Raw genomic sequence first — 120,693 nt, 5'->3', positions numbered from 1 at the left:
GCAGCTGCGGTCTAGTTAAAAGTTCCAAGTCTACTTTCCAAACAAGGCAACTTGTGCAGAACAAAACATTATCTTTGCATCTTCCAGCTGCTCATTTCAAACACCATGGATGATACAAATGCTAATAAATAGGATATGGACAGAGGTTGGAAGTAGCGCGCTACTTGTAGCGTCGCTACTGTAGCTAGCTACAAAATTTGTAGCGGTAGCTGTAGCGGCACTACCTTTTTTTTAAATTGTAGTTGTAGCGAAGCTACAAAATTCCTGTAGTTGTAGCGAAAATTTCATGCAAATACTAATAACCTAGATTATAAATATCTTTATAACGCAGATTATAGATATCTGCGTAATTTATTTCATTAGCATCTGAATAATTCTAATATCCAGATAAGTAACTGGCATACATGAATATATTCCGGCTAATAGCCATTTATTTTATCTGCATCGCTATTTTGGGGGAGAATCATGCCCCATTTGCGCCACCCCTGGAACAAATCCTGTGGATATCGATGACGTAACACACAGCAAAATATCGATATTTACTGTGTAAAACTCAACTTACAGTGCAAAACGAGGGATCCATTTCCTACTAATCTGACAAAGCAATATAGTGCCAGCAATCAATGGTTCAGTACGTTAACAGCATTGATCATTGTCAGCGTATAGGATCACACCGGCAAGAAATTATTGTTACAAGAACGATAGGGTTTCTGGAATTACAATTATTTTGGTCATAATGTTTGTTCGCAAATTTTAAAACAACAATATGTTTAGAACACTTGGGTTTACACATCAGTTTCCTCAATATATTTTATCATATTGTAAAAAGAACGTACAAGTTATTGACTTTCCTGCAGAAATGAATTTTCTTTGTTAATACACAGTTTTCAAATTTATGTGTTTTTCCTACTTTTGCGTCCCTTTTCTGTAACTTTTTCTAATTATGGCAATGAGGATGCATTGTTTTAGTTATTTTCTTATCTATGGCCATTTTCTGCCGCTTTTGGCTAATTGAGAGAATGATGAATGATGAGCAGTGGGGGGAATGTATGAGCAGGAGGTTCCCAACCTCCCAACTAGGCATCTTTCCTAGTATTTGTTTTGAGTCCACTTTATGCACAGATCAGCTGATCGAGACTGATATGAACCACCATGTACCCTCCGCTGGGTATCGCACCTGGGGCCCTTTACGTAAAGAAATTGCTCCACCTGTTTCTCATTTATACCATTAGAAGCATTCCCCAGCTATCCTCAAGGTTCGAGCAAATATCCACCTTCCCTCAAATAACATTCTGTTTAAGTTAAGAAGATTAAATGGCTAAATATCACTTTTATTTTCTTCCCATTTTGCGCAATACGTTATAGTTAATTTCGATACATGTGATATTCTTCCAATTAATTTTAAAAGAAAGTATGTCGCAAATATTTTTGATAGACAATAAGAACATCACGGATACGTGTAAGACCTAGTTTTTTGAATTGATATGCTACTTACAAAGGTACTTTATTCTCAAACACTTTATTAAAAATATGTAACTGAAGTAACACTGCTATAAAAATTATAGAATGAAGAGAATCATGGTAATAAATAACAGAATCTATTTCTCAGTAGGTACAACTATCATATTAGGGCTTCTTTTGAATAGTCATATAGTTGTTTTAAGTTTTTAATACAGAAGTAGCGAGTAGCGAACAGGAGTAGCGTAGCGAGCTACTTTATGGTAAATGTAGCTGAAGCTGTAGCGAAGCTACATTTTGGAAGAGTAGCTGTAGATGTAGCGAAGCTACTTTTAAAATGTAGCGTTCTGATCACTGGATATGGAGTAAATCAAAACGGATTTCAATACTTTGTGCAAAACATTTTAACACAATTAGTGCACATGGAAAGGAAAATTAGAAATGTGGGCTCAACATGTGAAGACACACACACAAAAACTGTAATTCAATTTCTCCCAAACTCTTTGTAACATTACTCGCATGAAATTTTGTATTCCCACGTTGCACAATGTAATGGTTATTTCCTATTAATTTCGAACACACACTGTCTTCATTCACTCAAGGTATGGCGTCTTAGTGGGTGATGTGCTTAAAAGGCATTGTTATTGTTGACAAACTGTGATTGTACGTCTCACACTGAGGACTGGAACAGCAGCACTGCTCTAAATATGAAAAACTCAATATGCTGACCAAGGCAGACATTTATTTTATTATAAAACATAAATAAACTTAACGTTTCAACCTTCTAACAAGGTCTTCTTCAGATTCTGCACAAAGTACAAATGTAACAAGGTACAAAAAAGGATATATATACACAAACATTACTCCCCTCCAGACTATTAGAAAGTTGTTCTGGAACATTCTAGCAGGTGGCTTTCACTTGTCAACTGTATTCACACCTAAAAGGCTAACATATTTTCTTCCATCCAGAATGTGGTTGGACTCTTTATCTCACACTCTTTTTCCTTCATTCCACTCTTTCTAAACTTCTTCCATTCTTTGTTTATCTTCAGTCCCCCATTCCAGTTCATTGTGTCTTCTTCCACTTTCTTCTCTATTTCCTTGGCCTCCTTCCATTTTCTCACTAGCATTCTCTTCTCCCTTCCTATCTGCTTAGCCTCATCCCACTCTGTCACGTCCTGTTTCTCTCGTGTGTTTAAATATCGCATTTCTCTCTCTTTTTACGTCGTACATCATCCATCCCTATGTTTCAACCTGCCTTTCAGCCTCTTTTTAGTTTCTCCTTTGTACACACACACTGACATTCTGTACACTTCACTTCATAGATAATCCCTTCCTCTTCTGTGTTTTCCTTTTTCTTGTTTGCATTCTTCGCTATTCTTAAGATGATTCTCCCTTTGTACTTGGTGCTCTAACTATAACAAACTTGTTCTTCAAGGTCCAGATGCCGTACCATTAGTGAATCAAGACAGACTCTCTTTGAAATTAATAGGAAATAGCCTTTAAATTGTGCAATGCGGAAATACAAAATTTTACATAATTTTTAAACACTATTTACCGCATCCACCATGAATTTCTGTAACATGTTTTGAATCAATTTGTGCGATGGCAGCCGTGATAATAGTAACACCACTTTTAATGCTATTTGACCTGCAAGTGTCTATTACACATTGAACATTTCTAATCTAATCTAATCTCTGGGATGAAAATATCTTTTAGCAAAACTGCTGTGTTGCATCAAGTTTTATAAAAAAAAAGTTTGAACTTGGGAACATCATGTTGATTTACCTTGCATCTGTTGTTGAATTGTTATCTTAAGTCCACTTATGCACAGATAGGCTAATAACTGGGCCCTCGCAATGTATCAAACCCAGGACCCCTTGGTTAGAAAGCGATGACAGATTTACACCATTTACTGTACATCAATTTGAACTGGTTTGAAAGAGAATTTTTCACTACCATTAAATACAACCACGTTTTAGATATGCAAAGGAAAGATAGTAAAATGTGATGATCCACAACAGCAATCATACTGTTGTGAACGGGAATTTATTTTATCTGTACAAATATAAATACACGTGTTATTCTCTTATTTAATAACATGTTTATTCCTGTAAGAAAACCTCCACTTGCACTAAAATTTTCCTACATTGTTAGGAATTGGGTGCATGTTAAAGGTAATAAATGAACAATACATCATAAAATAGTACTTGAAAACAACCTTATGCACAATATTCACTACACCTGAGTTTATGGTTGTGGATTATTTCTTTCTTTTTTACTTATCTGATTATTTCAAACAGTCTTTTCAATTATTTTGAAACAAGGTCGGGGATTTACAATTTTCTAAATATTGTCAATTCTATTTACATTTAATTTAGAATGGAAAAAATGTATCAATAATCGTGTTAATCATATTAGTTCTATAGCAGTAAAACGCATATGGAAAAGCACTCCAAATAATGCATACAGTGATATAAAGTAAGCTACCTTAACTTCTAAGCAGTGAAAATTGCCTTTCATAGCAAATAAAAAAAAATCATTTGCAAACACATTTTTCATGAAGATGACACTTTCAGAATTTGGGTACAGCTTTCAAAATATATTTGTTTCTACCACTGTTATTTTAATATTTATAATATTATATTGCATGAAATGCACCTAGAAACTGTTGATATGCAAAACACATGAAAGAAGTGTTATCACATTGGTAAATACTAAATACAGAGATCCAAAGAAAGACAAAAAGCAATATATATAAGGTGAATAAATGCAATTGCTTCCTCCTTTTTGTTTATGTACAGACACACATGTATAGTTACATGTATCCCACATGTAACAATGCTCATTCATTCTATTATTTAAGGCTCAGCTCGAAGATGGCTTCACTGACATATGACCAAATGTCCAGCCGAACCTTAAATTCAACAATTCTATTCCATTTATTTGAATGGCTTTAAGAAGAGATTAATACTGTTATACCAAAAATTTTATCTGCAGAAAAGTGTATGTTTGTTCATAACTTAATATTTAAAATGGGGAGGCGCTAAAACATAATAAAACAGCCTTTCGAAGTCTGTGCAGATACAATATCAACGGGCAAGAATTAAATCAACATCGTAGAATCTTGGTCCCACTCAATTCCTGGATGCTGAATCATGCTGGAATTCTTACTAATGTTCCTTGCGTCTCTTCCTCTGGCATTCAAGAACATGTCTTCCTTTTGCAGCTCACGAATGTGCTTCGTACGAAGTAACTGACGGGGCAAACTTTCTGTGTTTGCGGATATGACTGACAAAGGACTTCGACCCTAAGTAGAAAAAAGGATAAATTATTATTTCTCAAACCACTGAACACATGTACTAAAATCTTTGTGAATTATTCATGTATGCTGCAAGTCACAAAACTCTGAATTATGACTGATAATTTTTCACTTTCTCGGAAGTTGGCACTGTTGAGTTGTCATCAATTGACTTCTAGAATCCCCAATATGAAGCACTGGCAAACAACCTTATTAAGAAATATCTTAATGAACGAGGCTTCATAACTCGGAAACCCAGTTTTTCAGCAAAAGATCCAAGTTTTCCAAGCATTTTGAACTACAGTGTGCCCATTTCGATCTGCAGCCGAGAGATCGGGAGAAGCGTGGCGGGTGGCGCTGGCGGAGATGCCGACATTTGCGGCCTGAAATGCCCGCTTATTTTTATGGACATATGCAGACATTTATATAAATATTGCAAAACTAGCACTAACCTGTGTTATAAGAGTATGGTTTTAATTTTAGTAGCTTAGTGGCTGTATGTGCTGATGATTTTGACACTCCCATCTCCTGTGAAACACGGCGTAGAGGTTTGTTTGGATAACTTTCTAACGCTGCCCCAATTTCATCGAGTTCATCGAGGAAGCTCATGAAAACCATTGACTTTTAATGGTTTCGTCGGCAGCGTAATCTTGATACAGTGTTGCACATTCGAAACCTCCAAACGATCCCCATCGACACAAAACTCTTTCAAGGATATAAACTTAAGCAGGACGTTGCTGGTCAAAACTATGATTAAAATGTTTTATTATCTGTGACTCTTATCGTCACTTCTAAAGCGTATTTTTTTGTGTATATAATTGCAGAACTTGGAGGAATTACAGATGATGAATTATAACCCAGGTTAGTGCTCGTTTTGCAATATTTATATAAATGTCTGGATATGTCCGTAAAAATAAGCGAGCATTACAGGCCGCAAATGTCGGCATCTCCGCCAGCGCCGCCCGCCACGCTTCTCCCGATCTCTCGGCTGCAGATCGAAATGGACGCACGGTACATATCCAGACCAGTTTGGAAAGTTTTAATGTATGTTATAATTTTGTTTCAGTATATTTTTAGAACAGATGCAAAAGAGACCACTTTTTAAATGATTTCCTCTTAAATACAAAACACCTTTTGTAGCAAATTAGTGTTTATAAATACATGAAATATATTTATATTAACCAATTCTATATTACCACAAGTATTGTTTGTTATCAATGGATATGGATTAAGTTGAAATCAGCTTGGCCATTAATATTTAGTGACAACTTGCCCACAATTATTTTTAAATAACTTATTTCACTGCATGATCGTAACAATTTTGTCAAATTTTCTGCAATAATATAGGGTGCGACTATTATGTGAAGCACTAAAAAAAATAAAGTGCTGGTATTCCCGGTACTTAAAAATCATTTATTACTAAATTGTCTTTTGTGCAAAATTAGGGTGTACAGAATACTTGTGAATTCGTATATGTTAAAACTGAATTATCCAAGTCAACATACATTTTTTTAGTGACAGTTTACTAAACATGTATTTCTGCAGAAAAAAAAGTCAACACATTACTTGTTTGTTAAAACACTAAAATAACACACAAACAGCACGATGAAAAACACTTAAAAGAGTTCTTCCGGGCTGGTTGAGGGAAGACGGAGTGGACGCGGTTGTAGTTCCACTGGCATTACTTGATGCGTCTACCGGCAGATGTTGTTGCAGTCTTGGTAAGTCTTTGTATGTTTGGAGACCCTGCAAGACCACAACGACATCTGCTGGCAGACACATCAAGCAAGCAATGCCAGTGGAACTACAACTGCGTCAACTCAGTCTTCCCTCGACCAGCCCTGAAGATGACTCCGTGAAGGAGTCGAAAGCTTGGAAGAACTCCTAAGTGTTTTTCGTGCTGTTTGCGTGTTATTTTAGTGTTTTAACAAATATGTTGCCGGCACGTGACGTAAGAAGTTTTCTACTGTCACGTTACTTGTTATTGATTTGTGCATTATAGTCGAAATATTGAACTGGAGAAAATTTACTACATTGTTGTGAAGCATTTAATATTGTGTTTGAAGATTCTGCACCAATATCATTGGTTTCATTATCTGCCATGACTATACGACAATTACACCATGAAAGCTTATAAACAAATTTTTGCAGGCTGCGACGATTGTGTATTGAGATATGGTATAATCAGAAAGGGTTATATTTATAATACGAGGGTCACTATTTATATTTTGAGCCTTGGCAACACTGATTGAAGTTAGGCGCGATTTGACGTTTGCACGGAATCGTCTGGCATTATTGACCATAACGTACTTCAAATGTTTTGTCAATAGCTTCATTTGTGTTGTTTATGTTGCCTTGGAGATTGCGCGACAACAATAAAATGGAATTAACTCGTGAACATTTTCGTGCGATGATTTTTTACGATTTTCGACGTCGATTATCAAGACAAGAGTGCATCGATCAACTTACTTCCACATTTGGCGATGAAGCCCCATCCTTTGCCACTGTGAAACGCTGGTATAACGAATTTAATCGTGGCCGCCATTCGCTCACCGACGAGATTCGCGAAGGTCGTCCAAAATCAGTTGTTGTTCAAGAAAACATTGATGCTGTTCAAAACCTAATACTGCAAGATCGTCATGTGACATACTGTGAGATTGAGGCAACCGTAGGCATTAGTTCCACCAGCATATATAAAATATTACATGATCATTTAGCTGTGAGAAAGGTATGTTCTCGTTGGATCCCACACAATTTGACAAAAACTCAAAAAGACGCTCTCGTCAATTGGTGCAAACAAATGCTCAATAAATACAATCGTGGAGCATCAAAAGACGTATATAAGATTGTAACAGGTGACGAATCATGGATATATGCATATGAGCCGGAACGTAAACAGCAGTCGACTGTATGGGTGTTCCAATCCAACAAAAGTTGTTCACGCTCGAAGCACATCGAAACAAATGGTCGCCGGTTTTTTCGGGAAAACTGGTCATGTGGCAACTGTGCCTTTAGAGGAACGTAGAACGGTCAACTCTGAATGGTACACAACAATTTGTTTGCCAGAGGTCTTCGGTCAAATACGGAAAAAAAACAAACGCTGTCCGATCATTCTTCATCAAGACAATGCCAGCTGTCACACATCTCGTCTAACAACCGACTTTATGAACGGTCAAAAAATCAAATTGAAGGGTCATCCGCTGTACAGTCCTGATTTGGCACCCAATGACTTCTTCTTGTTCCCGAATGTCAAGAATAAATTGCGTGGACAACGATTTTCGTCGGCGGAAGACGCCGTTGATGCGTTCAAAAACCATATTATGGAGGTGTCTCAAGAAGATTGGAAAAACTGCTTTGACAAATGGTTCGAACGAATGCAAAAGTGTATTGACCATAAAGGAGAATACTTCGAAAAACAATAAAGCAGTTTTCAATGCCAAATTCCTGTTTTTTTCATTTTTAGGCTCCAAATATAAATAGTGACCCTCGTATATCTTTGCATTATTCATTGCCTGCTCCTCATATACGTGGGTTGGAGATTTAATAGTGGCAACTATTTTATTTAGAAATGATACGTAAGAGATACCTCTATGAAACTTTTACAGCCCTTCGATGTAGTCACCAGCATTGTGTACAATTGTTGCCAGCGATGTCGAAATCAAATGTCACAGGGACTGGTAACCAGCCCCATCGAGCTAACAAATCAGCCACAGGTTGCGCTACATGCACATGAACATTGTCTTCGTATATACAGCAGTGTTGCCACTGTTAAATCTCCAATCCATGTATTATTAACCAGCAGCGATCCAATCAGTAGGGTGTATGACTCACATGTGGGAGATCCATGTTTGATCTCAGGTGGGAAATTTCCAAACCACGTACCTGTATAAGGTGCCTTTGGAGTTCATTCAGCCCCTAATTAAATGGGTGCCTGGAGCTGATCACATCACCTCCAATATGTCCAAAACCGTGAATGTGTGGAACATATTACCCAATTTATGGCAAAAGTCTAGAAGTTTTTAATAAGCATGTTGTAGCAATAATAATAATTATTATTTTTAAAATCTGTTTACACAAAATCAATACCTTGAGTGGTGAATTTGAGGCTGACATTTTCTTCCCTGGAGACAAAGGAATTGACTTCTTGAAGTCCACCAAATTGAGATTCTCCTTGTTCTGTGTGCATGGTGCAGTCACGGTTACTGTTACAGGTACAAGTTTTTCTGCTCTGTAATAATCGTGATCCTGCAGTGTAGAAACTATGGTACGAGTTTCCTCAATTTCTTCTTTGGGTTCTGTACTTACAGGAACAGAATCTTCATCCTTTATTGCATCCACAAATTCATCATCTGAAATTCAGAGAAATTATATCACAGTAAAAGGGTGCTTATAAATAATGTTACTATTACAGCTGAGATAATAGATATATTACGTGATCAGATCTTTAAAGCATTTAGCAACATTATTTTAATGCTAAGACTGATTCTCCTAACTTAACAATGAATGCATATAGAGAAGAAATACCCCTTTGCACCTAAAGTAGATGGCAGCAGCAGTCCATATCCAACATGACAGTAAACTAATGGCTGTTCGCAAACAAAGAATACAGAAGGAAAAATTGTTTTCCAGGAAACCTGCAGTAAATAACCACTAAGCCTATGAATCATGTGTTAACAGGCATGATTAGAAATCGAACTATGTAAAAATTGCCTGTGAGCATGATAAATTCGCAATTAAACAATCAGAACCGGATTACCCTCTACCTTCCAAATCTCCTAATGACATTCAAGCAGTGCCTTCGAGAACTTTAAATTAATTTACTTTTGCTAGTTGCTTAATGCAAGGCGTGTTTATGTACATATAGTACAGGGTGGCTCAAAAAGTCACAACACTCTCGGTACAAGGCCACTGCAGCGCATAATGGAAATGGTGATAACCAATCGTTGCCAGGCCAAAGGGGGGAACACATTGATGCCAACCGCACGGTTAGCGGCCATCTTGAATTCAACTTCAGAATTTCAAATGGGAAGGGGGTGATATGATATATCAAATCAGGCTAGAATTTCACGAGAAATGCAATGGTGAAGGTTTTTTGATGTATCTTTAACCAGTAAAAAGTTATGACTGAATTCTTGTACCAATATGCTCCTTTTCGAGGTGTTACAAAAATGCCTTAAAATTTGTTTAGCGCATTGGTAACGCATCGAGATCAAAGTGACATCTAGGGAGAGAAGTTCGCATGCCATTGCACAAGATTTTAATCTGATACATCCATGAAGAGCTGCGCATTATGAATGGTTGTCGCAAACAATTACAGTGTGATGCTTCCAATAAATGAAAAATCCTTCACAGTGACAAGGCTAATGTTTATGTTCATAAGGAAGTTCATAAACAGAATATTCAATGCTTTTTATCTGATAACCCATTTTCGACAGATCAATGCCGAATGGTTAGTGCTGATAAGTTAATGGTGTGGCGTGCTGTGTGGAACACAATTGGTTAGTCAATTTTTCATCAACAAAACCTTAGGGCTACTTGGATTTGTTAAATAAACAGGTTTCTTCATCCTTGCTTATGGAAGAAGGTACTTTTTACAGAGATTTTATCAATTGGGAGGAACACCAGAACACTATGGGAATGTTGTGAAGCAGTTTCTGTCCAAAGTTAGTTATCAGATGACAAGGCTCTCATATTCTGTTTATGAACTTCCTTATGAACATAAACGTTAGCCTTGTCACTGTGAAGGACTTTTAATTCCATGGAAGCATCACACTGTAAATTGTTCGCGACAACCATTCATAATGTGCAGCTCTTCGTGGATGTATCCCATTAAAATCTTGTGCAATGGCATGCGAACTTCTCTCCCTAGACATCACTTTGATTTCCATGTGCTAAACAAATTTTAAGGCATTTTTCTAACACCTCGAAAAGGAGCAAATTGGTACAAGAATTCAGTCATAACTTTTTACTGGTTAAAGATACGTCGAAAAAACCTTCACCATTGCATTTCTCGTGAAATTCTAGCCTGATTTGACATATCATATCACCTCCTTCCCATTTAAAAATCTGAAGTTGAATTCAAGATGGCCACCAACCACGCAGGTGGCGTCAATGTGGTTCTGCCTGATAATGATTGGTCATAACCATTTCCACGTTGCGTGCTGCAGTGGCCTTGTACCGGGGGTGTTAAGTGACTTTTTGAGCCATCCTGTATCGTCGATGAAAGTTACTTCGTAGGAATTCTCATTAACTTTGCGAAGAATAGTTCCTTTGTACTTATAAGAGGACGCAAAAGCTTTTGACACGCCTGGAGTCGGAGTGGCATCTAGAATCCATACATGTTGTCCTGGTGAGTACTGTATTTGTCTAGAAGTACGGTCTGCGTACTTTTTCTGCTGTTCGTAACGCTTGTGCAAGTTGTCATGTGCTGTCTTACGTAGGGAAGTCAGGAGTTCAAGTCTCTGTGCGTTCGTCTGGGAGACATTGTCGGGGTTCGAAGGAAGGACTGCGTCAGCTAAGATCCTTGGGTTGTAGCCAAACAAAGTAAAATACGGGCTCTGGAGGGATCCAGAATGGATTGTAACGTTGTGGCTGAACGCTGCGCTAGCTAAATAGTCACACCATGAATCCTTCTTTTCTAACACAAAAACTCTCATAACTTTCTTCAAGTAACTAAATGAACTTTCAACTAATCCATTCGTGAAATGGGCACAAGTATCTACATATTTTAGTTGTACGCCTGTAATATTAGCTAACTCTCGTAAGAGTAAACTTGAATTGGGTGTTGAACGATCTAAATAGATCGTTTCCGGGATGCCATGAACTAAAAAGACTTTCTCAACTAAAGCTGTTGCTATGTTTTGTGCATCATGATTAGCCAAAGGAGCTGTAATTACGTACCTTGTACAACTATCAACTAGCGATAGGAAATATTTGTATTTGTGCGTTTTTGAAGAGACTAAAGGACCACATACGTCAATATGAATTCGTTGGAAAGGAATTTGGGCTGGTTGAAATGTTTGCAGCGTATGCGGTTTAGAACCTTGTGGTTTCTTTGAAATCTGACAAGGGATGCAATGTCTAACCTTATCGTACACAAATTTCTTCATATTAGGGAAAAAGTAACGCATAAGCATTAAATTATATGTCTTTTGAGCACCTTGGTGACTTCCATTCATTTTGTGTGCATGAATAAGATCGAAAACTTGATTTCTTAATGCATGAGGAATACAAAGTCTATCCCTATTACCAGTTTTGATTTTATTAGTCCTGTATAAGACTCCATTTTTTAGTACATAAGAATACGAAAGCTTTTCTAGTTTAGGGTCACTAGCTTTGTCTTTGTTTTCTAAAACGTCAATAATATCTCTTAAATAGGGGTCTTTACGTTGTTCTGAACTAATATCAAAATCTGCTGCTTGTGCATGAAATACTTGATGAAAGAATAAGTCATCATCATCATCTTTCTTGTCATGATTAGTCTTTTCTATAGGTTTGTCTTTGGGAATTACAGGTGACTGAGTGTTTACTGCATCATTGGGAAGGACTACTTCATGCTGGGTCATAAGGGAAGCAGATGGGGTAAAAGTACAGGCTTAGGGGTGTTAGGTGTCGTAGTGGTAATGTTCAAATTGATAAAAGTTTCTGTTCGTGGACTTAACTGAACTGTGTTTGAAAGGGTAGCTTTTCCCTCATACACATTTGCATTCTCAATTTGAGTGAATATGTCATGCGACAGCTGGTGAGTCTTGTACTTTGATCTTAAAATACTATAATTTGGAGTACGTCCTAAATGATAAAGTGTTATTGTGTTGTCTTTTAACGACATTTCGCACCTTTGTGTTCTCAAAAAGTCATTTCCTAAAAGGGGAGGGACATTAGTTGAATCTACTATTCTAAATGGGTGCGAATATTTACGCTTTCCAATTATGATTGGAAGAACTACAATTTCAGACACACTCCGTTTCGATCCGGACACACCTTGGATTGTGGATTGTACCTTGTATGTTTTTCTTTCAGAAGGAAGAAGATGGGAGGGATAAATTGAGATTTGGGAACCCACGTCAATAAGTAAATCTACCTGTTTCCCTTGTATGCTACTATTAATAAAGTATAGGCCATTTCTTTCAATGATAGGAACTTTATCTAATCTGCTATTATCTTCGATTTCGTTCCTGCAAGTCGAAGACGATTTTAGTTTAAACCACTGTCTCGTTGTGGCTTGTAAAAGCAGTTGTCGCTCTCGTGATTATAACGACCACAGAACTTACAGGCTGATGTATTTGCTTCGTCGTGATTACCCTGATCTCGACGTTGAAACCTCTTGTTGCTATTACCTCTGAACTGGCCTCGAGAGTTCGATCGAAAGTTACCTCTGTGATTAGCTCTATTATTATTATTACCCCTGTAGGAAGAGTTATTATTCCCCTTGGTGAAACCTCTGTTGTGTGCGTTTTGATTAGCCATTTTCGCAAATTCCAGTACATTTGAGCAAAGATTGAAAAGAGAAGTTGCGTTCATCTGTTCGGTTGAGTGCAAAGCTAAGTTCGACATTTGTGACGAAAGTTTGTTTATTTCATCACCAGAGGTAGCACTTTGAGCGTGTTCCACAGTGGCTACGGATGGTGGCGCCGCGCAGCGGGCACTATCAGAACTCGGTACATGATACATTCCTTGATACACTGTGTGGGAATTATTTACGGGAGCCGGATTGGACTGTAGACTTTGGACTTGATGAGTCGATGGTGGGAGAAAAGGAGATGGACACTGGTTGTATGGTACAAAGTGCGGACTCGGGTTGAGTGGATTACTGGGGAGGGGGGAATAGACCTGAGCATGCGAACAGCTGTGAAGTGGTGTCGGGGTGAATGTCTGGGGCAAGCTCGCCTGAGCGATTGCCTGATCTATTTCCAATTTCTCTTCCAACATACGGGAATTAATCAATGACTCCTGGCGTTCGAAATTCTGTAGGTGGGCAATTAATTCTTCTGTTTTGGCAAAATGCTTGTTGGTTGAACAGCCAATGTATTTGGCTCGCAGTCCCGTGATGATGTAAGAGAGCGTTTGTTCTTCAGTGGCGTTCGGGAAGTATTGCTGGACTAATGCCTTCTTAGCAATAACATAGGTATGGATGGGTTCGGTTATCATTTGCTTTCTTTGGAGTATTATCTGTACAGGATCTGCTGATAGGTATGATCCCTTAAATAGCGTACTTAGCTCGTCTTTGATATGGGTGTATGTCAAGTCTACAAAATTGGGTCGTTTCTGTATGTCATGAAAATAAGTTAAAGCGGTGTCCGTCAAAAATAAAGGTAACATCTCTTTACGCTTAGCTTCCGACCATCCTGCGGCGTGTGCTACATTTTGGAACTTGAGGAAAAATGAGTCAATGTGCTTAGGGTCATTTCCGCTAAATGGTGCCGGGTATAATGCAGTGGGGATTGGGGTGGCCATGTTAGTGGTGGAAATTTGTACAGCTACGTTACCAGAACTATTAACAGTGTTAGAGGAAGTTGAAACGGGAGCTCGGGTACTTGCTAAGGGTTGGGGTCGGTTTCTGTCGGGTGTTGCTAGTCCAAGGACAAATTGAGGGTAATTTCTATTAGCAGACCTTAACCGTGTTAGTGGAGGGGAGGGAATTGGGGTTAAAGGTCGTGAATTTATTGGATTTGCCGTGATTGCAGTTGCTAACTCTATGATTTGGTCGAGGGAGGAATCTAGGTGTTCGTGCAACGCTATCTGTGACGTATTCATAAACGAAGGTTCGTCGTGCTGACCAAAGAACAAATGAAAGTATGGGTATACAGTTATTTATGTCATTAATATATCGCTTGTCAAATAAGTATAAGCAAGTGTTCTCATTCCTGTGTGAATGATGCTTGAATACATGTTATGCAGAAGAACTAGATTTTTTTGTTGAAAAGGGGGGGCTCGGCATAAAAGAAAAAGAGGGGTTGTTTTCCATAGGGTAATACACAAACTTGTCACTGGGTCTGACGCATCTTAAGCGTACTGTGGGAGTATGAATTGGAATTACTAAAAATTTACTTTAAAAATGCTTCCAAAGTGGGAGGGAGGGGGGGGGGAGAAAATAATTTAATGTAAAGCAATTCGTACAGGAGGGTACTTAATTGCAAAAAAGGGCCTGAAGCACCTCCACCATGTTGTAAGCCCGTTTTACCTGGGCTCTGCGGTCACAGGGAAGTTTCATTTAAACATTTAGGTAGAGCTTAATAATATCTGTTGGCTAAACCTGCTCCGTAGGAGGGTAGAGATATGGAAAGTTGGTGTAAAAGGTTATTCACGCTTGTTCATACCTGGTAGGTGTGTGTGATGTCTTGTCCTAATGCTTCTCGCAGACCGAATCGTGACAGTTCCAAGGTTCTATCCAGCGACCCTCAGCTCACCAAACCGGGCGATCCCTTGCACCTTGTAGCATGCTAGGCAGCGGTAACTCCGTGTTCCATCGTCGTAGTTAGCAGTGTAACGTGTTGTGATGTAATCGGACTAGTTATCCATGTAGCGTCGATGAGTGTCAGAATCAAAAGAGAGCGAGCTCCGGGACGGAGCTTGCTTTTATCATTCTAGGTGTCGAAAGGTTGTTAAACCTTTCAAACGCGGTAGATCCTGTTTAGATCCACGCGTTTGCCTTTCCAGTTCCTTGTTTTACGGAAGTTACAAGTTAGCGCATTCTTGGGATCACTCGCTGGTCGGACAAGTTCAGGAAATAAACAAGTGTGAATATTAACATGACGAGGTTTTCTCGGTTTAATGGTCTCCATATCTCTACAATATATTTGCACTGAAAGACAGAAAGGAGTTAACACTGACCTGAATCAGCATCCGCCTCAAGTAGCAGCTGCTGAATAACTTTTCCTTTTGGTTGCGCAACTGGTTCTACATCCGTGACGACTCCTTTAGGAGTGGATCCTGCATCAATGCACCCAGTAACCTCTCGATTCTTTGCAGTTGGCGTTGACTCCACCTTTAAATAATTATGCCAATCAGCAGCTTTCCATATAATGTTCATCAGGATAACAAAATTAAAAGTACAAAGTCTGATGCCAAATGAGCCTATTGGCAGGCCTTCAATTGGTGTTTCTTAATTGCCTTTTCTCAATTATTACTATTTTTCTTGGTTGGATCAGGAATGGTGAATCTGAATTTTTAAAAATAATTATCCGAAACTTCTAACAGATTTAATTAAGAATAAACACAATACACCATTAATTAATTAATGGTGCAAGCTAATTAATTAATTTTTCAGTCTTTTATGGTGCATACCAGTCAAGTAAAATAATTTTAAAAGCATTTGAATAGTTTTCATGGTATTTCAGTAAAGATTGATTTTGTTTATATGACTACGTTCTTCTGCCACTTTTGGCTAACTGCGAAGATTAGGATGAGTGCTGACTGATATGATAAAATTGACTAAGTGTCTTAGAAAGAACATCAGTGACCAGGCTGGGATTCAAACCTGGGACCGCTGGCATCATAGCACACTGTGCTAACCTGCCATTGAGGCCAGCATATTTGAGTTAAGAATGCATGACATTTGGATCACTACAAAACAAACTCAACATATCCTGAGGCCTACAAAATTTGCTGATATTTCCAGGTTAGTGGACAAGATTACTATCAAAATAAGCATGAACTTTTATGCACTTTTGACATTTATATGTACAATTGGTGTTTGTATCTCTCACCTGAATAGGGGTACGCTGAATCTCAATTGTTGGTGATCGTGGATCAAGAGCCAGAACACGAACTCGTGGTGGGGGAAGAGGAGTGCAGGGTCTCGTTCTAGCCTGAGGTTCCGCTGTTCCAAGTAAGTGGTTACTGGTGAAATTTCCCATCTTCTATTGAAAAATACAAAATGAGAGGTATCAGTTCATTATATCGGAGACACTTTAAAATCTGATATTTTGTGTCACGTATGGTACGTACTTACCAATTGTGTATTGCTGAACATATTAGAAGGTGCCATTAAGGTTTTCACACATTTTTTTACACTAAAATAAGCCATTTCTCGAAGTGTTATGGAATACACGTCATGGTGCGAGCCTCACAAACCATTCATGGATAGCCCCAAAAACCATTTGGGATTGTATAACCATCCACGAATAGCCCCAAAAACCATTCCCGGATAGAACCACGGACCATTCACAGAAGGTTAGGTTAGGTTCAGTTAGGCAAACAGTTAAAAAAACAGCGTGGTTACGTTTTCGCTTAAATTGAAGCAACGGGAATTGATTTCCGGCTGAAATACATTGAAAGATGAAAGAAAATACCTTGAAGATGTTTGACAATACTACAGAAACCGATTTCCGTAAGTAGTTTCTCTTGTAAATTTGAAGAAAAGTGTATATAAAAGTGTATAAATAACGAACTGATACCAAATGAGAACTTATGAAGCCACAACTGCAAGAAACCTACAACCTACTTATTGTTCAGCCATCTTTGGCATAAAGTGAACCCTTATGCATTAATAATAATAATAACCAATGACATAACAGCCTGTGAGAATCAATACTTACCTACCAACCGCCACAACCGGTCGGAGATCGTCTGACCAGTTAAGAGGTGTCCTGTGGTAAGCACAACGGACTCCCAATTGTAGGTTTTCTATGAGCGGGTTATGCTACTCATCGCAGCTCCCCAATTTCCTCACGATGATGGAAGGCCACCGGTCCCCTGCATAGACCAAAATCTCAGGAAAAGTTTTTCATGCTTTCCCGTGGGACTGGAACCTGCACATGTCTTGTAGCTGAAGCCCAAAGCTTGCACCTTAGACTGCATGGCCATGGTTCGGGACACATGCATTACTTGTCAAAAGTGTGTATTTTAAGGACAATTGACTCTTTTATATGTTCGCAGGAATAGATTAACAACCCAAGTTCCTTTTGTTTTATTGCGATATCATCATGCTACGAATGCAATTCTTAAATGATTCGATTTTGATTCATGTCTGTTAACACAAACTGCAGAGTTTTAGCGATTACTTAAGATTTTGTTAAATATATGCTTTCGTGGTTAGGTTAGACAGGTCAGGTTTGGTTCTCTTAGCATTAAAATAAAGTGCCTAAATGAATTCCACTAAGGTGCCGATTTACTTCTACGTTCTTTCCCACTAGTCTATGATACTTACTGTCACTTGTCAATGGAGAATACCTTGTCCGTGGGAAGCGTGCGTGCTTTGGTAAGGTAATTTTTAAGTTATTTTTTCAACATACATAACTTTTTTTCGAAACCAAACTGTGCTCATTACTTTAAGGAAGGTTCAAATTTCGTGTGACAATGATTTCCAAAATTATACGATAATTAGTCTTTCTGCTAGAAGAATTGGTAACGGTTATGATTGTTTTATGATCTTTTTTCAAATTCATAAAACAGCTACATTAGTATAACTTTAAGCTTTCGGGTCCCAAGCATCTCGATCGAGATGCTGTGTCAAGGTCGTAGTTTATACGTTATAACTTGTCTATTTTTGGCTAGAATTTTGTTTTTTTATATATATCTTGTTCCTAACACATGTATTTAACAGAAATGTTTCTTGCACTTCTTTTTTCCTTCATGAAAATGGAGGGGAAAAGGGAGTTCTCTCTTGCGTCTCTTTTCAAGGGAAAATTTTTGCCAACCGGCTTTGTTGTTCTAAAGTAATGCTTTTCACTCCCGCCTGGTAATTGCATTTGAAGGAAGCTTGTTTATCAGTATCCGATGTCAAAATGAAAGTTTTCCATGCTACCTGCATTTGGTGCAAGGTGCATGAATCTTAATCTTAAACCTCAGCTAGAATATCTACAGGGTAGGGTTCTTTGTAGACAACGAAACCAGACAGGATGCCTTCCAATGGAGAGGTTTAAACGAATATATTATTTAAACACAGGACACATGGAGTAAGGATATTTACATGATAAGGTACTTTCTTCTATAATTCTCGTTTACAGTCAATGTTCATCTCAATATGCTTTTTATTATTTCTTTTCTCTATTTGAATATTCTTCTATCTGGACTTCCTTTGTAATGGACAGATCTGGATCTTTACTTCCTTCTTGATGGAATGTTTGGATCTGGACTTCCTTCTTAGTGGATGTTCTGGATCTGGACTTCCTTCTTCTTAATAGACGTTCTAGATCTGGACTTCCTCCTTGTCTTTTGGGAACTTGCCTCTGGATTTCCATTTATTTATGTTTTTGACGATTTAATTAATTCCTTTATCCAGCTTTTTCCTTTAAGGTTTGGGAATAATAATAATATCCTCCCTTGCAGCTGCGATTGGAACGTGCCAACACTAACTGGGTACCCTAACTGGGGATAGCCTCACAAACCATTCATAAATAGACCCACGAACCATTCACAGATAGCCCCACGAACCATTCATAAATAGCCCCACAAACCATGCATGGCAAGGTTAGGTTAGGCAAACAGTTAAAATTGTTTTTTTAAAATTAGAAAAATTTAAGATAACTTATTTTTTGGGACATACCAATTCCTTCACAATTCCATGGTGAATTACAAATTCTACTGGATCTTCAACACTGTGCAATTTCACCACGCATCCTGTGCACGTCATGTTGTCGCAAATTTGGAATCAGTAAAGCCCGGATTTATAAGTGAAATGCATATTCTTTTTCAGACTTCTAATGGTAAGAAGAAAGGTTATACTTCGTATTACCTACCTTGATGAGCTATTTAACTAAGGTTGAAAGTACCTATAAATGCTTATTTCTTCAGAAAACTGTTATACTTGCTTATATTATGATTTTGATTTAAAATAGCATATTTTACCCAAATCTGTCATATTTCAATACTATTTCAATCACACGATGGCATTGGGATGACGAGATCAATAATATACTTAGTGAGGACGGCAATGTGTTATTTTGTTCCTTGTGTGAAAAGAGTGTTTCTGCAAAGAAAAAAATATTTATTTATTTATTTCGTCTTCTTTTACATGGCGAAGTTAAGGCTGTGGAGCCTTTTCGTCCACTTGACCATGTTTACAAAAAAATTGAATATAAAATAATTAATATTGAAAAAAAAGAAAAAAATATAAAAATTACAGAGAAATAAAAAATACAAAGAAAAATTACATACAAGAATGGTAATCTAACCTATAGATACGGGCACATACACTCACACATTTTTGCCCTTACACACGTACAAGCAAATACATAACACTACACTTACTTAAGCACAGTCCAACATTATACAAACTTAAACACAGTCCAAAACGGTATACTTTGACGATAATTCATCTTAACTATTACGCTAAATCATTTTTGTGCCTTACGTCCTTCTATCATTCTCTGCACCCGCCATATTATTAGAAAAATCAAACATTTAATTTTCATTGTATAATATGTGTAACTTTAACAATATTTTGAACGTCACAATTGAGGAAGAGACATGAATTTCAGGTGGCAACTTGTTCCAAAGGCCTGCTGAGATAACAGTAAAACAATTTGCATAAAAGTTGGATTTGTGGAGTGGAATGGAGAGCAAAGACCTTTCACGCGATCTGGTGTTGTGGCTGTGAAAGTCAGAAAGAAGTTGAAATCAGTTATAGAGATATTGCGGGTCTTTTATTTGGAGGATTTTGTACAGTAAAATTAACTTATGAAAATTACGTTTATCGCTTAATTTAAGCCACTGGACTTTCGCAAAGTACGATGTCAAATGCTCTGAATATTTTAGATCAAAAACGAAATGAATGCAGGCATTTTGAATTCACTGCAGTCGTTTAGCTTGCTCATGATTGACATCCAAGAAAGCAATGTCGCAACAGTCAACAATGGGAAATACAAGAGACTGGACCAGTTTGATTTTTATGCGTTCAGGGAGGAAGGTTTTGAGCCGATAGAGTGAATGCAATCACTGAAAGCTCTTCTAAATACCGAATTAACTTGCTCTGCCCAGGTGAGATGGTGGTTGAGTATCACATGACGATTCTTAACAGTAGTTGAAAAAGGCAGATGAATATCATTTACATTGTGTCTTGGGAGGCTAGATTTATCTATTTTGCTCAAAATTCTACGGGAACCTACAAGAATACACTGAGTTTTAGTTGGGTTTAGAAGTACTTATTTGTTTAAGGTCATTGTTCACAATTTCTATTGCATGCAGTATTTCTTGCGGGGGGAAAGAGAAATATAACTGAAAATCGTGGGCACAGATATGGTATTTATAGCAGTTAAGCACCGTCGGGAGGTCGTTTATATACAGAGCCAATAAGAGGGGGCCGAGTAGTGCCTTGAGGGACACCACAAGGAATGTTTTTCCACGACGATTTTCCATTGTTGACGTTCTTGTAGATAGGAGCAGAACCAATTAACCGCGGAGTCGGAAAAATTGAATAACGATGATAATATGCTACACAATATGACATTGTGCAGCATATTAATACATGACATAAGGAAAGGCTTAAGAAGAAATCGATGGGGTTCGTGGTTAGAGGCTGTGTCATACTACGTGGAATATTTTTATGAAGTGAAAACAGATTTGTATACCTTAAATGCAGAAGATGCAGCCAGCATTGTCACAGCCCAGGAATGTCCTGCTAAAAACTGCATCCAAGAAAGATACAGTACATCCATGATCAATTTTACAAATTACCTGATATTATAACACAGCTGGAAGCTCAAAATAATCCATTCCAACATTAGCTTTCTCTGATGAATAAAAATTTCAGTAACGTTGTCTTCAGAAACTCACGGTGTTGCAAAAATTGCATCCGACAAGCTGTCAGGTATTACCGAAAAATCCCGGTTACAAAACAGTGTCAAATTTATAAAAAGATTTCTGGTGAAGAAACAGACATTGAATAGTAATTCACTGACAAAGAACTGTAGTGTTTGTCATTTGCGCCTGTAACGTCATGTGACGTGAAAAGAACATTTTTCACTGTACAAATCATTCTTCACTGACAGACGCAGGAGATTCACAAAAGAAAATCTCAGGATGACCTTCCTTTGAATAAGGTAAGAGATCTAATAAACAAATATTTTTTCAAATTTTCATGTATTTGTTTATGCTTATTTTTTTCATTTTTTGTGCTTATAAATCCGGGCTCTAGTAATCAGAAATGATGAACAGTAACGCACGTTTATTTACATTCTACAACTGTTACAGTTACAAAACCGCGTATTTGGAAACACTGACCGGTTCTTACGTCATTAAACGCAAGCAAAAATTTGGTTCACGTAGTAGACGGACATCAAGGGAACAGCTTTCGTGCATCGGAGTGAAATTAATATCGAAAATTACATGATTTACCGGCAAAAAAATTTAAGCGAGGGGAAAACACACTTCCAAGACCTTCCTAAAGTATAAATAAACTCATTTCGGTAAGTACTTTCTGCTGTAAAATTCAAGAAATACGTTTTGCGGAAACGAAAATTTTACCAATTACTCTTTGTCAAAAATTGGGTATAATTTAACAATACAGGGAATTTCTCCAATTTGTTTGAATTTTCGGTTACTTACTAATTTGGGTCTCCTAATCACGAATCTGCACTTAAAATTTGGCGCTCACGTATAAATTTGGCGCTTATTTGGGGGCAGGTGAATCCGGCCACTTTCTAACATGCCCTTAACAGGGAGTCTATAGATATAGGCGGGAAGCCGGAGCGGAGCGGAGGCGGGGCCGCGATAGCGGTTGGGGGCGGTAGGTCGATTACCCCAGGGGCGGAGCCCGGAACCGGCGGGAAATTCGGAAATCGAGGGTGTGGAAATAAGAACTTAATTTCGATTATTTTGCTATTTCCACGTGTGAGCGCCAAATTTTGACTGCAGATTCGTGATTAGGGGGTCAAAATTAGTGAGTATGCCGAATTTCAAACAAAATGGAGAAATTCCCTGTATTGTAAAATCGCTCCAAAAATTGAACTTTTTTCGTGAAAAAAGCAAAATAGCACCTTGAAGAATCTTTCACAATGCAGAATAGGTAAGTACGAATGTTAAAAATGACGAAATAAACGAGTGAGAGGTGTTGGGACGCTATCGAAGTTTTACCCTTTACTTTTGTATTAGTTCTTGGAAGCATTGTGGCTTCCGCGCCGTGAAAAAAATTCTGTTACATAAAACATCCAAATCTCCACTGAAAAAGAATCGACATAATTCTCGAAGGAGTACAGTTGGTCAAGGCCCTGAAAATTTAGTTCTCAAAACACAATATAGGTTTCATAATTCACAACATATTTTGTCCGTTGATTTCAATTTTATGCACGTTTGATTTTTGCGACTTAGGACTTACACATTTATTTAATCTTTTGTAACTAACTTACCCCGTCAAATATATCCAATTCCAGATTTTAAATTGAATTCTTGTGTTGCTCCTGTATATAATGTATTGAGTAATCTTTAAAATATAGAAATAATGTATACTGAAAATCAGCTGTTACAACTCTGCTGCACCTTGTTGCATAGCTTTCGAAAGCCTACAAATAATGCAAGGGCCTATTACGTGTAAGCTTATTTGAGTGCCATGCTCCGAACTGTAAAGCTCAATTTGATTGGATGTCTTACGCTCTGATTTTATTTGAAGGATCTGTGTATTTACCCTTCATTAAAGTAGGCAAATGATCGATGCCAAAAGGTTGTTTTAAATCCACTTTATATTTTCCGACTATTCGGAATCACGAAACGTCGTGAAATTATTTCCCAGAGTTTGGTTCTTGATGGGAAATTCTTTTCCCTCGCACTTTTAGAATATTTTAACCAAAAGAGAAATTTCTACGATCACGCGTGGAATGGAAATTTCATTTACACTCTGCCAACACTGTTGGAAATGGGGTTTGCCGTCTGTAGTGTCTGCTTTAGTGTAAAATTTCATTGATGCAAATTATGTTAGAGATAATTTCAGCTTTATCATTATTATGATATATTAAGGTAGACAAAATGGAACATGTACTAAGAGGAAAATTTGGGTAAGTAATAGAGTATTAGACTGAAAGAAAAGAGATTGGCTATAACCGGCGCATAAAATTAACATAAAGTATAGATAATTCAATTTAGTTGTATTTCTATATTTTTTGGTGTATACAAATACACATGCCAATCAATATTTGCCAACCTACTTGTTGGTATTTATCTTACAGTGCTTGTTCAGCAGATAGTACGGTTAGAATGATTTTCGCAAGTTTTTTACGATTAGAAGGAAGTCTCCCAAGTGCATTTGTGTTTGATACCGGTGATCAGCTCTTGGAAGCGTTTAGAGTAGTGAAGGGGGATGGTATACTCCGAGATACCAAAAATTTCGCATAACATCCCCCCCAGTTGTCCCATTGTCACCATGTGAACCTTAAGGAGCATCTCTCGTGTTAACTCCAAGGCACAACAAAACATCCCCCAGCTAACATTTTCCACTTGAGGTGCTGATTTATGGACGTTATTTTAGTGCTGAGAACCCTAAACCTGACCGACATAAACAAAGAACCAAACCATTTTGTACCTCACATCGCGTGACATAGTAGTAACAGGAGTGTGAGTGCAAACCAATAGTAAACGAATGCCACTCACAAAGAACATGTTTCTTCACCAAACACACAGAAAGTAATCACTCTGTCAGTAAAATATGTGTGTAAAGAGAGACAAGTAGAAACTGCACCATGTTTTGATTTAGTTTACTTTACTTCTCTTTTCTGCTACTTTTGGTTAAAACCGGGATTCAAGCCTGGGATCGCTGGTGTTGTAGAATTCTGTGCTAACCACTCTGCCACAGAGCCTGGCTCAAACCATGTTAAAAGAGCATGTGTACAATGATTGGTTTAGAATTAAACAATATGAATTTGGGTCAGTTATATTTAGGGTAAATGTTTACTATCCTTCGGACACACATAACTTCTGAGTATCATCAATTTTTGACATTTGTACTTACCTATCTGCTTCACGGATCATTTTTTAACGTATATTCATGTTTTTTTTATCAATTTTTTTAAAAAAAGTGTTTTTGTAACTGAAAAACGTACATTTCCGCAAATGGTTTGTGGAGCTATGTGTCAATGGTTCGTGGGGCTATGCGAGAATGGTGTGTGGGGCTACGCATATTTTTTTCAAAACCAATTTTTAACTATTGTAACCTATTGTGACCCTACCTAATCTAACCTTACCGGAAATGGTTCGTGGGGCTATGCGTCAATGGTTGAATTTCCGCTATGAAACATTCCCACATCACACAAAACACCTTCCAGATGTTAGACAATACTACAGGAACTTATTACGGAAAGTAGTTTCTTCTGTAGAAATGAAGAAGTCTGTCCGAAGGATAGTAAACTAGTACCATATTGGGTGCAGTAGAAAAATGGAGAGGGTGATGGGAGAAAGTTTGCAGGAAGATTCACAGACACTGAATCAATAGTTCCAATAAAATGAATTAATGAGAGTCCTCATGCTTTATTCTCGCACTTTGGGTATCCATATCAGTGATGTTCCCAGCAGGAAACTGAAGAAACTTCTACATATGTACAAGAAACTAGATATCATGCATTAATGCACTATACCACTATTTCTTACTCGTTCTTGCTTCTGTTTTTGTGCTTCTACTTGTTATCTATCATGGCTTGTATCATGTTTGTTCTAGTGTGAACATGCATCATATCAAAACTAACTCTCTAGCCTTCTTAAACCCGAAGGTTTATGCCTGCAAGAATGTATCAAAACATGATACATAACATAGATACAGGCATGATCATTCAGGAAAACATCTTTCACTGAAACAAACTGAAATAATGATGCTATGTATACTTACGAAGAGTGTGTACACTGCAGTGATGGTTTTCTCTGATGTTTTGTTCTGAGTAGGTGTTTTGTTCTGATGATGGATGGACAGATCCTTCCACACACAGATTTTAAAGTGGATGTAGAGCAATTAGGTAGAGGGGAACAGATGCCTGAATGTCACATGACCTAAAACAAAAGTGCCGGAAAAGAGTAAATGTCGTTCTGCTGTGGGAAAGAATTTGCATCACATGATGATCATATTATATAAAGCACACAAACTCTCTACAATTAATCAGTTTTTTTTTTTCAATGCCCAGCTTAAGTCCCACATGTTACACAGTAGAGTCCTAATTGAAGGTGGACGAGATTGAGGCTACCTTGAACTTTAAACTGCACTAATTACTTTTTTGAAGCTTTCGAGATTTCTAATTCTCCTATAAAGCTTGTGAACATTTGAACCGCTACCGATAAGAGACTTGAACTCTATGTCCCATTTTGTATTTCAGTATTTAGAAGCATGATTATTTTGTTACTATTTATAATACAGTTAAAATCCCACATGTTAAACAATTGGACCTAGAAAACATTGCGTAAGATTTTTAGCTCACGAAATTTGCTTTCTCTGTAGTTATTCATGTGTGTGTGTCCATGTAGAAACTGTATTGCTTTTATTTTTAATTTGGCTCTTCAGTTATCTTGTTTATTGTATTAGTAAAAAATAATGACCATTGTTATTAATGATATGACCCCCTCCCCCCCATATGCAAACTGTATTACTTTCATTTTATTTGTATGCCAAGGGTCCTGGGTTCAAATCCCGCTCGGGCTTGGTTGTTTGTGAATGTCTATTCATCACTCATCCCCATCTTCGCAAAATAGCCAAGAGGCACAAAACGTGAAGTAAAATAAAACTCAATCAATCAGTCATTTTATTTGTATTATTTTATTTTTAATTTTTTAATTGTATGTAATTAATTGTAAAGAAAAACAATGACCACTGTAATGTATGGTTAAGTGGGAGAGAAGGCACTAATGCCTTAACTTCGCCATGTGAACAAAGTCATAAAATAAATAAATGGATTATTTTCATTTACAGGCTGGATTTAACAATGGCTGTCAACAGATGCTATAGGAGTGGGTGTGGTGGCTGTGGAATGTTTCTATTAAAAAGAGGGGCAGTGAAAAGTGCAAAGTGGGATATGTCCCCTCATAGAGTTAACTACTGTACACTTAGAACTTTAGGAAGAACAAGAAGACCTATTGTTTGTGTTAAGTACCCCTATTACAGTGTGTTGCCTAGGCGAGGATATGCAGGAATTGCTCTCAGAGTGTTGAGAGGAGTTCTGAAAGTGCGCTATCTCTTACTTGGAGGTGCAATCGGAGGAGGAATGACGCTGCAGAAGGTATTTGTTTTATTGTAAGAGTGAACATTTTGTTATAATGCTCAGTAGTTGTGCATTGATGATTTTTTCTTCCTTCATTGTGAATTGCTATAAGGCATAAGTTCCAATTGTGTAATTCTGATATAATCATTATTTACACATACTTTCTACATGGACCAAAGTATATAAGTATATACTGAATAGTATTACTAACTCAAAGTGTCTATCAGTCTGCAAATCCTGGAAATGTCTGGAAATTTTACTGCATTTCTGGAAAAAAATAATTGTGGAACTGCACAAAAGGCAGGTTTTTGAACAAATAAACAAGACTTTTCTAGACTTTGGTTTGATGTACTGAGTGTCAGTTGTTTTTTTTTAAGTCAGTTGGCCCAAGTTCCTTTTGTTTGTTGCAATTTCATCATGCTACGAATGCAATTTTTACATGGTTCGATTTCGATGTACGTCTGTTGACACATACTGCGGAGTTTTAGCGATTACTTAAGGTTTTGTTCAACATATGCTTTTGTGGTTAGGTTAGGCACGTTAGGTTTGGTTCCCTTAGCAATAAAATAAAGTCCCTAAATACATTCTACTAAGGTTTCGATTTACTTCTACATTCATTCCCACGCTTCTACGATATTTACTGTCGCTTTTCGACGAAGAATTTCATGTCCATGCGCATGCTTGCGTAAGGTAATTTTTAAGTTGTTTTTTTTTTTTCAACATAAATAAGTTTTTTCGAGTCCAAACCGTGCAAATTACTTTAAGGAAGGTTCAAATTTCGTGTGACAATAATTTCCAAAATTCTACGATAATTAGTCTTTATGCTAGGAGAAATCATAAAACAATTGGAACCGTTACCATCCAGTTTATGCACAGATATGCTAATCAGGACTGGACCTACAATTAAAAATGGAATCCAAATCATTGTATGCCTCCACTGGGTATCGATCCCAGGACCCCTTGAAGTCACATTGAGTTTGAAGATTATGTCAATCATATAACTTGGAAATATTAGTCCAGTAATTTTTGGATTTGTTACATTTGTGCATCTTTTTTTTTTTTTTTTTTTGTTTGTTCTATGTGTACTTTCCTGTTCACATTTTTTAAGGTTTGTCGGTCGAAATATATGTTACTTTATCTGAACAGGAGTGTACAATACATCATTTCATGCTGAAAAAATTGTCGAACAATCTGCAATGTAATGGATGTAACTTGTGCTGGAATTATTTATTTTCACAAGTTGAAACTCTGCTTACATTACATGTCATTTTCCGATCTTTCAATTCAGCACGAGAGCAAGTTTGTTTTAAGTTCACTTTATGCTCATGTAGGCTAATTGGGACTTTACCTATAGTTTAAAGTGGGATCTGGACCACTATGCAATCTGCCTCCATTGGTGATTGCCAGCCTTCGTGGCAGATTGGTATCACAGCATGCTACAATACCAGAGATCCCAGGTGCGAATACCAGCTTGGGCAGCTTGTGAATCAATTTCATCATATCATCACTCATCCTCATCTTCGCGATTAGCCAGAAGTGTCAGAAAAGCAAAGATAAATAACCCATATCAAATCTTTTGGGAATCAAACCCAGGATTACAAGGTGACACTGTTAACTTCTCTCTTTTGGGGAGGTACAAGAAGTACCTAATTTGTCCCCTTTGAATGATGATTAATTTTTTGTATTACAAAATAGATGTGTAGTTTTTAATGTCATAATGGTGTACTGTGAACTAAGAATGTTTCAGAGCGAACTTTGGGACCATGGCAATTAAATAAGAAACTGTTCAAATATCATTTGAAACAGGATTCTTAAGTTTCATTTAAAGGTTGCATTTTTCATTTTTACATTTATTAATAGCTAACTCTTGATTTCCCTTTCTTATTGTGCTCCGATGTGGGTTTATGGTGAAAAACTCCGTATGGTAAGTTGCATCACATATACAATCCACTTTTTAATTAAGTGTGTTCAGTTTTTGATAGATTTCTTTTTAACGATAAGTTCTGTAAGTTTTCAACATTTCTGGTCATGTATTAAAGCTTATAAAGGCTTATAGTTTTATTTCTTTACCAGTCATATGAACAGTGGAAAGAGTCGTTTCCCGATCTGAAGTGGCTGGATGAGTATCTCCCCCCTCCAGAGAAGTGGAACGAGTTTCGAGGAACTTTAATTTCAATGAAAGACAAAGTGAAGGATAATTTGGAAATAGGTGTGTATATTTTTCGGTATTCTGATGCCACTTGCCATCCAACTGGCTTTCTTACTTGATATTTAGCATGCAATGGTAATTTAATATTGTCTAGTGCTTTTAACTATACATTTCATTTCGAGAGAGCACCTCTTCTCTCATCTTCGGGTGAATTATGGGGATCGAACCTGTGATTTTACTACAAATATGCTCCAGTAACGAACCATAGTGGCCCCTGTATGGAGTAGGAAACAGTATCGGACACTCTGCATTGTCTTTTACCTTCTTTGTCTATTTTAACCTTCTGTAACCCAACTACATTCACATGTTTTAAACTTTCACCATTCTTGTATTAACTTCTGAAGAAGCCACATAATGTGGTGGAAGCTTTAGTAACTAAAAAACTGAGTACATGCCAAAACTGGACTTCAGCTACTTAGTGAAATGGCATGTGGTGTAAGTTATGCCTCATCTTAATGTTTATCTTAATCTGTTAAGTTTATTTGAATATTTGAAATTTTCATAAAAAATCTTCTTCCATCAAAAAATAACAAAAGTTATATTTATCCTCAAATTATTAAACACTACTTTTTTGTTGAAGTATTTTTTTTTTTTAAATTTTAGTAGATAGAGTGGATGTTTTTCTTCGTGTGCTTCCATAAACATGATTGTTTTAACTCGATATAACCTGAAAACAAAGTACACTATGTTTCTTTGCTGGTCCATTTGAAAATAAATATAGATAGAAATTACATTTGAGCAAATTTCAACTCATGGGTAAGGTAATTTATTTGCAGGTATCTACTTGGTGGCCAATAGATATCCTAAAATTTTGTTCAATTAACAACTATAGTGTGTGCAATGAGATTTTGATACATGTTGTTGGTGCTTTTTATAACGTGATTTTCAATTGAAGGTACAAAGTTTTCAGGTTGTGTATTTTAACAATTTGAATATTGAAGGCAGCGCCATTTAAGCACATTAAACATGATATTGATTAAGATGAGAAATATATTATTAAAACTTTACTGATTTCATACAAGACCTTTTTTGGGGTCATCTTTCCTGTAAGAAACACAACATGCACCAAAATGAAGGTTTAAAAGTGATGTTTTGCTGGCGTTCTGCCAGCATTGTCAAGAATACAATGGAGTTAAAAACAGGTATGGTGGTAGGAAGTGTGAAAATATAGTGGTGATCATGTGCGCTGTGTTTCGTCTTGTGTTCCGGCTCTCTGACAAGTAAGACGAACATGTTCTACACAGCACGTGATGCCAGAAGCTATTTTTGTGAGGATCCTGTGGTATTGCATATTTTTAATACCGAAAATATATCTTTAACTTGTGATCTAGCTGAATTCTCCTCCTGAGAAAGTGTTGTATCATGGTTTGTGTTCATTTAATGACATCATCATATAGAACACTGTTGCTATTGCAAAATGTTCTGTGTTGTCATGTGTTCCTTACTTTGCAACCCATTATTAAAAACGAAACATTTATTTTCATATTATTGAATAGATCCCAGATTCAAGATTTTAGGCCAAGAAAAGATGAGAAACTTGCGTGAATGGTTTGACCATAGACTAGATGATGCTATACAGGCAGCTGAAGCATCTGATTTGGATTCTGAAGGTGTTTTCCAAAACAGTAAGTGGACTGTGTTTCAAGATATGCTGCATGCCTCACACCTTGAACCAAAAGAAACTCTGCCCACGTTCCTCTTTCCTCACATATCCATGTTCTTGTTCCACATGGCTTACAAAAGTTTGTAACTCTCTTTCAGTATTGACAGGTTAGAAGAATTCTTCTAGTTCTTAGGTATTAGTTAGAGCAGTCTTCCAACCAAAGAGGAAATGATTGTGAACCATGAAACTTTTCTTGATTTTTTCTCATACTTAACCTGAAGTTCAATGCACTTGGTGCATCATGTCAGGTTTTTTTAACCTTACAAAAATAATTATTTTGTGGTCTGCAAGAAACTGCTCTGCTTGCAAAATTTCTGCTCTTTAAGTGTCTTTTAATGTTATTAAATAGTAGTCAGATAGAGCAAGATCTGGTGATTGGGGTGGATGATGTGTGAGGGAGCAATTTCCTGAAAACAGTGTACCTTTCCACGTTCTTCTCCAGCATGGTTCCTTCCATTATTTAAAACAAATGAATAAATTGTGTTAAGATCCTGCAAATTGGCACATAATGGTATGAAATAACACCTCTTTACAGCAACTTGACAATATACTTTGGGAAAGGACCAAGGATTTTTTAGTCCTCACTTGCAACATCTGTATCAAGCCACATTACTTCTTTGTCACTAGATTCAACGAGGACAAAGATAGATTGCTTCTATCATCCACACCTGTTATACGTTATTCTTGATTTTTAACTATTCTGCAATACCCAATCGTTTAACTAATGACAACTTCAAGGTGACCCTCATTATGGTGGAGACAGTTGTCCCTTGCCCTAAGGGTCAGTACATCCATGGTGCATGAACACCTCCCAGCGATATTAATCTGTCTTTTCCCTTTTCAAGTAACTCAGTTATGCTCACGATTCTGGGCCATCACTAAATTTGTAGGTCTCTTGAAAAGAATTGAACCCAGGACTACAAGAATCTACACTGTGTTCGTAATGGTAACTTAGGGAACTAATTTTCAAGTACTACATTACTATCTGTATGCATCTCTTTTCGTAGCACTCCCTACTCTTAATTTCAATCTTCACTTACTAAAACTTCCATATTTAATGTGCTTTTTTCATGATTTTATACAAATTATTACTGAGTTGCTTTTTTTTAAAAAAATATATTTATTTTATTTTTATTTATGAATGTAAGGGACAGTAAATACATTAGGCCTTAATGTTCATATTGGTAGATTGGGAGGTGTAAAGACATTAATTTTGTTTTGGTTTTCTTGTTTTTATTTATTTGCATTTTCATTTGTGCATTGTTCAAAAGTCAAATATTGATTTTTTTGTTGTTGTTGTTGATGTTTATTTTGTAGAGAACTACTGCCAATAGCCTTATTCTCATCTTGTCTTTCTCCTCCCATAGGTTTTCTGGGGTTAACTGGAGTTGATCATGTTCCAGGTGTGTAGGAAAATAATGTTTTGTTTATGTGAATGTCCTTTGTGCTGCATGCATTTTTTACTTTTTGTGGATGTTCCAATCTTGTTGTTTTCTTCCTATTTTCCAGACATGCACAAATGATTATGATTTAGTATTTACTTTTGACTTGTAGCAGAAAGCATTTACTAGTCTCCGTGAGAAAAGTAGTATAGTTGTTATAAATGCAAGAATATTTTTCCCTTATAGTTAACATTATTTACTTTCTGACAGTCATATTTCTTTCTATGTATTTAGTCCTCACTAATCTTGTTTACTCAGTGGTATTGTTATGTATGTAATTTACTTTAATTTACATTGTCAACTAATGTCAGTGACTGCTAAATTAATAAAATGATTTGAATTGTTTGGCTGTTGAGAAGAGTGTTAATGTAAGAAATAACTTGTTGAAAATTAGGCACACCCAGGAGATGTACTACGAAGAAATTTTAAGCAAAAAATGCAGGCTCAACCAGGACTCGAACCTGGGGGTCTGGCATATCGTACCATTGCTCTAACCACTGAGCTACCTAGCCGGCCTGGCCTCGCCTTTTTTTTCTCTGCCACTGTTTTACCTGCGTGGAATCGTCTCTGCCAGTGCTACCGCAACAGGATCGGTTGCCTTTGAAACACAGTAGACTTCAACGTTGCCTGGTTCCTCCCAGCATATAGTAGCACTAGCAGACGACTCCATGCAGGTAAAACAGCTACAGCAAAAAATCACGCGAGGCTAGGCCAGTTTGGTAGCTCAGTGGTTAGAGCAATGGCATGGTATGCCAGAGACCCGGGTTTGAGTCCTGCTCGAGCCTGCATTCGCTTAAAATTTCTACGAAGAAATAGCTTGTTCATAAGTTCTATGAAGAAAGATAAACTTAATGAAATTATTGTTTGAATACCTGGAACGGATATTTCAGAGATGTAATTGTGGCAATTGTAGGGAGTTCGGAAGTTAGTGTGGTAGCTCAGAATGCCAGAGACCCAGTTTGATCACTGGTTAAGCCACAATTATTATTTATACCAGAATGTTTGTTTAATATTGTTAACTCTGTGGATGAGTACTCATTGTAAGGATTCAAGGTAGTTCAGAACGTTTATAATTTTTTAATATAAAAGTTTTCCGTTTGAACTATATCATAGCACTTGACCAGAGTTTTGCTTTATTCCTAGTTTCACATGAGATAATAATTTATTCACAAAATCCTTTTCTACCCAAAATCTGGTTGCAAAAATTATGGAAATTATACATTTTACAGGATATTTAGATTTTGCAAGAGTGTCATTTGAAGAGCCCTGTAATTATGATAAATATAAAAGCAATATTTTGGTACAAAGATTGGGCACATTTCAGGATCAAAAGTGGTATATAAAGATGGTACTTTGGTGTTAAAAGGGTCAATGTAACTCCATACACTTATAAGGGTGCAAAATGACCATACATACTTAAGCACCTAAAGATTTCAAATGAATGAATCAAATTTTGCTTCTCAAATACTTGCAGCTGAATTTATCCATTTTCCATGATTTGCATAACTCTCAGGATAATTCACCCTTCAGAAAGTGTGGGGTTAGTAAACAAATTTAGTTTTTGAGTTTTTTTCACATTCTGCAGTTCATTTCACATCATTTTGGGACAAAATGTGGTAGGAAATGCACCCCACACCTTTCAAAACATGTAAAATAAACATCGCAGTGTGCTATTTCATATTTTGCTTTTGTATCAAAAATGAAATATGCATGCTTCTAGTCACATGACATTTTTGCAGAGACTGGAATAGTATTGGCCAGTGTCTGTGATTTAACTCCAACCGGTTCTTTTCTATATCACTGGTATCAGTATTGGCTCACTTTGGAACCTGCTGGTTCAAAAATACATAGCCATGCTACTTTCCATTAGTTTTTGAGGCAGATATTTCCATTCATTTTACTCATGGTGTACTCTTTGCAACGTTTACGTTAAGGACAAGACAGTAAATCATTTTGTGGTTCCAGCATTGTTTCATGTGCATTCAGGTTGAAATATAACTGTATCTGGTGGTGTGGCAAATTGATCTGTGAAATTATTAAAAGGGTGAGCAAATGATAAATTGTTTCAAATTTGCAGTGTTACATATAATTTCCAGAATTGTTTTCTCTTTTTGTTAGAAAGTGTTTATATTTCAAACGTAAGTTTCTTATTCTTGCTCTTTTAGATTTGTGAAAGTTTATTAAGTATTATTATAGGTAATGATGAGAAATAGTATTCAACATAGATACTCTTTGCTTCTTTAAATCAGGTTCAGAAATAAAAGCAAAACAAAATGCAATAGCTTTCACAAGGCCCTCTGCAGGCGAAAAGGTTGAAGAAAAGAGAAAGACTGTTACTGGTAAGTCAATGAAAGAATGATTTGCATACTGTAGGTTAGTGGATTGATTAAATTTTAATAAATTTTTAAAAATCAGATCTAATTATTTGGTTGATAATGGGGTGCACTGTAGTGATTCAACAGGAATACTGATGTGTACTGATATGAAGTGTGCCAATATTAAGAACTGATGCCCATCCAATATAAAATGGAAAAAAACTGATTTACTTGAACATTGTAACATTTAAATACGTTTAAAATATTTAGGAATTTTGAGCTATATCGTATTATTCTACCAACTTAAAAATGTTCATGAGTTAGTCATAATGTTAAAGAAGCTGTCTTCTAAATCTTAGAATCCACTTTCACCACACAATTTTAGAATAGAATTAACAAGAAATTATGGTTTTTGCATAATTTTTGGGATATTTAGACACTGTGAAAATGTAGATCCCACAAAATAAAATAACTAAAGGGATTTGACCAGTATTGCAGGTTAGTTTAAACTGGTTCTTTCCGATACTAATACCATTAATATGAGTATCGGAAAGATGTCCATTCTGCAATGGAGGTTCCAAAGCTTCAAAAGAGGACTAACTTGAAATTTGTTAGTTTTGAATTGAAAATTACATAAAAATGGATATTGCCATTGTGGCAGTTAATTAAAGAAACACAAAAAGCTATTGTCGTATAAATATACTAGTTTTCCAGTACAAAACATCAACTTGGCTCACTTTCATTTGACTAGCCCTTATGTAATAAACAGTCAGTGCATGCAAGATATATTAAAATGAAAAGGGGCATTCCAGCATTAGTGTGTGATATTCAAACTACAAAATGTAAGGTTCTAGACATGCGAATCAATTAAAGTATAATGAACTAATTTCATAGAATTATGAAGTACTTTTGTAGTGTCTGTTAACAAATGAGAAGAAAACCTGAGCATGATGGCATAGCCTGAATGAATGAAAATGTGTTACAAGTGTGACAGTATTAGAATATAGCAAACTTTGATTTCATCTGCTTGTGAAGCATATAGGCTACAGATGGTAATCATTTTTGTTGTTGAAACATGCAAATTATATGCATTTACAAATATTTAAACCTTAATGCAATTAAAAACAATAATTTCCAGATTGATTCCTTTTATTGTTTACATGGAGTACACTTTTCATTGAATGCCCAAAAAGTATGTTTGTTGAAATTGAAAAATTTTGAATTTAGATAAGGAATATAAGGTTCAATCAATGTAATTTTGGTTTCAAAGTTTCATTTTTGCGTGTATGTGTTCTTTAAAGTGTTTTCTGGCAATTGTAATGTAACATCAAGTAACAATCAATAATTCAGTTTGATTGCACCATATAGTGCTTGAACCACAAAGATTTATAAAAATGTAATCTGTTTAAGATAACCTACACCAACTAAAATAATTTTCCATGTTAGACCAATGGGACTTTTCTAACTCATAAATTGTCACTGTTATAAGAAATCCTACCTTGGTGAACACTCTTCGAGTTGTGTGTAATTTCTACAGGTTTATCTAGTGTACAACATGTAATTTACTTAAGGTATGTAGAAAACACCCGATATCACTTTGATCTTATACCGATACGAGTATCAAATTCTCACCGTTACGATGGGATCCATGAGTATTACCATGCAAAATTGTTCATCACCATGTTCATGCACTATATTTGACCCAATAAGAGCTACAAGAATTAAAAGAAAACTCAAAACAAGTTGTTGATAACTTCTGCACCAGCATATATAAAAATCCATGTAGAACTTTCAGCAAGAAATGCAGGTTCGAGTCCTGGTCGAGCCTGCATTTTTCGCTGAAAGTTCTACGTAGTACATCTCCTGCGTGTGCGAAATTTAATAAAAATCCATCACTTAAGAGCACATACGATGTAAGAGAAAAAATTGCATGGTAATACTCATGGATTTCACTGTACCTGTGCTCATGCTTTGAAATTGAAACCGTTTAAAGTATTTAATTACGACAAAATATGCATGTTTTAAGTCCACTTTATGCATAAAAAGGTTATTTGGGACTGGACCTACAGTTTGTGCCTCCGCCGGCTGTTTAATCCATGACCCGTTGATTACAAGGCAACAACGTGCCACTATGCCATCAGGAGGCCTATGTAACCAGGTGACTGCAATAGGTTTTATGTCTTAGAAATAGTAACTGTGCACTTAGACGTTTACTTACAGTGCCAGGTTTCATCAATTTTGCCTTAATACTCATGGGAAAAAATAACAAAATGGCAGAGTTTTCAGTAAGTTGCAAGCTACTTATAGAAATATTGGATTGGGCAAATTATCAGAAGTTTACTGATACACTGATATATTGGCCAATACTGATAGAAGTACCAATTGATCTGTTCTATCTCTAACTATACCAGAGTTTCCTCTGAAATAATCAGTTTCACATGTGAGAGAATGAGAGTATTGTCATGCAGTCTACTTTCACCACACACTGTTGACTTCAAATGAATGAAACTTGCACATTTTGCAGAATTTGCAGTATATTTGGAGGATTCTGTGAGGTAATCATGATCGAGAAAGTAGTGGTTGGTACCTGTGATGAAATTTAAACTGATATTTCCGATACTATTTCGGCCTATATAGGCATATCGGTTTATCGGTAAAATTACCGATAATTTTAGCATTCCAATATATTTATAAAAATCTTTAATGCAAGATTCTGTCATTTTGTTACAACTTTTATGGATATAAGCATGCAATCTCATACCCTACTTTTCTTAATAGTAAATCTCTAAATATGCAGCTTCCTTTGCATTGCAGTCGTGTGCTAACACATATTAATTATGGAGTGAATGAACCATTTAGACTTTTGAAGGACCATTTAGAATTTTATATTGAATCGATAGAATATCAGTTATCAGTGGTGGTAAATTTTATATCCGTACATATATCGGCCAAAATTTCATATCAGCTCATACCTAATTAGCAACTTACCAATACTTGTGATTCATTGCTAATTTTATATCTTTCTAAGTAATCTTTGAGCATGTGATCTATAGAAGCATTAATTTAGCAGTTTGTAAGTTATACTTTGTGCTGATGGCAATCTTTTTACCACAGAAAAAAACCATGAACGGCTAGAGGCACTCCAGGACGAACTGATTCAAGTCCAATTGAAATACCAAAAGGAATTGGAAAGGTTAGAAAGAGAAAATAAGGAACTTCGGAAACAGATTCTTCTCCGAGGTACTAGTAAAGCATCTTTAAAGAAAGTCAAGGTAAATTTTAGTAGAATATATAATTTTGAAATATGGCTACTGATGTTCATGGAAATGATCTGAAATTGCCAACAATAACTTCCCTACTTCTCCTAAAAGATGACCAGAGAAAATAGCTTGGGAGTATGGCATTGCAACATTTTTTGTTTTGGTAAATAATTAATGCCTTTTCATCACTACTCTGCTCCTCATGCACCTTTCTGAATGTTCCATGTGAAAGTAAATTCTTCACTGACCTCCACTGCCCTTTCGATGTGTCTTACATGAATTGGCAACATTGGACGGACATGTGGTGGTTCACATGCATTGTCAAGAATGTCATCATCATCATCCTCGCACCGTTTCCTGCCTCTGGCTGGGTCGGCATAGAAGTGAAGCCTCTCCATTTCTTCCTGGTCTTCCACCACTCCTCTCTTTCCACCAACATCTTGGTCTCCCCCTTGGCCCACTCATTGTGCATTGTAAGCTCTTACTGCTAGTCTTTCTGAATCCATCCTCTTCATGTGTCCGAACCATCTCACCTGTGCCTGATCTATCCTGTCCTGAAGCTTCACCACACCCACTGTCTGTCGGATCTCCTCATTCCTTATTCTATCCCTTCTAGTCTTCCCCAATATACTCCTTAAAAATTTCATCTCCACTGCCTGCATCTTTCTTTTGTCAAGAATGTGAGAAACATAAATTGCAATTTAAGTTTGTTTGGAGCTGCATAAGTAATTTGTCAGTTTGTTTAATCTACATATGGGACATACGTATTAATCAGTAGTATATTGGTTGAACTGTAAAATTGTCAATATTTTTACTTGCCCAATTTGATTGAGTGCATTAATTAAGTCAGCAAATGAACTATTTTATGTTTTTGTGTAACATGTACTATTTAATTTTGGAGTTGAGAAATATCTGTATCAGGAAATTTTATAATATAGTATAGTGTACTTATTCATATCAGTCCATTCTTTAATTTAATTCATTCTGAATTAACATCAAATGTATAGCGGCAGAAAGCAACACCTTCACCATATTGTTTGGAGTGTCCATGCACTAATATTGCTGCTACAAAGAATAGGTGAAATTGACTATTGCATGGGAAAAGTGCTGACCATCCGCAATGTGCTTATTTTTATTATTACTTTATTCATTCCATGCAAGTGTCGCTAGATATAGTTACAGACATTTTTGTTTGTAACGATCCTGTTGAAAGTCATTGTTATTGTTACAACCCAGAAGTGTCTGTGACTGTACAATAAATTTTTATTGGCTGTGGGGAATATTTCCTAATGGTATTGACAACCATTATATACTCATATATGTAACAAAACAATGTCATTTGCATAGATCAGTTTACTGGATCGCAACATGCAATTACTGTTAGGAATTTTATAAAAATGGTGATTGTGCAGTCTCTGTTAAGTCACTTCACGTAACCGTTTATGATTACTTCCTGTGGGTGAATCTAAAAAGAAATGTTTTGGCAAGTTGACCATAGACCTAGTACCATTCCAATTAACATGTTGGAACATGTCATGATTGATCTCCTTTGAAGGCTATTTAAGTGTGAACATCATCAAGGTGATGGGTAGGGAGACAAATTTATGGTAAATAAAAACTGAGGAGAGCGGTAAATAAAATGTTAGATCAGCGGTATATACCAGCGGTGGAAAAAAATTGGCACACACTTTTTCATCATGAGAGGAAACAACATACAAAAGAGCTATAAATTGATAAACTACTTCATTTTTATATACTGTACACATACACAAGTACTTAGCTGTCCAACCAAAAATAAAACATCAACACAAAATCACTTCATTTCTAAATTGCATATCTCAAGTGATTTATTCTTTGTATGTATTTAAAGGATATCCTTGCTGTCCAACAAATAAAATAATCACTACTGCACATACACAAACACATTTTGAAAATCACATGATGATAAACAAAATCCATTCAAGACTGAACACACATGACACCATTGTTTCCCTTGATGTGTGGGAACAGACTAATCTTATCGCTGCACAGCTAGCAAGTTTGATGAAACTGGAAGGTGAGTAGACATTTGGGGGATGAAAGGAGTGCAGCTTGACAGGGAGCGAAGTTTTTGAACTGAGATTATGTGCATGGGAAATTCCAATTTCCAGCATCTTCCTGATATGATCGAAGGTAAAACGTTCTTCAGCTGCAAGTGGTAGGAAACTTTAGGCAAACGTTTCGTTACAAATCGACAGTTTGCGTGCACAACCTCGATTGCCGATTTTTGCGTGTTTTCTACTTAATTTGATGATATTTCACGGTTATTTCACGAAAAAGCATTCATTTCATGGAAAAGCACACATTTCGCATTACTTCGCGAATAAAACTCATGCATATTTCATCATTGGGGGTGTAGTTACGTACAGAATGTTCAAAATTACATCTTTTTTTCACATTTCGCGCATCGATTCAATTCAATGTCCCCAGTGATGGGTCACCTGAAGGGAATGGTAGTCTAAACATTAGCATGACTGGGGTTGTTTTCCATATGACAGTGTGCATGGTAGCAATTCTTGAGCCCTCCATGGGAGAGTAGTTATCACAATGTTCTACGACACCATGTTCGAATCCCAGTCTGGGCATGGATGTTCTTTGCGAGCGTCCCTTCATCAATTTCATCCTTATCTTCGCTATCAGCCAAAGTGGCAGAAAAGTGAAGTAAAATAAACCAAATCAATCAATCAGTTCATGAGTGTGTAATGTTTAGGTTGCGTTTAAAATGACCATTTTATTGAAACACTACAGTCAAATCAAGTCTTAAGATTTCAAATATTCCTAAGATTCAAATTAATAATATATGAAAATGATATTAAATGAGCATTATATTCCTTGTTTTGTTGAAGTTCCAGTACATTCACATAAAATAAGTACTGTGTAAAGGTAGTGATGTGCCTCCAAAATAAGAAATGTAATGTTTATTGAATATAATGTTTTATTGATTGGAAGTGCCGATGGAACACACAGTGTACACAATTATGAAGAATTAGCATTTAACTTTTATTGTAGAATAGCTAATAGACAAAATGTATAGATTGAGGATATATTAATTGATGCTGTATTAGTATTAACCAATAAGCATATTGGTTTGTTGGTAAAATTACTGATATTTTTACCTATCTGATATAAACAGTAAATTAGTGAAAAATTCTGTCATTTTATTATTATAATATAAATAGTATAAATATTTTTAATTCATGTACATCCTAGTTTACTAACTAACTAACTCCCTAGCCTTCTTAAACCCGAAGGTTCATGGCTGCAGCAACACAGGCCTTCCATCTTTCCCTATCTTGAGCAAGTTCTATATACTCTTTTCCATCCCTACCGATTTCCCTTAGGTCCATCTCAACGTTGTCCCTCCATCTTCGCCTTGGCCTTCCTACAGGTCTCTTACCATCAGGTTTCCCAACAAGAATCCTGTAAACTCCTCTTTCCTCTCCCATTCGTGCCGCATGGCCTGCCCATCTAAGTCTTCTTGATTTAATTATTCTAATAATATCTGGACATGAATACAAATTATTTAGTTCTAAATTATGTAACCTTCTCCACTCACCCGTCTCCTCATCCCTTTTAGGTCCAAATATTTTCCTAAGGATCTTATTTTCAAATACTCTCAATTTATGTTCCTCTTTCAATGTAAGGGACCAAGTTTCACATCCATATAATACTACAGGCAAAATTACGGTTTTGTATATTTTAACTTTTAGTTTCTTAGATATTAAACGAGAAGACAAAAGTTTATGAAGGGAGAAGTAACATGCATTTCCTGAATTAAGCCTACTTTTTATTTCCTCTTTAATATAATTTTCATTTGTTAATATTACTCCTAAGTATTTGAATTTGGAAACTGGTTCAAACGAGTTGTTATCAATAATTAGATTATGATTATTACCTAACACTTGGTTTCGGCCTGTAAGCATATATTTAGTTTCCTCTTTGTTAACTTCCAAACCTATCTCTTTAGCAGTTTTGAAAAATATTTTAGCATTATTCTTAATTGTATTCACATCATCCCCCAGTAAGTCTACATCATCTGCATATGCTAACAACTGAGTCACACCATTTAATTTTAGTTCTTCTTTAGTTTCTTTTACCTTCCTTACAGCATATTCTAAGGCAAAATTAAAGAGCAATGGAGATAATGCATCTCCTTGTTTTAACCCATCATGAATTGTATATTTGTCAGACATATTAATACCCACACGAATTTTACTTTCTGTTTCACTAGTGCATATTTTTATCATACTAAGAAGCTTCTTAGGTATTCCAAACTCGACTAATATATTATATAATTTATCTCTTTTGACCGAATCATATGCTTTTTTGAAACCAATGAATAGCTGATGGACATTTTGATTATATTCCCACTTTTTTTCAAGTGTCTGTCTGATGTGAAAAATTTGATCTGTAGTTGATCTGTTACGTTTAAATCCACTTTGATAATCACCTATAATTTCATTAGCATATGGGGTTAGTCTTGTTAAAAGAATGTTAGATAATATTTTATATGTTGTTGAGAGTAGAGAAATTCCACGGTAATTATTGCAGTTCATTTTATCACCTTTTTTAAACACAGGAACAAATATGGATTCTTTCCACTGTTGAGGGATTTCTTCTTTATTCCATATTAAACAAATTAATTTATGAATTTGACATATTTATGAATTTCCACCATATTTAATTAACTCAGCTGGTATTAAATCAATGCCAGGTGCTTTGTTATTCTTTAGCCTTTTAATAGCATCTTTAACTTCAGTCAAGTTAGGTTCTGGAACTAAAGGTTCTGCTGTGTGGACTTCATTTACTTCTGATTTATCTCCTACATGGACATTTAAAAGGTCATTAAAGTAGTTCTTCCATCTATTTAGAATATCGCTTGGGTCAGCTAGAAAATCACCATCTTTATCTTTTATCAAGTTTACTTTAGGTTGCCACCCCTTTCTAAACTCATTTACACCTTTATATAAATCTCTCATATTTTTATTCTTGCTGTTTGTTTCAATTTCGTTAATTTTGCTTTTCTAGTAATCTCTTTTTTTACTTGTAAACGTACGGTTAACTTCTCGCTTTATTCTATTATAATTGTTTAGATTTGTATCATCAGAGTTATTTAACCACCTAAGTCTAGCCTGATTTCTTATTTCTATTAGATTATGACATTCATTATCAAACCATGGCTTACTTTTTCTTGGTTTATGGTATCCTATACTTTCTTTAGCTGCTGATTCTATTGCATTACGTATGTGCTCCCAATTCTTATTTACGTCTGTTTCATTTATATTTTCATCATAATTTAAATCCTGCAAAACATCAAATCTATTTGACAGTTTAATTTGGTAATCTTTCTTAATTCTTTCATCAGTAAACTTTCCTGTATCAAATTTTAGAACTTTTAGATTTTGTTGCTTATGATTTATCACTGAGAGTCTTTCTCTTAATTTAGCAATTACTAAATAATGGTCACTGGCACAGTCAGCACCTCTATGTGTACAAACGTCAATTTTACTAGTATGCCTTCTCTTATCAATGAGAATATGATCTATCTGATTATGAGTTTTACCATCTGGAGAAGACCAGGTATATTTATGGATATCTTTATGTTTAAAAGTGGTACTTTTCACAATTAAATTCTTTGAGGTTGCAAAAGTAATCAATCTTATACCATTATCATTACTTAATTCATGAAGACTTTCTTTACCAATCGTGGGTTTAAATGTGTCTTCTTTCCCAATCTGTGCATTACAGTCACCTAACAGAATTTTCATATCATACTGAGAAAATTTATCAAAGACCTGTTCTAACTCTGTATAAAAATCATCTTTAGTATTATCATCTTTATCTTCCGTTGGTGCATGTATGTTTATTAAAATAATTTTACACCACCTACCCTGTAAAACTGCATATGATATCCTATCATTAACAAATTCTACTGTTTTAAGAGCCGAGATAATTCTATTATTTATGAAAAAACCTGTTCCAAAATTATGATTTTCAGTACCACCATAGAAAAAAGTATAATTTTTAGTTTTACAATTCCCTTCTCCTGGCCACCTAACTTCCTGGACAGCTACTACATCTAATTTATACTTAACTATCTCATTAACAGTACACTGAAATGCCCCAGGCCGGTAAAGGCTCAGAACATTCCAGGTGCCTAATTTAATATCCTTATTCCTAATGTAGATCTTATCCTTAGTCCAGGGACCTCCCAAAGTAGTCCCCACCCGGAGATCCGAACGGGGGACTATTTTACCTCCAGAATATTTTACCTTGGGAACATCCATGGCCTTATATTGCTGTTTCTTGACATTTTTTTTACAGTGCAGAGTTGTCAGCTCTACGCCTAACCCCCAATATGAATGGAGGAACTACTACACAAGACAAACACAAACACATTAGACAGCACAACTACTACACAAGAAATATAAAGATACATAGGAACTACTACACAAGACAAACACAAACACATTAGACCACACAACTACTACACAAGAAATATAAAGATACATATAACATAAAAATAATATAAGAAATAAAATATAAGAAGCATGTAATTTTATTTACATCCTAGTTTTGTAAAATAAATATCTAAATGTGCAGATTTTTATAAGGTATAACCCAGTAGAGTAACCGGATTACTAGAGGCATGCATATTTCGTTTTTGACGAAAGCGCGAAATGTGAAATAACACATTGTAATGTTAATTTTTCATGTTTGTGAAAGGTGTGAGGTGCATTTTCCTACCCTGTTTTGTCACAAAATAATGTGAAATATACTCTTAAACACGAAATGTAGAGTTTTTTTACTGCCACAACACACTCTGGTCAGAATTATCCTCTGAGTTATGCAATTCACGGAAAATTTATTAATTATGCTGTAATTATTTGAGAAGCAAAAATGGAACCCTTTATATAGGAATAAACTTAATACTCTGGTAACGACATAAATGTGTTATTAGAAGGGATTCGTTTATTTTGTATAATAAGAACAGTTTTTAAATCAAATTTAGAGTTATGTTCACAATTTTAAAACCAAAATGTCATTTTGTATACCGCTTTTTCACCGCTATAACACCAAAATTTTATTTTATTTACCGCTTTTGAACCCGAAATTAACTCTGTTTTTGTACCGAAATTTTGCTTTTCTATTTACCAAAAATATGTTCCTCTACTGATTACACACACAGAGAAGGCCAATGAATCATTCATGTTCTTCACGGAACATATGCAGTATCAGTATTGATAAGTTTTAAATTGGTAGTTATTGGTTTCAGCAAAAATTTCATGTTGGTCCACATGTAATAATTAGTTATCTATTCCTTATCTTTCAGAAATCCCTAATTGATATGTACTCTGATGTCTTGGATGAACTTAGTGACTATGATTCAAGCTACAATACCCAAGATCACTTACCACGTGTGGTGGTGGTGGGTGACCAAAGCTCAGGAAAAACGTCTGTCCTGGAAATGGTGGCTCAAGCTAGGATATTTCCGAGGTAGGTGAAATAAAATTCGAAACTGTATTCAGTAACATTGATACACTGCTTTTCTTCTAGATGCGTAATTTATATTGATTTTCATTGCAACTTTCACATGATTGTAGCATCATAATAGTGCTACTTACTAAGTTTTCGTTCACTTCAGTTTATTTTGTTGGCAACTATGAGCTGCCAAAGATGAATTTTTGTGCAAAATTTCAGTTTTGTTAATTATTATTATTATTGGGTGGAAAATTCTCATGAGAAGGGAAAAAACAATGTCACCTCTCTATGGCAAGTAGTTCTCTTGCTATGATTATTTTCTACATGTGAAACACATGCTCCATTCATGGAGGCTTACAGGCAGAAGTGGCTCTCATACACTGAAGATTAAAAGTAAGTTTGAATACTGAACATTATTGATGAACAGAAACAAAAATTGATTTGACAAAGAAAATTCTCTTTCCCATTTAGGAAGGAATTTATAAATACAGAGCTTGGGAAATATAATCCAGAAGCAGACCTGGTCCCCCTCGCCCCCAATTACAAATTCTGCCCACTAGGTGTTGAGAGACTGGGTGATCTCTAGAGCTGCTTATTCAGAGACATCAATGAAAGAAAATTCTGAGGTTTCCTGCCACAGCAATTGAATGCAGCATCTCATGCGTCATTCATGCATTCTACTGACTGAACTAACATGGTACTGGCATGATATCTCTTTCCCACTCCCACATATCTTAAAAAGTCAGTACAATAAACTTTGAATCGAGAAATTGTGTAGTTGCAAGGAATATATTTGTTTTATTTTCATATTTTTAAACACAATTTTACTTTGTTATTTGTAGACTTCTGGACATCAAGAAACTTCATCTTTACCTCCCTTCCAATCTGGTGTAAACATGAATGTCACATGTCCAGTGCTGTAGATAGCGATGTTGTCAATCTTGTAAAGAGGGCATCCCACTGAGTCTGTCAGTGGCTTATTTTCTTTGATTCTGCACATTTTTTCATCTATCTTCTGCAGTGATGTATGACACTATGGCACAAGTGTGTGGCATTACTAGAAACTAGGGATGGACTGATATGAAATTTTGGCAAATACCGAAAAATTACCGATATAAAATTTACCGATAACCGATATTCTACCGATCTGATATAAAATTAGAAATGGTCCTTGAAGAATCTGAAATGTTCATTGATCTCTTTAATAAATGTGTATTTTGAGGTCACTGCAGAGCAAGAGAAGCTAAATATTTAGACATTTACTTTTTAGGAAGAAGAGCATGTAAATTATCCATTAAAATTATAACAAAATGGCAGAATTTTGCACTAATTTATAAGATACTTATTGATACATATCGGATCGGTAAAATAATCGGTAATTTTACCGATAAACTGATACACCGATATGCCTATATTGGCCGATACCGATAGATAGAGGCATGCAAATTTTATTTTTGACGAAAACACGAAATATGAAATGACATGCTGTAATGTTCCTTTTTCATGTTTATGAAAGGTCTGAGGTGCATTTTTCTACCCTGTTTTGTCACGAAATAATGCGAAGTGAACTGCAAAATGCGAAATTGACTCTTAAACATGAAATTTACCATTTATATTCCTTTACACAGGAATAAACTTAATACTCTGGTAACTACATAAATGTGCTATTAGATGGGATAAGTTTATTTTGTGTAATAAGTGCAGTTTTTAAATAAAATTTAGGATTATATTCACAATTTTAAAACCAAAATGTCATTTTATATACCGCTTTTTCACCGCTATAACATCGAAATTTTATTTTATTTACCACTTTTGAACCCGAAATCGACTCTGTTTTTGTACCGAAATTTTGCTTTTTTATTTACCAAAAATATGTGCCTCTACCGATAGAGTACCGATTAATCGATCCCATCCTTACTAGAAACACAGGCCCCATTTTTGTCTTTTGTAGGGAAAAAGTTCATCAATGTCCATAAGAGTAAGAAATATTTCCTGTCCTGTAAATGGACAGGAAATGGTTTTGCTTTCAAAAAAATACTTGAAAGGTATGTAACTGTTATATTCTCAGTTTGTGTCCTGATTCAATACAAAGTACATATTCTGTAAATAGTTGTTCATTGTCTTTCTAGAGGGGCAGGAGAAATGATGACAAGAGCGCCTGTTAAAGTAACCTTAAGTGAAGGCCCTTATCACATAGCTCAGTTTAAGGATAGCAGTAGGGAATTTGATCTCAGTAAGGAAAGTGATCTTGCAGACCTTAGGAGAGAGGTAAGCATGTTAGTTATGAATGTATAAAAGTACTGTTACCTAGTTTGTCTGTTTTCTCTTTGGTGTACAGTAAGGGTGGAAGTGTCAGTGGCCAAAAATATCACAGCTGTATCTAATTACTTTAAAACTGGGTGTAAAGCTATACCCTGTCGTCATGATAGCACATGTGTGTTAAGGCTCTACACATTCTCGATCTCAGCCATAGTAAAGGCGATATGGTCAGCAGACTGTTAATATCCTTGTAATTATGAAAACACTTTTATTTTATAAGGTGGCCCCGGTGGCTCAGTCGATAACACGTCTGACTACCATGCTATAGGTCCCGGGTTTGATCCCCAGCCGGTTCAAATCCGGAAACTTTTCTAACGGAACCGGCTCCGGTGACCACCCAGCGTCGAATGACATGGGTACCTGGGAGATTGTGCGACAACAATAAAATGGAATTAACTCGTGAACATTTTCGTGCGATGATTTTTTACGATTTTCGACGTGGATTATCAAGACAAGTGCATCGATCAACTTACTTCCACATTTGGTGATGAAGCCCCATCCTTTGCCTCTGTGAAACGCTGGTATAACGAATTTAATCGTGGCCGCCGTTCGCTCACCGACGAGATTCGTGAAGGTCGTCCAAAATCAGTTGTTGTTCAAGAAAACATTGATGCTGTGCAAAACCTAATACTGCAAGATCGTCATGTGACATACTGTGAGATTGAGGCAACCATAGGCATTAGTTCTACCAGCATATATAAAATATTACATGATCATTTAGCTGTGAGAAAGGTATGTTCTCGTTTGATCCCACACAATTTGACAAAAACTCAAAAAGACGCTCGCGTCAATTGGTGCAAACAAATGCTCAATAAATACAACGTGGTGCTTCAAAAGACATATATAAGATTGTAACAAGTGACGAATCATGGATATATGCATATGAGCCAGAACGTAAACAGCAGTCGACTGTATGGTTGTTTCAAGATGAACCCAATCCAACAAAAGTTGTTCGTACTTGAAGCGCATCGAAACAAATGGTCTCCTGTTTTTTCGGGAAAACTGGCAACTGTGCCTTTAGAGGAACGTAGAACGGTCAACTCTGAATGGTACACAACAATTTGTTTACCAGAGGTCTTCGGTCAAATACGGAAAACAAACAAACGCCGTCGGATCATTCTTCATCAAGACAATGCCAGCTGTCACACATCTCGTCTAACAACCGACTTTATGAACAGTCAAAAAATCGACGCCGTTGATGCCTTCAAAAACCATATTATGGAGGTGTCTCAAGAAGATTGGAAAAACTGCTTTGACAAATGGTTCGAACGAATGCAAAAGTGTATTGACCATAAAGGAGAATACTTCGAAAAACAATAAAGCAGTTTTCAATGCCAAATTCCTGTTTTTTCATTGTTAGGCTCAAAATATAAATAGTGACCCTCGTACATGACCGTTTTTGTCCATAGACTGGTTTCTTGATTTCAAGCTGATTCACTATATATCACTTACATATGTTGATATTCTTTTGTTTTATTTTGTAATTTTCTTTAAAGTTGGTTGCCGCAGTTGGTGGGTTCAGCCTGCATGCCTTGCTATGACACTAGGTGTCTCAGATTTGAATTCTGGCCCGGCCATGGGCATTTATTTTAGTGTCCCTTCATCAATTTCATCATATCATCATGCATCCTCATCATCCTGATTAGTCAAAAGTGGCAGAAAAGTGATGCTAAATAACAAAAATCAATTGTGGTATGTTATGTGTGCAGTTTTAATGGCTCGTAAGGGGCTTTTCTGATTTCACAGATTCTATGAGGGTGGATCAAATGAAAACTGAAAGGGGGCCACAGAATGAAATCAACAAGGTTTATTTCAAATGTAATCTCCAAAGTTACACAAGCACTTGTCCCATTGTTGCACCAAGCGGTGAATACCCTGCTCGTAGAACTCCTTTGGCTGAGATCTGAACCAGTTGCGAACATTGTCCATGACTTCATTATTGTCAGAGTTGAAGCGCCGATCCTTCAATGCCTTTTTCAACTGACCAAATATATGGAAGTCACATGACGATAGATCAGGGCTATACGGTGGGTGTTCCAACACTGTCCACCTAAATGTTGCCAACGTGCTCTTTGTAACAGCTGACGCACGTTGTCATGCAGCAAAACCACTTCAGAGGACAACAGGCTGGGCTGTTTGGCCTTGATTGCTGCTTGTGCGATACTGCTGCCCGACCGCGTACGCATATCACGTGCTCATGCGTGACTATCTAGGGCGAGTCCATTATGCAGTAGGGGTTTCCTTCCTTACCTCCCGCTCTACCTCAAAATAGGGTTGTCGCCACACAGATACATAAATATAACCCAATACATCCACTGTTCCATTTTCATTTGGTCCACCCTAATATAAATATCCTGCAATTTAATATAAAATTCTGTCATTTTGTTATGTCGTAGAATATCAGTATTGGTAAATTTTGTGGGTTAACATATCTTTATCTTTTCCAGGTGGAGATCAGAATGAAGAATAGCTGTAGAAGTGGGAAGACCGTGAGCAATGAAGTTATATCGATGACAGTGAAAGGGCCTGGTCTACAAAGGATGGTCTTAGTCGATTTACCAGGAATCATTAGTGTGAGTAACATGAGTAACATGGAGAAAATTGTTATCTGAATATATGTAATTAATTAAAGCCTAGACTGTGCCTTGTGCCTGTTTATTAATAGGGCTAAGCTGATACTGATTCCGATACATCGGGATTGGCCAATACCAATGGTATTCATATTGGAAAGTACCGATACCAACTGATACTTTTCTGGTTGGTCGTAGTGGGGTCTGTGAAAATGTCTAAATTGTCCTGGAAATTATGCAAAATTATGGGAAGCGTAAAAACTTTTCTCCTGAGATTTCAGCCTTCCACCATTTTGGGGAGCTGTGAATGAGAAGCGTAACCTGTTGATGAAAACTTACAACAATGACTGAGGGTCGACTGGAGTGAGGCTGGCAGTCAGTAGGGAGGCCTTGGCCTTCTTGGGCAGTTGCACCACCACCACCTGCTGCTGCTGCTGCTGCTGCTGCTGCTGCTGCTGCTGCTGCTGCTGCTGCTGCTGCTGCTGCTGCTGCTGCTGCTGCTGCTGCTGCTGCTGCTGCTGCTGCTGCTGCTGCTGCTGCTGCTGCTGCTGCTGCTGCTGCTGCTGCTGCTGCTGCTGCTGCTGCTGCTGCTGCTGCTGCTGCTGCTGCTGCTGCTGCTGCTGCTGCTGCTGCTGCTGCTGCTGCTGCTGCTGCTGCTGCTGCTGCTGCTGCTGCTGCTGCTGCTGCTGCTGCTGCTGCTGCTGCTGCTGCTGCTGCTGCTGCTGCTGCTGCTGCTGCTGCTGCTTCTTCTTCTTCTTCTTCTTCTTCTTCTTCTTCTTCTTCTTCTTCTTCTTCTTCTTCTTCTTCTTCTTCTTCTTCTTCTTCTTCTTCTTCTTCTTCTTCTTCTTCTTTTTCTTTTTCTTCTTCTTTTTCTTCTTCTTTTTCTTCTTCTTTTTCTTCTTCTTCTTCTTTCTTCTTCTTCTTTTTTCTTCTTCTTCTTTTTTCTTTTCTTTTTCTTCTTCTTTTTCTTTTTTTCTTTTTCTTCTTCTTTTTCTTCTTCTTCTTCTTCTTCTTTGCAGACCTAGCCGCGGTAGCTCAGTCATTAGCGCATCTGACTACCATGCGAGACACCCGGGTTCGATCCCCAGCGGGGGAGCTGTTTAAGCAGCCCCAACGCCCACCCAGCGTCATATAAAGTGGCTACCTGGAGGAAACACTGAGGGGTAAAGGCGGCCAGGCACGTGGTGCTAATCACATCACCCCCAGCTCTGCAGAGATCAAGAAAGCGTGGGGCCCTAACCCCACACCCCCTATATTCCTTCATGGCATGCACAGGGGAACACTTTACTTTTTTTTTACTTTATTATTATTATTATTATTATACAATGGCATCAACATTGGCTCAGCCATAATTTCAAATTGTATCAACTCAGCCATAATTTCTCTACTTTTGTTATTGTTTTGTTGCAGACTGTTACTGTTGACATGCACGAAGATACAAGAGAAGCCATTAAGCAGATGTCCCAGATGTACATGTCAAACCCAAATGCCATAATTCTTTGCATTCAAGATGGTTCTGTGGATGCTGAAAGAAGTAATGTTACAGGTAAATAGATTAATTAATTTGTTATTTTTGTTCTCAATCTTCAGTAAGTTCTATTAGGGCTGAAAAAAATCCATATGGTCTTTGAAGAACCTGAAGAAGAACCAGTCATGAAAGTCGTGAAAAGTAAAGAAATGAACAAGTAGGTGGGTCATTTCAGATCAAATCATACAGGTAAGTAATAAATGTGTCACCTTCAAATTTCAAAATCAGATGAAAAATATATATGTTAAAGGGCCACATGATACATGTCCAGGAATAAAATATTTTCCTTTTTTGTTGATTTCTTACAGTGTTACAAGCTCAAGAAGAAAGACACTATATGATAAAAAAAAAAAGATTACGGAAGGAAAATAATGCAATATTCAAACCTCTATAAATCAAAAACAAGAAATGGTAGAGACTTAAGGTTTCCTATATTTCAAAGCTTGTTCAAAGTACTTCCAAAACCTTATTAAGGAACATATTTATGAAACCCTCTTCAACTCTAAAATTAAGAATCAATATGCAAATTTGAATTTTTTTTCCCGTTGATTTTTTTTTTTAAAGTGAAGTATAACAAGATATGAGTTTTGCTGGAATAATAGAATATGGGAACTGTACTAACTATTTGCAATGCCATTTCTGCACTGACTTCTAACGTTATGTAGAAAATTCTTCGTAAAAAAATTTAAAAAATCCATTTTGACCTTTTTCAGAAATCATTTTCTCAAAAACACCCATCTCAAAATTTATGAAAATTGTACAAATATAGTCTTTGTTTACTGTAGTTGCAAGAGGTCCAATCAGACCGGGCAATGTTTTTGTGTATAAATGGGGAGAATTTTTTAAAAAATGTCATCCATGTTCCATACTTTTTTTGGGCGTTTACTGTAAAATATTTTACACTGGCAACACTGTTTTTGACTGCTGCTTATCAGGAAACCTGTAGAGTTTCAAAGATATTACTGGTAACATTTTGTGGGTACATGCACGCACGCGTGTGTTTAGTGGTGACAAGCTACTTAAAATAGGGTCATTCCATACCATTTCGAACAACAACTGTTGCATCAAAATTTTTTAAAATATTGATAATTTATTTCTATATCCTTCCAAGTTTTTAAATTCGACATTACAGGCTTGCGAGTTAATTCGTTGGTCATTTTTGATTTGTCGCATGCAGTGATCATTTTACAGTTTTCATACATTTATGAAAATCACTAACTTCTGTTGTATAATTCCATACATAATGATTCAAAATTCATTTTCTTCAGAAAAAAATGCTTTCATTATGATTGTTTTCATTCAGTATGCTGTTAATTTCAGGAGTGCATTTTTCTACCATAATTTGTCATGAAATTATGCAAAAGTAAGTGTAAAATGTGAAATAAGCTTTTGCAACCAAAATTTTGAGATTATTTCAAGACCAATCCTTTCTGAAATTCAGTGAAATGCAAAATGTGTCATGACAGTTGGCTTTCTTTAAAAAATGAATAAATTGTAAAATATTTTGATAACTACAGAAAAAATCTATGGTTGCTTTCCTCATTTCACCAGTGTTAATGCTGGTGAATCACAGATGAACACTTCACCATTCTAGAATCCACCATTGTCCACCAAACTAAATCCTTCAGGGCTGGTGCTAGCGCTGCATCAAAATGTACAGATCTGCTTTAAAAACTTTTGTTTTGTTCCTTAGTATTCATTCTGGAGGCAATAATAGGGAATATCACACTGAGGATGAATAAATGTACATGCAGAATGAAATTAAATATATCAATTCATCAAAACATGCATCCATATTCGACTGTTCTGTTGCAACAGGGAGGAAAGTCTCAATTTGCCATTTTTGCAAAGAACACCAATTATATAGGGTGAGACAGTCAAACGGGAAGATTTAAAAAATTCACAAAAATAGAGAAAGCAAATATTAGTTAATTTTTGAACATGAATGTACTGTACATGAGTTGAAATTGCTAGTGTACCTGAAAAATGTTTATTTTTTTTAATATGGTGTCAGTAAGAACACTAGTAATTTCAACTCATATACAGTACATTTATGTTCAGAAATTAACTAATATTTGCTCTCTATTTTTTGTGAATTTTTTAAATCTTCCCGTTTGACTGCCTCACCCTGTATTTGAAGTGATCCATGTGAAACATGCAGATTTGGTGAAATATATCTTAAAATTCCATCACTATAACAGACTTTTCCTAATAAACATAACAATACAAACTCCTTTGAAATCTTATTCTTCATTTGTTTTGGCAGGAGGTATTCCAGATTTCAACATGTTTTTACGTCACACCAATTAAATGCACATGTGAATTCTGTAAAAGAGCCTAAAATTATGAAAACATAAAAAAGTGTCTTGTAGATTGACATAGTATGTTTGACTTATAATAAATAATATGTTTATTGTTCATTGATAAAATATAATTTTAGATATAATATTTCCACAAGTGTGTAAATCTGTCATTTTGTTATTTTCTAATTATGTTAATTATTCTGCCTTGGTTTTGTAAATTAAATTTTAACATGCAACTTCTTCTGAGGCTAAAAATCCACCAAGGCTGTGTTTCCATACACTAATTAAGGGAGTAAGTAATTCACTTATATATTCATGAATTATTTATTATTTTATATTGATTCAGTACAGTATTCATTATCAGTGTCAGTAAATTTTATGTGGATACTTTATTGCGAAAAATAAAATAATAATGGTATATTCCTGTTGATAGTAATTTTGTTGGTATGTATGAAATTAAACATGTGATATATTGAGTACATTAAGGCATCATTTTTTAATTTCCAGATCTTGTTAGTCAGATGGATCCTCAGGGGAAAAGAACAATATTTGTCCTAACGAAAGTTGATTTAGCAGAGGGAAACATGACAAACCCTGACAGGGTAAGTTACCATGTTGCTACATCGTTTGTTATTTATCTGAAAGTACTTTTTTCACAGCTTTGTGAGTCATCCCAACTACTAAATGCAACTTTTACAAGAAATCAAACCTAAGACCACTTGAATACCAGACAACTGGAATAAGTATCAAAATAATAGACATAGCACTTTGTCATGTTGTAGTTGGAAGGTGAAGTAGTCCACAAAGAAAATCAAGCTGTGGTTGGCATAACTTTTCATTAACTTTTGATGAATTTTTTTACACATACACTTGTCAGATTGAATTAGTTGACACCAAGCTGCATGCCCTTGTCACCCAATATCATACCACCTCATTAGAATTGGACTCCCCTTGCATTCCTCCTCCTTATTTTTTTTTATTACTTTCCTCCCCTCTTATTCTATATGTCTAATGATAAGTCCCTCTTGTTATTTCTGTATGAATTTTACGAGGGCTGTCTGGAGAATACTTATAGTGCATGTTGAATACTTGTGAACTGATATGGCCTTAATGCAACTTGTCGTCCCTTCTCACTGATGCTATTCAGTTAGCAGTGAGGCATTGTTAGGGTGACCGGGACAAAGATGTGTCCCTGTCCTCCTGTCCATATTATTAAAAAGCCACTATTTGTCCCATTTTATAAAAGTCTAGGAGTTACCTTGAAAACCAAGCATTTCATGATAAAAAAAAAGATGTATTGTGTATGTTCCGTTATTTGTAGAATAAGTATGCAGTTTCGGAATTGTAACAAGAATGTAAAGTCTGTGTGAAGTTGTGTGTGTGATGTGTAGGGTAAGGTTTTTGGGGAGATTTATAAACGATTGATGACGAATAAAACTGCTCTCCAGAAGATTGGTTATTCTGCTAAATACTTCTGGCATTACTCAACTTCAGCATTTGGGGCCTCCCCGATGGTGCAGTGGTAGCATCATCACCTTGCAATCAAGGGGTCCTGGGTTTTATGAGGGGAGATGAAATGATGATTGCTTTTTACGGGTGGTATATTATATTGGCTTTAAAGTTGGTTTTACAAAAGGTTAACTTTAAATATATAATATATCAAAAAACAGCAAAAACAAAAGAGAACCACGCTTTACGCGGCCACACGCAGACCCTATTCCACGTGTGGTGTTCCATATAGTAACAGATATCCCCTGAGATATCTGTTAAGCAACAGACGAACTTTAGCCTAACTTTAATAATCGGTAACTAGAGGAGGGCTTAATAGGCTTATGATTCACTAAAATGATAGAAGGTCAGACACCTTTAAACGACATATTTATTCATGGAAAAGAACATCACTTGTGGCATAGCTACCACCAAACATGAGCACTTCACTGTACAAGACACAAAAAAAAAGATATACAAAAGATTTTGTACTTACATATCAGCCTTTTTCATACTAGATCAATCAAACCTGGGGCTTTACCCACACTTTTTCACTCTTTATCGCCACATCCCGACACATGGACAAATTTGTGATATACCACACTAAAAAATTATGATTATGTGCTTTCTTGGTGTAACAAAGGCTTTGGGGGGTGATAAATGAATTTTCCTGGCTTTTCTGGGAAGGATGGCTAAGGACAACTTGGATATTCACTGATATCCTCTGGATGCTTCTATGGCGTCAGTCCTGCCGACCATGTGGTTTGGATTTCCACATGGGATGATGGACACAAAACTCGCTATTTTGCTGAATTTTCACTGGGATCCTTAAATGCACTTGTGGACACAATATCCCACTTGGTCACACACACTTAGGCCTGTGTTTCCTGTAACAGGACCTTAGATCCCTTTTCCCTTCATGTATCCTTTGTTGCTGGCACATGTGGCCATTCACACACTGAATTTCACCAGCAACTTCCAAGCTGACCTGCTCTCAGGTGGGTCTGTAATCCAAGTGAGCTTGACTAGCAAGCTCAGAACACAATAGGCCATCTGAAAAGTCCCCTCTGTGACGTCACAGCCTTGGCGGCTTCTCATTGGCCAGCTGGAGTCTTTTGAGATCTTTCCTTGTCTTTGGGAGAGTTGCCACTTTCTCCCGCCAGATGGCAGAGTTATCAATTGCTTAAGAAGCATAAACAAAAGTGTTATTTCAGCTTTTCTGGCTTAGTTATGCCAGATAATTGCAAATGAGTTTAATTTTAATAAATTAGGCATTATTTTACCTGTGGGTGAGTGTTATCTCTGATTTTCAGTAAGGAATAAAAGATTTAGTAAACATGTGATTTGGAGCACATGGTTTTTGTTCTCCAAAATGGCTACTGTTAGCCTAACAATGGTTGGTTCTTTATAAATAAAGCATTTCTACCCCTCCCATGAGTGACAACTGGTTATTAAACATGAACCATGATCCTAATTGGGGTTGGGGGGTATAAATTTCTGGGAGAATAGCTCTCACAAGCTTTCCCTGATGCCAACCTAATGGCCCTTGTACTTAGGTTGGCTTGTGGTTATTTGTGTGTGGGCATGTATGCCCAATGCTGATTGGTCATACATATCCCGGCCCCTCGGGAAAAAGAAAAAGGATTCGAGAAGCGATTCGTTTTTCTTTACCCTCACTAACCTTATACACTATTATGCAAACACACACAAAAATAAACATTCACGGCTATATAAAATTAAATTACACATATGTTGTTAAAAGAAACACTTGAAATGATGTGGCATGTTGACATTAACATACTCCTGTAATAGACATGTTGAAAATTACCATACTTGACATATACATCTACATTGATGCACTCTTGGAAATATACATATTAAAAATATTTGTAATACATTGCGGACAGAGTTTCTGCCTCCTATTCCATTCCTATTAAAGTTCTTGGGTGTCTTGAGTCCTGACTACCCATTATGATAAAGAATTTATATAGATGTACATACATATATATATAAGATACTTCGGTCACCGTACGTAATTTGTAACACTGTTTGTTCTCTTTGCCTTGAAGGGGATGGATTAATCTACCCTTTCAGCACTTAGTCCCAAAGAGACACATTTATAAAAAGAAGCCCTTGAACACTGTATTTAAGTCTGCATACACATATTAACTTTCTTTATACGTAGGTTCGGATATCACTTGTCTATGCGCACTATGGGTATGTCCTGGTTTTCATGGTTGTTACTTTCCGCTCGGTAATCTTGGGGGGTGACAACCACTATTCGGATACTCCCCATGCTTCCTGTGCCTCAGTGGGCATGGTGGATAGTTCCCAACATCTTGCTTGCGATGTATCGCTCTTCACCCCTAAGCCTGTGTGTTTTGGGATGGTGGCACACTTGTGATGGGTCACTGCACACTATCACTTGCCCCGTTACTTACACAATCTGGCTGTGTTGGTGGTGAATTCCCATGTTTGGCTTTGGCTGTACCTTGGTTGTGTCGACATTTACCTTTGGCCTACTCAAACATGGTGGTAGTGGAGATGTGTACTAATTTTGTTTTGGCATTTTTTAGCTCTGAGATACATTTCTTACCCTACCCTCAAATAGGACAACATAAATGCAAGATACTCTAAATATAAGATATATTAGAACATTGACAGTATATAAAATGCACAAAAATGAAATATAGGTCCCATATACTATTTACAATGGTTGTTCTGTATCCAGACAGAGCTGAACCCCATCCACAACTTTGCTTAGCATTTTTGAGGCACTTTGGATGCTAAATCGGGATGTAATAGTTTGAGCTTGTCGATGTACAGGTTGTATGCTTTGGGACTACATCTCCATAGCTTCATGTTATTTACATGTTGGTTACTTATATTTCTCCCATTGACACAATGTATAACATTAAAAATATTACATGTTACTTGACTAATACAAATTATTAATGGGTACTGCACTGTTACAATTATCCCTAACCAGTTCCTTTTCTATGGACTCATAGTCGTCTAAGTTAAGGAATGATACATTTACTAATCTGGGGGGTTTTACTTCACCTTCGCCACCATCACCCCCTACGAGAGCAGCGTTGGCTAGTTTCCCGTCGGTGGGGTGTATGGCATTATGGCGTCTACATCCTCCCATTGTTGAGGTGACTGACGTTTGTTGGTCTCTGGCTGTTGCTGGGTAAACCACTGTACCTCATCTAACGCCTTGAGAATCACGTCCATGCCCCTGGGGCTGAGGTGAACCAGGTCAGGCCTTTTGTAACTGCCATACCCCATGGTTTCCTCAAATAAGGACATATTTAATTCTTGACCCTGGTGAGTAAACTTGGAAGAAACATCAAGCACTCTTATATTACCTTTGTTCTCCAGTGAGGTAATTTTACCTAGGAGAGAATCATACCCTGCCCAGAACTTAGCTCTATTTTCCTTAGCTAGTCTGGGAATTGGTGGAGGTGTCAGAATGATTATCTTCTTGGCACCTTTCCTCTTAAGAACCCCTACTATGCACTCGAGGTTCCGCAGCACTCGGTCGCTGTCTTCCCCTCGGAGCATGTCATTTGTTGCAATCATCAACACTACTTTATCGTGCACACTTTTAGTACGACGGAGTTCACTGAGCAGCTGGCTAGAGGATTGTCCCGACTTACATAGCCCTACATGGTATCTACCGTCATAGTCCCTTTGGACTGGGTAACCAAACTTCTTTTGAGCTAGCCTAGAGAACATTGAATCTCCAATGGCTTGATGAGCCTTAATGATTGGATGATGATTACACTGGGCTGAACATGGTGGGCTTAATCTAGGTTCGGCATCGCCCCTCCCCACTTCAGGACGTTGCCTATCTAGTTTCCCTGACTGTGGCTTTCGGAATGCACCTCAGCTATATGCTCTGTGGACCCGAGAGGTCTTAACGAACTCCTACCCTGGGGTTCTATACCCCTTCTTGGTCCTTTACCTTTTTTCCCACTGATGGGTTCCTTAAACCTATTCTTATCCCTACGCCTATACTGGTTACTGTATGCTTTATCGGGATCTGATGGACCACTGGTGTCATCCTTCCCACGACTCACGTACGTCTGGTTGACGTGAGGGGTGGTTCTCCCATATGGAAGTCGTGCATGCCTTGTGCTATCCCTCTCAGGGTTTTGTGGTGCCTGTACACTTTCATACCTGAGTATGGAATTGGCCACTGCCTGTAAAGAGGTAAAGGGGGCTAGAACCAGCTGATCCCTTAAGCTACGTGGCAGCTGTTGGATGACATGCGTAAAAATCTGGTGGTCTGCAATTTCTGGTAAGGCCAGTCTAAACATCTTCACCTGTTTCCAAAAATATTTATGCATTGATCTATGTAGGTTAGGGTTATATTTGCCATTAAGGGCTTTCGATAATGAGGAAGCCCTCCACCCATCACCTTGAAAGTACTTCAGGAACTGTTTCCTAAAGTTCACGTACGATCGGAACTTGTGTTCGTTCCTTTCGAACCACTGGCGTGCCTCGTCCCGCAGACTATACGACACTATTTTAAGGGCATCTTCCAGATCTATTTCTAGAAGATCAAGATCCCTCTCAAATTCTTGTAGGAAATCAGAGGCCAGATTATTTCCCTGACCGCTAAACGTGGGCAGTTGTTTTAGGTCTGAGAACCTAACCCTGGCTGCACTTTCACGCCTTCTTCGGTTTTTCCTTTTCCGTTGGCTTCGGAATTCTGTGTCCGAACCTCCGGATGAGGATTCCGAGAAGTTATGTGAAACATGGTACCTTTGGGGGGAGGAATACCCACTACTATGATCTGACATTGGACCTCTGCTAGTGACTTCGGGAATTTTGTGCAAGTGGTTGGTGGTTCCGACGGCAGACTCTTTACTTGGGTGAGGACTTGGCTTGGTGCATGGGTTTACCGGAGCAGGTAATTTAGTAATGTACCTCTCCAACCCCTCTAGGCACGCCAAAATTTTCGTGAGGGCTGCACTATCTTTAGCCTGTTCGGTTGCCTGACCCTCCTCACTATTGGCTGATAGCGGAAGGGTGGGCTGCGGAACACTCTGACCCTCGGAGATGATATTGTGCGAACTAGGTTCTTCAACCATACAGTTCTGCATCTCCCTCCTCAATCGCTCAAGAATTCTATCTTCTATGGCGATGGCACTATCACTGCAGGCAATTTCCCTGCAAGTGTTCTCCAGAGCATCTAACCTGCCTAGGAATTGTGCTACGGTGGTCTGGTTGTCTGTGCCATTTACCCCTTGCACTATTTCCCTCAATTCACTAACTTGTTCAGATAGCTGGACATAGTCCCTATTGACCTGTTTTTCCAGCTCGTTACATCTGATTTCTACGTTACTGATCCTGTCGGTATTTGATGATACCGACCGAACCAATGCTTCGGACGTTTTTGTCGTTACGTTGTGGATGGAGTCCAGTCTGGCCTGGAACTCCATACGAACAGCCTCCAGTTTCCTATGCATCTCTGCTGATGCCTGAATGATCTCCCTTCCCTGACTGTCAAGCTTTTGTCCCTGACTATCAATTTTTTGCCCTTGACTATCAAGCTTTTGTCCCTGACTATCAATTTTTTGCCCTTGACTATCAAGCTTTTGCCCTTGGTCTTTGAGCATGGCAATAATTAAGGCTAGTTGGGAGTCTCCACTACCACTGGGGGATGACATATGGCCGGCTGGCCGTTCTAGTGACTTTGACCTTGTATCCATTGTAGTGAATCTGCTACCTCTGAGTCTCATAATCTCGTATGAGGGGAGATGAAATGATGATTGCTTTTTACGGGTGGTATATTATATTGCTTTAAAGTTGGTTTTACAAAAGGTTAACTTTAAATATATAATATATCAAAAAACAGCAAAAACAAAAGAGAACCACGCTTTACGCGGCCACACGCAGACCCTATTCCACGTGTGGTGTTCCGTATAGTAACAGATATCCCCTGAGATATCTGTTAAGCAACAGACGAACTTTAGCCTAACTTTAATAATCGGTAACTAGAGGAGGGCTTAATAGGCTTATGATTCACTAAAATGATAGAAGGTCAGACACCTTTAAACGACATATTTATTCATGGAAAAGAACATCACTTGTGGCATAGCTACCACCAAACATGAGCACTTCACTGTACAAGACACAAAAAAAAAGATATACAAAAGATTTTGTACTTACATATCAGCCGTTTTCATACTAGATCAATCAAACCTGGGGCTTTACCCACACTTTTTCACTCTTTATCGCCACATCCCGACACATGGACAAATTTGTGATATACCACACTAAAAAATTATGATTATGTGCTTTCTTGGTGTAACAAAGGCTTTGGGGGGTGATAAATGAATTTTCCTGGCTTTTCTGGGAAGGATGGCTAAGGACAACTTGGATATTCACTGATATCCTCTGGATGCTTCTATGGCGTCAGTCCTGCCGACCATGTGGTTTGGATTTCCACATGGGATGATGGACACAAAACTCGCTATTTTGCTGAATTTTCACTGGGATCCTTAAATGCACTTGTGGACACAATATCCCACTTGGTCACACACACTTAGGCCTGTGTTTCCTGTAACAGGACCTTAGATCCCTTTTCCCTTCATGTATCCTTTGTTGCTGGCACATGTGGCCATTCACACACTGAATTTCACCAGCAACTTCCAAGCTGACCTGCTCTCAGGTGGGTCTGTAATCCAAGTGAGCTTGACTAGCAAGCTCAGAACACAATAGGCCATCTGAAAAGTCCCCTCTGTGACGTCACAGCCTTGGCGGCTTCTCATTGGCCAGCTGGAGTCTTTTGAGATCTTTCCTTGTCTTTGGGAGAGTTGCCACTTTCTCCCGCCAGATGGCAGAGTTATCAATTGCTTAAGAAGCATAAACAAAAGTGTTATTTCAGCTTTTCTGGCTTAGTTATGCCAGATAATTGCAAATGAGTTTAATTTTAATAAATTAGGCATTATTTTACCTGTGGGTGAGTGTTATCTCTGATTTTCAGTAAGGAATAAAAGATTTAGTAAACATGTGATTTGGAGCACATGGTTTTTGTTCTCCAAAATGGCTACTGTTAGCCTAACAATGGTTGGTTCTTTATAAATAAAGCATTTCTACCCCTCCCATGAGTGACAACTGGTTATTAAACATGAACCATGATCCTAATTGGGGTTGGGGGGTATAAATTTCTGGGAGAATAGCTCTCACAAGCTTTCCCTGATGCCAACCTAATGGCCCTTGTACTTAGGTTGGCTTGTGGTTATTTGTGTGTGGGCATGTATGCCCAATGCTGATTGGTCATAGTTTGATGCCCGGTGGAGGCACATAGTGGTTCGGATCCTACTTTAAACTGTAGGTCCAGTCCCGATTAGCCTCACTGTGCATAAAGTGGACTCAAAACACCAAATCAACCAACCAACCAACTTCAGCATTGGACTAACATCAAAGGTTGATCCGAAAGGATGAGAAACGAGGAACTATGTAAGTCATACCGAGATTATAATAATTAATACCTTTCAACAACGGGAGATCATATTTCAGTTATTCTTTATAATGTATCATTTATGTGATCCATCCTTTCATAAATAATACTCCCTCTGTCCCATAATTATTGTCCGGTACACTTTTGTTTGTGGTCACAAAATACTTGTCCGATATTAAAACTGTGACACTTGTGTATACAGAAGAAGAAAATGAAACACGGGAATGAGTCATACAACGTTATTACTCAAGGATCAGTACAAATTGGCCGATTAAGTATCCAAAAGAACATAAATAAAAAGTTGCCATTTTGGCATACCGGACTATAATTATGGAACAGAGGGAGTAACAATAATTTTATAATTAGGCCTAACCGATTTTCAGGAGGAGGGAGGAAACTGGTCTCCATGAGTTGTCCCGTTTTTGGGACCAAATATTAAGGTCACCCTAGGTGGTCACATTCACAAAGACTGTGTGAGTTTGCTTCAAGTTTGTTGGAAGTTTGCTTCAAACTTGCATATTCAACCACAAAACTATTGCAAGCACCATCTTCCCATGCTCTATTCTGGGCTGAAATTTCTGACCAGTCCTCAAGGGGCATCTGCACTATACAACAAAATTATTTCTCTTGTATTTTTGTTTACAGTGCAACCTCAATTTTATGTTTTTGGGGGACCAAGCTGAAAAAAAAACAACTTCTTCAAATGTGGGAAAATATAAAATCAAGGAAAATTTCATGACATTTTGGTATGTGGGGATTATCAAGATTGAAGATGGGAAAATGTAAAAGCCAGGAATGTAAAATTGGGGTTTCACTGTATATGCTTGTATGAACTATAAACTACAAAAGAACTAATTCTACAATGCAAACAGTATGTACATACAAGAAAAATGATACAACAATGCGACTGGAGAAAACCTAATACCTCATTACACGTACCAGCTTTCTACATGACCTTGAGAAAATATCTGATATCTTTCTGAATACATAAACCCCTGTAACATAATCAATTTGCCATGTGCCAATCTGATAAGCCTTTCTGCACAGTAAGTTAATATGTGCCATGATAAATATATTCATTTATTTATATATTTAGGGCTGAACCGATACTCTTTATGGATTTCCACTGGTACTAATTCTTGAAAATTGTAACAATTCAAGACAGTTCAGAATATTTATAAATTTTAATATATAAGATTTTGACTGGGACTATACCATATCAATCTACCAGAGTTTTGCTTTCAAATATTCATAATTTCACATAAAATCATCATGTAATCATAGAATTCATTTTGTCCATAACATTTTTGCAAAAAAAGTAAAGAAAATTATGCATTTTGTTTACTTTACTACAGTATTTTTGCAGATGTAACATTTCCAAACTCCAGAAAAGTTCCACCAATACTTTCTGATGGTGATACATTGGTACGTGTATCAGTCAGTTCTAGTTACATTGGTATGCACTCAGTACAGACCTCTTAATTAAGTTCTGTGGTTACAAAAATGTCAATAGGGGATACATTTTGTTATAAAAGTTCTTATATTTCTTCAGTGTGCATTTAGTTGCATGATTAAATGTTTACACCCATATTGTCTATTGCAATTTTCTAGATAAAGAAAATTCTGTCCGGGAAGCTGTTTCCTATGAAGGCTCTAGGGTACTTTGCTGTCGTCACTGGGAGGGGCAACAAGGATGACTCCATACAGACAATAAAAGATTATGAAGAAAAGTTCTTCAGGAGCTCAAAGTTCTTTAAGTAAGTATATGGCCAGAATCTCCATAGTGAAGTGTTTAGCATAGCATGCTATGATGCAAAGATACCCTAGATTGGAATCCTGAATAAGATGTAGACATTCATTGTGCTTGTTCATCTGTTTTAACAGTTTTACATCGTGATTAATGTAGGGACTTAGGATATTAAAAATAACAAAAAGTACAATGTAAGTGAATATGTAACATGTACATAAGTAATATCAGGATAATTTCGTAGAGTAAGTTCACCATTCATACATGTAATTTTAAAAATTTCTTACAACAGATATAATTTTGTCAAAAGTAGAATTTATTAAGTTTCAAAACCAAAAACAAGCAGTCATTCTTCATAATGTTGAAATAATATTTTTCTTTATGCTAAATAACATATTCATATAGTTTTAATTTAATTTTGAGTTGTTTTAAATCGCAACCATAACATAATTTTCAAAGAATTTTAATTATTTTTGCATACTTGTACCATTTGTCAAAATAAATTAAAATTGGTTTTCATATTTGTAAAGAACTTCATTCTAACAATTTAGATTTTAACAAGAGGTACTCTTTATTTCAAAAGACATTTCTTTGACTGGTTATCTCAATTGTGGATTCAGTTTTGCTCTTTCGTAACACTTGTCATGCAAAGAAATGGGTGCAATGATAAATATAATCAATGAAAATCATATGTATTTGAATAATATTTACATGTATAAAATCTTGATATATACAGCAGAGAAGCTAAAACACCGTGAAATGAAAGGAAGTTTTCATCTGAAAGACAGGACACGACATTCCGAAATAAAGGACAATAATATGATTTCTTCAAATTTCCACTTCCTGTTTGTTTTTTATGGCTAGTTCCCAAGGAATGGATTTGATCTGCTTCTGACATGTACAGCATATGGCATTGGAGTGCATTTGAAATTAATATCCATATGCTTTTTTTTCAGAGATGGTGTAGTGCTCTCGTCCCAGGTGACAACTAGAAACTTGAGTATGGCTGTGTCCGAGTGCTTTTGGAAAATGGTGCGAGAGACCGTGGAGCAGCAGGCTGATTCCTTCAAGGCTACTAGATTTAATTTAGAGACTGAATGGAAAAACAATTTCCCCAGGTTAGTAATAGACTGCTTTATTTATTTTTCCACATATTTGTTCCAGAAAAAATATCCTTTCTTCCGAGTTCTTACGTTCTACGGTTTTAATGACATTATGGGCAACACTTCCGTCGTTTGGGTACTGCCATTGTTGCAGATTTCACACTCAAGCGACAGGCAACACTTGTTGAATCTTCCTCGACAATTTCACCAAGTGCACATCTGTTCCTCTTCTACCCTCCCTCACCCACCCAATGTAAAAATATTTTTTTTCACCTGAAGACAAGAGAATGGGTGCCCTCTCAAAATGTAGTATTAGAATAGTTAAAAACAATGAATAAACTCCAATTATTTATAGACATTTACTTTAAAGTATGTAGATTAAATTTCCCACAGAGCCAAATGGTTAGTGTTTGCCAAGTGGTCCCAGGTTCGATTCCTGATGGGAGGAGCTTCTTTCTTCATGAGTACAATTTGGAAGCTGCTTGAACCGACTGTTTGTGCCATGGAGTTTTAATTTTAATATGAATTATATTCATAAAAATAATAATAAAATGGCAGAATTTTGCTCTGAGTTGCAGGCTACTTATAGAAATTTTGGATCAGTAAAATTATTGGTAATATTACCAATTTGGTGATTTGCCTATATCAGTTGATACCGCTAGAGTACAAGTAAATCTCTACTGGAAACCTATAAAAATTATGGAAGTCATTACAATCAATTTAAAATTTATGACTCACTATAAGTCCTTCCACTATCACTCTAATCTTTAGTTACACATAAATTTATAAACGGCACAGTGATTATTTTATAACAGGTAACGTGTCACAAACTTGTCATTTGCATCATCATTTGACAGTTTTTTGTGAAAAATTTGGGACCATGTGTAATATGTGAAATACACCAAATATTATCTCTTATAAAATAATCAATTTGCTGTTTATAATTGAAGGGCTCGGGATGTAAAACATGGTGACATTTTGGTCATTTCTGCGTTCATTAAGAAGAAAGGTTATTATCAGCTATACTCTAGATAAATTGTTTTTGTGTTGTGTTTATCAATTTCAGAAGGCTTCACTGAGTCCAATGCAAATTGTATGACATGGCAATACTTGAAATTTAAGGATGGCACATTTTACTTTGTAACTCAAAAATGAACAAAATGTCAGTTACTGTGTTTTATACCTGAGCCCTTCAATTATATAGTTAACTAACTGATTACCTGGTGTTGCCCGGGCATTTATTTATCCCAATCTTCTATTAGACAGGAAAATAATGAATTCTAACTATAGTGTAAAAGAGTGGCAGATTAAAGATGTTCTCTTTGAGGGGCCGGCCCCCCGCCCACTGAACTTTCGGCACCCATCACACTTCCCTCAGAAACTATGGTCCTACCATATACATATGTCATAAAATCACTGTCATAACTAAAACATTCCAGGCTCAGTCATGTGTCATGTTTCTGCCCATCCAATCAAACAACCAGTAAATAAATCTGGAATAGAAGTGTAATAGTCGTGTTCCAGGATGAAACTATTAACATCGTGAATAGTCTCCAGTTTTGTGATCAGAGGCATGCCAAAGGGGGGTTGATGAGAGTAATAACCCCCTTTGTCCTATTATTTATAAAAAAAGAACGTACACCAATTTCGAAAATCCTCATAGTATCTTTCATTGTATGAGATTAGAACAAACGTCGCTCATACACTTTGGAAGTTCGTTTTTTTGATAAATCAAGGAGCACTAAAGGTCAAAGAAATGATTTTGTTAAAGGCCTGCAAAGTCTCTATTCTATCTTGGAACATTCTCCTTCACGTACGTTTAGTACAAGCCTATGTTACTTAATAAGTGATAAATAAGTGATATTATCGATTTCTTCAATTTCATCTTTATTTAACTGTAGAACAAAAAAAAAATCACTGTAAATTAAAAAAAGCTGGATGGGGCCTGCAGCCCCAAAGCTTAAAGCACCGCTTGCACCTCCAGTTTTTATAGCACTGTATAAAATACTACAATGTTTGCTGAGCACACCAATCATTCTAAGTTGTTTAACATCAATAAAATAAAGACTGTAATAGATTTCTCAAAAATCATAATAAATTATTTTTTATTAAATTAAATTTTTTCATCGTCGCCCTAGTGACTCTGTGGTTCATGTCAGGTTCAGCTGCTCTCTCTCTCTCTCTCTTCCTGGCTAAGGCCTTTCCACAGTGACTGCTTATGGAAAAAATGAGTGAGGAGACATAGGTGGAGAGAATATTTTCTAGATGATCTGTGAAGGGTCGATCACCTCATGACTTCTTTGATCCACCCTAGTAATATTATACAAGTCCGTCAACTTAAATTCATTTCAAGCTTATCTTTCGTCGCCCCCATTTCTTTCATCATCCTTACCTCTGTTCACCCCCGTGCATAATCGCCTATCTTTCATCTTATCCTTCCTTATCTTTCTTCGCCCCTCTCTCGCTGCCTTCTATCTTCCATCGCCCCCATCCTTTGTCATTCTTATATTTGTTCCCCCCCTAATAATTTGTCGCCGCCTAACATCCGTTGCCTACCATCTTTCGTTGCCCCCTATCCGTGGTTATTCTTGTCTTTGTTCGCCCCCTGTCTCTCGTCGCATCCTATCTTTCATCATTCTTATCTTTGTTTGCCCCCATCCTTCATCATTCTTATCTTTGTTCGCCTCCAGTCTCTTGTCGCCCCTATCTATCGTCACTCTTTTCTTTGCCCCCTGTCTCTCGTCGCCCCTATCTTTCGTCATTCTTATCTTTGATCGCCTCCTGTCTCTCTTTGCCCCTATCTTTTGTCATTCTTATGTTTGTTCGCCACCTGTCGCTCGTCGCCTCATATCATTCATTTTGTTTTGTTTTGATTGGTTTATTTTACTTTACTTTTTGTGCCACTTTTGGCTAATTTGCGGAGATGGGGATGAGTGATGAAATGATGAAATTGATGAATGGACATTTACAAACAACCATGCCCAAGCGGGATTTGAACCCGGGACCTCTGATGTCACAGCGCGAGGGTGTCTTGGAGTTGAACGGCATTGGTAGTGTCACTAATCATCTTAGCGACCCCGAAAACTATGGATTCCACACTAATATCGGTTGTTTTTTATTATTTTTACATCTCACCCCTTCCCAGCCCGACCCGTAGGGGTGCCAGGGGTGTCTTACCCCCACATTATTTCTTTCCAGATTGTAAGTGATATGTGTACCAAGTTTGGTTGAAATTGCTCCAGGTGTTTGAGAGTTATGCCGGAAAAACATATATACATACATACATTTTTATATATATATAAGTAGATACTAATACTAATAGATACTAAGACAGTTTCCTGTGTAATGGTTGTTGCGGATGCCTTGTAATCAAGAGTACTTTATTTGAGATTACATTGGTGATTCAGATCACTTTTACACTGTTGGTCTAGTCCAAATTATAATCTGTGCCTAAAGTGGACTTAAAATAACATTAAAATGTATGCACATAGATAAAATCTAATTGAGCTCTAACTTTAACCAACTATTTTGAACTTGGTTTTATTTTCTGCTATTCAGGTTAAGAGAACTAGACCGAGATGAACTGTTTGAAAAAGCACGTGGTGAAATTTTGGATGAAATTGTTAATCTTAGTCAGGTGTCTCCAAAGCAGTGGGAGGAAGTTCTTACAAAGAAGCTTTGGGATAAGGTAGCGACTCATGTGTTTGAGAATATATATCTACCAGCAGCTCAAACTGGCAGTTCAGGTATGAGGTAATTTTTAACTTCTAGATTTATTCGTTCATCTTATTGATTGATTTGGTTTATTTTACTTTGCATTTCTGCCAGTTTTGGCTAATTGCAAAAATGAGGAGGATAAGTGATGAAGTGATGAAATGCCGGGACACTCGTAAAGAACACAGGACCCTGGCATCATAATGCAGTGTGCTAACCACTCCACCACGGAGGTCGGCCACTCGTGATTCAGAAGCAATCTGGAATACTTGGGAGATGAAAATATTGATGATTCTAAACAAGTGAGCATAGATGATTACTATGATAATTAGAAACCATACATTTTGTGTAATATAATTTTTAGAGTTGATATATATCCCTAAGATATTTACCGGTATTAACATTCATATACCCCATAAGTTCTTTCAAAATTGGAAAGTCGCCCATCCAAGAGTCTACACATGTTGAACACCTTCTGCCAGTAAACATGGAGAGGAGAGATGGAGATGGGATCTGGCCAAAAAACAGCTACCAATTACACATCACAGTGTCTCGGGAACCGTTGCATAATGTTTTCTTGCATAGGATCATCAATACTTTCATCCCCCAATATATTGCACATTTCTTCTGAATCACCCTGTATAATATTGAATTATGATAGTATTTTGAAATATTGGAGTGACTTATTGAACTACATACCATTAATTAACTCGGATACACTTACTACTCCTTTTTCTGCAAAAGTTTTCCCCAGTGATCGATTTCGCCACTCGTCTTGTAGCTTCGTCAGGCATGAACTGTCTTGCTGCGGCTGGCGTGGTCCCTTCTTCTTCCGCTTATGCTTGTGGTGGCGCTAGTTGATGCAGCACTTTCACTTTTTGTCGTTCTCCTGCGGGTGTAGAGCTTCCTTCTGTTGCCGTGCCTCGGGGTTTTGGCGCTGTAAAAGGCAGTTCCAGATCTTGTCTGCTTTCGCGGGGCGGTGTTTTCTCGCGTGCGCAGGCGGGCTTTTTTGCGAACGTTCGGGGTCTGTGCTTGGTTTGTTGTTGCTGGGGAGAAGCAGGTTGGGTGGGTGCGTGTTGCTGGAGAAGAGCAGGTTGGGCGGGTGTGCATATTCCTGATGGCGGGAAGCCAGGTTTTATTGAGGGCCCCGGTATTGGTGTTGAGGTTGGCGGGCACATTCACTATTGCGAAGGTTTCTTTTGAAAACCTTTCTAGTGTGGATTTTGCTTGCATGATTATTTTAGAGGAGCTCCTCCCCTGCAACAAGAAACCAAGCAAAGACCCCAAACGTTCACAAAAAAGCCCGCCTGTGCACGTGAGCAAACACCACCCCGTGAAAGCATACGACAAGATCTGGAACCGCATTTTACAGCGCCAGAACCCCAAGGCGCGGCAACAGATGGAAGCTCTACACCCACACGAGAATGACAAAAAGTGAAAGTGCTGCGTCAACTAGCACCGCCACAAGCGCAAGCGGAAGAAGAAGGAATCACTGCAAGACAGTTCACGCCTGACGAAGCCACCAGACGAGTGGCAAAATCGATCGCTGGGAAAAACTTTCGCGGAAAAATGAATAGTAAGTGTATCAGAGTTAATTACCTATGTCCGCGTAACCGCCAAAATGATATCTTTAGATGCAATATACATACCATTAGTTAATAATTAATACAGAGTGGGGCAAAAAAAGGTAACCGAAACATGAAAATTAGATAAGACTTCGGTTACCTTTTATTTTGCCCCACCCTGTATAATGTTGCTAGAGTAAAAATCTTGCTGTCAAAGGTTTTACTTTGGTGTTCTGTGGACTGTGGAAAGATTTTGATGCAAATTATGGTAAGATAAAAATAAAATATTTTCTTTTTTAAATTAGATAAAACATCATTTCTGTAATAGTCTCACATAATAGTGTGAGAACCAGAGGAATGTAACCCAAAAATGTGGTTTTGTTTAACTCGAAGGAGCTCTATTTGAAGTCAGATCAATGTATCTCCTTAGCTGTGTAGTCACATATCTCCAATTTACTGATTTTTCTTAGGATCTGACATATTCCTAAGAATACATTGTTTCCTCTCTCCTGTACTTGATACATCAGAGTTACATCCACCTGGTTTTCACACGACGACATGTTGTCTAAATGTGTTTTAATTCATGAACGATTTCAACAGGAACTTTCAACACAACTGTTGATATTAAACTGAAGCAGTGGGCAGAACAGCAGCTGCCCCAGAAGTCCGTGGAGGCAGGATGGGAAGCTCTGAGGGAGGAATTCCAGGCGTTCATGGAGAAGGCCAAGAAGTCAAAGGACCACGATGACATCTTTGACAACCTTAAGACTGCAGTTGTTGAAGAAGCTATGAGGAAGCACTTGTGGGAAGATAAGGTAAGCATACTATAAGAATGATATGAGACTTTGATTGTTTCTTTACCTAAATATAAAGGGTTGCCTCAAATTCGACGTATTCCTTTGAAGGCATGATAGTACAGCGAATGTGCAACAAATAGGATCCATTTTCGAGATATTCCACATTTATTGAAAAAGTACCGATTTCCAGGTTAAAAATTAAAATAAGGAAAAAGTGGTGATCGAATTCAACTTGTTTTAATTTGCATGTCATGCCAACGTGTTGACAATGTTTTACGAAAAATAAAACAATCAAAAGCACCGAACATTTTCGAAGAGCAGGTCTAAACTTACTCTATGTTTAAATTTTCAATGAAGTTTGTTACCAAAAAACAGCAGATGTCTCAGAAAATCAATAAGACACCAAGCGTACAAACTACTACAAAAACTTCCTTGTTTTATCAGCTGTCCGATGACTTATTAATGTTCACCAAAATATAAAAATTCCTGGAAAAAAGTTCAATAACAACGGGGCAGGTAGAGTGCGATTATGAAATGGAAATTGAAAGAACAATTAAATAAAAGAAAGTTTGTATGTAAGTTTTAGTTCACAAGTCTTGCTCGAAATGTTCTCCCCTATGTCGAATACACACCCGAACCTGCTTCTATCTTAGTTACTCTTGAAGTGCAAGAGCTTCGAATTTCTTCAGCCGCATCGATGATTCTTTGAGATTTTCCACAGAAAGCATGGGTGTTGTGTAAACGAAAACCTGCCCCATTGTTATTGAACTTTTTTCCAGGAATTTTTAATTTTTGGTGAACATTAATACGTCATCGGAGAGAGGAAGCTTTTCTAGTAGTTTGTACGCTTAGTGTCTTATTGATTTTTTGAGATATTTGCTGTTTTTTGGTAACCAACTTCATTGAAAATTTAAACATTGAGTAAGTTTAGACCTGCTCTTCGAAAACGTTCGGTGCTTTTGATTGTTTTATTGTTCATAAAATATTGTTGACGTGTTGTCATGTGTAAATTAAAACAAGTTGAATTCGATGACCACTTTTTTCTTATTTTAATTTTGAAACTGGAAACCGGTACTTTTTCAACAAAATCATGCCTTCAAAGGAATACGTCGAATTTGAAGTAACCCTGTAGAACGAAAATTATCTTTCTTTTCTCTAAAACAGTACTGATGAGTATGTTAAAGCAAATACTTTCAAGCCAATACTAACACCAATACTGGTATCACCTCAAATCAATGAGGTAGAATTGTTTCATCTCAAGTCTTTCCCAACAAAATAACTATTATCTTGTTCTTAAATAGCAAAGGGGTTATTGTGGTATGTTAGGTTTTGTTTGGGTAGAGATGAAACAAATTAATATTAAATAATGTAATTGTAAAAACTAAATATGTATTTACAGTCATTTTGTGTAGCATGGTGCACCTGGTTACATAAAAGCAGTACTGGGTGGCACACTGGCACAACTAAACCACCAGCTTTGTAGGAAGATCTCAGAAGATTAGCTTTGAACCAGTTAATATTTTTGCTGAGAAGAAGCAATCTTCTTGTCACTAAATTATTACTTTTCAAGATGTTGACTCTCACAGTTACAAATTAAGTTTAGTAATTTCAAAATTTATGTATTTATTTCCAGGCTTCAGAAATGCTTCGAGTAATTCAGCTAAATACATTGGAAGATCGTTCTGTTCATGATAAACAACATTGGGATTCAGCTCTTAAGTTCTTGGAAAATAGTGTTGTTGAAAAGCTGAAGGTAAATGTTTATATATTAAGTGCATGAAGGAATATTATTTCTCCTCGTGTCCTGCCCTTTGTGATTTGTTAGCAAATAATATGAATCGATTTTGAAAAGTATTAAAAACTCTTAGTATTCTTTGATGTAAGGTATGAGATTTTTTTTTTTTTGTTATATTGTTGGTGTTCACCTTCAGTGCAAGCTGTCCTGGGCTCGATTCTTGGTGGGAGCTTCAAAATTTTGGTGTCATTGATGATATTCTGTCCACATTCCATGCCATTCATACCACATTTTAAGGTGGAAATAATGTGTGGCAGATAATGTTGAGAAATATATATATATTTTTAAAAAAGTCTTAAGTCGACATCATTCTTTGTCCAGTTTTTTTTTAAATCTTTATTTTCACTGAATATATTAAAATATGCAATCAAGCAGAAATCAAGAGCACCTAACTTACTTTCTCCCTTTTAAAATGATTCACTGTGAAGTCGCATGGTGCTTTTCAAGAAGCTTCACTGTATGGGGTTTAGGCTTTCTTTTTGGTCTTCACATGATGAACCACATGGATGTTGGGCATCGTGCTACCCTGAATGTTCTTGTGATCACTGACAGAAACTTGTTTAACTTCTTGTCATTTCTCATTGTTCAGTGACCAATGTATATAATTAGTGTTTTTTTTATCTTATTTCTCTTTTTTGGTATATATTCATCAAGTGTAAAGTGATTTTATATTATGTGTGAAGTGTGAGACATGTGTGGAATGTGTGGGAGTAAAAAACTTCTGAACCTCCCGCAGACTTTGAGAACAGGAACACCCCAAGAGCTGAGCCACGCTCTCTGCTTGGGCGTTGGCGAGCAGTCATGATAAGCAGGTCTTCAAAAGATGAATCGTGACACTCGCGTGCAGTTTCAAGTGTGCTGTAGATACACATTCTACAGCCGACTTACTTCATGTTTATCGTGTAGTCCATCATGTATTTGTATTGTAGACATTAAATATATGTATATATCATCTTTGTGCGTCTCTTTCTTAACCAGACACAGTGCAGGAACCGACAAATTTAGAATAATTCAGGTCAGGGTGGAGTTCAACCAGTTAGCCAATATAGTGCGGGGCTTTCTGGAAACTGACACTCAACACTCATGCTCAAGTGACTAGGAATAATCCTCATCTTGATGCAAACTTTATTACCAGCAAACTCCAACATTTCAGAGAACAGGTATTCCTTGATGGAATCCGGCATAAGTGCTCTTTCACAGCCAGCTCGAGTAGATTAAGACTTGTTCTTTCTCTTAGAGAGAAAAAGAGTGAGTGTGTGCAGTGTTACAACTGTGTTATTAACTGAGATACGTATGTCCCAGATACCATAGCCTCTCTTAATGAGGCATTGGTCCTTCAAAATTAATCAGAAAAATAAAGCAGTTCAATTTAAATGAGGAAATACAGAACATCACTGTTTTGTTACAGTGATATCTTGTCACCAATGAAAGTTACATTGGGCTATGCTGCTTCAACAATTCTTTTCATTTGCTTTGTCAGATTTAAAAAATGAACAACGAAAGCATGTGCCTGCTACCTCAATCTGAGGACTCTTAAAGTAGACAGTACCTAAGTTTTTCTGCTTACCTGAATACAGTTTATTTTGAGTACATTCAGTCATTGCTTGTTGTTAACAAAAAGCTGAGACTGATATCCATTGAGTTCTGCTAAACCCAACTAACTCAATGTTCTCAGTTATTAACCTAAAAGTATGTTGCATGCTGCTATTATTTTAATCAGCCTAACTTTAGTGTCTTATAATCTGTTGTTTTACTTCCCACAGAATACTGAGAGCACTTTGAGGGAAATGATTGGTCCGAGCTTTAAGGAAAGGTGGCTGTATTGGCAACACTGCACTACAGAGCAGAGCCTTCGAGCTGCTGTGAAGAATGAGCTGGAAAAGGTTCTGTACTCTGAAACAGTAAGTACAAAAGTACTTGTTATATTTTTGCTATTACAAATTATGATAAAAGATTTCAGTTTTTTTTAGTTAACATTTCATCCTAGTTACCTAATGATAAAAATTATGAGGTATTTACATTCCAATGCATTTGGAAGCATTTATAAGATCATAAAATTTTGTGTTGTGGTTACCAATTTGAGAAATGTTCAAGGAGTCCAAAGCAAATTGCATGACATGGCAATTACAAGCAAAAATTGATGGATGTATATTTTTACTTGGTAGCTCAATAATGACCAAAATGCCACTTACCATGTTTTACCCCTGGGCCCGTCTATTAACCCAAGAGGCAGAAAAGCAATGTGAAGAAGTTCAAATAGGTGTGTGTGTAACATATATAATCTAAATGAAGATCAATTTCATAAGGAAGAAATTGTTTACCTTATCCATTTTTTTAAATATTGTGTGTAATTGTGTGGACATCTAAAATATGTATGGTTCTTCATGCTACATCTCATTCGTGGGTAAGGTAAAGCCCCCACGTTGTGTGCCACTATGCTACGCCCTTTGGTGGTACGTACTTATATGTTATTTACCACGGCTACAGAAATATCTTAATCTCAGGGGATAGGTTCTTTATTCGAAAATTCCAAATAAGAAAGCATTTTATAGCCAAGAGGATATAGTTAAATGCAGATCTATATTCTGGAAACTATACACAATACAGATAAAGTATATAGCGAAGCTTGTATATACATTGAAATATATATATATGCTGATTCCAAATTTACGTCGGTTATATTCTTCTTATACATATATGAATAATTGAAAGGAAATCCTCTTCTTTTTTCTTCTCGTAATTTCTGGGAAAAGGCTTCTTCTTCCTTCTATCTTTGATCTGGGAAAAGGCTTCCTCTTCTTTTCTTCTTTCTATTTTTGGAAAAGACTTCTTCTTTTCTTCTTTCTATTTAGGAAAAGGCTTTTTCTTCTTTTCTTCTTTCTATTTAGGAAAAGGCTTCTTCTTCTTCTTTCTAATTTTGGAGAAGGCTTATTCTTATTTTCTTTCTTCTATTTTTGGAAAAGGCTTATTCTTCTTTTCTTTTTCTATTTTTGGAAAATACTTCTTCTTCTTTCTACGTATTTAGGAAAAGGCTTCTTCTTCTTTCTAATTTTTGAGAAGGCTTATTCTTCTTTTCTTTCTTCTAATTTATTGTCTTTCCTTTTAAAGCGTAATCTTATTTAATTACATATTTGCGCTCGCTTTCTTTGGCATTATATAAACAACACAAGCTATATTTATCAAAAGATTAGGGGCATCTAAACTGACAATAGCGCCACCTCCTATGTAACGACCAAAAGGGGAATAGCCCAGGATCGCTAACAGCAAGTGCTGCCTATGGCCCAGTGCGTCTAATAAGAAGCGCAACCGTAAGTGCTTTGGGGCGTCTAATTGAACACAGCGCCACCGAGGGATGGACAAAATACAAAAGCTGACTATATTCTCCTCGTCAGAGGTATTAAATTAAATTTTGATCACTAGGATCAAAAAGAGATACATTTCTGAATTAATTTGCTCACTTATTAACTTTCCTAATTGTTTCATATGCGAGCATATTCTCATTTATCTTAATTTGCTATTAACAACATTTTATTCACTCCTATAATTTTTGTACACTTCCTTTATATATTTTTCATTTACTATAATATATATAATCGCTCTTCTCCGCTCCAAGTTTCTACAATGAACTCTGCTCTTCTTTATATGGTGTGCTGCCATCTGTCGTTGCTCTCGGGTAACATTTCTTCCTTGCATTTTTCATTGTGTTGTTGGAACTGGCACGTGACATTCAACATTTTTGAAAATAAATATTTCTAAGACAGTTATAAGGTGTAATAAAACCTTACTGGGAGATTTGATTCCTGTGCATTTACAGACAAGATTATACGCATAATTCAAAAAAATTGTAAGAAGTACATTATGTTTCCTTTTCTGTTTCTCTTTTAATGCATGTTTCTTGTTTATTATATAGAATCACAGACCATCATTGTCTTACGATGAAATAACAGCTGTAAGGAAAAACCTACAAACTCAAGGAGTAGAAGTAGACAATGAGTTCATCCGTGGAGTGTGGCATCCTGTGTACAGGAGATACTTCTTGAATAAAAGCCTAGCAAAGACGTATGATTGTCGAAAGGGCTTCTACTTGTATCATCAGGGAATTGACTCCGAGGTAAGAAAATGTCATATGCTACTGGAGTTCAGAATGAATGCAATTGTAGTTTGTAATTTTTATATATTCATTTTGCCGGTACTTAAAAGAAATATGCATGTTAGTACATAATACAAATATCGTATTTACTCATGTATAATGCACACTTTTTTCCAAAATTTTTGCCCCCAAAAACTGTGGTGCGTATTGTGCACGGAATAATTCAGACAGCCAACACGAAACCGTACAGGGTTGTTCCATGATTTTGGGACACTTGCATTGATTTTTCATGTTTACGGAACCCTGTCATGTTATATATCGTTGTAAAGCTTGAATCCTGCAGTTTCTGAATATGGAAACAGTATTCCGTACAAGATAACGACACTAATGTGAAATGCGATTGAAATAATTTAATCAAAACCTGAAGAAACGTTCTGATTTTTATGGTACTTTGGATGAAAGAAAACAAGGAAAAAGATAATAAAAATTAAAATGTATTACTGGCCAAATAATATGACATACATGGAGTGTGTAAATTCCTTAATGGAAGAAATCTTGTGCTGCTAACTGCTATTTGGAAGGTCCTGAATGTGCCTCGTATAAATGTTACATTACTCACGGAAAGAAAAAGTATATATTTTTAAAAAGATGGAATGAGCAATTGAATAGGTATGACGTCATTCACTCTTGATCAACATAGCAACAGCTTTACAACCTACAACTAAGAAAGCCATTTCTTGAAACTGGATTGTTCTGCGCATTATATATGAGATATAATTTTTTGTCACTTTTACCCATCAAAAACCAGGGTGCGCATTATACACACACGTGCACTATACATGCTTAAATATGGCATGTCATTGTTGACTGGTATCCATCAGTGCTACCAGAATTTTTTGGAAGAGATTTTGAATTGCTTGGTGGTATTTAGGATTTATAATTAAAGTTTAACTAGATACTAAATCCATAACTTTGGCCTTTTGTAGGAAATAAAGATGGTTCCTCATTTAACTGTTAATGAATTTGTTAGGCTGCAACAATAAAATTATAGCGTATATGTGCCAAAACATTATTGATATAATTCATTCTATAATATGCTTCTTTATTGTTTTTTGTTAAATTTCTCCTATTGTTATAATTAACATTGATCAGATCAGCGGTGGCTCAAAGGGTAGAGCCGCCGTGCCATGGCACTACCCTCAGAAGAAACGCATACCTCGCCAAGTATTGTTAAATGAATACATTGATAGTTTACAGTCAAGGAGATTCGAATCTTGCAATCTGTCAAGCTGACATGACGACCGCCCCAACTTCCTCACTGTATTGCCAGCTGTTTCGTTCGTATCCTTGTGCCGCCCAAGAGCTGGCCTAATCCATGGACCTAACCAAGTTGACACACGTGCAGAGGGTTGAAGAAGTCTCCACGAGGAACATTTCCGCCATGAGCCGAGAACAAAGTGGCAGGGGGCGGGGTTAGCCCATAAGAAACCGTGCCCGTCTTCGCCTCGCACGGCGAGGGAACTTTCTCAGTGTTGACACAGTTGCCACCTTCAGAGAAAAGTCGCTAAATACGACTGATTTGTAAGACCCGTTGGGGAAGTAATTTCTGCCTACTTTTGGAGAAACGAACGTAGTATTTTTCCAAAGTTAAATGAACATTTTTGATAATAGATAGATGCACCAAGAGGGCCATCCAAACTTTTTTAAAAATATAAAAGTAAAAAATCCTATATGTTGCGAGTTTCCTTTGCCATTTTGACAATTTCTTTTCATAACAAAGATATTTTCGACATCCAGTTAGAATACGTGTGCATGGAGGAGGAAAAGGTGATATGATTTGTTTTTCCTTACCTCTTGTAATTGTTATATTTTTAGGGAAGTGTCATGTAGTGTATAAAGATAGATTAGTGAGTGAAGATGAATCGGATTAGTACATTATTACTTACACACACGTTGTTATCCACGTTACCAAACGAGGATAAACATCTTGGCCACTGGCGCAACCTCAAGGAGGGGATGGGGGGGGGCATTGCGGAGGGTTTTATTTTTCCTTCGATTTCTTGATCACGTTGGCACTACCCTTCATAGTTGCTGCCGGCCGCCATTGGATCAGATTACAAATAAATGTATGATGAAGAGAATGTGGTTGCAAAAAAATTGTTTACTTGCTTGTAGCAACCATAAATTGAAATAAAAATTCTGCAATATAAGCAGAACATGCATACAAGAATAACAATTACTATAAACTATTGAAATTTAGCTATACAGTTTATTACATGCTTGGGGAGACTATTCTACTTGATACACTAGGTTAGTGAATATGCAGCGCAACTGGTGTTATTTATTTTGTCACCTTTCATACCATTATTATGTGGAAGTGCATAGTCATTCTATATTGTTACTAACTTTTAGACACTTCATTCAAGAGTATTTTAATAATTTGGTTTACATTGTGTGACCTCTCTTAAAAATGTTTTGAATATTTTGAAAACTTATGAAATCATTGATTCTTTTGATTAAGCTTTTTTAAAATTGATAGCAATTTCCAGGAGGATAGGATTTAGTCCCCCCCCCCCCTTAGCATCCCCACCCTTTCACCTTGTTCATGCTGATATGAAGTACATATCTATTTTGTTTTCCTATTGTCATAGTTAATAGGTGATCTATTTATGATGTACAACAAAGTCTGTTGTAGGGAATGTACTCAATGTGTATGTAAGGAAATACTGTTTAATGTACATATTTGTTAAGTTTTTGACCTTGTTCATCTTGAAGCTGAGTATAGTTTCCACTATGTTTCATCATGTTGGTGTTGGGCAACACCTTACATAGATACTGTGTGGGTCATGTACATGTACTAAAATTTAAAAAGTTCATGAGAGCAACTGTTCTCATAAAAATCATCTGCTCCTGCTGACCTCTGTGGCAGAGCGGTTAGCGCTGCATGCTATGATGCCAGAGGTGCCAGGTTCGAATCCCAGCCTGGGCATGGATGTTATTTGTGAGTGTCCCTTCATCAATATCATCACTAGGAAGCGGAAGTTGATGACCTAAAAAATATAGGTATATGACCTATACAATGCCCTAAAAAGTGGGAAAAAATGATGTAAAAAATGCAAAAAAAATGACCATTAAATTTGTTAGTTTCAGGTTAAATCAAAAGGAAATTAAACAAAAAGGATTGCCAATTGAAACAACCGAATAATTTTAAAACAATTTAATGAAAAGGTCGTATACACTGAATAAATTGGTGTAAAATGCATTAATTTCCCAGTTTGCCCCAGACGGACACCCGTTGCTTTCCCCCGACACAACAAAGACTGTCACCAGTTCAGCATTTCTTTTGCTCGTAAATTGCGATCCTGCGAGATATATATAGGCCTATGTTCACCTTGGTGAGAAGACTCAAGAATATTACCAAAATTAAAGAAGTTACAAAATATGACGAAACAATACCGAATATTGCGAAAAATGACGGGAAAGTGCCGAAAATCGGGGGAAATGACCTAAAACCTGAAAATTGGCAAAAAATGCACTTTTAAATTACCTTTTTTGGGTAATGATGTCCGAGATATCAGGAAAAAGATGACATTTCATCAACTTCTGCTCCCTAATCATCACTCATCCTAATCGCTGCGATTAGGCAAAGGTGGCAGAAAAGCTATGCTATACAACAAAACATCAAATCACAAAGACTTTCTGCTCCTGTGCATTTTTGTCATTTTATAATCAAGAAGGGTAGGGATGAGTGATGATATGATGAAATTGATAAAGGAACACTCGCAAAGAACACCCATGCCCTGGGTGGGATTCGAACCTGGGAGTCTTGGTAGGGAAATCGAAAGTGAACCACATGATGCCTTTGGCAACCAAGCTGGTGATACTATACTGCAGACATTCCATATGTGTAACCAAACATGTATTCATATCACTTAGGCTGAAAGGTATCATCCTGCTCTCAGTTGGCAAATTGTGTTACTAGAGATAAAAATATATAAATGACTTAGGTGAGTGAGTAGAAATGGTTCAAAATGACATTTCGGAAGTCTGTACTACTTCCTTAATCAGGTAAATAAAATAAAAAACTTTAGGTGCCAAACATGGTACCGTGTTGTCAAATCGTAAGTTGAGGATTCACGTTGAGGATAAAAAAGGTAAAAAACTTACTGTGATGGCATAAAAACTCCGATGAAAACGTTCACTGGTTAAAAAAAGTTAAAAAAAAAACACACAACCAAAACAAATAAAAATTGACGACCTATTATAGCTCCCTAGTGACTCCCATCAGTGTTGGGTAGAACACATGAACTGGGAGCGCTCCTGTGCTGCGTTGAAGGGGAAAATTTCCCCTCCAACATTCCCCTCTACAATTGTTTACGTCACCATTCTTCGACGGCCCTCACAACCTCGGGAGTGACATAAAAAACCTTTTTAGTGTCTGTATTTACCGCTTTATCCCACTTTTTAAGAAAAGCGATCCACCCTTCCTCCAGATTACCATCATCTTCCCCATTATCATCATTTTCCCCTTCAACGCAGCACAGGAGCGCTTCCAGTCCATGTGTTCTACCCAACACCGACGGGAGTCACTAGGGGCTATAATAGGTTGTCGATTTTCATTTGTTTTAGTTGTGTGTTTCTGTTTTTAACTTTTTTAACCAGTGAAGGTTTTCATCGGAGTTTTTATGCCGTCACAGTAAGTTTTTTACCTTTTTTATCCTCAACGTGAATCCTCAACTTACGATTTAACAACGCGGTACCATGTTTGGCACCTAAAGTTTTTTTTATTTTATTTACCTGATGAAGGAAGTAGTACAGACTTCCGAAACGTCGTTTTGAACCATTTCTACTCACTCATGTAAGTCATTAAGTCATTTATATATTTTTATGTGTATTGATAGTGAGTAAAATGCACCATTGTAAAATGTATGGAACTAGAACTACTTTGGCATATGTTCATAATAATTGGAACAATCCCTATGTATCTTTTTGTGTGTTTGTTTTCATTTATGCTCTTTTTACTGGTTACTACTAAACATTAAATAGTAATTGGTTGTTCTTCCTTTGCAGGTTGATTGTAGTGATGTAGTTTTATTTTGGAGAATACAACAGATGATAAAAGTAACTTCAAATGCATTGAGGCAGCAAGTCATGAATAGGGAAGGTAATATTTTTTTTTTATTCTGTATTTAATATCCCTATGTGAAACTTGCATCTGCTTCTGAAGTAGTAGATGTAATTTACATCTTTCTTTGAATGTGGTTAATTTTATTTTACGCTCTTCCCAAATAGAAATGATTTTAACAGGAACCATATTGTTTTTCTGACACATATTCAGTTGTAATACGGTTTTATATTTATTTTAATCCCATGTTAGGGCCTCCTCGATGGCGCAGTGGTAGTATCGTCACCTTGTAATCAAGGGGTCCCGGGTTCGATACCTGGTGGAGGCACATAGTGGTTCGGATCCCACTTTAACTGTAGGTCCAGTCCCTATTAGCCTTACTGTGCATAAAGTGGACTTAAAACACCAAATCAATCAATCAATCCCATGTTAAAACCAATAAATGAAGTAAAAATCACATTATTTATTCATAATCTTCCTGGCACAAGATAAAAGTTCTGTGTTAAATGTTCATTTTCAAATATGACTATTTACTTCAATAGTGAATGCAGTCTGACTGAATAGGATTCAGCTCAAACTTATAAATTGAAAATTTTCACATTTTTTTCTGTAGATTTACATATTAAATAAAATTTTACCTTTTTTTGTATATAAAATGATGCAGAGACTGTTTATAAAAATGTATTTTCTGTTTATTATAGCACGCCGTCTAGACAAGGAAATAAAGGAAGTACTGGAAGACTACAGCCAGGATCGTGAAAAGAAGTTGCAATTGTTGACTGGTAGGAGAGTAACGTTGGCTGAAGAATTGAGTAAGTTTTGTCAGCTTGCTGTGTCATGTGATTTCAGAATGTCTGTGAATGTGTCTGTTTGAATTTCCTGAATAGTCATTCTCTTCTTAGTCATGCTGGTATGCTTGTAGAGTGAAGAGAAAATTGCTGCTGTTAGGCACAAATTATTGAAAAATAATCTGAAATTTCTACAACTTACTTTATCCTAAAAAGACCTTGGGCCTCCCCGGTGGCATAGTGGTAACATCGTCGACTTGAATAATCAAGGGGTCCCGGGTTCGATTCCCGATGGAGGCACATTGCACAGTGGTTTAGATACCACTTTGAAGTGTAGGTTCAGTCCCGATTAGCCTTTCTGTGCATGAAGTGGACTTAAAACAACTTCAATTGAACAAATAAACCTTGTATTGTGTTTTGTCTTCTGAACGAAGATTGGTCCAAAAATATGTAAGACAAACAAGTTACGTGTTGCAATTTCATCTTGTTTTTAATATGTTGACATGTGGCGTAAGGTACCAACTTGTTATATACATTAATTTGCTGCACTATAATCTCTACTTGAATGATCCCTTTTAAGTTCGTATTGTACAGACACACGCTGAATATTCTTTTCGGAACATGAATTTCTTTATATTTCAGTGATGTACCAATCTATCAATAATAATAATAATAATAATAATAATAATAATAATATAAAATACAAAACAAGAAAAATCTTAGCCCTAGTGATAATGCTTTTTATTTTCTATTGTCTAGAGCGTGTAAGGCAGATACAGGATAAATTGGAAGAGTTTGTCCAGGCATTGAATGCAGAGAAATGAACATCTTGCAGTGGAAGAAAATATTCCGAGCCTGGGCTCCGGCGTTTGGGACTTAGTGACAACTGTGCATAAGAATAAAGAATGTATTCAGTTCGTCTCGGGGTAAAATAACCAATCACTAAACATCTTTGAAGGTTGTAGAAATCTATGATGAAAATGCACTGTGGGTAACGGAAGTTCAGTATTAGAATGAAACAAATTAAAGATGCTTTTTTTTAAAAAACTTCAAAGGGAAGTGAACATCTCTATCTACAAGGAGCTGAATCTTTGTTTGTTGTACAAGTTTTCTTTTGATAGATTACATATTTTTATACAAATAAATAAGGATTTTGGAGTTTGATTTGAGACAGTCGTTCATATTTATCATACTTTAAGATATTCACTTTTATAATTGGTTTAACGAAACCTATCTTTATCTGATGTTTCTTGGAAGTCAGGTTGTGTGTCTATAAAAGGAGCATAAGTAGCTTTATGTAAAAAAAAATGCCTTAGAATCATATTACATAACAATAATGAAATTGTACTTTACAAAGATTTAAGAAAAATGTCGATAATTTGATTCACTTCCCACACACACGTACACAGTGGAATATATTCTGACTATGATGATAAATATGCTTCACTTCTCAAAATATGCACATTACAGCAAAGGTTTATCAATGACGATTTTATATTCTTAATAAGGTCCCTATCAAACTGGCTTTGAATGTACGAGTTGTTTCTTGTTGAAAGTTGTTGGCTAGTAAATAATTTTCATTTGATGTACATAGTTGTTTAAGTAATATATGCGATTGGAAAATAGAATTGTGAAGTTTTTTTCTTTTTTTTGCCTTTTACACCAGCAGTTTTTTATATCTTTTCAGTAGTTTTTGAATATTCTTCGAATATAGATTTTGAAGGAAAAATCTAAAATTTTAGTGTTTTTTGTAGTCATAATATTTTTATATAAAATGACGTGACTATTCTAAGGAACTTGATATAAAAGCCAAAGCATTGAACACCTGCCTACCTACCATTTTTACCTTTTGTCTTAATTCACATTTAATGTGTGTTCACTTACCGTTACACACAGGTAAGAGTGCAGAGTAATGTTAGAACACTATAAAATTCACTTTACATTGTTCGTTTCCTAGAACTATTAATTATGAAGCCAAAAACTCTTAACCCCTCCTGTTCTCTGTAGGTGAAAGAAAAATACATATATCAGGACACTGATCACTAGGGTTCGGAAGTTGAAGACCTACAAATTGCCAAAAAAGACCTAAAAATGTCGTATAAATGTGATCCAAATTAATTAATAACTTCAGTTTTAATGAATAAAAAAAACTGAAAGCTTGAAAACAAGAGAAAGTTGCCACTTACAGCGCGACCTTCCAGACAAGTTACGGTTAAAGGACCTTGTACCGTACCTGCTTCAGTCGTCCAAAAATGTCTTTCTCTCGTTTCAGGGATGGTTCAAATATATATACAGAAAGGATGTTTAAGAGGTGATGAACTGATGATGATTCGAATTGAGAATGGGCAGTAAAAACGTAGTCGAAAGAAGGTGAAGTTGCAAAAAAAAGCCGTTAAGACCTAAAGAAAGGCAAAAAAAGGACAAATAAAATTCACCTTTTTCTGGCCTACAATGACCCAAAATGAACATACGATTGTATATGTTGGACCTCATCTTCGGACACTAGGAAAAAAAAAAATTTTTCCTTAACTTCCGAGCCCTACTGATCACTATTGAGCCAATAGCAAATTCGTTTTCTAACACTATTATGTAAGAAATTTCATAAAATTTGCTTGTTCTTCATTCATTGTTAATCATAGGGAGCAGTCTGAATTGCAAATGGGTACTTGAAATACCCTCCCCCTTCTTGTTTTTGTTACTTTTCTCCAAGTTACCTCTAAATAAATAATCAAGGTGGAAAGTTGTAGAAGGTATTATCCAGAATTTTCAGGATTGGTGCTGCCATCTGGACAGCAGTTAAGTAGCATGATGCAACTGTAAATGGTAGCACTATAGTGTGTTACAAAAGTTGTGCAACCCATACTTTGATCGCTTATAACATGAAAACTGTAAGAGACATTTATACCATATTTTCAGCATTATAAATCCTCACCCATTGAGATACTTAGGTGTGCGTGTGTAATTGTGCGTAACATCATATCAGCTTCTGTCTGTCTCATGCGTAAGTCACTAGCAACATGGTTCCCTCCTCTCCGCATTATATCAAAGCATTTTCCTACATACAGTGAAACCTCGATTATACGTTTTTCAGGAGACCAAGCTGAAAAAAAATTAAAATACGCGAAAATGTAAAATCGAGGAAAATTTCTTAACATTTTACTAAGTTGGCAGGGTTGCTACGCGACTGGAAAACCTGGAAAACAGGGAAAAGTCAGTGAATTTGGTTGGTCAGGGAAAAGTCAGGGAATAGTCAGGGAATTTTGCATATTTTCTGGAATTTACGCTCATTTTGGAGTTGCAGGAGAACCAGTTACAAAATGAACGAACGGTTCATTTCCACTTCCGGATTCGGTTCTTGTGATTCCAGTTCCCCCAAAAGATTCAGTTCAGAAACTTGTTCCTCTCGTCATTATGACTTCTAGTCTGTTACATTCAAAATTATGGTTCCTTTGCATTTCAATTCTATATTTATTCACTCTTGGTTCTAGGTTCTTGGATCCGTTCATTTTGTGACTCGTTCTTGTGAACCTGTTCAAGAACGGAATTTGGAGAGGCCTGAGATTTTTCCTTAGAGAACAAGCTATTCAAGACGAAACCTACGCACCAGCCATCCTCAGAATTTCTTGCGGAGAAAATGTTGCTTTAGCTTTGTGGGTGGTGATTAAATTTCCTTTCTGCAAGAACACACCCGTTCGGAACCGGTTCTCTTTTGATATGTGAAGCAGAGCAGGTTGGTGTTCAGACAGTTCATTGGTTTTGGATCTGCAATAACTGTATACTCCTTGAACCAAAGACAATGTAATACTTTCTGCCTTGAAGAGCAGAATTTCACGTAAACTGGTTGTGGTTGACGTCACACTGGACGGGTGCGGATGCCTAGTAAAATCAAAGGGACTCACTATTTCGTTCCCCCCGTGAACCCATTCTGTGATTTTGAGTTCTTCGTTTGCGACTCGTTCAGAAGCAACCTGATCAACTAGTTCATTTGCTGCTCGTTGTCGTAGTTTTTACATTGCAGAGATGTTACACCTGAGAAATTAGTGATTTTATGCAGTATCAGTGATGTCATTATTCGAATATGCACATGTTTTGGGCATGTAGAATGAATTTATTTTTTTAAAAAACTGGTGCGAAATAGAGGAATTAAACGTACGCTGGTCACACATCGTTGTCAGGTTAGGAATGTTGGTTTGCTGCCGATAGTAATTTTACGTATTTTTTGCGTGTAGAATGAAATTATGCTGAAAAGTGGTGAAAATGGGCCCAAGTTCCTTTTGTTTTATTACGATTTCATCATACTAATATGCAACTTTTACATGGTTCGATTTAGATTTAGTATGTCTGTTAACCTTTTGGATCCCAAGCACCTCAATCGAGATACCAAAATGTAACCCTCGCGGTCCCAAGCATCTCGAATGAGACGCTGTGTCAAGGTCGTAGTTTTTACGTTATAACTTTTCTATTTTTTGCTAGAATTTCGATTTATATATATATATATTGTTCCTAACAAATGTATTTAACAGAAATGTTTCTTGCACTTCTTTTCTTCATGAAAATGGAGGGGAAAAGGCAGGAAAAGGAACTACTTCTCTTTTGTGTCTCTTTTCAAGGGAAAATTTTTGCCGGCAAAGGAAGACTGGCTCTGTTGTTCTAAAGCAATGCTTTTCACTCCCGCCTGGTAACTGCATTCGAAGGAAGCATGTTTATCAGTATCCAATGTCAAAATGAAAGTTTTCCGTGCGAGCGCAAGCAGGGGTTGAGGGTGGGGGAGGGGGAAGACTGGTTGTTGAATCTGCGTTGTGAGATTGTAATTTCGAGGCACCATGAAGGAAACCTTTGTTTTTGAGCACAAGTGTTCCACAAGTTGCAACACAGGTAACCCTGCATTGTCTAAAAATAGAATTTCAAGCAGCTGCAAGAATCGGCGCTCATTTTTCACTGCATTCTAGCTTTTCGTCCGTGAAAGTTGTGCGTAGGTGTGTGTCGTTTTGTGCGTACAGTGGCATACAAGCCTTTTGTTTCAGGGGTACAACTCGCGTTACATTGGTCATATGACAATGATGAAAATATTTTTCTGTTTCTTACATGCCAGCGATAATTTCTATGTGCATTTTGAACTATTCATATCCTCTTTTTTGGGGGGGGCGGGGGGACAAACCCCAATTTTTTTTTAAAAAAAGTATTTTTCAGGGTATTTCCCCCCTTTCCCCCTCTATATGTACGCCGAATGTGCATAAATTATATATCGTCTGAATCTGTGATTCATTCTGCGTACAACGGTATATCGTTCATATCTCCAGGGCAAATAGTATCTGAGCTAAAGTCATTTCAAGGTACCGCTGCATTTTGAAGCTTGAATCAGTGTACCATTCCTTTTGAGGGTACAACTCAAGTTACATTGGTCATATGATAATAATGCAAATATTTTTGTGTTCCTTACATGTCAGCGATCATTTCTATGTGGATGTCGACACTGTCATGTACCTTTTCTTGGGGGAGGGTGGGGGTACCCCATTTTTTCCCCGAAATTTTGGAATTTTGAGAGATAGCCCCCTCCTCCCCACCACATATACGCCGAATTTGCACAAAATTCATATAGTCTGTATCTCTGGTTCATTCCGCGTACAACGGTATATCACTCATCTCTCTAGGGCAATTAGTCTCCGATCTACACTCATTTAATTGAAACTCTGCATTTTGCTCAAAATCGGCTCGGGACAAAGGAGGTTACTTGTGAAAATGGCCTTGGGACTCAAAAGGTTAACACATACTGCAGAGTTTTAGCGATTACTTAAGATTTTGTCAATATATGCTTTTGTGGTTAGGTTAGGAAGGTCAGATTTGGTTGTCTTAGAATTAAAATAAAGACCCTGAATGCACTCTACTAAGGTTCCGATTTATTTCTACATTCATTTCCACTAGTTTACGATACTTACTGTCGCTTGTCAACCAGAGAATTACCTTGTCCCCTTGTCCGTGGGAAGTGTGTATGATTGCGTAAGGTCATTTTGAAGTTTTCTTTTCAACATAAATAACTTTTTTCGAATCCAAACAGTAAAGGTAAAAGGTAAAAAAGGTAAAGTGTTGCCCTGTGCATAGCACCACGCCATGAAAGCGTATAGGGGGTGTGGGGGTAATGCCCCACACTTTCTTGATCCGGTCGTGAGTGGGGGTGATGTGATCAGCATCACGCCCCTGACCGCCTTTACCCCCCAGGGTTTCCCCCAGGTACCCATGTTATTCGACGCTGGGTAGGCGCCGGGGCCGCTTCCACCGTTAGAAAAGTTCCCGGATTTGAACCGGCCAAACAGTGCTCATTATTTTAAGGAAGGTTCAAATTTTGTGTCACAATGATTGCCAAAATTCTATGGTAATTAGTCTTCCTTCTGGGAAAATTTGAAAAAATCATAAAACATTCGGAACTGTTACCTTTTAATAGACAGATTTCTAGGTTTTCCGTAATATAAAATTGGTTCCAGCATGTGGAAAACTCAAGTAATAGAGATATTTGATTCCAAAGTATGGCCCACGTATATATTTTTTTTAGGTGTATGGTGGGTCACCAGCCCCAGTCACGTTCTGAATTTCCGAAATATGTACTATTTTCAATAAATTTAAAAATATAATCATTACATTTATTGCATATTTTCTAAAGGTACATGACCTAATTTTCTGTTGTTTCTCATTTGTATTGATATAATTGAGGTTGTATACAGGTTACATTGTACAGCTTTGATATATGCCACATTTTTTTATTGATTTTTTTTTACACCACTTTAATTGTAATTACTTAGTGAAAATGCGGAAGTACAATAGTTTTTATTTTTTCATTGAATAGCATTGTATTAATCACTTGGTCAATTTTCAGCTAATAACTGTGTATAGTCATATTCATAATAATTAACGTGCCTGCATATTTTATTCAAAAACATGAGGTTCAAAAGCAAAAATCATGACTGCAAACATGTCTGGAAAAATTTCATTTCTGGTCTGGAAAACCTGGAAAAGTCAGGGAATTTCATAATCAAAAAATCGTAGCTACCCTGGTTGGGATCATCAAAACTGAATGTATAATGCGGGAAAATGTAAAATCGGGGTTCGACTGTATTTCTCCTGGCATTTCTAGAAATTTTATAGCATTTTGATGCCATAGCATATTCCACGGCATATTTCACAGATGGAATTAACCTATCGATGAGATACCAGTAAAAATATCTCCGTTAATAACGGTGACAGTGAAGGTTAAAGTATGTCTCAAACCACTATGTGAGCACAGTGGACTGTAAAATGCATTTTTTTTAATGTGATCATAGGAGGCGTGGCTTGAAAAAAATACCGGATTCATGTAGCTGTCGACAAACAGCAAGCGCCTCAACGTCAAGCGGTGGATGAGTCTGTAACGTGATATCCTGTCTATCGACTGTGTGATTTCCCAGGGTGCATGGCAATCGGTTCTGCTGTAGCTTGTAGGCGAAGTGAACCGTACATCTGTGCTCCATCGGAAAAATGTTAAGTGTGAAAGTGGAACAGCATATTAATTTGATGTCTCTTAGGAAACTCGAAAGATCCGCCACAGAAACGTATGGTTTGTTGAAGGAAGTATACACACACGCAAGTGTTTGAGTGGTTTCAAAGGTTTAAAGAGGGACGAGAAGTGATCCTGGATGGCCTTGCACGTCAGAAACTGAATCAAACATTGCAAATGTCGGTGAATTGATTTGAAAAGATCGTCGCTTGAGTATTCGAGCTATTGCAAAACCAACATTATTACATTACGGTGCTGACGACCTTCGTAAGCGACTAAGAAGACGACGGCCTGATTTAAAGAAAAGCAAGGCGTGGATTCTTCATCAGGACAATTTTCCTGTCCACCTGGCATTGTCAGTCAAGGCTTTTTTGGCCAAGCATGGGATTGCAGTGTTAGAACATCCACCCTATTCACCGGATCTTGCTCTGTGTGACTTCTTTTTATTCCCAAAGGTCAAATCAGCACTAAAAGGAACCAGATTTACGACCGTAGACTCTGTGAAAACAAAAGCGATGGAGGTCATGAACATGGTTTCAGAAAATAATTCCCAGCACTGCTTCCAGCAATGGAAGATTCGTATCGATAGTTGAGGGGAGTACTTTAAAGAGCATAATGTTCTTATTGTACAAAATAACCAATAAAAGATTTTGTAGCAACAGTCTGGTTTGTTTTCTAGCCACACCTCGTATCAATACTGAAAGAATTGAGCTGTTTTTATGTGATGTTGCAAACTGCACTTTTGCTTGGTACATGAGCACAGACACAAATGACTATACTTTATTACTTTGCACAGTTACGATTTAAATATCAACAGAATTTCAATCATTTTTTTTTCCATTATTAGAAATAATGAGAGCGTAAAGTATTTATATTCACCCAACCATATTTTTGTCCCCATTTTCAGCATTCTGGCCCACTGTGGAATGGAGAATTTTAGAGCCAAAAATACAGGAAATTAAAGAAGAATGGCATATGACAGGTAAATTTCCCCCTGAGACAAGGACATCACTGCTTCATTGAACATGGTAGACATGCAGAGAATGAGGTCGTTCCCCTCTTCAAACAACTAGGGTAGATGCCTTACCATGGTATTGAGAAATGTTTGTTTTTAAGTTGGGGGAGAGACGTTGGCTTACCAGTAACGGTTTATGACTGCAGCTGAAATTCAGAAAAGTACGAAGAACAGTTTGAACCAAAATTGTGTCGGTGATGTTCTAACAGAATAAGTTTCGGGGAAATTTTTAAAGACAGGTCGTGTGATAGGAGAGAAGAAATCGAGGTCCTGTTCAAATGAAGTATTCAAGGTTAGAAGTTTAATGTGTGTTGTATTTTATACTCGCATGTAAGCCCACACAAGTATTTGACAATATACGTGGCCGTTGTTTTTATAAATATAATCAAGAAATGCGTGAAATCCTTTCCTTACTGTTATTCTTTTAATGACAATGTTACGTCACTTCAAAGTCCCAAAAAGTGAACTAGAAAGGGCTCATGCCCCTCAGAAAATTTTTGTCCATTCGAACACTGTGGTATTGTGAAATAGCCCATGTTTTGATCAGAGTTTACACAACTGATAAGTACATGATATTTCTTCAATATCTAAATATGCAAGCAACATCTAGTAGCAGCAAGATTTTCCTCTTTATGTTTATATTTCTCCCCTCGACCAGCTCCAAAAGAAAAACGGGCCCCAACTTTCGATAGGCTTAATGTCTTAATTTTTTGTCAGAATTAAATGCAACTTCAGTTATAACTAGTTTATTGTGTATAGAACATCAAATTAAAACATGAAAGTCTTTGGCCTTTTCTTCTTCATTCTAGAGCATGTGTTCGAGATGACCTCCATTTAGCTCTTGAGGCGCAGCACAAAGTTGTCCAAGACGTCTTTACAAACAGACCGAGGAATGGCTCTTATCTGCTCCCTGATGGTTTCCTTGAGTTCAGTGATAGTCCTGGGTCTCCCTGCGTACGCTCGGTCCTTGAGATAGCCCCAAAGGAAGAAATCTGGTGGGCTAAGGTCAGGACTATGAGGTGCCCACTCAAAATCAGTCTTGAGACTGATCTCACAGCCTCCAAAGTTCTCTTTCAGCCAATCTCGGGACAGGTTTGAGGTGTGAGAGAGTGCTCCATCTTGCTGGAACCAGAACTTTCCTTTACTAGTAGTATCACTAGATATACCGAGGGACTGACTTCGCTTGCGCACAGAGCATCTCGGACTTTGCTGAACTGAATCTCTCAGTTATTACTAAGAATTAAAAAAAAAAAAAACTACTTTTAACTAAAATTATCGACCACAATTGCTTTATAGTAGTGTTTGTTTAAAAAGAAAGCACTATTTTCGGCGACTATATAATTCATAAACCTGATGGAAAGTTTGCCGGTCTCTCTTTTTTATATAGAAATATGGATTATTTGATTTTGTATGTTGTTGGAAAATGATTAATTTAATTTATTTTTGTTTGGACAGTTAATTTCATAGTTCTCCAGCTTAATCGTGAGCTGAATTAGAAATTGATAAATTTCGTGACATAAGAGAGAGACTTTCGTATGTTGTGTTGTAAATTAGACCCCTTGTAATAGAGTGGCTCTGGTTTCGATAGCAGGTGGCAGGCACATAGTGGTTCAGTTCTCACTTGTAACTGTGAGTCCCTTCTGGAGTATAATTGAAGTGTGAGTGTGACGTATCCACAGACTTTTGACACGTTTTGAAAAAATCGCTTTGCCATGTGCCCCTGTAAAAATCAGGAGATATTTGAAATAAATGTATAATTTTTCCTTCTCTATGTAACCTCTAAAAGCGCAGAAATATAGGTTTCCCGTTAGCACCATATGTTTTTACATCTGAATGTTTGCTATTGAATTGAACGTTGGCGGTTTTCGAAATTACATTGATGGCCAAAATAAACCGAAATATCAAAATCTACTTTCGAATCTTACTACACTTCACTGTTTACCGCGTAAATAAAGAGAAGGGACAAATTCTGATCCTGACAGGGTTCGAACTCGCGACCCTTGCAGTTTGTTAATTTATACCAGAGCAAAATGAACTGTTTCTGCTTCTTGGTCGCAGAGAAGAAACAGCTGGATTGACAGGTTCACGTGACTACGTCACTAAAAAAAAAAAAAAAAACTGTTTCCAGCTTTAAAACGAAGTAGGTGTGGCCAATAAGTTACCGAAATTTGTATTAATGCGCGCGGTGCCCACTTTCTATTCGCCAGCACTTGCCCCTCCCTCCTAGCGCACGTGTTAGCTTCAGTGTCAGTATTTTTCACAACGTTTCGAAACTAAAGTGGCTTTTAAAAATGTGCAAATATTAGTTTTTAAAATGAACACTGTTGTAAATACGAGAGATGAAGAAAATATAATAAAATAGAGGTAAACACTTACGATGTCAGTTCTCGTCAATGGTAATATACCATGTAAGAAGAATTCACACGGCTGGCGGAGTGGTTATCACTGTGCGCTACGACGCCAGGAGTCCCGAGTTTGAATCTTGGCCTGGGCATGGATGTTCTTTGTGAGTGTTATTTCATCAATTTCACCATATCATCACTCATCCTCATCCTCGCGATTAATCAAGTGTGGCAGAAATGCGAAGTAAAATAAACCAAATGAATCATGCAATAATTTAACCAGCGTAGACAAACTCATCCATGAAAAACAAACATCCACTTTCCTGCTGACGGCAGCAAGTACAAAATCGGCTAAAATGTGCCATCCGCGTTTTTGTTCGGCTGAATTTCCTTGCGGACCGCATAAATCCTTGTTTTTAAGACACCTGTTCAGAAGTAAACGATTCAACACAATACTCTGGATTCCCCGCAATTTTGGTATCGCCACTTGCTCAAGGTTTCAAATGTAGATGTTTTGTAACACTTGCTATTGAAGCCACATCAACATTCAATGATACTTACAACCTATAAACACTACGCAAAATCTCGAGAACCACCACACGGCAAGGGAGAGGAGGGCAGGTTTTGCAGGGTCGAGGGGAGGAAAGTTATAAATAGCCGTGTGCTTGAGGGTAATAGTGTTTCGGAAGATTCTTGACCACCAGAAGTAGTGTCTCCAACTATGTTAGTTTTTCCCTTATGAATTAGATACAAGAAATGTGAATGTCTTATTACGTACACGCGTGTTGGAACATTAATAAAACTTTGTAGTTGCGAAGTTGGCTATGTAGCAATTAGATACGATAACAGCTTTGGAATATTACCGAATTGTAACGATGTTTCTATAAAGGTCGGGTAGCAACACTGAATGGCACAGTTTGCCCATCTGTAACGCCAAAAGCTTGTGTCCCCGCCCTCTACAAATTCCTTCCTGGAAGCAGTTGCCAGTGTATGCATCTGGCATTTTTCTTTGACAAGCTGAAGGAATTCAGGTTCCTGAAATCTGAGCATGTTTTATGTGGGAAGTAAGGAAAGGAAGCATAGGTGGATCATTTAATAAATGCTAAACTAATATTCCGTACGATTTTAAGCATCACTGGTTGTATTTGCACCAAGCAATTTGACTTTCTCAAAGGTTTCGCTACAATCTTTTGCAGTGTGTTGATTTTACCATTCTAGATAAAACGCATGAAGTTGAAAGTAGTGTGTGCGTGTTTGTGGTATATACATCAACACATGTGTAATCTAGAGATTCCCATGTCAGTTACTGTCAGTGTAAATCATGTTTTCTGATTCTGTCTAGTCCTGTGTTTCAAGATTATAGACTGTACTTAATATTGCGAATTTGCAACACTGCACAACACGGAGTGACGGACAAGTAGCGGGAATTTCGTTAATTTAAATGAGTGAATGTCACCATAGGTGCTTTACTAAAGAATGGTTATGAATTCATAAACAAGGATAAGGCTAGTAAATGCTTTGAACAGCATACAATGCTGTATTACTCTAGTTTCAAGACGGCATTGAATGGACTATCGATCAGGGTGCAAAAAGTCTGCGGAGGGACTATTGCCAGAATCCACCAATAGGGCTGCACTGGCTTTCTCCAGAACACGTGCTTTTGTTTACATCCACTTCGTAGTGGAAAAAAATGGACATGCTTACCTTCCTCGAACACGGCGAATACTTGACCTTGGCAGTCAAAAGCAGCTCCCGCGAAAGCCAACAGACAAGAAGAAGATTTTATTCAGATAGTTCGTAACAAGGAAACAAACATTCCATGGAATGTAACGTCGAATTTACTTAAAACCAATTCATACGATAAGTTACCTCAGACGTTACCTGCGTAATATAATGTGAATGGAAATGACATATTTGTCCCTTTAATTTCTCTATACTGAAATGGTTGTATTGCTATTAATATTAGATTGCAGTCCGGATTCAGCGGTTTCGCTCAAATTGCACCTCGAAAGCAGAAGTATAATATAAGAAGAATAATTCAACCATCTAATTATTCAAAATACATATTTTACAGTTCTATTCTAGGTACCATATGAGTGATGTTTAGGTAAATAATTGTAGTTACTGATTAATTCTGTTTGTTTCTGATAATACAAGGGCCACTATTTATATTTTGAGCCTTGGCAACACTGATTGAAGTTAGGCGCGATTTGACGTTTGCACGGAATCGTCTGGCATTATTGACCATAACGTACTTCAAATGTTTTGTCAATAGCTTGATTTGTGTTATTTATGTTGCCTTGGAGATTGCGCGACAACAATAAACTGGAATTAACTCGTGAACATTTTCGTGCGATGATTTTTTACGATTTTCGACGTGAATTATCAAGACAAGAGTGCATCGATCAACTTACTTCCACATTTGGCGAAGAAGCCCCATCCTTTGTCACTGTGAAACACTGGTACAACGAATTTAATCGTGGCCGCCATTCGCTCACCGACGAGATTCGCGAAGGTCGTCCAAAATCAGTTGTTGTTCAAGAAAACATTGATGCTGTGCAAAACCTAATACTGCAAGATCGTCATGTGACATACTGTGAGATTGAGGCAACCATAGGCATTAGTTCCACCAGCATATATAAAATATTACATGTTCATTTAGCTGAGAGAAAGGTATGTTCTCGTTGGATCCCACACAATTTGACAAAAACTCAAAAAGACGCTCGCGTCAATTGGTGCAAACAAATGCTCAATAAATACAATCGTGGTGCTTCGAAAGACGTATATAAGATTGTAACAGGTGACGAATAAATGGATATATGCATATGAGCCGGAACGTAAACAGCAGTCGACTGTATGGGTGTTTCAAGATGAACCCAATCCAACAAAAGTTGTTCGCGCTCGAAGCACATCGAAACAAATGGTCGCCTGTTTTTTCGGGAAAACTGGTCATGTGGCAACCGTGCCTTTAGAGGAACGTAGAACGGTCAACTCTGAATGGTACACAACAATTTGTTTGCCAGAGGTCTTTGGTTAAGTACGGAAAACAAACAAACGCCGTCGGATCATTCTTCATCAAGACAATGCCAGCTGTCACACATCTCGTCTAACAACCGACTTTATGAACAGTCAAAAAATGGAATTGATGGGTCATCCGCCGTACAGTCCTGATTTGGCACCCAATGACTTCTTCTTGTTCCCGAATGTCAAGAATAAATTGCGTGGACAACGATTTTCGTCGGCGGAAGACGCCGTTGATGCGTTCAAAAACCATATTATGGAGGTGCCTCAAGAAGATTGGAAAAACTGCTTTGACAAATGGTTCGAACGAATGCAAAAGTGTATTGACCATAAAGGAGAATACTTCGAAAAACAATAAAGCAGTTTTCAATGCCAAATTCCTGTTTTTTCATTGTTAGGCTCAAAATATAAATAGTGACCCTCGTACAGGCGCGGTTGGCCCTATAGCGCACAGGATCAGTGAACCCCCAGTAATATACGATAATCACCTCGAGAATGAACAATGAACAATGTCTTTAAATTTTCACATTATTTCGCTAAAAATTCTACACAATAAGTCATGTATTTGTGCCCGTAACACGGCGAACTCTCTTGCTGAGAAGAAGAAACCGCGAATCGGCCGCCCTGATACAGACCTTCAGTTGAACCCCCACAGGACAGCTCGTGCCATTGTGAAAGCTTCGTGCGGGAGCAGAAGCGCGAGGAGGGTATAGGACAAAATACATGGGAGATGAGATTCCAGAACCTATGTCTCTACCCAACGGTCATGCGCAGTTCGTTCTCTCGCAGAAGCCGCGGAACAAGGCTCCTTTCTCGCTGCTTCCTCCCTTCCAGTGTTGCTGTGTGCGGTTCAAGTTTGAAGCGCACACATTACATATTCAATCTTCTCTTGTCTCATTTTTGCACCGAACTTCTTGGAATAAATGCAAGATTGTGTCAGAGATGGATGAGTGGAAACAAATAGAAGCTGGAATTAGATGCGATGAATTAAAATAAAGGAGATACATTACCAAAATACCTTGTGCATGCATTCAGAGGTTTTTCCTTAAAGGTGGAAACACTTCGGGTTCGCGAAAGAGAAAGAATGGCGCGAAGACGTGACTCGCTGTCGCTCGGTGTCAAAGTCTCAAGTTTTTTAGTTTTTGAAGTGCTTGGATACTTGTTGGAAAGTATTAAGTGATGCTGCGAGTGAAGCGAGGGATGGACTTTACCTAGGTTATGTCATTTGATGCAGTGTAGGCGTTGCTGTCCGCGCAGGTAAGAAATGACCGATAGAAATGCACATAATTAACGTAAACAAACTTCCTTGTCCACTGAAAAAAAGCGTATGCTGGTCGACCAGCCCCAAATTTGAACAAACCTGTCGCGTATAAATGAAAGGGTCTCAGGTTCGATTTCTAGTATGCGCATGCCATTAGTTGCCATTTCCCTTTAACAAATGTAGGACCAGTTCTGATTAGTCAGCATGGACGTCCGGAAGGGGAAAAGGGGGCCGCCCCCCCATGGAAATTGAATGTAAACCAAAAATTATATATTATACGCATATAATTTAATTTCAGTCACAGTAATTTTTGGTAATTATTATAAAAGCGTTGCAGTAACTTCAGACTGAAGGAGTGTTTTTTGCTCCTCGTGGGGAAAAAAATATATTACTTGCCCCTACTTGAGGACGTCCATGATATTCCAACAAAACTCAACTTTTTCATAAAGGCACAATTTAGTGTAGTTTCAGCCCTAAATTTATTCGCACACCCCTACAACAAAACCTTATACTCCCAGATAAAAAGAATTCTTGACAAAGCTTTTAAACCCTCCCCCATCCTTTTGCTGGGCGAAGGATGTATATTTTGCGGAAAGTGAATATATGTCACATCTCTTCAGTGAACCCCCGGGTAAATAATGCACGAGCCGCGCCTGCCCTCGTAACATCTACAATCAGCGCACGTCTTGACATTACAATTTGGACCAGGCTTTCTGTGGGTCACTTGTAAATATCTATCTATGTACTGTATAAAACGAGGAGAGTAACACGTGAATGACGGAACATCTTAAAATACATCTTCTGATGTTCCTTACAACTTACTCATTTAATTTCAGTGATTTTCTTCTTGAAAATATTAACGGTGTGTTTTATCACACAACAGTTTTCAATTTTAGCACTTGTTGTAAATATCGAGGCTTAGCATCAACCAAAAAGCTCAATTTCAAGTAGTCTCGAGTAACAGTCACGTTCTCTGAACGAGTAATAGTTTCAATACATATTTTGTTATTGGCACGCAAACAATAACAAAGTTTCAGGCTGCAATTGGTGTGAAGAGAATAAAATATATTATGTAGCACCCATTTGGTAAGAAAAAAATATTTTGGAGACACGGGGATTCGAACCTAGTACTATTTCAGCTTGCAAAGCTGGCCTTTAACCGACATGACCACAAGCCACGGTGAAGAAACTAAGCTATTCGAGTAATTCATCCATAAGATTGCATCTTTTCCTGTCCAGCTCGAAACTTTTGTTGTCGCTTCTCGCTAATTACACTAATTTGAAAGCAATACGCTTCATCAGATAGGGTTCATATGCTGTACACATTGCTGACAAAATACAAGTGAAGCTTGTGCATGAAAGTAAACGAAAACTTCGTGAAATCGTGCTTTTGTGGAAGGTTAGTGTTTGCAACCCTAAATGATAACCGTTCTCTAGTTTCCGTCAACATAGCGGATTCTGCTATGTGACGACGAATCTCATTAACCAACGGCACATAATTTATTTTTATTTTAAACTATTTATTTCAAAATGAAGAGTCATTATTCTGGAATCTACGGAGACATTTATTCATTCGGTAAGAGTTTTACGAGAGTCACAATTCTATTTTTGTGCTCCATTACGAAACCAACGTGCACGTGTAAAGCAAGTAAAGCCCGACAATTTTCATTTTACAAAAATTCCATTTACTCTTAAAGTTAAATGAGAGGACAACCATTGACTTGTTTTTAATAGCCTGGATGACTGATGTGGGGGTGAGTACCTCCTCTCATGTGCCCCACTGGCTGTGACATAAACTCTTCTTCCTTTGGGATTTCTATTATATTTCCCATCGCATATTCAGTGCCAACTTTGCGATTCTCTGTGCCAAAGTGTATGGGGAAGGGGTTTATTTATTCCTCAACCTTTTACCTGGACTAGGATAACACTTTTTCCGATTTTTTTTTTTTTTTTGCATCATTTTCGGGAATTGCAACAGCACTATTTCTGTCTCGCTTATTCTTATTGCGTTTTTTTTCCTTTTCGTTATTTAGTGTTGGTTTTCTTCCATTTTCGTCTACTCGCGACGATGAAGAACACCTAAGCTCAGGCCAAATTCGAACCCGGGGCCCTCGCATTCTAACGAATTGTGATAACTACTTCGTCACGAACGTAAAAAATGCGTTTCTTTTTTAAATAGATTTCAGGAATATTTCACATTTACATTACTTTGATTGTAGACGTGGAAATTCCAGTTAATTAATATTTACGCGGCAATCTTTCCTTTACCCCTTTTCTTTGAGTCTGAGAGACACAAAATTCCCTGTATATGGTTAAATTGATTGATAGTAAGCAACAGTGTTGCTTTCCGAACACTTACTTCGGCTGTACTTCCGGCTACGAAGCTGGACTTCAACTCAAACGAGTGTGCCACTTTTTGTGAACAGAAGTGTACATTCCGTCTGCCACTTCAGGACAAAACGCAAAGTGCGCAACAACTTCGTCTTCGTTAATATCCCTTCTGCTGCACTATCCCCAACAACAAACTGTGAAATTTCTTCGTGAACATTGGGCCTCTTTCTAATTAGTTTTGATAAAGCCTGAAATGGTACGTTTACTAGAGTGCGCGTCAAATCTCCTGCATATGGCGATAGCCAATAGCAGCGCACTGCAGCGGTGCCATGTCTTACACGAAAAAAGAACAGCGTGTTTGAGCGAAACGCTTTGTCACTGAGAGCACGGAACTAGGCAACACTGGCAACGCCGCACGTCTGTGATTCGCTGCTGCTGTTCAGCCTTTCAAGGCCATATGCAGGAGATTTGACGCGCACTTTAGACATGTTACGTGGAACAAATTCACAGAACGTATTAACAAGAAAACTACCCTTCACGTTACAACTCGCGTCGCGTTAAATGAAGGGAGCTTTCCTGGCGGCGAATGATGAATAGATTCTCTCGGGTTCGAGCAGGTGAGTTGTGGAAAATATTCCAACTTTCGAGAGCTAAAGTCACTCTCATCTTCAGCCCTTGAACCCTGAAGATGAGAGTGACGTCAGCTCTCGAAAGCTTGGAATATTTTCTACAACTCACCTTGTCGATAGCCCGAGAGAATCTATTCATGGTAAGTGACATTTTATTGATTTCTGAGTTCATTAACCTTTAAGTAGGTAGGTGGCCAAATTGTACACAAGTGGGTAGTGGCGTGCTCACGACACCCCACAGAAAAAATACACTTACAGTTATATTTATAACAATTATAATTGTAATATATGTAATTTTACATTATTTGTACAATTGTAAGATTGCGAATAATGAAAATAACTAAATTTGAAACTTTTTAAGGACATTTTTATAATTTTCCTTTTTCCTTCTATTTTGTAGGGACAATTCCTTATTTTATTATATTTTTTCCTTCTGCACTACTAACCACGTCCAGTAACTCTAATAGCTTTTTGACATGTTCCTGTTCTTTCTTGTATTCCATTTCGAAGAAAAGAAAAGTCATAAGTATTGCAACACTCGAGCAAAATAAAGTTTAAAACAATACGCAAGTAGGTAGGTGGGGTGCTGATAACACCCCAGAAAGCGTAGCTCTTTGTTATTGTGGACCAGCGCACAGTGGCGTCGCTAGGCCATCTGCTTTGGTGGGGCTGCAACCAGATACATGACTTACTACTATTGTAAATATTTTTAATGTTTGAAAATAGCAAAGTGATTAATAAGACACTAACATATAACAAACATAAGGAATTAAAACTAACATAGACTTACTGCATTAATTTTTATGAAAACAGATGGATATTCTTGTCCTGTTTTTCTAATGTTGGTGAACTATGTCTTTATGTATCAGCTGTGCTCTGCGGTTCGAATTTCTTGCAAAATTATCAATAACACAATTCCTGGAACAAATCCTGAGGACGTCTATGACGTCCATAAAACCCGAAATTTCTTTCATAGGTATACAATTTATTGTACTTAGTTTTAGCCCTAAATTTATACGCACACCTCTACTATGAAACCTCATTCTATGAAAAAATTATGTACCAATCTTTTTAGCCCCCTCCTCATCCCTTTGTTTCCCGAAAAAAATCTATTTGCGGAAACTGAGTATGTGTCATGACTTCGGTGAACCCCCAGGAAAATAATGCACGAGTCGCGCCTGCATGAGAAGCACATTTCTCGTGATCTTTAAATTTTCTATAGCCTTTTTCCAGTTACGAACACCGATACTTGTAAATGCAGGATCTGCCTTACCTGTCTGGCCTCCGAAATGTCTACAGGGAAAACAAAAGGCTGCATCGTGATTAACACTGTACTCAATCCACCGGAAACTTATGTACCATACTTCATTAAAACACCTATTCTGGTTACCGAAAACACTACCTGGAAATCTGGAAAGAAACGGTTGTTTAGGCCCTTCGCTTTTACTGCCTAAATCTGAAGTGATGAAACTCTCGACTTCTTTTGTAGATGAACTTGGAGTGGGAGGACATGTTTCCGATTCAGCTGGTGCAGTTGAAGCAGGTACCTTATCTTCATCGAGACAATCTGTGGCTGCATTCGCTTAAAGCTTCCGATTTCAGGCGCTTACTTCGAATAATCAATTTGTCCATTGTTGTACGAACAACAGTAAATGTCACAAAAAGCTTTGATAACAAACACACAATATCACAAACTCCGTAACGCAAAACGCACCACTACCGTTTCCTCGCGTAGCAACCGTTGTGAAAATAGAACAAATGACGGCGATCGTTTGCACTTGCCAGCTAAAGACATGGCGTGTCAGATGTAAGATCGTGGTTTAAGAAAAAACTATGTCACAACGAAAAGATTCTTTCCCAGAATATGTATCTAGAGGTATGTTCCTGCATTAACAATTGTTCAAATATGTTTTCTCGATATACTGTATGTAATAATAGCTAAAAATGGGGGGGGGCTTATCGAGGGATTGGGGGGGCTGAAGCCCCCCCAAAAGGGCTTAGCGACGCCACTGCCAGCGCACAACAATCAGGCGACTAAAAGACCTACCCCTCAAGGAGTAAAAAAACATGAAGGTAACGGAAAGATGAACAGTGTTGCCAACTTTAAGACTTTCTTTAACAATTTTTAGACCTGGGGTGTTGTAGCCACCCCACATACCCACTTAAAGGTAAGAATAAAGGATATTAGAAGCTGTACTGTAGATAAATTGTTTTCGTCTTGTGTTTACCGATTTCAGAAGGCTTCACTGAGTTCAATGCAAATTGTATGACGTGGTAATTTCACTCGAAAATTTTACTTTGTAACTAAAAAATAACCAAAATGTCACTTACCCTGTTTTACACCAGAGCCCTTCAAATAATTTCCCGAGTACGACTTGGTGATACCTTGAAAGCAGCGGAAATTTTTGCTCCAGTGTGAGGAAGAACAAATAGGCGGAAAATAAACCGTTTTATCAACAATTCAAAATAAAAAGAAAGAAAAACATAACTTACATTAATCTGTAGGCAATTATCGAAAACCACAAACAGACCACTTGATGAAACAAAGGAAGAAAAAAATCATAACAACAATGTTGACGAAACAAAAAAATCGACCGCTGATCTTTATAGAGGCTGCCGCCAGTACAGAAAAGTATCGGCATCTCTTTCAGTGCTTGCCTGATGCATACAATAATAACAGTCTTACTTCAGTACCTAACATTCGACGTTCGATATGACGACATGACATAATATGACACTCTAAGGGTTAGTGTTTTTAGTTGAACGTAGGGGGTTCTGAAGAGGGTGCAGAAGAAAATTAAGGGGTGAGCCAGCACCTCCTTGCGCCCCCTGGCAGCAAGAGTCTGAAGTACTTAGTAGTTATAACTTCTGTCTGGTAATTTGCAATGCATTGCAGAAAACAAGAAAATTGCGAGCGAAGCGAGCAAGAAAATTGTTAGATCCAAATTTTTGGAAACTGAAAACAATATTGATTTAATATGGCACGAAAAATTTCATGGAGGTGCCCTGCTGTTCTTTCCTTCCTCTGCGAGAGCCGGATGTTGCGCACGTTTGATGACGTAACCTCCTGTCAGTGTTTCCAACCACGCCGTTGTTTTGCAAGAAGATGAAAAAACGAAATATACATTTCTGATATTACTACGACCCAAAATTTTAACTATGTTTGCCTAACCTAACCTTCCCGGAAATAGTTCGTGGGGCTATCCGTAAATGGTTTTTGGGGCTATCCGTGAATGGTTTTGGGGGCTATCCGTGAATGGATTTTGGGGCTATGCGTGAATGGTATGTGGGGCTATCCGTCAATGGTGTATGGGGCATTTTTCGGTTAAGAAGGTTGGAAACACTGTACACCCACTGATCCACGATTCTGTGCCCGCCATATTTTGTGTTTGATTTGATTTAGTTTATTTTACTTCGGGTTTTGTGCCCCTTGGCTAATTTGCGATGAAATGATGAAATTTATGAATGGACATTCACAAACAACCAAGCCCGAGCAGGATTCGAACCCGTGACCCTTGGCGTCGCATATTGTGTGTTACAGAAGCGAAAAAAGGACGAACAATAATTACTGTTATGGACATTATTTTCGTGAGAAAAGCAAAATGACACACTACACAACGTTCCGCAATGCACAATCGGTAAGTACGTTACGAAATAAACGAGTGAGAAGTGTTGTTCGGAGATGTAATTGATACCGAAAATTTATTTATTGTCTTAAAAACATATTAAACATTTAAATTACTAACATATATGGTTTTGACAATTTATATTCAACTCATGTTGTGCATAGCCTAAAATATAAATATCTGTTATTCGCGGTCTACCATTGCTTTTTACAGGCATCCTCTCTGATGTTTAACTCAAGGGAATCGGGTATCTCCCATTTTTCGTTTCGGTCGCATCAATTAGTTGTTAATTATCTGTGTGTCACATGGATGCCGACTTATTGATGTTCGATTTCGGAGCAACACCAATCAGTCACGAAAACAGTCTTTCGTCGTTTGTGCATCCCAATCGTCGGTTGGTAGTAAAAAAAAATGTTTTCAATTTTAACGTGTGTTTAGTTAGAGGTAAACTTTCCGTACCCGAAAAACGCCTGAAACTCTCTATTTATGTCACTTTCCATATTCCTACTTACGTATTCTGCATTGAGAAACATTGCTGAAGGTGGCATTTCGCTTTTTTCACGGAAATAATCTATATTTTCGACGTATGAAGTAAGTTTTGTTCGTTTCTTTTTCCCTTCGGTAACACGCTAAATGGCGGTCACAGTTTCACTACCGTAGTCGGCATGCAGTGTTTCCACCCCACTCCTCCCAAAAATACCTACGTAGCCCTACAAACCATTGACGCATAGCCCCACGAACCATTCATACATAGCCCCACGAACCATTTCCGGTAAGGTTAGGTTAGGTTGGGTCACGTTTAGGTTAGAATAGTTAAAAATTGGTTTAGAAAAAAAATGCGTAGCCCCACACACCATTCGCGCATAGCCCCACAAACCATTGACACATAGCACCACGAACTATTGTCACATAGCCCCACGAACCATTGACGCATAGCCCCACAAACCATTTGCGGAAACGTACCTTGTTCGGTTACAAAAACACGTGTTTGGAAACACTGACCGGGATTACGTCATCACACACAGTCAACATCCGGCTGGAAGGAAATGGATGCAACAGCTTTCGTGCATCGGTCACACATTTATATCGAAAAATACATGATTTACCGGCAAAATTCAATGAACGATGCGAGAAAACACTTCCCCGAACTTCCACAAGTCTAAAGAAACTGCTGTTTAAGCAAGCGTAAAAGAGGACTTCTTAAAGTACTCAATTTTAGCAAAAATATGATTATAAACTGGGTGCACATGCCGGCCCCCGTGGCGGAGTGTTTAGCACATCGCGCTACGACGCCAGGGGTCCCGGTTTGGAATCCCGGCATGGATGCTTGAGAGTGTCCTTTCATCATATCGTCATTCATCCCCATCTTCGCAATTAACCAATAGTGGCACAAAAGCGAAGTAAAATAAAGGAAATCAATCAAACTGGGTGCACACCCCAGCGGCGTGCATTCGCGGTACGCAAGGTACGCACTGCGTACCCACAACACAGTAAGAAAAAATAAACATTTTTTTCGTCTTCCCCGAACATGAAAATTCAACAATTACCGCTCCGAAAGCAGTTCCACTGCAAGAAATTCCGATTTCCGCACGAACACGCTGCTGCCTTCCTGAAGGCAGTCCCGAATGATCCCGATTGTGACTTCGGCACCCACCCGATCCGCGTTCCTTCCGATTTCTGCAGAAAGACGCTGTTTCTTCTGCTTGGTACCCTAGAAATTCGGAAAGTAAACCCATTGGCTAATATCAGCCCCGACCACGAGTTTGGGTCTGCCCACGCTTACCCTCTCTCTCACTTCTTTCCCGGCTCTAAGCATCGAGGGTACCCAAGATTTTGACAGCGTATGCAGTGTTGACAGTAGTCAACATATATTTTTTTCTGGAATGCTTAGCTTACTAGCATTTAGCAGCCACGCGTAGATAGATCACTGTTGGGTTGCAATAAAAATACATTATAAAAAGTGATACAGGAATCAGAGAGGATATTTGACCCAAGTTTTAACCAGTCGTTCAGCTTTTTACATGGTTCCATTTCTATTTAGATCTGCTACCATTGTCTCCTTCCGTATACTCCTATACCCTGTCTCGGCTACCTCTAGAGCAAGCGAACGAAAACAAGTCTCTGCGCAAGCAGTGACGCGAGACGGCTCCACCAATGAACACGTCGAGAGAGGGAACTTTTAAGTGTGCTAATTATTTTCACAATTGTTTCCAGCATTCTAAAGTACTTCCTAACATGCCTATAAAACTTGCGAAAGTCATTAAACCATGGGAATTGTTAATTGATATTTCGTTAAAGAAATGCTTCGAAACAGAAGGATTTGGACGAACGCTGGTAACACTTCGGAGCTAAATCTCCCTTTTATTTGTGATTTCTGCATCTTGGAATAACTTTAATGTTACGTAAAACTGAAATCTGTCGATTAAGTATACTAAAATCAAAATTTTCGAGGGCGCACAGTGCTGTATGGAAGCAGTTCTGTCGTCTTCTACGTTCACATGCATATAAATTCTAACTCTCAGTAATATTATTTTCAGTGCTTACCCCCCCCCCCCCGCACATATGATTTAAATTTTCATCCCTATCGTTTTCAAACAGTAATTCCATACACACCATATCCAAATACACACACCCATACACCTTCTTTTCTTTAAAATAACACTCAAACTTTCCTTATTTCATTACTACTATGTAAAACACTACATGCTCATGTAAATTGATCTAATTTTCCTTAGATGTAGCATTGGTTTTATATATATATATATATATATATATATATATATATATATATATATATATATATATGGGGGGCAAAGGCTAAATGGGATTTCTCGACCTTGAGTCAAAAACCCTGATGGAACTGATATGCAACCTATATCCAAACACCATACGTTTGGTGCAGTGAATTTCGGTGAAGTCCGGAGGGCTCATTTAGTCAAATCCACTCTCCTCACCTCCTCGTTGGGGCCCCCTGGGATCTTTCAAGATGCGAAAGAGAGAGTGGTGTGCGGAAAGCAACGGGAAGCTACCGCATATATCTTTTCCCTAGAAAAACTGCAATCATGATGAGTCATTCCAAGGCAAAATATTCCGGACGTAAACTAGCCCCCCATTCGGATGTCCGGGAGGGGGATGTCTGGGAAGGACACGTTATGACAAAGGACACTGATGGGGAAAAGAGAAGCAAACAGAAGGTAAGATTAAGGATTGGAACGTGGAATGTCAGAACCCTGTTACAGTCGGGAAAGCTAGAAAACTTAAAGGCAGAAATGAGAAGAAACAAAGTAGATGTTATGGGAATATCAGAAGTGAGGTGGGAACAGAATGGTGAAATAGTGAGTGATGAGTTCAAGATGTTTTATTCTGGAGGTGATCAACAAGGAAACCGTGGTGTGGGAATAGTGCTAGGACCACGTGTGAAACATAAAGTTATAGCAGTGCGTTATGTGGATGACAGGATTATAATGGTGAAACTTCAAGGAAAGAAGAAAGACTTAGTGTTAATTCAAGTGTATATGCCACATAGTGGGTTGTCAGAAGAAGAAGTGGAGGAAAACCATGAGAAGATAGAGGAATTGATGGAAAAAGAGAGAAAGGGATCGTGCATTATCGTAATGGGTGATTGGAATGCTGTAGTAGGAGAAAGGCAGGATGGAAGTACAGTAGGAAGATATGGATTAGGCGAGAGAAATGAGAGAGGGGAAAGCCTGGTAAATTTCTGTAAAAGAAACTCCCTAATTGTTGGAAACACACTGTTCCAGCAACATAAGAGAAGGAGGTACACCTGGATATTTATTTATTTATTTATTTAATTGTAGTTGTCTCCAACAGAGAAAGCTTCTCCAATTATGGGAGACTTGCATACAGTTTAAATATACATACATAATTAATAATATATAAAAACACACATACACACAAATAAAGAGATACTTCACACAAATAGATATTTACAAGACAAAACAATACAAAGCCATACCTACACTCATAGTAAATGGTAACAATATACCTATCACCCATGATATATATACATGTTTAGAAATCCCTAAATGTCTGCACTTACAAGACAATAATTTCTATAATTTCTTGCGCAAACCATAATGATTGAAATTTTGTCTTGCAAACATTCAGGGAATACAAAACAATACAAAGCCCTACATACACTCATAGTAAATGATAACAAATAAATATCTCACCTATAACATATATTTATATTCAGAAGTCCTAAATATTTGCACTTATAAGACAATAATTTCTATAATTTCTTGTGTAAAACATAATGATTGTAACTTTGTTCTATAAATATTCAGGGAATACGAAAAGTCTAACTCATTATCTATCATTGATAACTTATTGTAGAAATCTAACATTTGCTGTAACGGAGAGTTTTGATACTTCTTAGTTTTAGCCATTTGACAATTCAGCAAGTTTCTATTTCGAAGATGACAACATGTAGTATTAAAAGATATTTTGCTTAAAATTTGAGCATTATCAATAAGGCCATTAATTATTTTATACAAAAATAGCTGTTGCATAAAAATTCTCCTTGACCTTAATGATGGCATGTCGATTTCTTTTTGAAGTGTATTGGTAGATAACATTTTAACATTACAATTCTTACCATGTTTTTTGGAATACAAATAACGTTGAAAGCGTTTTTGTATTTGTTCTATTTTTTCTATATATTTTTTAGCTATTGGTGACCAGATTATAGATGCATATTCCAAGGTACTCCTAACCATTGCATTGTATAATAACGTGATTGCATCCAAATCCTTTAAATATTTTGACATTCTAATTACAAAACCTAATTTTTTGTATGCAATATTTACCATTTGTATTATATGAGTGGAGTACGAGAGATCCTTGTCAATTATTATACCAAGATCCTTCATAGTATTGACTCTTTCCAATTTTTGGTTGTTTATGAAGTATTCACATTGCACGTTCGATTTATTTGCAGATAATACCATGTAATAACATTTTTTTATATTGAGATCAAGTTTATTTTGAATACTCCATTGATAAACACGCTTTAAATCTTCCTGCAATTGACAAGTATCTTGCAACTTTGTAATTTCTTTATATATTTTGATGTCATCTGCATACATTAGACAACTAGATTTATTAATACTTAATGGTAGGTCATTCACATACAGTACAAAAAAAAGAGGCCCTAAGTTTGATCCTTGCGGTACTCCAGAGTTTACATCATATTTAAAAGATTTTGTCAACCTAAAATCTACATATTGTCTTCTATCTTTCAAATATGATTCAATCAGTGATATCCAGTCATCTGATAATCCATACCATGTTAGTTTATGAAGAAGCACTTTATGATTGATTTTATCAAATGCTTTAGTAAAATCTAAATAAATAGTATGTACTGTGGATCTATTATGTAACATTAAATGAACTTCTTGTGTATAATTTAATAGATTCGTGATGGTCGATCTTTTTGCTGTAAAACCATGTTGACAATCTGTTATCCAACATTTGACATGATTATATATTCTAGTGTAAAGAATTTGCTCAAGTACCTTCACAGGGGAGCATAAAATTGAGATTGGTCTATAATTTTCTATTTCGGATATTTTATTCGTTTTTGGTATAGGACACACCTTGGTTAGTTTCCAAATACTAGGAAATGTTTGCGTCTTCAATATTAAATTGTAAATTGTGCACAAAGGATATTCTAATATTTCCGAACACGCCTTAACGATATACGGCGGAATCCCATCTGGTCCACATGACTTCTTTGCTTTAAGATTCTTTACTGCATTATAATATTCGTCTTTATGAATTTTATTCAATGATAATGTTATAAGTGTATTAGCTTTTGTATTTACAACTACACTAGAATTATCTTCATTTTGTTCATTTTGTCTATATACAGTGCTAAAAAAATTCGCAAATTCATCTGCGATACTTTTATTTGAATCTAATATATTCTTACCTGATTTCATTTTCTGATTATTAATTTTTTTAGTGTTCCTCTTACTTTTTGCAAATCGCCAAAAACCTTTCATATCAATCTTAATATCTTCCTCTAATTTTTTAATATAATTATTATAAGCATTTGTAATTAAAGTTTTCGATCGTTTCCGTAATTCTTTATACCTATGTTCACTATTGCTATCATGTTTCTTGCGTTTCCTATAGTATTCTTTCTCCTTTATAATATTAATAATTTCTGCATTAAACCAGTAAGGATATTTACTATTGAAGGTGCGTTCTTTTCTTGGTATGGTACTATTCAATACTACATTAAACTTATCGTAAAACCATTTTACTGCATCATCTACATTATTGTAATTCTTTAATTCTGTCCAATCTATTAAGTTGAGCATTTGATATAGTTTTAAAAAGTCAGCTTTTTGAAAATTATAAACATTCACTTTCTCCTTTGAAACTCTATCATGAATAGAACCCAGATGAAGTGTGATGTTTAAAGCTGGGTGATGTAAATCTTCCTTTACAAAGGGATATTCTTCTCTATGTATTAATATGTTATTATTGCTATTAGTAAGTACCAAGTCAAGGGTTTTATTATTCTGATTTTTAATATTATTAATGGAACATAAGTCATAGAGATTTATAAAGTTAGCTAGATTGATGCATGTGTTATCCCCATTTAATAGGTTATATGACGCATCACTTATTAAAGATAAATTGAAATCTCCTATAATGAGAATATTACTATTTTGAAGATATGTATATTGTTCGAATATATTGTAAAAAGACCGATATGTTTCCAAATTTGCTTGGGGAGTAAAATATACTGAAAAAATATAATATATATTGATACCCAGTGTCACCTTTACACATATAAACTCTACCTGGCTACATATGTCTATAATACAGGAATCTATGTTGTGATGAACAGCTATTATTACTCCTCCCCCTCTTTTATTATTATCCCTATCTTTTCTATATACCACATAATTGTCATTAAACAATTCTTGATTATACACTCCATTCTGTAGCCAAGTTTCTGTCAATACCACTATATCATATTCGCATTGAATACTATTAGTATAGAATTCATGAGTTTTAGTATTCAAACCACGTACATTTTGGTAATAAATAGATAGTGTTTTTAATCTCTCCATGAAAAATCATAACCAACAAGAATTTCCAGTTTTACTGGATAGCTATTACATCATCCATGGATTTTAAATGTATTACTGTACTATCCTTACTTTTCCTCAGTAGAATTCTACCCGAATTGTCTATCCACAAAAACGCATATCTTTTTTCAGTTTTTATCTTACGTGCTTCATTAAATATCTTTCTCCTACTGTATGTTATACTATGATTTACATAAATTGTACCATTATGAGTAAAACCTATTTGATTTATATTTAGATTTCTTTTAACTTTCCTTTTCTCTACAAATTTATCCTTTACACTTCTCCTAACAAATTTCACAATGATGCCACTATCATGTTGATGAGGAGATTTTTTTAGTCTATGACATATATCAATATCTTCATTCTTAATTTCAACATCCAAGGCTCTACCAATATCTTTTACAATATCATACACATTTTCATTCTGTGTTTCAGGAATACCATATATTTCTACCAAATTCCTCCTACCGTACTGTTCTAGTTCTTCAATTTGAGTTTGCGTTTCTTTAAGCTGCTTCTTTAATCGCAAATTATCATCATTAAGTTTTTCGATTTGCACTTTACATTCTCTTATTACTTCATTTTGTTTTTTTAACATGTCATTATTTTCATCTAACTTTTCATGTACAAGATCTAAAGATTTACCAAGTTCTTTTTCAATATTTCGATTACTTCTTTTCAAATCCTCGAAGTCTTTCTGTAAGTTTATCAACATCTTATAAACATCTTGCATAGAAATACTTCCCTCACTGCTACCAGCTGGTAAATTGTCTTCATAAAGACTGTTTCTTCTTTCCCTTTCACAAGTATTACAACGCCATTTCTTGTTTTGTTTATTCATATATTCAATATCAGGTTCTGTCAGATTTACACATTGTGTGTGATATGTCCAAGAGATTGTAAAAGATACCAGATAGATTACATACTGGTACAAGAAAGATTTCGAAATTGTTTGAAAAATGCGAAGACATTGCCAGGAGCTGACATTAATTCAGACCACATCTTGCTGATAGGAGAAATCAATCTTACATTGAAGAAGATAACCCAAAACCAGGTGAGCAAGAAACCCCACTTAGAGAAGCTAAGGGAAGAGGACGAAAGACAAAAATTTGCAGAACATTTCCAAGGAAACTATAATAAGTTTAAAGCTAGTTGTAACAATAAGGATGAGATGTGGGATGGAATAAAAAGCTGCTTACAGAAGGCAGTGGATGAAACAATAGGCTACAGGGAAAGGAAAAGTGCAAAGAAACCATGGATTACTGAAAGTATGCTGGAAAAAATGGAGGAACGGAGAAAATGGAAGAATGTAAATACAGAAGAGGGAAGACATAATTACAAGATACTGAATAACCAGCTAAGAAGAGAAACTGACAGGGCAAAAGAACAATGGATGAAACAAAAATGTGAAGAAATTGAAGAACTGGAAAAAAGAGGAAGGTATGACTTGATGTATCGTGAAGTAAACTGCTTGGGCTTCCAAAAGAAGAAATGGAAAACAATGTGGATGATAGAAGACGAGGAAGGATGTGAAATCACAGACAAAAAAGGAATATCGAATGTGTGGGGAAAGTACGTTGAAGAGCTCTACCAGAAAGAGAATCGCCCAGACAGTCTGAATGTAGAAAATGAAGACGACGTGCCTGATGATGAGAAAGGATACCATATCCTGAATGAAGAATTTGAGCAAGCACTCAAAGAAATGAGGAATGGGAAAGCAACGGGCACTGATGAAATTCCTGTTGAACTTATCAAATGCCTGGGAGATGGAAAAAGAGAAATACTGCACTTATGCAATGAAATCTATGAGAAAGGGGATTGGCCACAAGATTTCACAGAGACTGTTTTGGTACCTCTGCAGAAGAAAAGCCAGAAAATGTTCTGAGTACAGGACAATCAGCTTGATATCTCACTCGGCAAAAATTCTTCTAAGAATTCTGAACAGACGCCTATACTCGAAGGTCAGTGGCGAGTTAGAGGAAGAACAGTTTGGTTTCAGGAAAGGAAGAGGTACAAGGGATGCAATTGGTTTACTGAGGACCATTGGGGAAAGATATTTAGAGAAAGGAAAGGAGGTGTTTGTAGTATTTGTAGACCTGGAGAAAGCCTTTGATAGAGTGAATTGGGTTAAACTTTTAGAAATTCTGAAGAAAATTGGTGTAGATTGGAAAGAGAGAAGACTTCTAAGCAACTTATACATGAATCAACGAGTTAAAGTGAGAACAGGAGACGAAATGACAGAAGGCTGTGAAATTGGAAGAGGAGTACGACAAGGATGCTGCCTATCGCCTACTTTGTTTAATATCTATTTAGAAGATATAGTGAAAACTTGTTTCCAAGGTACAGGAGGTGTCAAATTGGGAGGAAGAAGAATAAACTGCATAAGATTTGCTGATGACATGGCATTATTCGCTGAGGATGAAATAACCATAAATAGTATGTTAGAAGAGTTAAACAGCAGCTGTGAGCAGTATGGAATGAAGATTAATGTAAAGAAGACAAAGGCAATGGTTATAGGACGGAAACCAAGGAAAATTAATGTGAGAGCAAACAGTGAAAGAATCCAGCAAGTGGATAGCTTCAAGTACCTCGGATGCACTATAAGCAGTGACATGAGCTGCAACCAAGAAGTGAAAATTAGAATCGCAATAGCAAAAGAAGCTTTCAATAGAAGAAAAAATGTTTTTTGTGGACCCATGGACATAGGTCTAAGGAAGAGATTAGTGAAATGTTTTGTGTTGAGTGTAGCACTATATGGTGCAGAAACCTGGACAGTGAGAAGAAATGAAGAGAAACGACTCGAAGCTTTTGAAATGTGGACATGGCGAAAAATGGAGCGTGTAAAATGGACGGACAAGGTAAGAAACGAAGCCGTACTGAAAAGAGTTGGTGAAAAAAGATCTATACTGGAGACCATCAAGAAGAGGAAAAGAAACTGGTTAGGGCACTGTCTAAGAAGAAACTGCCTGCTAAGAGATGCCTTGGAGGGAATGGTTGAAGGAAGAAAAGTCCGTGGAAGAGAGAGATATCAGCTTATGGATGATATTAAATTAACTGGGTCGTATGCTATTACGAAGCGTAAGGCAGAGAACAGGGAAAGCTGGAGATTGCAGTGAAAAACCTGCCAATTAGGCAGAAAACAATGAATGAATGAATATATATATATATATATACAACATAGGGCATCAAGTCATTATTTCTATTAATATTGTTCTGAATGAATGTTATATGGCTTAATTGTAACCCTATTGAGATAATAAATAATAATAATAATGATACCGATTCAGACTAGATACGCAGTGATGAGACTTTTCGGTCCAAAACAGCCAGTGACTTTTTTTTGCCGGCAATGTTTTTATTTTACTACGTAGCCAGTGTTTACAATATCATGTAACAAGGATGATTAAATATTATTTTTCATCCATATGAAAATTCCGCCAGGGCAGGTTTCATGGAACTCGCCTAACGATCTCACCACTGAATTGATTGATTTGCTTTATTTTACTTCGGTTTTTGTGTCACTTTTGCCTAATTTGCGTAGATGGGAATGAGTGATAGATGATATGATGAAACTGATGAATGTATGTACACTCATACACTCACAAACATCCATGCCCAGGCCAGGATTCGAACCCGGGGCCCCTGGCGTCGTAGCGCGATGTGCTAACCACTCCGCCACAGGGGCCGGCGATCTCACCCCTGAAGGTTCCAAGTCCTGACTTTGGCACAGATCATGAGCGTTGCCCTAAATTTTTGTAGGGGAGGTCAGGTTATTATTATGAAAATTTTAATACATATTAGTTATTATAAACTAATTACAGGTATAACTATAAATAATGTTGGTGCCAATTTTTGGTATCATTAATGTTTTTATACTCCAGATTAGTGAATAGCCAGAGAGCTGTTTTTCTTCATTTTTTGGCACTTCACACGCTAATACGAGGGTCACTATTTGTATTTTGAGCCTAACAATGAAAAAACAGGAATTTGGCATTGAAAACTGCTTTATTGTTTTTCGAAGTATTCTCCTTTATGGTCAATACACTTTTGCATTCGTTCGAACCATTTGTAAAAGCAGTTTTTCCAATCTTCTTGAGACACCTCCATAATATGGTTTTTGAACGCATCAACGGCGTCTTCCGCCGACGAAAATCGTTGTCCACGCAATTTATTCTTGACATTCGGGAACAAGAAGAATTCATTGGGTGCCAAATCAGGACTGTACGGCGGATGACCCATCAATTCAATTTTTTGTCTGTTCATAAAATCGGTTGTTAGACGAGATGTGTGACAGCTGGCATTGTCTTGATGAAGAATGATCCGACGGCGTTTGTTTGTTTTCCGTATTTGACCGAAGACCTCTGGCAAACAAATTGTTGTGTACCATTCAGAGTTGACCGTTCTACGTTCCTCTAAAGGCACAGTTGTCACATGACCAGTTTCCCCGAAAAAAACAGGCTACCATTTGTTTCGATGTGCTTCGAGCGCGAACAACTTTTGTTGGATTGGGTTCATCTTGAAACACCCATACAGTCGCCTGCTGTTTACGTTCCGGCTCATATGCATATATCTATGATTCGTCACCTGTTACAATCTTATATACGTCTTTTGAAGCACCACGATTGTATTTATTGAGCATTTGTTTGAACCAATTGACGCGAGCGTCTTTTTGAGTTTTTGTCAAATTGTGTGGGATCCAACGAGAACATACCTTTCTCGCAGCTAAATGATCATGTAATATTTTATAATATATGTTGGTGGAACTAATGCCTATGGTTGTCTCAATCTCACAGTATGTCACATGACGATCTTGCAGTATTAGGTTTTGCACAGCATCAATGTTTTCTTGAACAACAACTTGTTTTGGACGACCTTCGCGAATCTCGTCGGTGAGCGAATGGCGGCCACGATTAAATTAGTTATACCAGCGTTTCACAGTGGCAAAGGATGGGGCTTCATCACCAAATGTGGAAGTAAGTTGATCGATGCACTCTTGTCTTGATAATCCACGTCGAAAATCGTAAAAAATCATCGCACGAAAATGTTCACGAGTTAATTCAATTTTATTGTTGTCGCGCAATCTCCAAGGCAACATAAACAACACAAATGAAGCTATTGACAAAACATTTGAAGTACGTTATGGTCAATAATGCCAGACGATTCCGTGCAAACGTCAAATCGCGCCTAACTTCAATCAGTGTTGCCAAGACTCAAAATATAAATAGTGACCCTCGTATATTGGGATGCATGTTTATGCTATTTTGTTATTAACTTAAAACGCTTCGTTCAAGGAAAAGGTTTGGAAGTTAGGGGAAATTTTATACGTTCTGACACCTGTCGCATAAAAATATTATTTCTGAACCTTTTGAAGCTCATAGAACCATTTATTCTTTGGATTAAGTGATAAATACGAAAACATGGAGTTCTGACCTGATGCCTGCGTTGTATTTCTTTGGGCTAACTTACTATTTTCTTTTATTATTGATTGATTTGTAGTAACAAACCTATTGACCTTAAATGGCGTCAAGTTAATACAACCCAGAAGGATGGCTAATCATGATTAGACCTACAGTTTAATGTAGGATCGGAACTACTAGTTGCCTCCACCGGGTATCGAACCCGTGACCCCTGGATTACAAGGCGAGGACGTTACACAACCCCAGAAGTGTCCATCACTGCCAAAAGAAACATTCAATAGGCCTGCCTCCTGGTGGTTCGAAGGTTAACTAGATTTTCCTTGCGCGTTTTGTTAAGCCTGAAATAACAGCTTCGTACTTTCCTTCTTGAGGAGAAAAAATAAATAAAAAAGAAACCGCAGGTTCGCTCCTGGCGTTGGGAATTGGATTTTGGAATAGTTCAGCCCTCATGCCTTGTAAAAGCTCGGTGATGTGAGATATCCTGATTAGTACGGCACGTGCCGAATTTGCTGTGGTCGAGAAACAAGAGCTAGGGTCAGTGTTGCCAACCTCGAAGTATGATTCTGTTCGATTTAAAGGGGAAGATGGGTGTTGGTGCATACGTACATTATATTACAAAGCTGCCCATGCATTCTGTTTGCATTATAAGAGTAAGTGGACTGTAATTGATTATACGATTTACGCTTTTCTTTAATAGGGAACAAAAGCACTTCCAATACCATTTTCCCATTCTTTCTTACCTCCATTCATATGTCCTCATAATAGATATTCTTATTATGCACACAGAGGCGCAACCACGAATTTTTGTCTGGGGGGGAGCAAGTACCAGGATAAACGTACCAATAATAATAATAATGTTAATAAAAATAATGTTATTATAACATTATTAATATTTTTATTGTTATTGTTATTATTGATTTGCTTTATTTTGCTTCGCTTCTTGTGCCACTTTTGGCTACTTTGCGAAGATGGGGATGAGTGATGGCATGATGAAAATGATGAATGGATACTCGCAAACATCCATGTCGAAGACGGGATTCGAACCCAGGACCAACATTATTATTACTAGTAGTGGTAGTAGGGATGTGCCGAAGCAGATTACAGATGTATGAAAATCGGCAGAAATTGCCATATCGGCATCTGTATCGGAATCGGCAAAAATCCGATATTTAACCGGTACAGATTATACTAGAGTTTTACCTTCTAATAAGTTTTATATTCTAGTTTTGTAAGATTTATTGAAAATTTGGTTACGATTCGTCATTATTGTAGAGATTTTGTAATAAAATTATTGCAAACTCTCATTCAGAGGATCAACCTAACTATAAATCGGAAATAAAACAATACATTGCTGTTGTATTGTAAATTCAAAAATGAGTATTCAAACCTGAAGCAAGTCCTGAGAAAATACTTGGGCATACCTGCTGCATCAGTATTCAGTGATTGAGTGTTCAGTGTTGCTGAACAGATTTGCGATAAGAGAAGAAGTAGGTTACTTTCTGAAGTGCTTCCAAATCTCGTGTTTCTGAAGTTGAATCTGGCAGAACAGGAATTCATTTTGCATTTCAATTTTTCAAAGAACTACTTGTGTACTAATGTAAAATCTCTTGAGAATCCATCTTCTTCTTAAAGGTTCACATAACATTTTGTAGATGCAAATGTACATTCGCATCTCTTGAGAATATATATGTATATACATATGATATGCAATAGAAATGTACATAGCAAATTTATTTTTGACATGCTGAAAATAACATCCCATTTCTGTTTAATAATCTTATGTATCGGAATCGGTTAAATATCGGCATCGGTATCGGTTCCAAAAATTATCGGTGAGTACATCGGCATCGGTAAATTTTCAGCTTCGTCACATCCCTAAGTGGTAGTATCAAAGACGTTATTATCCTCGTAAATTACGCCAAAAGGGGGTTAGAAAGTTCTAAAACAATTGTGTGCGAGCACGCGATTTGAATTATTTCTTAAACACTTTCAATTTTACATTAATAACGGAAAACGAGCACATAAACTATTTTTGAAACAGAGAAAATGTTTGAGAAAAGCATTAATTATTTTTTACATTATCATAACTTTCATGCACGATATATGTTTCACATGTATATGCAACGTGGAGTGACGTGGACACTAAATTGTGTACGTATTCAAAGTTTCTTTAATAAATATTATATCCAACATATATTATTTAAATACATTACACAACCAATTCACCCATCTCACAATAAACCAACAGCAAAAATTACATAAATTGTCTCTCAAATTTTCACGCTCCCTTTCCTCAAAACAATTGTTCATGCATTTAAAACAAATCAATTAAGTCAAGTCTTATTTCTTTGTCTGGTGGTTTACAATGCATAAATTGCGAGCGATGCGAGCAAGAAAATTTTTAGATCCAATTTTTTTGCAGGCTGAAATCAATATTAATTTAATAGGGCGCAAATAATTTCACGGAACGCCACGGCATTATATCATGTACAACTTTTGTGCCTCCCCGATTGTGTAGTGGTAACATCGTCGCCTTGTGATCAAGAGGTCCCGGGTTCGATACCCGGTGGAGCCACATAGTGGTTCGGAACTAACTTTAATCTATAGGCCCAGTCTCAATTAGTCTTTTTGTGCATAAAGTAGACTAAAAAAACACAAATCAATCAATAAATTTTACAACTTTTTTCTTTTCATTTAGATCGTTCGGCGCCCAGG

The 120,693-nt window shown here is 37.0% G+C and overlaps 2 protein-coding genes across 7 annotated transcripts; one reads left to right on the top strand and one right to left on the bottom strand.

Annotated features, from left to right (window-relative positions):
* Positions 1-3,464: 3,464 nt before the first annotated feature.
* On the bottom strand, positions 3,465-23,223 carry LOC145981642 (uncharacterized). Its single transcript, XM_083115034.1, has 5 exons — positions 23,044-23,223; positions 16,465-16,617; positions 15,590-15,743; positions 8,846-9,108; positions 3,465-4,768 (listed from the first exon to the last, which is right to left on the bottom strand). Exons 2-5 carry the CDS (start codon positions 16,612-16,614, stop codon positions 4,565-4,567), a joined length of 771 nt encoding a protein of 256 aa, XP_082971160.1. The 5' UTR covers positions 16,615-16,617; positions 23,044-23,223; the 3' UTR covers positions 3,465-4,564.
* A 321-nt stretch (positions 23,224-23,544) lies between these two features.
* On the top strand, positions 23,545-85,301 carry Opa1 (Opa1 mitochondrial dynamin like GTPase). Of its 6 annotated transcripts, XM_083114253.1 has the most exons (22): positions 23,545-23,685; positions 26,574-26,880; positions 28,936-29,071; positions 30,568-30,696; positions 32,102-32,137; positions 34,426-34,515; positions 37,606-37,763; positions 45,124-45,287; positions 47,402-47,540; positions 50,039-50,164; positions 51,572-51,707; positions 54,500-54,594; positions 64,569-64,714; positions 65,661-65,822; positions 69,366-69,553; positions 71,687-71,901; positions 73,517-73,636; positions 75,442-75,579; positions 77,589-77,789; positions 82,839-82,932; positions 83,595-83,705; positions 84,441-85,301. In XM_083114253.1, exons 1-22 carry the CDS (start codon positions 23,657-23,659, stop codon positions 84,503-84,505), a joined length of 2,985 nt encoding a protein of 994 aa, XP_082970379.1. In that variant the 5' UTR covers positions 23,545-23,656; the 3' UTR covers positions 84,506-85,301. The 6 variants fall into 6 exon arrangements, with proteins under 6 accessions (XP_082970379.1, XP_082970382.1, XP_082970380.1 ...); XM_083114256.1 differs by lacking the exon at positions 30,568-30,696; XM_083114254.1 differs by lacking the exon at positions 32,102-32,137.
* The last annotated feature ends 35,392 nt before the right edge of the window (positions 85,302-120,693 follow it).

Source organism: Lepisma saccharinum, chromosome 29 (genome assembly GCF_977018435.1).
Source record: "Lepisma saccharinum chromosome 29, izLepSacc3.1, whole genome shotgun sequence".
Classification (NCBI taxonomy): domain Eukaryota; kingdom Metazoa; phylum Arthropoda; class Insecta; order Zygentoma; family Lepismatidae; genus Lepisma; species Lepisma saccharinum.
The sequence above is the reverse complement of the archived record's forward strand: the minus strand, read 5'-3'. Positions and strand labels throughout refer to the sequence as shown.

What these genes read in the sequence shown, in the direction of transcription:
- Opa1 (XM_083114253.1), top strand. Translation starts at nt 23,657, where the DNA reads ATGGAACATGTACTAAGAGGAAAATTTGG. An exon ending in ACATGACAAACCCTGACAGG is followed by an intron (nt 54,595 to 64,568) that starts GTAAGTTACCAT and finishes GCAATTTTCTAG; the next exon opens with ATAAAGAAAATTCTGTCCGG. An exon ending in AGGAGCTCAAAGTTCTTTAA is followed by an intron (nt 64,715 to 65,660) that starts GTAAGTATATGG and finishes CTTTTTTTTCAG; the next exon opens with AGATGGTGTAGTGCTCTCGT.
- LOC145981642 (XM_083115034.1), bottom strand. Translation starts at nt 16,614, where the DNA reads ATGGGAAATTTCACCAGTAACCACTTACTTGGAACAGCGGAACCTCAG. An exon ending in TTCAGCGTACCCCTATTCAG is followed by an intron (nt 15,744 to 16,464) that starts GTGAGAGATACA and finishes AATTATTTAAAG; the next exon opens with GTGGAGTCAACGCCAACTGC. An exon ending in TGAGGCGGATGCTGATTCAG is followed by an intron (nt 9,109 to 15,589) that starts GTCAGTGTTAAC and finishes TCTGAATTTCAG; the next exon opens with ATGATGAATTTGTGGATGCA.